This window comes from Chionomys nivalis, chromosome 18 (genome assembly GCF_950005125.1).
Source record: "Chionomys nivalis chromosome 18, mChiNiv1.1, whole genome shotgun sequence".
Classification (NCBI taxonomy): domain Eukaryota; kingdom Metazoa; phylum Chordata; class Mammalia; order Rodentia; family Cricetidae; genus Chionomys; species Chionomys nivalis.
The window spans coordinates 50,352,099-50,496,277 of record NC_080103.1 but is presented as its reverse complement, the minus strand read 5'-3'; the positions used below and the strand labels follow the sequence as shown (position 1 = coordinate 50,496,277).

At 41.1% G+C, this 144,179-nt stretch overlaps 5 protein-coding genes, 1 long non-coding RNA gene and 1 other non-coding gene across 10 annotated transcripts in view; 1 reads left to right on the top strand and 6 right to left on the bottom strand.

Moving 5' to 3' along the window:
• The window catches only part of Gtf2b (general transcription factor IIB), a 20,850-nt gene extending 9,706 nt beyond the window's left edge, over window positions 1-11,144 (bottom strand). Inside the window, exons 1-2 of the mRNA XM_057794005.1 lie at window positions 10,997-11,144; window positions 4,244-4,350 (exon numbers count right to left, since the gene is read on the bottom strand). Coding sequence (XP_057649988.1) covers window positions 4,244-4,350; window positions 10,997-11,013 — 124 coding nt within the window. The 5' untranslated portion in view covers window positions 11,014-11,144. The remainder of the gene's footprint in view (window positions 1-4,243; window positions 4,351-10,996) is intronic.
• A 16,330-nt stretch (window positions 11,145-27,474) lies between these two features.
• Window positions 27,475-63,189, bottom strand: Kyat3 (kynurenine aminotransferase 3). Of its 4 annotated transcripts, none has more exons than XM_057794000.1 (14): window positions 63,047-63,189; window positions 59,524-59,623; window positions 47,014-47,072; window positions 46,126-46,270; window positions 45,706-45,855; window positions 43,172-43,258; window positions 42,626-42,751; window positions 42,414-42,534; window positions 39,824-39,900; window positions 38,306-38,395; window positions 35,175-35,361; window positions 31,490-31,563; window positions 30,965-31,051; window positions 27,475-27,722 (listed from the first exon to the last, which is right to left on the bottom strand). In XM_057794000.1, the coding sequence occupies exons 2-14, from the start codon at window positions 59,620-59,622 to the stop codon at window positions 27,660-27,662; spliced, it is 1,365 nt and encodes a 454-aa protein (XP_057649983.1). In that variant the 5' UTR covers window position 59,623; window positions 63,047-63,189; the 3' UTR covers window positions 27,475-27,659. The 4 variants fall into 4 exon arrangements, with proteins under 4 accessions (XP_057649983.1, XP_057649986.1, XP_057649985.1 ...); XM_057794001.1 differs by lacking the exon at window positions 27,475-27,722 and adding an exon at window positions 28,204-28,277; XM_057794003.1 differs by lacking the exon at window positions 59,524-59,623.
• LOC130890289 (U6 spliceosomal RNA) lies at window positions 50,621-50,726 on the bottom strand. The gene has a single exon (XR_009058726.1). It is a non-coding gene; the product is annotated as a U6 spliceosomal RNA (small nuclear RNA).
• Window positions 63,190-89,136: 25,947 nt separating the features above from the next.
• LOC130890054 (guanylate-binding protein 1-like) lies at window positions 89,137-103,086 on the bottom strand. The gene is made up of 10 exons (XM_057793999.1): window positions 102,897-103,086; window positions 102,289-102,416; window positions 100,578-100,687; window positions 98,214-98,410; window positions 97,648-97,890; window positions 95,488-95,768; window positions 94,359-94,571; window positions 91,679-91,781; window positions 90,380-90,573; window positions 89,137-89,247 (listed from the first exon to the last, which is right to left on the bottom strand). Exons 1-10 carry the CDS (start codon window positions 103,084-103,086, stop codon window positions 89,137-89,139), a joined length of 1,770 nt encoding a protein of 589 aa, XP_057649982.1.
• A 6,875-nt stretch (window positions 103,087-109,961) lies between these two features.
• Window positions 109,962-110,854, bottom strand: LOC130890059 (60S ribosomal protein L34-like). The gene is made up of 2 exons (XM_057794006.1): window positions 110,663-110,854; window positions 109,962-110,179 (listed from the first exon to the last, which is right to left on the bottom strand). The coding sequence occupies exons 1-2, from the start codon at window positions 110,846-110,848 to the stop codon at window positions 109,994-109,996; spliced, it is 372 nt and encodes a 123-aa protein (XP_057649989.1). The 5' UTR covers window positions 110,849-110,854; the 3' UTR covers window positions 109,962-109,993.
• Window positions 110,855-126,781: 15,927 nt separating this feature from the next.
• LOC130890057 (guanylate-binding protein 1-like) lies at window positions 126,782-133,652 on the bottom strand. The gene is made up of 8 exons (XM_057794004.1): window positions 133,463-133,652; window positions 131,534-131,661; window positions 130,484-130,593; window positions 130,059-130,258; window positions 129,360-129,602; window positions 128,257-128,537; window positions 127,278-127,490; window positions 126,782-126,895 (listed from the first exon to the last, which is right to left on the bottom strand). The coding sequence occupies exons 1-8, from the start codon at window positions 133,650-133,652 to the stop codon at window positions 126,782-126,784; spliced, it is 1,479 nt and encodes a 492-aa protein (XP_057649987.1).
• LOC130890061 (uncharacterized) lies at window positions 129,497-135,399 on the top strand. Its single transcript, XR_009058682.1, has 5 exons — window positions 129,497-129,598; window positions 129,807-129,944; window positions 130,043-130,214; window positions 133,248-133,493; window positions 134,835-135,399. It is a non-coding gene; the product is annotated as an uncharacterized LOC130890061 (long non-coding RNA).
• Window positions 135,400-144,179: the final 8,780 nt, after the last annotated feature.

Below are 144,179 nucleotides of genomic sequence, written 5' to 3'. Positions count from 1 at the left end.
AAAATCCAAATGAGACATATTAGAAAAGTTTCCTGGAAGAAAACTGCAAGTCAGAATCTCTTCAAGGGGAGAGTGATACAAGATAGCCCAATGTGTAGATACTACAATCGCTGACAAAGAGGAAACCTGTGTGTAATCAACCTTTATAGTGAGAAGCCTATCAGTTAACATGCACACACACATACCATCAAGTATCCTAGAAACAGAAACAAATGCCGGTTTTTTCTCCTCTTAAACTACACATTGACTCTGTAAACTTAAGCCAGATGGGAGTTCTTCGTGAAAATAGTGTTAGAAGCACTGACACAGACAGAAACCATCACTGTGACCATGTCCATCTCTGCGACACAACCTTACAGGTTTTTACTCAAAGACCATATAAAGAGAAAGTCATGCCCAGCACATGTCACTGAACTTCAGTGTATAAGCCATAACAGAGTGGCATCTAAAGAGCATTTCATCACACTCTAGAGAGATAAACTGTATCTATTTGTTAAGAAACACATGAAAGTAACTGTCAAAAAAAAATCATTCTTGCTAGTTCAAAACAGTCATCACTCTAGCACCTACCTTTTGACTTGTCAATGACAAATTTTAGAAGAAAAGGTCAAAATGACTCATTTTTCAAATCTATTTTCCTTATGTTGTTTTTAAAAAGATGAATTTAAATTTAAGTGGTGAACATGACATGATATTAAAGTGGAAGTGGAACTGCTAATTTTAAGCATACTAATGTGAAATCCTAATCCATACGGCATGATATTGATTTTCTTTTCTCAGCAGTGTTGATGTTGAAATAACGTTTAGCCCAACAGGATAGTCATTCAGTTACATTCCCTAGCCCCAAAATTATTTTCTAATAGCTACGAATGCAGCTAAAAACCTAATATTTTGCTGACTATAAATCAACATACAAGAAATACAATGTACAAGGTCAAATTTAGGAACAAACTGATACCCTAAATATTACACTGCTATCTACTGTTGAACTTCGACAGTGACACTGCCACATTATTAGGGTCTACTTGGGGGCAGGGACTCAGCAGTTTTGTGGAAGGAAGGAAGCTCTGCCTCACTGGCCTGCTTAGTCACAACAACCTCAAGAAGCACCAAAGGGTCAGGTGTGGTGATGCACTCCTCTAATGGCAACAAGGAGATCGAGGCAGACAGATCTCTGAGTGACAGACCAGAGAGGGTTACAGAGAGATGGCTCAGTGGGTAAAAGAACGTAAGCATGGCCACACATTTATTAACCAGGTGCAAGGGGTGTGGGTGGAGACAAAGAAGTCTCTGGGCTCGTTTGTCAGCAAGCCTCACTAAAGGGCAGCAAGCTCTGGGTTCAGTAAGAGACCCTGTCTTAAACAAATAGGGTGGAAAATGATAGAAGACATCCTTTGACCTCTGCCAGCTAACAAGCTATGTACACACATGCACGTCACAACACACAAATCAGTGATAAAACAGTGAATGCCAAATCATAGCTCTTCAATGTACTCTACAGTTCAAGTGAAAGTCAAACAAACCACTGTTATACACTGGACAGTTAGTTACATGGCTGGTTCTTGTGCCAAAGTGGAATAGATTTCTACAGTCTCCCAATCTGAGTGATTCTTAAGACTTTACTGACCAATCCCAGTGTACTCTGGTCTAGACATAGTCTTCAGTTTCCTTCAAAAAACATACTTGCATTCCTGTAAGTCTCTTTTTATTTGCTTTTTTGTTTGTTTTGTTTTTCAAGACAGGGTTTCTCTGTAGCTTTGGAGCCTGTCCTAGAACTCGCTCTGTAGACCAGGCTGACCTCCAACTCACAGAGATCCGCCTGCCTCTGCCTCCTGGGTGCTGGGATTAAAGGCGTGAGGCATGTACCACTACCACCTGGCGATAGTTCCTTTCTAAATCAAGTATATGAAAAAAACATGACTACTCTCTGATAACTCCATACCTAGTTTATTCTGTTTTTATTAAGAAATTCTGGTGTTATTAAACAGCCCCCATTTTTTCTGACCACTGTCTTCCTGGGGGTATTCTGAAGAGTCATTCCACATGTGCAATCTCTGCCTAACAAACAATGGCACTGCTACCTAGTCAACAAGCTAATGACTTCACTCCACCTTTATGGGCCACAGGTTTGTTTGGACATGAGTACAAGATAGTAATAAACACTATAAAATGTTGCAATATGGCAACTTGCATGACACAGTATCCTTGAGTTCGATCTCCACAACTGAACTTTACAGTACAACTGAGTAACAGAGACAAGCAATAAGAGCACGCCTGTGGTTTCTGCTGCAATTACTAAGTGGTGAAACAACTGAATATGGGCATGTTCCAATAAAACTTTATGCATTACAAAACTTAAATATGGTACTGTTGTTCTCTTATACCCAAAATCATTATTATTTCAGTTTTTCCTCAACCACTTGAAAGTATAAAAGCCATGGAAGCCATATTAAGAACATGTGTTAGCATTATGCTGGCACCAGAAGCAATGGATCTTAATCTCTATTAGTAATTCTATATGCTTTAAAATTCCAGCTGTAAGCTAATCAAGGGGGTAAAAAGTCTTGAATACTCAGTGGTAACAACAAACAAAACCTTTCCAGTGTAGGTCTGAAGCAAGCATTTGTCACAGTTCCCAAGTCTAATAGCAATTTTATTCAAAAGTGACTCAAATTGCTCAAAGGTTGGGAGTAGAGATCAGAAAAAGAGTGCTTCCTTAACATGGAAAGCCCTGTGCTTCATTGGCCATACTCAAGACAAAACAAACCACTATCACTTCTGCTCTTGCTACTGCTAAACAGAATCCTCATTTTTTCTGTATGAGTTTAAGTCTCTTCTGTGTATCTAGATTAGTGAGCAAATAGGCATAAAACTGAAATTGTATTCATTTTTCTTTTTGTAGTAATGGAAATTGAACAAAGAGGTTCTCCCAGTGCTTGGTAAGCATGTTACCACTGGCTATATTCTCAGCCCTAAAAGTAAAATTTTAAGATGTGACATATTTGAACAGTAACAATTTAAACTAGATATTCTATATCCTGACACGATATGCAAGTCTTAACATATCCTATTTTACTACAAGCCACTAGATGAGGCTCAATATTACTTTAAAATCTACCACATTTATTTTAGTGGCATACAAGTGGCACAAAAGTTAGATATTTATTAGTTATTTGAGTGTCACTCCATCTCTCCATCTCCTCTTACACACACACCTTCCATTAACTATTTAAAGCTAAGGATGCAAATACTGTGGCCTTTTCATTTCTCTTTTTGTTCTGAGGCAGGTTTTCTCTGTGTAGTCATAGACCAGATTGGCCTTAAGATCTGCAAGCCTCTGTCTCCTGAATGCTGGAATTTATTTATTTATTTATCTATTTATCTATTTATTTATTTGTTTGTTTATTTGGTATTTGAGACAGGTTTGGTTTTGGTTTTTCTCTATAGCTTTGGAGCCTGTCCTGGAACTAGCTCTTGTAGACCAGGCTGGCCTTGAACTCACAGAATTACACCCGCCTCGCCTCCAGAGTGCTGGCATTAAAAGCATGAGCCACCATTGCCCAGTGAGCCTTTTTCTTTCTTTTTGGTAAATTACTGTTGTGGGAACTCCTTCAACCAATAGCCTTTTAGATACCAGCCCATTTTGGGCATGGTCTGAGGTACTATATAAGCTCAGTTGTAAAGCGTGCTCAGCCCTTTTTTGCTGGATTCGGTTCCCAGCTTCCAGAGCACACAGAAGACAGCAGATCTTTACCCTTATTGTGAGCTTTATCCCCAAATAAATAAACCTCTGTTGTAGTCCATTACGGGCTATTGAGCACTCTTTAACACGCCTATACATTTCTACCTCATGAAAAAACATGTAGTAGTTACATACATGCAATGGTACATGGCATGTCTGCAGACTCTTGCACATTTACATTTCTCTTTTTACTTTATTGTAACTGTGACTTGCTTGTGTGGGGTGAGAGCTGTTAAAATGTATTCATTAAAACTTTGGAAGCTGTACAAAAGCAAAGTACTGTGGATTATGATTTAAACTAAAACCTTTTTTTTTTTTTTTTTTTTGATTTTTCGAGACAGGGTTTCTCCGTAGCTTTGGAGCCTGTCCTGGAACTAGCTCTTGTAGACCAGCCTGGCCTCGAACTCCCAGAGATCCGTCTGCCTCTGCCTCCCGAGTGCTGGGATTAAAGGCGTGCGCCACCACCGCCCAGCTTAAACTAAAACCTTAATAGCTACTTACCTACAACTAAGCCACATTCAGGGCAGATCATATCGCCGGCTCTGTAGTCCTCTACTAAAATTGCATCTGGATGATTCGGACATGTGACTCTTGGGAGAGCATCCAAACTACATGGAAAAAACAACAACACATTTTTATATTTTCCAACTAATAAACAAGTCTGAGTTTTATTGTCTTCTAGTAATAGGTAAGCTGCTAAGATTTTTGAAATCCTTGATTAGTATAATAACTTATAATCACAATAGCCAGCATTTATATATAATTATCTGATGTGTGATCTTTGCTATTTATTTCTATTGTTAGGGAATAAGGGTGTTTTCTATTTGTCAGCCACCATAATGATGGATTTAGCATAGCACAGTAAAGCCAACACACACTGCATGCAAGACAGTCAGTTGCAGCTGTGCTGGTCTTAGGTCTGATGATTTTAGCTTTGCTGGGCATACTAACACATGCTATAGTCCCAACACTTGAGGCTAAAGTAGGATTCCTTGAGTCCAGGACTTCAAGAACAGCCCAGACAAAAGACATAAGTATCTTCACAAGTAAAAAAAAAAAAAAAAGAAAAAAAGAAAAAAAATTAAAACTGGATAACCATACACAGAAGAATCTAGATTTCTATCTCTTATGCTGCCCAAACATCAATTCAAAATGGACCAATGACCTTCATGTAAGATCTAACCTTGGGGGCTGGAGAGAAGGCTCAGAGGTTGAGTGCTTACTGCTCTTTCAGAAGACCTGGGTTCAGTTCCTAGCACCCACACAGTGACTCACAACCACCCATTAACTCCAGTTCCAAGGAGTCTGATACTTTCTTCTAGCCTCTAAGGTCACCAGGCACACACTCAGACACAAAAATAAAAGTAAAGAGACCTGACACTTTGAAAGCACTAGAGGAAACAGGTAAAAGGTACTTCAAGATGTAGGTATAGCAAGGACTGTGCAGGAGGAGAGAGCTGCTTGTTGGTTCCCACTATCCAGGGCTGAAATAATCACACAGAAACTCTATTATTTAAATCACGCTTGGCCCATTAGCTCTAGCTTCTTACTGGCTAACTCTTACATATTAATTTAACCCATCTCCATTAATCTGTGCACCACCATGAGGTGGTGGCCTACCAGCAAAGTTTCAGCACATCTGTCTCTGGCAGTGACTCCACGGTTTCTCTCTGACTCCACCTCCTTTCTCCCAGTATTGTATTGAGTTTTTCCTGCCATAGGTCTAACGCAGTTCCTTTATTACCCAATGATAGTCACAGCATACAGAGGGGAGTCCCACACAGGATTGTCTTCAAAGGATCCCAATAGCACAGGATATAATCCCAAGAATGGAAAAGAGTGACTGCATGAAAAAAAACTAAACAGCATCTACACTGCAAAGAAAATAATCAGCAGAGCTAACACGGTGGACAGAAAAGTAGGAAAACCTCTGCCAGTGACATAGGAAACACTGTATATTAATATCAAGAAACTATATTGCACTCCAAAAAATTAAGTACCAAAAATCAACAAGTAGACTAATGAAAGACAGTTCTCAAAAAAAAAAAAAAAGGAAACACCTATGGCCAATATTTGTAAATGTATTCAGTATCTTTAGCCACTGAGGAAATAAAACTGCTTTTTATCTCATCCCAGTCAGAATGGCAATTATCTAGAAACCAAATGACAACAATAGTATGGCAACTGTGGAAAAGAAGAATCATTACACACTGCTGATGGGAAGAGAAACTGTTACAGTTGCCATGGAAATCAGAATGGGTTTTCTCAAAAGACAAACTATAAGGCTGGTGAGATAGCTCAGTGGGTAAAAGTGCTTATGGCCAGGCATGATGACGAGTTCAGCCACTGGGACCCAAATGGCAGAGGGATAAACCACCTTCCATAGTTGTCCTCTGGTGTGCTTAGAGGAGAAAGCAGAATCCCACCAACTGTCCTGCCTCACGCCTTGGCACAGGTCCTCCCCCAATAAATAAGTACACTAATAAATTTTTTTAAAAAAATAGAACTATGTAATAGGCTATACAACTCCTAGGCAGGTACCTGAAGTTCTAAGTATACACATCACACACACACTCAAATACCCATGTTCATCTGTAACAATGTAATGAAGTGGAATCAGCTTTAGGGTAAAAAATTGTGTTACCAATACACAGCCTTAAAAATGAAATCTTAGAGTTCGAAGCCAGCCTGGTCTACAAGAGCTAGTTCTGGGACAGGCACCAAAGCTACAGAGAAACCCTGCCTCGAAAAACGAAGAAAAAAAAAAAAAAAAAGAAATCTTAGGAAACAAATGGAAATGGAAAGCATTAGACTAAGTGAATAAAACAGAATCAGAAAAACAAGGACAGCATGATTCCTTCATGTGTGGAATTTGTATTCAAGTTTACATGTATGTATATTATACTATTATACATACCCATACACGTTACATATGTATGTAGGATCTGAAAGAAAAATGGGGAACTGTAAGCAGGAAGGAAGTGACCTGAGGGAGGAGAGAAAAGGAAAAGGGAGGGGCAGAAGGGGCACTATTTGGAAGAAGTGAATCAGCAAGAAGGTGGAAATCAGGACTGACTAATACAAAAGTGTACACCAATGTGAGGCATGCCATAAGATCATTATACTGCACGCTAGTCTAAGAAACTCATTTCAAATGAAAAATAATGACTACAAAGCTAACATTATGTTATGACATTAGTAACAATATTTTCCTTTTCTTTTCTTTTCTTTTTTTTTTTTTTTTTTTTGGTTTTTCGAGACAGGGTTTCTCTGTGGTTTTGGAGCCTGTCCTGGAACTAGCTTTTGTAGACCAGGCTGGTCTCGAACTCGCAGAGATCCGCCTGCCTCTGCCTCCCGAGTGCTGGGATTAAAGGCGTGTGCCACCACCGCCCGTCGTCCTTTTATTTTCTTAAAAGACAGGTGTTGCTCTATAGTCTTATTGGCCTCAAACACACTATACAGCCCAGGCTGGCATCACCCAGGAGCCTCTTACCTCAGCCTCTTGAAGTGAGGTCACAGGGATGTGGCACAAAGCCCAGGTCACGATATTAGTAACTTTTTATTTATCTTGAACAATAAAACAGCTTGGGGGAAATTGATTAACCTTAAATGACTTGATAAAACATGCTTTTAAAAAAACAAAGATTCTTGGTCAAAACCTAAGTATTATTTTTGGAAGGTGTGAGTCCTCTTCTAAAGCTCACTTGAAGCCGGGCGGTGGTGGCGCACGCCTTTAATCCCAGCACTTGGGAGGCAGAGGCAGGCGGATCTCTGTGAGTTCGAGACCAACCTGGTCTACAAGAGCTAGTTCCAGGACAGGCTCCAAAACCACAGAGAAACCCTGTCTCGAAAAACAAAAAACAAAAAAACAAAAACAACAACAAAAAAAAAAAAAGAAAGAAACTAAAGCTCACTTGACATGTACAGAGCAAATGGTTCCGTCGCAGTCACCATACACTTAAAACACAAAACTGACTCTTTACAACATGTAAATAGACATTTGTGGTTTAGGGTCAAGTTTCTCATGCTAGCTGTTATAACTCAGAACGTTTTAACCACTAACATTGCTTTTCATTTATTTACTTTAAAGGTATATAATTTTTGTTTTATGCATGCACGTCTAGTGCCCAGATATCAGAAAAGGCATCAGATTCCCTGGAAGTGCAGGTACCATTTGGGTGCCAGGTCCTCTGCAAGAGCAACAAGTGCTCTTAATACTGAGCCATCTTTCTGGCTCACTAACTACCAACTTTGAAGTCACATAGAAAATTGATTTAAAAAAAAAAAGCACATAATAACCACCAAATTTACTCAACTAGAACATATCTTGGACTTTTCTAATCAGGAAAATCGAAGAGGGCAGAAATTGCTTTATTCTGGAAATTTAAAAAAAATAAATTATGAAAAATAAAAGTAGTACATAAAAACTGAAAAGCTGCTGATATAAAAGAAAATGTTAGCAAAATAAGGGGAGTTATCATTAAATGAAGCAGGAAGTTACCATAACAGTACGTTACGGATTATCACAGTTTAGCACTTATTTCGTTTGGTTTTTTTTTTGGTTTTTTTTTTCAAGACAGGGTTTCTCTGTAGCTTTGGAGTCTGTCCTGGAACTAGCTCTTATAGACCAGACTGGCCTTGAACTCACAGATATTCGCCTGTCTCTGCCACCCTGATGCTGAGATTCAAGGCATGCACCACCACCGCCCAGCCAGTTTAGCACTGTTAACAAGTAGATCAAGCCAGCTGTAATGAAGAATGCCTGTAATCCCAGAATTCCAAAGCAGAGCTAGATCTGCCACCATATTTAGGCCATACTAATAATGATACAAAGATACATGATAAGTTCTGGGACAGCTTAGACTAGAGTGAGCATCTCAAAAAGAAACTAAAAATGAAAGTACATTAAAGGGGCTGGAGGCCGGGCGGGGGTGGCGCACGCCTTTAATCCCAGCACTCGGGAGGCAGAGGCAGGCTGATCACTGTGAGTTCAAGACCAGCCTGGTCTACAAGAGCTAGTTCTGGGACAGGCTCCAAAACCACAGAGAAACCCTGTCTTGAAAATAAATAAAATAAAAAAATAAAAATAAAGGGGCTGGGAAGGGATTGGAGCTCAGTGGATAATAACTATACAGTGAGTTCCAGAGCAGCTTATAGTCTCAAAAAACAAAAGAGAGAGAGAGAGAGAGAGAGAGAGAGAGAGAGAGAGAGAGAGAGAGAGAGAGAAAATACAAAAAGCAAACAATAAAAGTAGGTAAAGGGGTTGGGAATGTAGCTAAGAGGGAGAGTACTTGCCTAAGGTCATGGGCTCAATCCCTACCACTTAAAAGAGGGAAACATAGGAAAGTTTGCAGTGTTTTAAATGACAATGGAATTATTTAAGTATAGGTATTTTGTCTGCATGTACGTCCGTGAATCTGTGCATGACCTGCTACCAGCAGAGTAAAAAGAGGGCACCGGATCCCATGGAACCAGGGTAACTGAAGATTTTGTGAGCTGCCATGTGGGTACTGGAAACTGAACCCAGGGCCTCTGGAAAAGCAATCAGAGCTCTTAAATTTGCACAATATCCTGCAAGATAGGATATTTCACAGGTCCTGGCCAGAAAATTATTTACCTGAAGTCAGAATAAATATAGGACTTCACTCTGAACACATTCTCTTCAAGAATATCAACGGGTTTCAAGGCTAAGTGACTGCACACCATCCCCAAGGAAATGGAACAACGATCTCTCATTATTCCCACTGACGGACCATGCAGAGCAGTAATAGGAATGATTTAAAAGCTGGACAATGGACTGAGCATGCCTAGGAGAATTCTAGGCCAGGAACTCAAAATGAACTGTCCATTAAAAAAAATAAAATAAGTTTCAAGGAATTTTTAAATGACAAGTTTAAAAAATGTAGCCAGTGAGTTTACTATACGTACTAAATTTTTTTTTTTTTTTTTTTTTTTCCGAGACAGGGTTTCTCCGTAGCTTTTGGTTCCTGTCCTGGAACTAGCTCTTGTAGACCAGGCTGGCCTCCAACTCACAGAGATCCGCCTGCCTCTGTACGTACTATTTAACTACAACTTGTGTTTCAAGAACACAGAAGTTCCCGTTCCTTAAGATGACAAGCTGTGCCTACATATGCACACATTCAGCTTTCACGGCAGCACCATGGGAAAATTTCAGTATTGGATAATTTGGGGAAGCTGTTTTCAGGTCCCCACAAGGAAGTCTTACCTGACAAAACCACACCCAGATGGAATGATTAAATCATAATTAAATCTAATTTAAAAATAAATTACAACCGGTAAGAAAGAGTGCCAATGGCTTTAGTTCCACACAAATAGTTGAAACTGCTCCTCTCCATGTCCACCTCTCGCTTTTTATAATACAGTGTTCGAGGTTCCCAGAAAGGACCTGTGTGCGCGTCTGTGAATAATGGCTTCCCCTGGTGACGTTTATCAATTTCAATGTGCCAGCAAGTGCAGAACTTAATTTGATACTTTGAATACACTCAGTATTAACTAGAAGCCAATGGAACGGGTGATCAGAAATAGGTATGCACGCTGGGGCACTCGAAAGGTCAACACACTGACATGACTCAGTTTACACATATGCCAGAATACTAATATCTACCTCGCAGTGGTTACAAGAGATATAATTAGGGTCTGCAAAGCACTTTGCAGGTCACAAGATTAAAGGCTGTCTCTGAGGACCCAACACGCATTTCCTGTAGATATTAAGTACACTACGTTTTAAAAATACATTAAAAATGACTTGCAGCATACGTAATTAATTTTTTGCAGACAACATCTCTTTCGGAGTGCTCAATGATACTTGGGGGGTGGCTTTAGGGGAGAATTATTCAAGTCTCCGTATGTGCTTTTTCTTTCCACTTCGGGGGGCCACTAGGCTGGCGACCCGTTTCCACCAGGCTACCGACGCTGACGTTTCCCAACTTCCTAGCTGACAGATCCGCAGGGACCTAGCGCGTCGCTTCCCCAGCTGTCTGGAAAGGAGGCGACGTCACAGCCCCTCAGACTGGATGGGCCGTCGTGGGGAAAACACACAGAAAACATGAACGTGACACAAAGACAGCGGAGGGGTCCGGAGAGAGACGGAGGCCGGGGCGGCGCAGAGCCGCGGGGACGAAGCCTGACCGCGGCGACTCGGGCGAGCAGGGGACGCCGGCGGCAGCTGTCCTTCCGGAAGAGCCTCGGCCCCGCGACCCCCGGTTCCACTCGTTCCGAGGCCGCCGCACTCACCGGCTGGTCGACGCCATCTTCGTGGCTCCGCCAACAGCTTCTTCCCAAGCAGGAAGCGACACCGGCGGCCGGACGCTCCGAGCCGGGCTTTTATGCGCGAGTCACTCGCGCGCAGTTTGGGCGTCTACGGCTCGGGAGGCGGGCCAAAAAGCAGGCGATCCTAATGACGCAAGCTAAAGGCTTCCTGGTTTTCTTTGCTGAGTGGCTGTCAGCTGCAGGTCGCTGGAAGAAACTTCCGAGCTACCGCAGATAGAAGCCGGGCGTGGTTACTCACACCTTTAATCCCAGCACGCGGGAGGCAGAAACTCTGTGAGTCCGGGGAGCAGCCTGATCTACGCAGCGAGGCTCGAGGACAGTGAGGACTACAGAGAGAGACCCTGTCTCGAACTAAACAAAACAAAAAAACCGACCCAGGAAGAGTCTCAGAGAATCCAGCGAATGAGTTCAGAGTTAGTTCTCCAGCAAACCGAATCAAAACCCAAAGAAGTTGCCCGTGGTGGTGAAAGGACGGACGTAAGCATTAGACCAAAACAAAACACCACAAATCAGATGGGTAGACAGACAGACAGACAGATAATAGGTAGGTAGATAGACAGACAGACAGATGATGGTTGTTAGGTAGGTAAATAGATGTGAGAGAGAGAGAGAGAGAGAGAGAGAGAGAGAGAGAGAGAGAGAGAGAGAGAGAGAGAGAGAACAAAACAACCCACAAAGGGGCAAAGCCCTTACCTCAAACCACTCCTTTACTTTCAAGTCAATTTTCCCTGTCTGATTGAATTTCTCATTTGCACCAAGTAAAGAATTTGGAATAAAAAGACATTGGTTTTGGTCTTTAGGAGTGGCTATCAATTCAAGTTCTGTCACAGACCAACAAGCTTCGAATTCCTCCAGGTCTTTTACCTCAACAGTGTAGGGATAGAGTGGATTTGCCTCAAAGGTACTTCTAGAATCGACTCAAAATCAGATAGAGCTCAGTGACAGTAGTGTATGTTGTGAAGGAAACAGGGAATCTGGTCCTGCCATGATCCATGTTATTTGTCTTTCCCCAAACATCATTGGACATTGAACTGAAAGCTAAGAATAGAAAATTTAATAAAACAACCTAATGACTGTAAAAGGGCCTATTGTACATTTATTTATTTGTTTGTTTGTTTATGTATCAGTTAAACTAGCATCAAAATGGAAATAACAAGGCAGGTCTTGTGGTTCATCCTTGTAATCCTAGGAGGCAGAGACTGGAGGTCCAGAGATCCAAATCCAGCTTGGACTTCAGAGTGGGAGCCTGTCTCATTCCTTGCCCGCTTACTTAACAAAGGTAATTGTAGCAGCATTTCATTTGTATTTTAATAAATAAAGCTTGCCCCACTGCCAGGCAGTGGTGACACACACTTTTAATCCCAGTAGCCACACTAGTTGCCATAGAAATCAGGCAGTGCATGCCTTTAATCCCAGTGGTATATGCCTTTAATCCCAGCCCTAGAGAGGATTATAAAATGGGAGGAGACAGCTCTCAGGCTCAGTCTCATTCTGAGATTCCTGGAGGCAGGATCACCAGTTTAGCCTGAGGTGGAGATAAGAGCCAATGGCTGGCTGTTTTGCTTTTCGGATCTTCATGCTGAACTCCAATTTCTCTTTCTGAGTTTCTATTAATCATGCTTCATGTAATAATGCTACTTCTTTGTGAATGAGCCTCCTGGTAAAGTTGGAATTAAAGTAACTGCAAGAGAGGCATCTTCCACTGAGATAAAAACTCAGATATTAGCATTAGTAAACACTTTCTTTGTTAATGGAAATCAAGGGCCACTAAGCAGTCATTGTTTTCTTGAACAGAGTAGAAGCTAGGAGCTTCCTTTAAAGAGCCAGAGTTGCTGGGAATGTAATCAGTTGGTGGACTGCTTGTCTGCAAGGCATGAAGGCCCGGGTTCAGTCCCAGCACTGCAGAAAAACAGGTGTGCCAGTGCAAGTCTGTAATCACCACTTGGAAGGTGGCAACCAGAGGAGGAGTTTAAGGTCATCTTTGGATACCTCACGAGTTTGAGGCTAGCCTGGAAAGCCAGTCTGTTGTAAGCACTCTGGGCCCTGAGTAAATTGCCCCAGGAGATTTTTAGACAAAGCCTTTGACTCCGTTTTGAGGGCGGAGAGTGACTACTGATTTCTTCCCACAGTAAGAGAAAGTATTGAATGGCAACATATTAGCAAGGCTCAGTAGGTTCAATGGTGGCAGTTTGTCATGTAAGCCACCTGGTTTGGTAATCTGGCTGAGGCAATGCACGTTCTTATTCCAACTGGCATGGCTAATGTTAGCTCTCCTATCCCATAGCACACTGTACTTGTATCTATATATCTGGGTGCATCTATGTGGCTTACAGAAGCACATTGGTTAAAGAGGCTGCAGCAGAGTTCAAAGGCATTAGACGTGGTCTGAGAGAGAGGTTGTATTGATAACAGAACAGATCGGTGATGTAAGGCAGCTGAAGCTGGAGCTTCTGGGGTCAGTTTGGGTGGGAAACTGTGAGGCGAAGGCTGGACTGGGATCTGTGAGTGGAAGACGGAGCATCCAGGTCCAGAGAGATGGAAGATGTTGAAGACCAGCTTTGATGAAACTCCTATGTTCCAGGGTAGGGCGTGAGGATTAGAACCATTAAGCAAAAGGAACAGAGACATAAGAGAAATAAGAGACAGAAACACAGAACAGCATCGGGAGGGACATTCAGGTAATACTGAATCGTGATTCCATCTGCGTTATTTTCCACATGCTTATATACATCACCCCAAAAGGGGAGGAGGGAATGCAACAGACTTCATTAACATGATACAAGAAATAGACTTGAGTTCTCCAACCTTTGGTCCAGGTGGTGTGGGTCCACCCCTCTTTACCCAAAATACCAATTAACCAGGCCCTGAGTCAGAATCTCTTATTTGTAGCCATATCTGATGTCAACAATTTGGAGAGAGCAAAAATAAGCTCAAACTCCCTGACCTCCAGTCGAGGTGGAACAGGCTCACGTGTGATGGATGTGAGCATTTGAGCAGGCTCACAGAAAGATGAATGAGCAGGCAGCACAGCAGAGGCTAGACGGGGAGTTGAGCTGAAAGGGGGTCATCAGGACCTGCTCCGCTTGTTGGTCCCTTATTTATACACCAGCTGTCAGGTGACAGGTTGGTGTGTGACGGTGATATCGTGCTGCTAGGTGTCCGTCTCTTTACGGAGTCCAGGTGAGGGAGTAGTGGGTCCGGTAATCTTGAATCTTGTTTCCCAGATATGATTTTTATTGCCCCCATGTGCCCTTGCAGTCTCAATTCATGTCCATACTTTGTAGAGTAGCTCTTTTTATACTCCCAGGAATAACTCATTTATCGTTCTGTGCTGCCTGCGTAATTTGCAGATCCACCTATGGGCTGTAGTCATTCTCCTCTGTCAAAATCAAGTCTAAAACTCTTTGTAAAATGGAGTCTCCTATGGTAAGGCACAGCCTAAGAAAACACTGGTTTACACGTGTGCGGTAATTCTGAATCGGCCATAGACACTGTCATAAAACCTAAATTCATTAGTTAATTTAAGAAATAAGTATGAAGGCCGGGCGGTGGTGGCGCACGCCTTTAATCCCAGCACTCGGGAGGCAGAGGCAGGCGAATCTCTGTGAGTTCGAGACCAGCCTGGTCTACAAGAGCTAGTTCCAGGACAGGCTCCAAAAACCACAGAGAAACCCTGTCTCGAAAAACCAAAAAAAAAAAAAAAAAAAAAAAAAAAAAAAGAAATAAGTATGAACCACACCTAAGGGCGGTCCCTCATCCCTGACCCCAGCAGCAGATTCCAACAAAAACAAAACAACTCAAAGGTAGCTTTGGATTTTTTTTTTTTTTTTTGTCTCATTATTTTGTTTGGACTTTTTTTTAACCTTACTGGTCTAATGCTTGTATATTATGGCTTCCAATTTTGAGTTTTCATAGATGTGGGTGTGGATATTTCTTATAATCTTTCTTAGTTTCTTTCTTTTTTCCTTTTTTGTTTAGTTTGTTTTGTCTTATCCTTGCTTGTCCTTTTTTATTTGTCTAATTCTTCTTTGTCTTTTTGAGACAAGTTCTCTCTATTATGTAACTCTGGCTGTCCTGGAACCTTACTATGTAGACGAAGCTGGTCTCAAACTCACAGAGATTCCCCTGTCTCTGTCTTCCAAATGCTAGGATTGAAGGTGTGCACAACCACACCAGGCTGTTTCTTTTCTTAAGAGAGAGCGAAAGGCTTGAGGTTGGAAGGGTGGCAAGGATCTAGGAAATGAATGAGGAGAGACTGAGATCAGAATATAATGTATGAAAATAACTTTATTTTAAAAAAGTGTGAGAGACATGCGCATAGAAACTAAAATCTGAGTGGGGGATGGGGGCGCATGATTACCCCACCTCAATCTGTCATTGTTTAATTCCAAATTGAAAACTTGCCTGTGCTCACATGGGCTGTTTCTTCCCCCTTAAGAATTGTGAGAGTTTGCCAGGCAGTAGTTCCCCTCACGCCTTTAATCCCAGCACTCAAGAGACTGAGGTTGGTGGGGCTCTGTGAGTTTGAGGTCACTCTGGTCTATAGAACGTGTTCTAGGACAGCCAGGGGTGTTGCACAAAGAAACCCTGTCTCGAAAGAAAACAAACAAACAAAAAGAATTGGGAGAATTCCAAAAATGTCATGACCCCATTTTAGTGTGACAAGAGCACTAAACAGGGAAGGGCCCCACCAGTAGGGAGCTCACACCCCACAACCAGTGATGTTTTCCCCAGAGCATCTTAGGTGGTGAATGAAAGGGAAGAGGGCAATTGGGAGTACTCGGAGGACCAGAAGGACCCAGGGGGTTCACAGTAGTAGATAGCTAACAATGTTTGTTGAGGAGAGACACCACTAAGGAAACTGAAACCCCAGAGCAGGGAAGGCAGAGCAACTGGCGACATTTCCCTGCCCTCCTCCCAGGTCTTTTATTTGTTGCAGACTTGCAAGGGTTTCTTTGTTGGTGTGACACTAACAAAGCAATTGTTAAGGTCTTCGCATCCTCGTGTCCAGATTTTATTTCTGATCTTGAGTTTAAAACCACATGCACATTTGAGTTTCATCACCTGAGAACCAGAGACTTACACCAGGTTTGACTACAATTTCTCGTGAGAAGTAACATTTTCTGTACATTTATATGCAAGAGATCATAATAATTTTTAGAATAAGACTTTTCTGGTTTGTTGTTGGTTTTTTTTTTTTTTTTTTTTTTTTTTTTTTTTTTTTTTTTTTTTTTTTTTTTTTTTTTCTTTTTGAGACAGGGTTTCTCTGTAGCTTTGGAGCCTGTCCCCTGGAACTAGCTCTTGTAGACCAGGCTGGCCTCAAACTCACAGAGATCCGCCTGCCTCTGCCTCCCGAGTGCTGGGATTAAAGGCATGCGCCACTACCGCCTGGTGAGATCATAATAATTTTTAAACTAAAGTCTTGATGTTTATTTTCATTATTTTATTTTTTTCAAGACAGGGCTTCTCTGTGTATCTCTGTCAGTCCTGGAACTTGCTATGAAGACCAGGCTGGCCTCAAACTCACAGAGATCCTCCTGTTCCTGTCTCCCAAGTGTTTGAGGTACACTCTATTGTACTATTTTGTTTTTGAGTCAAGGTCTTATTATGGAACCCAGTATGAACCTGGTGCTCACTCTATAGCCCAGACTGTCCTCAGATCTATGGAGATGCTCTTGCCTTTGGCTCTTAAGTGTTGGGATTATAGTCATAAACCACACCCAGCTCTGGCATACTGTTCTGAAAGTTCATGACACATCTCTCATGCCCTCACTTTCAAAACCACTGATACGGAAACACCTCTTTGGAAAGTGCCAGGATAATAGTACTGGCTAAGATGACAATCTCACTTCAACAGGAACTGGCTAACATTTGTTAGGAAAGTCTTAGGTTGAGGAAGAACAGATGGCCAGCCAGATTCCAGAATGAGGGCCTCTTTCTGTGTCTTATTACTTTCCCTTCTGTCTGGCTTCAAAATTACTGTACCTTGGGAAATACATGTGGTATATTTGTAGAAACGTCTATTGGCTTTTTGATTTCTTAATTATGAAGCGTTATTTTAATTTAGGGAGGTGGAAGAGGAACCAAAAAAGAGAAATTTGGGTTAATAATAGTAGCAATCAACTTAATAGAATTTACTGTGTACCAGGAACTATGTAAAGCTGTGGAGACATTACGTCCGTAAATCTTGTCAACAGCTCTATGAGTTGTCCCCTTTCATAGATGGAGCATTGGAAGTATAAAACTGTTGAGTAACTAAATCCTGCAGCTTGGAAATGGCAGAGCTGGGATTAGCTAGGATTAGAATCCCGACAGATTGGCTTCAGAATCCATGCAGCATGTCTCCTAATACAGACTTTGGATCAAAGTTTAGATCCATTGAGTTGAAGATCAGTGGATGGGTTTAATAAGAGGGTGCCCACAGCAATCCTGTGATCTCAATTTTACAAGGCAGCTGCAATCCAAAATACTCTTACCAATTGTCCGCACAAGGACGCTTGAGTTGGTCGATCAAGTGTTCCCTTATCTGAAATGTTCCTGGCCCATATCTCACTGTTAAGTGTTCTTGTACATGTGATACTGAATTTACCAGCTCTGTTTGTCCCACAATTGATTTGAAATCGTATTTGTGGCTCGTTCTCCATTTGAGAATGAACCCAGATTTTCATTGGGGAAAGTCTCCAACTCCACATACTCTGTGGTCACACCCAGACTTTAACTGTTAGGGGATTGTAACTAAGAACCAAAACTGCGTCCTTCTTCGGAATCAGAGGGCAAGACACTAGGAATGAAAGCACATTGTCCCTCAGTGTTGATGGCGCAGTAGGTTTTTTTGGATCCCTTAAATGGTGATTAAAACAACCACCGGATTGCTTTTCAAAAAGGTAACATTAAGGATGTTGTGGAGCGCGGATGAGGTCCTGAGTGAATGTGTATTGCTGACATGAGCATGGCCATGTGAGACTCCAGTGCCTCAGACTCCTGGCAATGACAAACGCTTTGTCTGGCCACTGCTAATGTGGACATTGTGTGCACTAAGTATCAACTGCTATTCCCTCTCCTCCAAGACTGCAACCAGAGACAAAGAAGACTTCTTACTGAGATTAGGTTTCCCAGATAGACCTCCTACAGAAATTTCCCCACAGAGATCCCCTACAGAGAGTACATAATGCCCCCCCCCCAGACTCCCTCCTGAGCTTTGACAGTTCCTCCCCAGAGTAGCTGTCTAGCCTCCTAGTTGGGCTTAGTTTCTGGAAAATGGTTGATGCGTCTCTACCAGAGTGCTTTGTAGCCACCAGATCCCAGCTTTTTTGTATATAAGTTTCTCCATGCCCTTAGTACCCTAACTAGGTCAATTCCTAAGCCTTGCAGTTCAAGGCAGTGTGTAACTTCAAAAATGTTGCGGCCTTTTTTTATTCCCCTGTATCTTTTGTTTGTTTCATTTTGTTTGGAGACAGGGTCTCTCTACATAGCCCTGGCTATCCTGGTATTCACTATGTAGACCAGGCTGGCCTGGAAATCACAGCAATCTAAGAGTTTCTGCCTGCTAAGTGCTGGGTTTTAAAGGCATGTGCCACCTTTCGTAACCTTGTTTTCTGCGTCTTGAAGTTTGTATTTTTCTCAAATAATAACTCCAATTTTATAATACTAGAGCCATGAAGAATTTGAATGATACTACAATTTTCCCCAAATCTTTTTAAAATTAATTTTATATATTTGTTTGTTTGTTTGTTTTTTGAGACGGGGTTTCTCTGTAGCTTTGGAACCTGTCCTGGAACTCACTCTGTAGACCAGGTTGGCCTCAAACTCACAAAGATCTGCCTGCCTCTGCCTCCCCAGTGCTAGGATTAAAGGCATGCGCCACCACTGCCTGGATCCCCAAATCTTTTTAAGTATATTTTCTTAGTCTAGATTACATTTGCTCTTATAATCTGTCTTACTAATCAAGTCTTCTGATGAACTGAGAGACTATGGAAATTTTATCCCTCTTCCCCTTAAGACAGACTTCCTTTTATTATTATTGTTATTATTATTCATTAGTTATAGAGTCTCACTCATGCAAGGTTTAAAATTCTTCTACCTCGGTCTTTTGTGTGCTGGGATTGCAGGCATAAACCATCACTGTTGGCCTGTTTGTTAAAGATTGTATTTTTTTTTTTAGGCAACAGCAACAACAAAACCAAATTTGTTTTATTATTTTAAATTATGTGTACCTATGTATGGTGAGGCCTGAAGAGCTTTTGGATCCCTGGACCTGCAATTAGAGGTGGATATGAACTGCCTAACATGGGTGCTAGGAACCAAATTCTGGTCCTCTGCAAGACCAGCAAGTGATCTTTACTACTGAGCCATCTCTCCACCTGGAGACTGAATTTTAATATTGGAATCTATTGTTGCCATGAAAACCACACATTAAGAGCTTTATTCCACATGACTACATAGTTTCAAATGCACTCACAAGCAACTTAAAACTCCAAAGGTGTTAAAGTATGACCACAGGGTGTGGCTGTGATGTGGTTCTTTTCATTCCTGCCGTGCACTGCTCATAGTATTCTAAATTTACCTGGAAAGACTCCAAAAAAGCTTTCTCTGCTAAAGCCCTTCTAGCCAGTAATCCTTCTTCTGAGGCCCTGAGTGAGGGAATGGGACTAGGAGATACTGTATTCATGAAGAGGCTTCATACAATGTTACCCAGATTTGCAGGAAACTGCGAACAAGATAAAAACTTGAAGTAGGAAACCTGCAACATTAGGCATCGTGTTCTAAACCATGAAGCTGCCTAAGACTGGATTAAGAAGTAGTATGCATCCCCATGCAGTTTAATGATTAAAGCCAATCCGTGTCCCAGGACATTTTCTAAGCAACACTTCCACAAAGCTGATTCTGTTCCTTCAGCTGTTTGAAAGTAAACGCAGTAATCCCTGGAATGCTGGGACCTCTTTGTACCTTTGTGACGGATCCATCTGCATTTAGCAGACACCCAGAATATATTGATTTATATGATATTTACAAAGTGAAAACGCCACTACCTGCAGGCCTTAGGAGATGACTCACTGGGTGAAGAGCCAGCTGTGTAAGCATGAGGACCTGAGTTTGGATCCCCAAGGCTCATGCAAAAAAGCCAGTTTAGGCACATGTGTCTCTAACCTAAGGGCAGGGCAACCGAGACAAGTAGATCCCTGGAGCTGACTGACTGGCCACTCTAGCCAATTGGTGAGTGCTGGGTTCAAGACAAACCCTGTCTCAAAAGGAAAGGTGGAGAATGATCAAAGAACTCACATGCATGAGCACATACATGTACATGCTTCTTCCCTCCACACGTGTGCACTATGCATGCATTTTTAAAAAACAAATTACCTATGCCGTTCTTTAATAATAATGAAGAAAAATTAATGCTGATTTATTGGTGGGACTCTCCATTATAGCTAGCTAGCTGTGCACACTTTTTTTCTTAGTGCTTTCCCCATGTGCACAATTTTCTATTATGTCTGCACACCTTTAGAGTCATGTGTTCTACTTCAGTCTTTTCACGACACAGTTTAATTTTAAAGTGCTCTGATAAGTGCTCAATCTGAACATGCCTAGTCCTCCTTCAGGTTCTATTAAACAGCTACAATCTTTCAAATTCTCAGGATACTTTGCCAGAGTCATGTGATACAAGCTACACTTCGGCTTAATAAAAAGTCAGCTTGGATTTGCTTTAAAACAACTAAACCAAACTGTGAGAGATCATCTTTCAAGCACTTTTTATTGAAAAGTGAGAAAAAATTGGATTTAGAGCTGGATGCAAACCTACAATCTCAATACTTCAGGAAGCCACCATAGGAGAGTCACAAATTCTAGTATGAGGCCAGCCTAGGCTCTACAGCAACACCCTTTCTTAATTTCTTTGAGTTGATTGATTGATGTGGAAATAAAGATTAAGCATATCCACTATGAATATCTGAGTCCTGACATGTTCCAAAATCCAAATGATTTTAAGTCCTATTAGTACAGTGGTTCTCAACCTGTAGGTTGCAACCCCTTTAGGGTCCCATATCAGATACCCTGCAAATAAGGTAGTTACATTATAATTCATAACAGTAGCAAAATTACTTATAAAGTAGTAATGAAAATAATGTGTGGTTGTGGGTCACTGCAAAGTCATGAGGAACTGTCCTAAAGGGTCACAAGACTAGGAAGGTTGAAAGCCACTGTATTAGCATATCTCCATTAGAAATTTCCATACATTGGATTTTGTTATATCATGAATATAATTTCTTAAAACATTATATAAAATCACCTTCAGGCCATGTGTATAAAATGTATATGAAACTAAAGAATGACTTTAAAATTTGAATCCCATCCTAAAGCTATGCTGTTGTAGGAGGCCACTTGTTTATCCCAGCTGTCCAGAACCAAAATAATCACACAGAAACTATATTAATTAAATAACGTCTTGGCCCATTAGCTCTAGCTTCTTATTGGTCCTTTTGCACGTAGGAACGAAAGAGATAGGTCACTGGTCACTTCTCTACCACTTCTCTGATCATTTGGGTCCTAACCCTGATATCTGACTCCTCAGTTTATTGATTAAAAAATAATCAGATAAATGCATCATCTGGTGTCCAACTCAGGGCATGAAATCATGAGTTAGCCACTTATCATGAGTTAGCCACTTGTCACTGGTTTTGCAACTGCTGGAGCCACTGCCACGGCTGGCTTTCCCTCCCTTGCCCCACGCCCTCTGAGGGAGTCTGGGATTTTCTTGTTGTAGCCTCTCTACAACAGCCACCAGTTGCCACCCATTGCTGGCCCCAAACCCACAGGTACCTGGGCTGCAAATGCCATTGGAGTTAGCTGGCCATAGCTGGCTGGCTCTGCCTTATGGCAGCCCTGTGCCCTCACTTCCTGCCACACACGCTTCTTCTACACGTCTGCTTTTCAGGCTGCAGGCTCCCCCTCCCTGTGGGTTGTGGGCTTCCCATGGGCCCCTTCCCTGGGGGACCGCCACACCAGATCAGCTGCATTGACACCGGCTTGGGCTTCTATTGAAGTTGTGATCACAAACACACACTTCAGTCCCCAATGGGAAACATTGTTACGATGCAGGGAATTAGGTCTCTGTATGATTCCACAATGGAAAATTTAAAAAAATGAAAAGAATAAATGGAGAGATAACCAACTAAGCTGGGATTGACATAGTGTCAATTATAATCATTATCAGTTTGGTAATTAGTGTTTTATCTATCCCTAAAAAAGCTGTTTGCTTTCTGTTCCAAATATGAAAAAAGGCCTACTAATGAAACTAAGAAAAATATTCACACAAGAACAGAAGAGCTTAGAGGAGAACCTACAGCGCCATTGCATTATGAAACTGAAGAGAAGCAGCCCAAGGTTATTAGAAAATTGGCCTTAATTTATTCAGTTACCATTCAAGAACCGTCACAAGATGATTGGCATCCCCAAGGCTATTCAGAAGTTAACTGGTATCCTTAGAAACGTTAGATTTGAAGAGATTTACGGAAGCAATAGTTTAATATGGTATGCATTCACTTTATAAAGCAGATGTTAAATTCATGGGCCACTTAGAATACAACTATTCCACAGATCTGGAAAAATTTAGTTACAGAAGTATTGGAAGCTGGTGCTCAGATATAATGAAAAATGTGATAGAGAGATGAAGTTAGGGTCATGGAACAGCAAGGTAGCCCTGGGGGTTATGAGATTTCCCAAGATCAAATTCTTGGTAAAGGTCACTATGCTGTGTTGCAAAGCAGGTTACATTTGATGATCACACCTTGGCTCTATGCCACATACCAGGTTTGAATGCTTGGGACAGGGTTGAAGAATCAGGAAATCTAGTAAATGACTAAGTCATTTACTAAAATTATACAAGGCCCAAAAGAAGCCTTCATTGATTTTTTTTTGCAAAGATTTACTTCAGCTTTGGAGCCAGCCTGTCCTGGAACTCACTCTGTAGACCACATTGACCTGGAATTCACAGTGATCCATCTGCCTCTGCCTCCAGAGTGCTGGGATTAAAGGCATGTACCACCACTGCCTGACTGAACTCTTAAATATATTCAGTACAGAGTATTCCAATTGTCAGGTCTTTTAAAAACGCTAATGAGAAAGGAATGACAGCTGCACAGAGATACTGGATAATAGAAAAAACCTGCTGAATTAAATAAGCCTGTATACTTTAAAAATATGTTGACCTCAAAATGGAAACCCATTACGTTGGGGAAGAGGTTTTGTTTTTGTTTCCATGGAAGGAGAAAAGCTATGGATACCATCAAAATAAATGGTATCTTCTTGATTAGCAGAGGCAATAGTTCATGAAACAGCGTGAACATTCATTCTAAACTAACTTCTAAGACAAACACTGTAAGGTCCTGAGCTCTTCAAAATATTGCATTAGAAGATGGAGCATGATGCCAGTGTTTCACCAAGAGGGAAGAAGTTTAGAAGATGGGAATTTTCATGCGACTTTACTTTTTCACACCCAGCTGTTTGACAGAGTGTGTCACGGACCCTAAAAGTAGAATTATAGTGAATTAACCCAGGAATCTATGCAGAAAGAAAGCTACATATTAGAAACTTCCTAACTTTGAAGTTTCCAGTCAAGTGACCTATTTATTGAGTTTATAGACAACTGAGAGTTTACAAAAAATAATGCTTCCAACATTGATTATGTAATATTTCTTTCACAAATTCTGGGTGTGAGTGTAAGGAAAGGAGCTTCTGTGTGGTATGGTGAAGTCAATATTGATTAGAAAATCCAGTTATCATTACAATTTAGTTTTGATAGATGCCAAGATGGCTGTTTGTCAGCAGGGGAACTTGTGGCTTGATTGTCAAGGTGGAGTAATTATCTGTATTCTCCGAACACCAATGCGAGGAAACTCAAGTCTCAGAAATGTGGTTGAGGTTTCTGTTTTGTTTTTTCTACCCTGGGGTTTTTATCCACTTGGGAAACCCTGAGTTTTACCTGGGAGTAAGTTTTCATTTAAAATGTTTGGTAATTGTGTGGTTGCAGAGTTGCTTTCATTGTTAAGATGGAGGAAATTCCTGAGTTTAGAAGATTTGCTGTAACTCTTTCCTCCCCTTTCCAACATCCTCCCATGCCCGAACCTCTTTTCCCTGGATTCTGATGGCGCCTACTAAGTGAGGGACTGCTTTCTCTTTGCCTCTGATCAATGGATCTTCTGGGAGGATGACCTGCGCACTCTGTCACTTATATTAGATATCAATACTTTCATCCACAGAAAATAGAAAACATTGCAATTGGTTAAACAAATAGAGGTTTATTTACCTTGTTCATGACAAAGTCTATTAGTAGGTGCGGTGGCAGCTTCCTTGGCCTCCAGGGCCCGGCCCCAACCTCTTTGCATCTTTCTGCACTTTGTACTCCTTAGTGTGAAGACACACACCCTCATGCTACTTCCTGCAGGAATGCGAGACGGTGACTGCATCTCCATTCCTTGCCACTGCATTCCAGGTGAAAGAAGCTCAAGGGACAGAGGACAAAAAGTCTTTTTCTTTTCTCCCAGCTGTTACCTTTTCAGACACTTAGAACTAAAAGCACAAAAAGCTGAGGAATTCTGTAACTTGACTTTTTAACTTAAACAGTAGCTACAGCCAAAGGAAAAGGTGAACTTTGTGTTTTAATAGTCAAACTGTAGTTTTGCTGTATTTCCTCTGGAGTACAAGAAGTCTTCGTAAGTTCCTTATTTTTGTGGAGTATCTGTGTGTTTAGTTAGTGACAAGATGATGTCAAAGGATGACTTATCTAATGGGAGAATCTGTAGATGACTTATGCGTCCTGTGGCTGACCTGTCCATAAGGGAACAATTGTGTGTGCAGACACATATAAAACTGCTCATTTCAAACCTTTGTTTTATGTGATTATGGGGCTGATAAGCGCAGAATCTTGTGTCTGTGTGTCACCTTTTGTTTTATCCAGCTGTCCATATTATAAAGGTAACCTGTTTGACTCCAAGCCCACTATTTCCAGGCTAGAGGTGTTGCTGAATGGCGGAGAGCACCCCGGGGCCAGTGATTTGATCCTCATCACAAAAGCAAACAACACAACCCTTACATCTCAACGAGAGGAACAACAGTTCACAAAATTCAAAAATGAAACAAAATCCATCCATTTTAATGGTAATCTCATCTAAAATCAATCTAAGAGAAACATCCTAAAGAGTGTTTGCTCACACATCCGACACCAAGGCTTACCTAGCTGTGGTGGTTTGAAAGAAAATGGTCCCCAAAGGGATTGGCACTAGTAGGAGGTGTGACCTTGTTGGAATAGGTGTGGTCTTGGAAGTGTGTCACTGTGGGGGTGTATTTTGAGTTCTCATACATAGTCAAGTGACACCCAGAGAGAGAGACGACTTCCCGAAGATCAAGATATAAGGACTCTCAGCTCTAGCATGCCAGCCTGCATGCTGCCTTATTCCCCACCATGGTCATGGACTAACTGTACTGTAAGCAAGGCAAATGTCTTCCTTTATAAGAGTTGTCATGGCTAGAGTGTCTATGTGTCTATTTGTTCACTGATGAACAACCATGAGGTCTTACTTGTGGAAGGGAAGACAGGTGGGAAAGAGAGGGAAAGGAGGGAAGAGAAACCAAGAAGGAAGGAGGAAGAATTTTACCTGTAGGAGAATGAAAACAGTAGCAGAAAGAATTCTAGAAAGAAAACTGTGAGATGGAGAGGGGTGGGCATGACTCACCTCTTAAGAGACACAAGAAAATAGAACTACGTCTTTGAGAAGAGAAGAAACATCCTTGGGGCAAAGGCGGCGAGATGACCACTGAATGAATACAGGGTTGGCTACAGAGGGCAGGCTCAAGGCCAGGTGAAAACCTTTCCATGTTCTCGGCAGGCCTGATAGGCTGAGGTTCCTGTGAAGCTTGTATGCCGTGTAACACCTGTCTCCAGGGTTACTATTTTTTTGGTCCGGGACTCAAGCACAGGCCTTGCATGTTCTAGGTGAGCACTGTACTACTGAGCTCCATTCCCAACTACGAGCTCTCCTTTTGAGAATTGGACCCAATTTTCAAGCAACAACCTTCCCTATTCCATCACTACCTGAGACTTGTGTGGCCTGGACAGGTTCAGGGATGACCTTTGTTACTATGTGGATGAAGGAAGGACAAATGCCAGGTCAGGTATATCGCAAGTGGTTTCTGATTTTGCTCTGTCTTAACTGTGTTGCTGGTGGTGGGGTGTGATGTGGGAGGAAGACAAGAGAGTGGATTTTTTGGTTTCCTATCGTAGAGAATATTAGCAATCACTGATGTGGTCACAGGTAGAGAAAACTCACTATCAAAGGCTAAGGAGGTGAACTCGCAGCTGCTAGGGTATACCCGCTTGTGCCCAGCAACCCTGGTGCAGGCATAGAACTTCTACCCCACGGGGTGGAGTTCTCATTTTTGGCTGGCTAGGCAAGTTCAAACAGCTTGGCGATAAGTTGGTGTCCTGACCAGCGCGACAGAACAATGAAGCCCAGGGAAGGCGAGGACACGAGCGTAGCTGTGAAGTCTAATAGGAATCACACTGAAGGCCCAGAGAAGTACATTAGAGGCAATCACACTGTAATCTGTGTAAAAATCACCAGAAGAGGGGTCAGGTCCTGAGATTATTTATTAGCTCTCAATGGAAGAGCCTGAATCTGTTTTAAAAAGGCTCTTAGTTGATGCTGACGTAAGAGGGCTATGGACCATTTTCTGAGAAACCCTGGGTTCCAAATTGCAGTACATTAAAAAAGGGACAGAGACGAAAGAAGGGAGACAGAGGAGGGGAGAGGGGAGAGAGGACTCAGCCATGAAAACAGGAGCTGGAGGATGGGAGGTGTTCAGGAAACGGTGAAGTAGAGGACAGGTGGTTACAGAGACAACTTTAAGTCTCAAAGGTGAACCGGCCTTGAGTGACGACACTTTCAAGGTGTGGCCAAGGGAGTGGGTGGATCAGTTGGTGCAGAGGTGAACAGCAGCGGAGGCAACAAAGTCAAGGGATGCGAAACCTAGGCTGCCCTTACAGACCTCAAAGCCACCCTAAGGCATGGCAGCGCTTGGAACAGAGAAGCAAAGCCAGGAGCAAAGTTCAGTGTCCTTAGGAGGAAGCTGGAGGCACCCACATAGCTGGCTGGTTCCAATGCTATGGGGAAGTGAAACTGGCCGACACCACGTGTCTGTAGTTTGTTTACTATGCATTCTACAGACTGGGCCAGTAATCCTCAAAGACACGCGTCATATGAAGTATGTGTTATTTTTGCTTGTTTTACTTATTGAGAGAGTCTCATGTAGTCCGACCTCCAGCCTCTATCTCCCAAGCACTGGTATTGTGGGCTAATGCTACCACATCAGGTACGGGAAATGTAAATGGGATTTCTGTTTCCATTTGTGAGAAAATACAACATGGAGAAACTGACTCTCACAAAATTACCGTGTCAGATGTTTTAATATATTCCAGATGAATAAAATCAGAATTTACTGACTATTGTTGGGAATGGGGTTCATTGTGGAAAGGCGATGGAAATGTTTGTCCTGAGATGTTTTCTTCTTAGTGCCCACGAGGTGGCAGCACTGAGTAGAAAGCCCTTGAAAGAGGCTGGAACACTGGCACCGGTTCACATCAAGACTTCTGGCTGTTCCACGCCTTGATGATTTCTTCAGCAGCATCCAGTGTGCTGTCTTTCTGGAAATTAATAAAAGAATCGTATTTTTACATACTAATATAAACGCACGATAGATAGAGCAACATTTAAATATAGAAGATAGCTTTCGTAATGATGCAAAGATGTTTTACAGTTGTTCGATTAAATAAAATTAACCTGGGGTCAGAAAAAAAAATATAGAAGATAAAGCCACGTCGTGGTGATGGTGGCCTTTAATACTAGCACTTGGGAGACAGAGGCAGGGAATCTCTTGAGGCCAGCCTGGTCTACAGAATGAGTTCCAGGACAGCCAGAGCTACATAGAGAATTGCTATCTCTGAAAAAACAAAACAAAACAAAAACCATAGAAGGCATAAGAAAATATTTAGTTTTAGGTGAAGAAACAATTTCAAAATAAAAACACAAATGCAAAAAAACAAAAACAAAAACAAAACCAAAAAATGTGAGGGCAGAATGGGAAGATGGCTCAGAGGTTAAAGGCGTGCACTAATCTTACAGAGGACTCATGTGGCGTGGGTGGCTCACAAAACTGCCTGAAACTCCAGCTCCAGGGGATAGGATGAATCTCTCTTGTCCTACATGAACACACACACACACACACACACAAATAAAAATGCTTAAAAAAACAAAAACAAAAAACGGGAAGCAGTTATTCCATTAATTATAATTAGAGAAAGAAGTCATGAGTTCAGAGGCGACAATATTGAAAACCAATAGACAACGCCTGCCCCCATTTTCCTGTCAATTTCTCCGTTCCCCAAGATAAACTGTCATGGCAGTTTTTATGTTTAGTTCTAATGGCTGCCATTAAAATCCAATCATATACTCAGGCTTTATTTCCTTACCTGTGAACATTGTGTTATTTACTATAGTTGGCTTTCAATAAGAAAAATAAGTCATTCTAATCAATACTCTGGGAAACCTGCCATGATTATTGAAAACAAATCCTCTTAGCTGTTGAATCAGCAATATGGTTTTTATTACATTTTATTTACTTATGTATATTTTTAGGAATGAGTGCTCTGTCTGCATATATGCCTGAATGCCAGGAAAGGGCAGTGCTAGAAGACAACAGAATTCTCTCTTCTTCATCAACAAGTTTAATACAACTCATGTAGAGCTGGCAGGTCAGCCAACTGGGAATTAACTCCATGTCCCAACTGAAGACCTTTCCTCCATATTGTCTCAACACAACTTTTGGCGACACTGACAGATGAATGAGGAAATCACAGCCCAACTAGACTTTCCTTTCCACCCAGGCTCACAGTGTTTACACAACATGACTGCAGACTTGTGTCCTGTTTCTTTCACCATCAGAACATCTGCAATCCCTACTGTTCTTGGTCCATTGGCTTCACCTATTATTTGAGACACAGATCCTTTCTAGGCATCTTTTCCTTCAACCACCACTTTTATGACATTGGCAAACATTCCCTGTATGCTGGGTAGTTTGTGAAATCATTTTACAACTCTCCTGAGTTATTTCCAAGAAGAGAAAAGGGGTAGGGCTGTGTTTTGTTTTGTTTTTCAAGACAGAACATCTCTGTGTAGCCCTGGCTGTCCTGGAACTCACTATGTAGCTCACGCTAGCCTTGAACTCAGAGATTTGTCTGCTTCTGTGTCCCCCAACTGAGTTCTGAGATTAAAGGTTGTGGGCTACTACTCCCACATAAAACTGAAGCCTTATGGTGACTTTTTCCTTCAGGCGATTATGTTTGTATTTTCAAACAATGTGTTTATAAAGATGGCCTCTGGCTTGTGGTAGCTTGTTGGCTATGTTTTGATTTTATGATGACAGATATTCAGTAGCAATCATGATTTGAATTTTGATATTTTGGGGGGCTGATAATATATGGTAGAATATTCTCATACTCTCTCCTAATGCTGGACTGTATGTAGCAAGGAGCCTCATGATCCAAAAGGTAAATGGCTATGACCCCAGCCGCCTGCATTGCTAAGATATGCTGTTCAATGATGTGGTTGTGGTAAATGTATTTTTAACATACAGTATTTTGAACAAGACTTACATTGATATATCTCCATTGTAAGTGGACACTAGGGCTTAGTTTTTTTTTTTTTAAGGCCAGCCATTATAATGGTATGCTTTATATTCTTTTTCTTTTATATTTTAGTCAATCAAATATTCACATTATTCTGTTGTAAAAAATAGTATTTACTACGGGGTGGTCGCAGCACAAGCCTTTAATCCCAGCACTCAGGAGATAGAGGCAGGTGGATCTCTATGCATTTAAGTCTAGTCTGGTCTACACAGTGAGTTCCAGGATAGCCAAGGCTACACGGAGAAACCCTGACTCAAATAACAAGCATAAAAACCAAACCAAACAAAGTATTTATGTTAGGTTAGGTAGACTTTGGATGAATGGAGTTAATATGGAGATTGCCTAGTTCTCAGTCACAGTGTTTTGAGTAGCCATAACATGCATGTAGTATGTATGTATGTATGTATGTATGGTATGTGCTTGTTTTGCATGTATATGGGTGCATTGTGTGTGCACAAACCTATCAAGGCCTGAAACTGACATTGCTAATTTCCTTATTACTCTTCATGCTTATATATTGAAGCGGGGTCTCTCCTTGAATCCACAGCTCACCAACTATGGACTGGCGTAGCTGTCAGCTTAGCCTGGGAACACAGCCTTTGCCTTAGAATGCTGGGATTACAGGCCACTGCCTTGTTTATCTTGCTTTTATGTGGGTTCTGGGGATCAGAACCCTGGTCCTCAAGAATAGCAGATCTTCTAGAGTGGTCTAACTTGGTTAGCCATAGAGACATCTTTCATTTTCATTTTTAAGAATTCCTTTTCCTTTTCTTTTTCTTTAAAAAAGCCATGTGTATGTGAATGTGTCTGTGTGAGCACATGCTGCACATGAAAGGATACCAGTGTGCAGATATCTGTCTACACAGGCTAGAAGAGGGTGGAGGATTATATGCGTTCCCCTCATAAACAATGACTCAAGGATGGTGGTGCCCAACACTTGTAGGACTGAGACCAGAGGATTGTCACGAGTCTGAGGGCAGCCTGGGCCACAGAGTGAGACTCTGTCTCAAGAAACCACGAATGAATAAGTAAACTGAAAACACCAGTAACAGCAAACAGGCAGAATACTGACTTACAGTTAACTTCATGGCACCAAGTCAAATTTTAAAAAAAGTCACTTTGTATATCATTTTTAGAAACAGGAAAGAAGGTGCTTTCTAAGTTGGAATGCAAAATACTTTTGTGAGAATACAGAAACTTACTTTAATGAAGCAAAACCGCACCAGCTTCTCAAACTGTGGCTTAGACAGCGAGTCACAGAAGGCTGAAACAGGGATGGCTGACAGTTTCTGGGAAAACAAGGGAGATGATGTAATAGAAAAGCTACACCCATTCCAAATGTCACTGAAGAGACCACAGACACCAGAAATAGACACTGTTTGGTCATAATTTTTTAAAAAGAAAAATATTTTTATAATCCCTCAAAAAGCCCTAAGTGGACTGTTGGGATGAAAGCTGGAATCAGGGCAGTACGTTTGCCTCTCACTGGGGAAGCAGAGGCAGGCGGATCTCCCAGAGTTAAGGCTAGCCTGGTCTACACAGCAAGGTCCAGGCATGCCGAGCCTACATAGTGAGACTCTCAAAAATTGAAACTCAGCTAAACTAAGATTTTAAAATAAAGAAAAGTAGGAGAAACAAAGCTAGAATTAAGTGTCACTCAAAGCATATGCACAAGCTCCTTGAAAAGCTAGCTACAACGTAGCCCCGCAAGGGTCAGTGAACGTTACCTTGTTTTTTGTCATCCACTTCACAAACTTGTAGTCATAAGGCTCATCACCCTTCATGTCAGAGAGGTCAGCGTCTGCAACCACAGGGGAAGGTGAGCGGAGGAAGGATTGTGTCTACGACAACAAGGGCTTCACTGAAGCCCATCACGATTCAGATTTTCTCCTGACTCACACAGGTTTCACCCAGAACTGTCTAGAGGTCATTGACTCACCACGCTGGTGTCTACACGACACGCTGAGAATGACTGACATACTGAGGCAGCACTCACACACAGTGGACCATGCATGTCCATGTAGCTGCCAGCCCAGGAAGAAGGGCATGGGAAGCCACGGAGAGCACTGCTTCTCCAGAAAGAAGATGGCATGATGTCAGGCTTTGTCATCTATCAGTGAGGATACGGCAGCACCAATGTCATACGGCTCTCTTGAGAAGGTGCCATTAACAGAGTTCTGAATACAAGACCTGCCATACCATATGTTTTCAAAAACTATAGTCTTCCATTGTCCTGCATTGCAAGGTATAATGGTAATTACATTTTGCCTTTATTCTTTCTCTTTATAACTTCTGAGGTAGCATCTCCTATGGTAGTCCAGGCTGTATGGGACTATGTGTCCCAGGTTGGCCTTGAACACACAACAACCATCCTGCCTTAGCATCTTGAGTGCTGGGATTATTGACGTGTACCACCATGCCTGGCTACTTTCATTTTCCTTTAAAATTATTTATTGTGATTTTAATTGTGTATATGCATATGGGAGTGTACATGGGTTTTGTGTGTGTGTGTGTGTGTGTTACCCAAGAAGTCAAGAGGGAGTGTGAGCCCTGGAGCTGGGGTCACAGGCTGTTGTGAGCTGCCTATCTTGGGTGTCAGGAGCTGAACTCTGATCTTCTGCAAGAACAGTATGTGCTCTTATCCACTGAGCCATCTCTCCTTTCCAAGCCCCCGGGCTACCTTTATTCTGATGCTACCACTAGATGAAATTTTAATTTTTATCTCTAGAAAACGGGGAGAACTAAATTCTAGTATAGGAAACAATCCACACACAGTAAATTAAAGTTTGTTCGTGAGGAGAGGTTGAGATGTTAATATTTTCCCCATAGGTAGTGTGTCATAAAGAGTGGATATCCTCTCATTTCCACCTCAGAAAAGGCTTTCCATCCAAATCCTCTGGCTCCTACCTAACCACACTGTACCCAGAACTCAGACTCAAGCAGGATGTGGGCACAGGATGCACCGGCTCAGGCAACGTGGAAAGGGTGCTTAGTGCAACCCTGAGATAAATCCTTTCTTAGAGTCTATTGTCTTGGGAAAGCTGGATCCAGTGGAGAACCTCGAGGGTCATTTCCAAGGTGTCCTCCACCTATTTTCTCAATAAATGAACTTGGGTGGAAAACCCTGAAGATTTGAAATTGAAAGAGTAGCTGGTGGGAAGAAATTGGATGTGGGTCAGATGAGAGAGCCACAGGGTGCCCCAGTCTAAACAAGTTTCCTGAGGTACAGAAGGCTCTTCACCAAGATAAGGGTGTGTTCTGGGACAAGCACTCCGTAAAAACCCATGAAAGCCTTCCCTGCAGCCCAAGGTGGGGCCAGTACTTGTGACCACTTCCTGGAAAGGGACTTTGAGCCTCAACTACAAGAAAGTCTAGCATCTCAGTTCTCTGAAACCTGTTATAATGAAAAAAATTACTAATGTCTAATGTTTGTGTATAGCAAAGTGATTCCTACATGAATCCAGAGCTAAGGGAGCCCCCTCCTACTTCAGGAGAGCCCCCACTTTCTCTTAATGAATCTATGTTCATGCTGCCACACCTCCCAAAAAACTAACATACAATCATTCATTTGTCGCATAAACTTGAATTTTTTTTTTAATATTTATTTATTAAGTATACAATATTCTGTCTGTGTGTATGCCTGCAGGCCAGAAGAGGGCACCAGACCCCTCTACAGATGGCTGTGAACCACCATGTGGTTGCTGGGAATTGAACTCAGGACCTTTGGAAGAGCAGGCAATGCTCTTAACCTCTGAGCCATCTCTCCAGCCCCATAAACTTGAATTTTTTTATTCCCTCTAGGTTTCTAAATTTAGCATAAATGAGAAACTTCAGTTTTTCAAATTCAGTGGCATATAATGTTATTACAATCTAAAATATTGAAAACCATATTAGAGTGATAATAATTAATCAATAATGAATATCAAAGACTTATTATTAATAATATTTTTAAGTATTAAAGAAATGTAAGTTTTGTGTAAAAACTGTCAGAACATGGCCAAAGGGATGACGCATGGTGAACAGTGCCTTGGGGAACGCTGAGAGCGACTCCAGGGAAAAAGGCAGAGGGCCTTTTATCTCAGGCACATTTTGTCCCTGGATTACTCTTGGATGCGGCGGCTTCATGCCTCCCGTGACAAACATTTACATACAATCTATAAGGTATGTTTATTCTTGTTGGATGTCAGAACATAGTTAAAAAGTCCAATCTGGGGAAAGGATATGCTGAGTGCCGTCCTCCGTGTGCCCTGAATCTGGATAGGGTCCTCTGCCTTGCTTTCTTGCTTTCCCAGATACAATCTACAGCATGTGTCAGGCAACTGTGTTAAGACTGGTCTGTCCTGAGATAGTTCTGGGAGAGGGCTGTTAATATTTAGGATGTTAATATTCAGGATGTTAATATTATTTAGTTTGTGCTTACTGGTTTTGGTTTACATATTTTTCTGATCATGTTTTTCTGAACCCAAACAACCTTCCTTGGATCATGGTTTACTTTGTTATGTTTATGTAGGAAAGTACACTAAATGAAGCAAAGCTGTCTGTAGTGTTTGACTGTAATCCGACCCATTCATTCTTTAAGGTCCTCAAATCCCAGATCTTGTAGACGGATCTGCATAGGTTGGCACCAAGGCCAACAAGATTCTTGTAAAACATTATTATGCTTCCAGCTTGAAGATTTGTGGGTGACAGGTCAGGATTATGCCATCAACGTCAGTTGAAGGCAAGTCTAGTGACCTGAAGTCAAGGTGCAGAGCCCACATGGTGGAAGGAGAGAAGTAATTTCTAAGGCTGTCCTCTGCCCTCCACACACGAGCCTTGGCTGGTGCCCATGCCCCATGTAAAAGGAGTCAATATTGCCATGTGTTGGAAGCAGAACTGTGGATATTCCATATGCACGACTCTGGGAAGTTACTTCAGGCTTTGTAAACCTTCCTGCCTGCAAGGGTGGCACTGGCAATGCTTTCTAGAAGACGGTATTTGAGAGCCTGGCATATAGTAGAGTCTCAATGGATGTTAATCACTCCCCTTGTTCCCAGCGTTCACCTCTGCAAACAGCAGGTATTCCCTGAGGCTTCACAGCGTCTACCAAATAGCATTTAGAAAAGTTAGAAAAATGTTCGTGAACTATTTCAAGAGTACCGTTTCACACTCAGAATTTCCAGGTACACCCTGAAACACAGTGAGAACAGTTCTGTAAGAGAACACTTTGGAACAACACCGACCTGATAGCAGTTTACCAGGAGTGAAAGTTCAGGTAAAAGTTCTGAAGGGAAAGTGAGCTGTTGAAAGTGTTGAAATCATCCCTTCTAGAGATAAAATGCATTCTGGCTCGGGCACCTTTCCCTCATACATCTCTGCTTTCCTTTCAAACATACATGTCTGTGGATGTGAAATAGCAAAGGCTTCACAAACCTAAGGAAGACACATCGGCAATGATGAAGTAACCCCCGTCAGGGATGATGGGTTTCAGGCCAACGCTGTTAAGTAAACGAACCATCCGATCTCTTTTTACTTCTAATTCCTTTGGCAGAGAATTAAAGTAACACTCTGGGTCATCCATGCGCTTGATATCAGTCCAAAGGGCCTGGGCCAAGGCTGCCTGCATGTTAAGATATAAAAGGGGAGGGGAGAGCATGGTAATGTCAGTTATGGCTCAATTTACTGGAAGAATAAATAAAGGTCATCCAATTAAGATTTGTGGCAAGGAAGTCACTCAGGAAGTTAAAGCCAGATTCCTGTGAAATATCCAGCTCCGTGGGTTGATGGAGGAAGTTTTATGTAAATGTTTAAATCTAATATGACAAACAAAGGAAGACATAGAAATCCAAACCAAAAAAGAGGTGTCACATAAATATGGTGTTCTTGGTAACAAAAGACATGAACTGTTTTCTACTGGGGTGAGCCATCATCCAGATTGTTAAATCTCAGGCTAAAGAATGTCCGGAGAGGTGACAGGGAGTCAGTGTTTTCTGTTACCTAGGACAGCACAGGAGGAAATTAAAGCTGGCTTGCTGTGTAGGCAAGCCAATACAAGTTCCTTGTTCCTCAGAGGAAATGCTAAAATCATTCTGACCACAGCAAGGCAGTGTACGTGAAATGGGAGCTAGAAACAAGTATCTAGACTGTGTGGGCAACTCCTCCAGTGGTGGCGACTCAAGAAGAGAACAGAGAAGTGGGACCAAGAAAAAACAATAATATAGAGCAAAGAACTTAATGTTTGTGTTCCTCCTACTGCATATGGTGAGTTCTTGGTCTCCAAGGAATGGGCATTAGCAAGTATGGTCTTTGGGGGTGATTAGGCCAGAAGACTAGAGGCCTCAGGGATGGTACTAGCACCACTTTCACATCGTGGGAAAACACACTGGAAAAGGGACACAAATGAGGTAGCAGGTCGTATCTGGCAGTGATCATCAGATCCATGAGAAACAAATTCCTCTTCTTTATAAGCTACAAAGTCTCTAGTATTTTGTTACAATGATTTTCCCAGACTAAGCCAGTAAGGATCAGGCAGGTGCCTGAGAAACATGTCAGGGTAGGACGATAAAAACAAGTCATAATCACAGGAGGAATTCAGCACAAAGATCTACCAAGCAGAAGGCTAGAGGGTTGGCAGGCAAAGTAAGCCATTTCGGTAGGAGCCGGGACGGAACAGTTCACAACATAGGCGTGGCTCTGCCTTTCATAAAACCTCCAATTAGTGCATACTGAAGGGTGGTAGAGAGGTGAGGTGGAAGGGGCAGGGGAAAATCTGTTCTGTGTGAGAGAACTGAAGCAAAAGACAGAGCATGATGAGGTGGAAGGGGGCAAGACTACAGGGAAGTCTGTGGCAGGAGAATTTAGCAGTAAGACAGAATCAGCAATTCTTCAACACAAGGAAATCAGCATCCAAACGTAGCTGTCTGTGGATTTTCCTGAAATATTGACTAAGATGCCCCAGGAAACGTTCTAGGATCTCAGCTGTACCTCTATGAGTAATCTGTCCTTTGACTATAGAAGTCATTGCCCTGGGAAATCCAGAGCACAGAGACACAAACGGCTGTGCTAAGTGTATCTGGATTCCTCTTGCTCAAGTCTGCTATGTCATCCAGTAGCAAACACCACTGACTTAATCTTCCAGCTATGTCCAGAGTCCCATCTCTCCTCATCACTTCTGCCGTTCTCACCTTGGTTTAATCCACTAATATTTCTCTCGTGGAAGTCTTCCCTTACCTTCTCCCTCAACGAAGCACCAGCCTCCATTTGATAACTTACGATCAAAACTGCCACAGGGTCCCATGCCCCTCAGTCCTAACAGTGACATACATGGGCCAACTTGATGTGACTCTCAGCTACCGCTCAAATCTGAGATTCTCTTACTCTTCCTCCTTGGTGACCTCATCCCAGCAGCTATGTTTATGACAGTTATATTGTCTACTTCACCCTTCCTGTTCTCTCAGGCCACAGCGCTCTTCTCTGGGTTAACCAGATGCTGTCTTCTCCACGAGGCTTACCCAATATGACATCATATACTCCCCAACCTGGATCATTACCTCTTCCTTCTTCCCCACCTTCTCTTTGTATCTATCAAAACCTGACATAATATATTTTAAAAGCATTTCTGTTATTTATGTCCCTCTACTGGGTGTTAAGCTCCTTGAGTGCAGTTCTTTTTTGTTTGTAAAATCTCTAATCTTCAGTAAATCTTCGATGAATAAATGGCTTTATTTTGAGGTGATAAAAATGAACTTATAATAAAACCGAGTTTTGGAACGAGCCTTTTTCATAAGGTTATTTTAGAGAGTCACTGAAAATAATGGCATTGTTTCCTACTGAGTAGACAACTTTGAACAAAAAACCACCAAACAAGTTCAACGGGGTCAGTAGTTTTACGCTCTCGTGCCTCCACTGCCTTCTAGAACAGGAACACTGTTTCAGTATCTGGGGTATTCAGAGGAGAATAATAAATAGATCTGTTTCTAGAAACGTATACAAAAATAGCAACCGTTTAACAAAGATATGCACTAAGGGCCAGGAATGGTGACACTCGCCTGTAATCCCACAGTTTGGGAGGTTAAGGCATGTGCTCAAGAAAAAGGTGCACCTGGGAGAAAGAGTCTACCATCTATTAGGCCTTTATATACTGATGTGGGATTTATGCTATGAATAGTTTATTACCGCTGGTTAATAAGAAGCTGCTTTGGCCTGTGGCAGGGCAGAATATAGGTAGGCGGGAAAATTAACTGAGTGCAGGGAGAAAGAAGGTAGAGACGGGCAGACGCCATGTAGCTTCCCCAATCTGCTTGTTCTCTGCCCGCTCCCACCTCCCATGGGGTCTTCCTTTACTGTCCAGCTGTGCTTTAGAGTCTCTGTGGCCTGGACCAGCCTGGAACTCAAGACTCTCCTGATTGAGCCTCAGTCATGCTAACATGACAGGCATGCACCACCACACCCAGTGAACTTTATCCATGGACTATCTGCCTGCCCCAGAATTCCCAAACTGCGCCAGAAGGGCTTGCTCATGAGGAAGCTATTTAATTCTCGCATGCACAAAGGCCATCACGTACCTGTAGAGGAGTTGCACAAGTGTACAAAGTGTTTTGTTGAACAGTCTGTAGATGCTTTATCAGGTGATGAGGGCCAATGCTCCAGCCAAGCTGGGAAAAGAGAAAAGCAGATTTCAAAAACCAATCTAAGGATCTATATCATATCTAAGAAAGCAGTTAGTGCAAATGACGAACACAAGTAGTTCAGAAATGTCCCCAGGAGGAAAGTGGGGCAACGCTTGTCTTTGTGAAGTTCCTAGGTCTGTCTTCATCACTCATCCTGCCTCCTGAAGGAAACAAAACCTGTGATCACTGTGAGCCCTTCCGTCTGCTGAGGTGCCACTTCTGGGGCTCATGAGGAATAAAAGCCAGAAGTTATACTTGCTCTAAGTACAGGCACAAGTAATTCTTCACGATGGCTCAGAGGACCCCTCCACAACTAAAGCACACTGGTTTCCACCTATTCTTCTGGTCTGCTAGCCCTCCCTCTCTAGCGTCGGTAAGGCTGAAAGAGAACTGAATTTTAACTGGGACATCATTCGTTGTTGTTTCGTGAGACGGTATCTCCTGTAGCCCAGGCTAGCCTTGAACTCACAAGTTAGCCAAAGAGAATGTTGGGTTAGGTGATTTTCTTGCTTCCACTCCCTGTGGCTCAGGATAATAGATCCTGATGAATGTGTTGCCATGATCAACAGGACAGTGGTTGGTGCAGGGACTCTGAAGGCAGGCTACCTGCCCTGGCTTGTCTTTATTAGCAGTGTAATCTCAGGCAGGCAGTAAAAATTACTGTGACTTAGTTTTATAGTCGGTAAAACAGGGATGAAAACCTTGCCCACTTTATACTGTGCTGTTAAGAATGAAAAGAATTAGCATTGCTGAAAACACTTGTGTTTGGGTCACAGTTAAAGCTGGAGGACTAGCTAGTGTTATCTTTCTCATTTCATATGTGAATATTTTTGTAAAGAAAAAAGTATCACAAGTTTATCATTCATAACATTTAAAATTGCTTGATTTTTTTTTATTTTAAGGAAATTACTTAGTCTCATAAAGGATGAAACATGGGGCAGTGATATGGTTCAGAGGGTAAGGACTTGCTTGCTTCCAAGCCCCAGGACCAAAGCTCAATCTCTAGGATTCACATGTTGGAAGAAGAAAACTGACTCCTACATATTACCTTCTGCCCTACACACACACACACACACACACACACACACACACCTCCCAGTCCCCAAATAAATACATGTAATTAAAAACAAAAAGGATGAAGCTTGCATGAGAGCCAAACGAATCAGTAAAAATGGAAAAGATCACTAAGTATAAAACTCCACATATATTATTCATGCATTCAAAATGCAAAATATTGTACAAAAATTAAATTATGAGCTTCATTATTATTATTAATTAATTAATTAATTACTTATTTCCAAGACAGGGGCTCTCAGCCTCCTATGGGGATTGAACCCAGGGCCTTTCACTTGCAAAGCATGGGCTCTACTCCTGAGCCACACCCCCAGCCCAGCACTACCCTCTTTCTCTTACCTTCCAACCTGTCACACTGAAAGTCTTGCCAGCACTTCCTATTGTTATTGTTCTCTCCCACATACCTGGAAAAGTGGCTTAAAGAGGAAAAGAAAAATAAGTCGATAACTGGCTACCAATTACTTTCTTTTCCAATTACTTTTCATTTAGTATAACCTAAAAACACAATGCAGACAACATGAACTCAGTGAGAATAGATATTAAATAGTATCAGTGTAGTTATTTCAGTCTTCTTTAGAAAATGCAAGTATAATCCACCACTGCACAAGCATCGCTACCTTCAATTTCAGAACATTTTTTCCAACCACAGGCAAGTCGCCAAGCCATTCTTGACTGATCTCTTTCAATCATTCATTCACAATTGTCCATCAAGTCTTTCTTAGAAACTAAGAGTGGCAAAGGAAACAAAGAAGAGAAGCCTGTGGCTTCTGCCTCTAAAGGGCTTGAGGTCTTGCTGAGGAAGTGAAACCGAGGTGGCAGCAGAGGCACCGTGCTGGCGGCTGGAGTAGGGGCAGGCAGGGGCGTTAGGCAATGGCAGAAGGGAGAGGAGGCCTCCTGGTCCAGGGAGGATTTGGTTAAAATTTGGAACACCACATCAGCTTAGGCAGGCAGGAAAGAGGAGGGCAGACATTCTGTGCTACAATATGAAATACGATCACTTTTTTTTTAATAAGCTAAGCAATTTGTCAATGTCTATTTTTTTAATCATGCAAAGGTGGATGCCCCTCTCTCTTTAAGGGGTCAGCTGATTAGCTGCATAGGTTATAAGGAAAAATTTTCAAATATCGGTGATTTAGTGTATGAATGAGGTGGGGATAGAGATGAACATCCTTTCTGATGGTTGAAATGGCAGTGGGAGCTATTTGACCAAGAATAAGAGGAAATTCTGTCATTTTCTTTCCTTCTCTTCCTCCTCTTCTTGTAATAGGATATGCCTTGAGGGCCATCAAAATGACTTTGTAGGTAGCAGCACTTGCTGGGAGAGCCTGAGTTGGATCTCTAGAATTCAGGGAAAGATGGGAGGAGTGGCTGTACTCCACAGAGTGGTCCTGTGGCTTCAACATACATTCTGTCATGTGTGAGTGCCCAACCAATAAAAAGGATTTGAAGTCTTGTGATCTTCAGCAAATCATGCCAGTTATACTATTCCCTGGTGCTTATCATGTATAAGGAAACAGTACATTTGGAAATCCTCTACGTCCTTTTAGAATGAATATTGCCAAACTGAGATTTCAAAGATTGGGGCTAGAGAGATGGCTCAGAGGTTAAGAGCACTGGCTGCTCTTTCAGAGGTTCTGAGTTCAAATCCCAAGAGCGAGGCAGGACTTTTGGGGCAGAGAGACCACCGGTAAGAAAGAGGAGGAAAAGCCAAGAGACAGAAAATAATAAAAAATGCAGGCGGAGAGGTAACAGCTACAAGTCACGTGGCAGCACAAAGATGGATATAAAGGGTTAATTTAAATTATAAGAGCGAGTTAGATACAAGCCTAAGCTATCGGCCGAACTTTCATAATTAATAATAAGTCTGTGAGTTGTGATTTGGGGGCAGGCAGGACGGACAGGGAAGACTTGTTACATTCTAATCCCCTCAACCCCTGGCCATTTATAATGCGCCACCATAACAATGACGGTACACGGAACTTCTGCTCACATGCCTATGAATATCTTTACCGCTTCCATGTTTCCTATTCATCTTACTCAGCAAAGACATCTGATCGCCTAATGCTCTAATTTGCTTTCTAATTTTCCATGATTCATGTCATGGGCGAAAGCAAATTCAGGGAGGGACGGGTTTGTTTGGCTTACACTTTGCCATCATTGTATATCACTGAAGAAGCCAGCGTTGGGACTCATTAACAGCTCAGGAAGCACAGCAAAAACCATGAAGGAATGCTGAACCACGGGCTCACGCTCACTTGCTTTCCTTACAATGCCTAGGACTGCTAGCCTAAGGATGGCACTGCCCACAGTGGAGCGCACCTTCTTATATCATCAAGACATTTTTCACGGAGGTAGCCAAATGACTATGTGATTCAGAAATTCTTCAGTTGGGATTTCCTCTGTTGACTTCGGTTTGTGTCATGCTGAGGCACCCCTACCATGTGTGGAAAATGAGAATTTAGAAGAGACCAACACAAATAATAATCTCATCCTTCTGGTAAATTAGAAGCAAAATGCATAGATTCTGTTTAACGATATAGGGAAAAACAAAATAAAAGTGATCCTTGCTGTTATTCGGGCAACTTATTTAGTACAATCACAAACCGCTTCATGAAAAGCTCTGTCCCCAGTGTCTTATATACCGAGGAACAGCAGAATTCTTGTTAAGGAGCCAAAAATAGGCAAAAGACCTACTCTGCTCACGTCCCAACTTTACAGTGTGATCTCAAGTCCCTTCCCCCACTGGGACATCCGTTCACCAAGATGAGCTTTAATCTCTCAAGCACACTCCATCTAAATGCCCCTCGTAAGTGCGCACGCAGATACCCATCGCAGAGACTATTTCAAAGCTGGCCTGGGGTCCTCTCGGATCCTTTGTTCCACATGTGCCCAAACCCACTCAGACTGGAGACTCCGTCCGACTCAGTACCTATTTTTATATGCTTATGTCCAGTATAGACAAGCCACTCATAAACCTCATCACTGATGCACAGGGCGCCATGCTTGATGCAGAGGTCAGCAATGACTTGCAGCTCCTCTCTGGTATACACCTACACACATTAAAGGAAAGGGCACAGCCAGTTATACTACATGTGAGGAAACAGGGACTTCCAGCCTGTGTAAGCAAAGAGGCTCGCTTACCTTGCCAATGGGGTTATGTGGAGTATTTAATATAATGGCTTTAGTCTTAGAACTAAATTTACTTTCCAGTTCTTGAGGATTGAATGTCCAGTCAGAACTAGACCACTTTGTCCCATCCGTAGGTTTCTAAGCATGAAGAATAAAGAGGTGATTTGAACGAATTAATTCATGTTTACTGTCTTACAAACAACCTAGTAAAGAAAGAAGAAGATTAAAGACAGACCAGGCAAAGGTAACTGAATAAATGACTAATGGAAAACACAGACACAAATAATTAGGCTCTAATGTAACCTTGAGAACCCAGAGGCCCTGAGTCTTATGTACACACCCATTTAAGGAAATAATGAATGCTGTCAACAAACAGCTGTTCTTCCTTCCCAGAAGCCGGCTGTGTCTATGGGCCAGGTGTGACACCGTAAGGCTGACAGCGGAGTCGGTGAGTCACCTTGGCTACTGGATTCATTATTTTCAAAAGATTTAGCTATATCTTCAATGACAAAGTAATTTAAAACATTCTTCGGGCCAGCGGATGGTCTGGGGACTTACAGATCTCAGGGGAATAAACACAGGCGTTGCTCCAGCCATTCTCACCATGGGCTCATAACAGTCATAAAAAGGCACCATTATGATCACCTGAGATAAAAGAAACAAGAACACAGGGTATCAGCCAGCAATTCACCTCCAGAGGCGCTGTGCCAAGTGACAAGATGCAGCAATGAAAAAGACAGGCTCAGTCTTCATGGAGCGAACGTCTGAGTGAAAAAGACCCTGGATATAAAGCCATCCTCCAAGTCAAAGATGGAGTTCTTGGTCTCTTGGAAGATCTACAGAAAGGCTTACAGTGGGACATTCAAAATTGTTAATTATTGTAGGTGCACACCCAGATTTATCTGGTGCCTGGACTGCTCATCATATTTTCAAAAGTATATTCTAAGCAAAACCAGTAAGGGTGGGTTTTTTTTTTCCTCTTGTATTTCAAGTTAGAAAACAAAATGCAGGCAGAACTTAATATACCAGACAGTGATAGGAGCAGGATTTCAGGAAATGACACTGTGTTCATTTCTAGAGTGGAGTGCTATTGGAGACAGTATGTTGAGAGTGAACAATTGAGTCAGGGGTCAGAGTGGATGCTATTGTTCTTGTGTGATGCCCACAGCCCCTCCGCCTCAGGTAAGCGGTGTCTGGCACCTTTTCCTCCCAGTCATTGGGTCAGATTTCTCACCTCTCAAACTCCCCTCCAACCTCCCTTGCTGCAGCTTCAGATTGAGGGGCTGATCTTGTCTGCTGACATCACACCCCAGCCTGCAGACTCAATCTAGAAGTTCTGCCTTTCTTTTTTTTTCTGCAGTGGTTTGAGTGAGAAGGGCTCTGCAGGCTCATGTTTACCCACTTGGGCCCTAGTTTATGGAACTGTTTGGAAAGGATTAGGAGGTGTGGACTTGTTGCAGGAGGTATATCAGTGGTGTTTCAAAAGCCCACTCCAGCTGGGTGGGGGTGGTGCACGCCTTTAATCTCAGGCAGAGGCAGCGGATGTAGGGAGGCAGAGACAGGGGGATCTCTGTGAGTTTGAGGCCAGCCTGGTCTACGGAGAGAGTTCCAGGACAGGCTCCAAAAAGATACAGAGAAAGCCTGTTTTAAAAAACAAACAGATAGATAGATAGATAGATAGATAGATAGATAGATAGATAGATAGATAGACAGACAGACAGATAGATAGGAAGGAAAGCCCACTCTATTCCACTCGGCCCTCCCTTTGGCTCATGGCTATTGTTTCAGCATGAAGTCTCTCACCACTGCTCTAGCATCATGACTGCCTGCCTGCCTGCCTGCCTGCTTTCACACTCTTTGTCATGAAGGCTATGGTCTCTTCTCACCCTTGAATCTAAGCAGACTCCCAATTAAGTTCTCTTCTGTAAACTGTCTTGGTTATGATATTTTGTCACAGAAATAGAAAAGTAACTAAGACCATCTCCTTCCTTCTACTGAAATAAGATTTTTTTCTAGCCCTGACTGATCTACGACCCCTGACTTAACCTCCCACTTTCTGGGATGGCAGGCATGTGCCACCACACTTGCCTAACTTTTATATTGTTTTAATTACATTTATTTGTTTACTTTTGTGTACATGTTCTTGTGTGCACCATGGGCCACATGCGGGGGTGTCAGAGGATAACTTTTGGTTATCTTATTCTATCATGTGGGTTCTGGAGATCAAATTCAGGCTTGGCAGAAAATGGCTTTATCATATGAGCCCCCTTGCCAGCCCAGGAAGCCACTTCTCCAGCCCATGCTTTTATCTATTTTTCAAAAACCTAACCCGATTTCATGAAAATGTCATATAATTTTAATTTTTGCTCTTACATTAATGTTGAGAGTTCCCTAAATTTAAGATTTATTTTCTTACCTTTTGCATGTATAAATAACAGTGCTATATTTGTGTATATAGTTCTCCTTTTTCAAATGGCCAGTTGAATAAATTCACACGATTGCTACCTCTAGATGGAAGAATATAAGCTTGTTTACAAACACACACTTAGTCTAATGTTTTTATTGAATTTGTTTTTATTGAATATGTGTCTCTGTGTGTGGAGAGGCAGGTGTGCATGCCAACCACGTATGAAGTTAGGTCAGCTTGTGCTAGTCTCATAAACAATAAAGCAAACTAGCCAGTTAACTAATTAACTAAGAACTTTACAAAGTGAACAAATATTGCAGACATAATAACAAATGAAAAGAAAAACAAAGCAAAACTCAAGAGCCTTTACCATCTTATTCCCACTTCTTTCCAATAAAAGAGCCGTGAGAATGACCTGAGATGTAGATTACAGAAAAAGGGTTAACTCTGAGCAACAGACACCAGGACAGGGCTTAAAGCTTCTGGACGCTGGGAAGATGCAGTATCATTATGTGTGCTATAGTTATATGGTAATTTATCCCACTCTACATTAAAGGCTTGCTAACTCTACTGTACCACCACTAGACCTCAAAACTTGAAAGAGAAAAAGAAAGGAACAAAATGAGGAGAAGGTTCCAACGTGAGACAGAAGCGCTGGGTGTCAGGACAGTGCTCATATACTTACCTCATCTCCCGGGTCAACCAATCCTTGGATGGCATTAAAGAGAGACCCATACCCTCCCACTGTCACAAGGATTTCTTTATTCGGATCAATTTGATTTTGATAAATTTTTTCATATAAGCACGACAGAGCTTTCACAAGTGGTGGATGACCCTGTTGTATTAAAGATAAAGACAAAACAATTTCAGAATAACAGTCAATGCAGGGCCAAAACAGGACTGTTAAAGGGTGGAAGTTGGGGGGGATTCATCCCCAGAGGTAAGGGCAAGGGGCTTCTGAATTTCCAGGTTGGGACAGTTGATCCTAGAAAGACAATGTCCTTTAAGGAGGAGTGGTTCACACACACACACACACACACACACACATACACACATCCCAGCTTGACGTATCAGTGTATGCCCCACATGGTCCCGATAGACTCACAAAGCCCCTTGTGTACTGATTCAGGTTATCAGTTAATGCAGCCTTTGATAATTCTTCCTTTACATATGAAGGAGGGGATATATCTGGAAGGCCTTGTCCAAGATTCACAACAGCAGGATCAGCAGCCAACTTAGTAAATTCAACCCTGATTTAAAAAGGAAACAACTAAAATTAGGAAATTATAGAGTTAGCTTAATTATCATATGTGATCAGGCAGTGGTAACCCATGCCTTTAATTCTAGCACTTGGGAGGTAGAGGCAGTTGGAGCTCTGAGTTCAAGGCCAGCCTTGCCTACAGTGTGAGTTCCAGGACAGCCAGGGATACACAGAGAAATACTGTTTTGAAAAACAAACAAAAAATATCATATGTTCTCATTATAAAACCAAAAAATAGGACTTTGTCTTAGAGATGAAACATAATGGGTTCCCAACAAAAACATTACCACCCACAGAATGAATTTATCTAGCAAATGATGGTTGAAGAAAGTGACCCTATATTCCTTAGAGACCTCAATTTAATAACATTCATATTTGAGTCATATTTTTATGTAGGTATATTAATGCCTGTAAATGTTATCCCAGGAGGGAAGGCTGAAGCAAGAGGCTCAAAAGTTTGAGGCCAGCCTGGGCTACATACATAGCAAGGCCCTACTTCAAGAAAGAAAGTAAAGGAAACTGTTGTCAATTTCATGAAAGCATCAGTCAAACTTAGTTTTAGATATCCTCTGCTATGTATCCAGTGCTAGCCCAGGGACCAGCATCCTCCCATTCAAGCTTAATTAATGAGGGAATTAAATGAAAGGCTTCATTATTGGATTGTGGCTGAAGCTAAAACCCAATTTAAGGGACACAGGGAACCTGACATCATCATTCGTCTAAGACACTCACCACACATTGCTGTCCAGGCCTTCGATTCGTTTGGCATTTTTGAATTTCAAAGCCATTTTCTGAAAGATAAATATTGAAAGCTTCTTTTAATTCTTTAGTCAAAATTCAAAGAGACCAGTAACAATGGACCTCTCTTCCTTTTGTCTTCTGTTATCTTGTAAATGGTACCACGAAAAGAAGTTTTCAGAACCCAGTGCAAAATTCTCAGGAATTGTCAACTCTTTCCTACTGTTCTACAGAAAGTTTTTCCTTGTGGCCCTCATATCTTTACACTGAAGAACAAATTCCCACCCCAGCATGAAGAGCTAATCAATTTAAAGGCTTGAAACAGACTCTAGAGTTCAATCATAACACCAACAGAAAAGATTTCAAGAGAATCTTGAGCCATGCCATGAAGTTTGCATCACATATTGTACATCCATAGTTCTATACGGAAGCTCCTCCTATGGCCTACAGGAAGAACTCAATAAATGGTTCTACCCTGCTCAATTACGGATGCTGCTGCTAACACTATGAAGCAATGCTTATGTATTGGGCACCAGTCTGCTTGCTTTACATGACTAAAATTTTAACATTCACATCAGCCCTATGTAGCATTATGAACCCCATTTATGCATGAGCAAAACTGAGGTACCAGGCAGATGGAGAAGAAAAGAACTTTTTACATTTAGCAATACTCGTAAAACAATCTCAAACAGGCTCAGCCCAAGATTTGAGCCCATGACCTTTCTCGACAGCCCATACTTACATTATCTTCTTCTGGTTTTCACATACTAAGACATCCTAAAAAACATGACTGTAAGTTGTAGCTTAAAATATAGCAGTCATTCCCATTAGGTCTGCTAACACCAAGCAAGCAAGCTAAGACTGTAGTAGGAAAATATTAGAAGTTATAATTATACCATACCATACACACTATTTCAGTTCTTTCAATTCAAAAGTTATATTTTGACTATTTCTCAAAAGTATTAAATTAGCTTTGAGTTCATTGCTAGCAGGCTGGTGGAAATAAGAAAAATGATTGACAGCATTTTTGTAAGGAAATTTATAATAGAATATTAAAGCAATTTTAATTCAATCTGGAAGAGAGATAATGATAATGGTTATTAAATAGAACATTGTTCTCATTCTATTTCCAATAATGATACCAAATAAATAGCTTTCTCAGCCTCCCATTTGTAATCTTTGAAACTCCAGTGAAAGGAATCACGAGTAAACTCTCTGGAGGCTAACACGCATCTAGAACAGCATTTTGATGAAGTCCCACCTGAACACAATGCTACTCTAGAGAATACAATTATAAAACTCAAAAGACCCCACAGAACAGAAAAGGATATTTTTAACAAAGGCATTTGCCTCTTTCTGAAAATGTGTTGAGAACTTAATGATTCACTCAGCACGTGATCAGAAATGCAAAGTATATTAATATATTTAAATAAAAGCAGGGCTGGGGAAATGGCTTAGTGGGCAAATCACTTTCTGGGTAATCATGAGGCTCTGAGTTCATATCCCAAGCACCCATGTAGAAGGCAGGTTCTCCCATGGCTTGTAACTCCAAGACTGGGAGACGGAGATAGGATGGTTCCAGGGGCTCCCAGTGCAGCCAATACATCTCAGACAGTTAACTCCAGACAAAATCAATAAGAGATCCTGCTTCAAAAATAAGGTAGAGCACAATCGAGAAAGATACCCAACATTGACACTGAGCCTCCAAATACCCATTCGTTGGCATGTGCATCCTCCTGCATGCACTGTTTCCCCACAAAGTGAAAAAGAAAAGTTTTTATGGGGTGCCATAGACAACATAGACACGGAGTACTGTGGGAGCACACGTATGGCCCAGTTTCCATTTGGAGCCATTTTTGACCAAAAGAAGTCCTTTGAGTTCAAGCTTGCCTGCTCTACTTTTTCCAATAACCTTGAGGGCTGTGAGAGACTTCTGATTTAGCCGGTGAGAAAACACTCTAACTAGTAGACAGTTTGCTGACGACAAACCTCAGGAACATCAAGATAGAAAGTGAGGCTGCTTCCGAGCAGCAAGCACGTGTTGGAGAGGAGGCTGCTCACTCAAGGACAGGAATGGTCTTGTGGTTAGATACCGACTGACCGTCTGTGCTGTGCTTTGTTCTGCTAAGCAAGTTCTTGAAGTAAACTCTGGGCTGTTTGGCTGCTTGAGCATGACCAGACGGACCTCCCGAGTCTATCCTGTCTCTTGTTTCTTTCACGTGACTTTTCTTTGGCCTTGAGAATCCCCTATCCAGAAACCCTAGCTGACTTTGTAGGAATGGGATCCTACAGAGTACAACAATTTCAGCTTAGTTAGTTGAGAAAAGAAGCACATTTTGACTTAATTTTATTCAAAGTGTCTAAGTCATTTCCTATATTGCCACTGCCTCCCCTCCATCACAGTTCAAGGCCTCAAACACTTTTCAAATAATGCACGTTTAGCTCTGCTCTGCATGTAGTCTTTCCTCTCTCAAAACTGTCTTTCTACAGGAGTGTCTCTCAGCCTCACTATAGAGCAGCAGTTCTTACCCTTACTGACGCTGTAACCTTGTAACACAGCTGTGAGGAGACTTTCCTTTAGCTTAGGCTTGTCCCACTAGCTCTTATAACTTAAATTAACCCATGTTCTACCACGTACCTCTTATCTTTCTGTATGTCCGACTCCATCCATGTTTCATTGGCATCTCCCTGCACCTTGATATCTCCTACTTCCTATTTCTGTGCCCTGAAGTACCACCAGTACCTCCTGCTTCGCTATTGGTTGTTCAGCTTTTTATTACACCAAGCACAGCAATAAATTTTTCACTCCGTACACAAATATCCCACAATATATAGTTCCGCTTGTTGTGGAGTCTCCCAACCATAAGAATATTTCATTGCTATCTCATAATTGTACTTTTGCCACTATTATAAATCATAATGCAAATATATCTGATCTATGATCCCCAAAGGGTCACGACCCACTGCTAAAGAGACTTTACTAAGCATTTCTGCTCCCTTAAATTCTATACTAGAAATAAGATTGTGCCAGGTAGCACTGAGTTTTGAATAGTTGTAAACAGAAGAGCAAGCATTTCCTTTGCCTGCCAAGCATTCATTTCCCTTTCTTGGAGATGAGACTGCTTCTGTGGAGGACGCAAGCTCTGTACTCAGTGTCTGGTCTGCACAGCCAAGTCCCTGCACTCGGTTCACTCCTCTATCCCCTCTGCTACCTTTCCTGCTCACGTCGGATTTCATTTCCTGCTCTCCCTATGTCAAGGTCTTCTATGCCTATGTGCATCTGTTAAATACAGTATTTTCTAGTATTCATTCATTCATTCATTTGTTCATTCAGTTGTATGGTCTTAGATTATGAAAATACCTTGTGCACTGCTACATCAGTCAAGTTTCTCCACAGAAACAGAACCAATAAGAAGTGCAAGAGATTTATCTTAAGACTTGGCCATGCAGCTGCGGAGGGTGGGGGTGGGGAACTGGTCAGTAAGAAATATGCAGAGCAGGCAGCAGGAGAACACCTGCATTACATTACATCTGGGATCTGAGGTAGGGATCTTCACTTCCTAGGTGGGCGCTCACTAGGTTTCTTTTCTTTTCTTTTTCTAAAAATATGGAACGCTTCACGACTTTGCGTACCATCCCTGCGCAGGGCCATGCTAATCTTCTCTGTATCCTTCCAATTTTAGTGTATGTGCTGCCGAAGCGAGCACTAGGTTTCTTTCTTAAGACATCAACTGAACAAATCTCATCCACATTAGGGCTGTTATTCGGCTTTCCTCAAAACACATTATTTTAAATCTTAATTTCATCTGAAAACTCCCTTCACGGCATCACTACACTGGTGTCTCAACACGTATTTAGGTATTTAGGTATCCGTCCGCCAAGTGGATACCAGCAGAGTCCCTGACAGAGTCCTATGTGCGGTACACGCTGAGTTTTCAACGCATATATAAGGAATGAAGAGATTCGTTCACATTATCGTGTCAGCGAGGTTAAGTATGTCAGCCAGCTTAAGTTAATCTACGCTGCAATAATAAAAGACCCCAGCATTTTGAGATCTGAGACAGGGCCTTTTCCTTGCCTCTATGTACACCTCACTAACTCCCGAGTTTCTGGGGGATTCTCCTGCCTCAGTCTTCCACCTCCCTACACATACTGTCATGTTCAGTTTTGCGTGGGTTTGGGAGACTGGAAAACAGGTTCTTACACTTTTGCACCAAGTGCCTTAATCTCGGAACAGTCTCTCCAGCCCTGACACATTAATAGCATAGAATTATAAAGGTTTCCTTTTGCTTACACTACACGCGCATTTAAACTCAGCTGTCGCTCTGTTCCATGTCACTCATTCTGAGACATAAGCCAGCCTCTGCAAAGAGCACAGCCTACTTTAAAACAAAGAGATCCATCTTAGAAGACCTTGTTTGGATATATACACATCTCTTCTGTTTATACATTTTTTCTTGTCATAGTGATTTCATGGTTGACGTTGGGAAGCTCTGCCCAGCCCCACTCCTGTTCCAGACCCCGCTCCTGAGAAAGCCCACCACTGGCAGCTCCTCCCCCGGAACTGCTCAAGACCACCTATATGGTATTTAAGACCTTGCCCACAGATCTTCCATAGATTTCATGCCTTCCTGAGAGTTACCTGGGAGTTGCCTCACTCTGCTCTGTTGATTGAATCTGGATTTATTAATTCTGTTTGATTTGACTTATTACTTCCCCAATAACCGGGGATCCAATACTTCCCGGCTGAACCATGGAGCCAGGTTATATGACTGATCAGGAGAGGGAGCGGTAAGTGCTTGTGGAAGTGACTAAGTAAAGCTGTGGGAGCCCAGCTCCCATAGGGATTAGGTCCCAAAGTGGAGGTGTGGAGTGGGTGAGGGGAAGGACACTGACTCAAGGTGAAGGTGAATTGAGATGACTGCCACTTTACTGCACAAAAGATTCAACGGGAGCAAGGGGGCCTGTGAGCTGGGGTGTGGCTTCTGATTAGGGGCCAAGGAAGCTAGCATTGACCTTCACAAGTTAATAGGCACCAGTCACAGGTTAATAGAAGGGCCACCAGTTTCTCTAGCCAGAGATAAAAATAACTCCCTTTTTAGGAACTTTCTCCACGCCCCCGAGAAAATGGGGACTCTTATCTAAATGCCTGACCTTGGGAAAAGGACTTTCTCTAATATGGAATATTGAAGTTTTTTTTATATGACTTAGTATATTCAAATAACTAAAGTTTAAAGTGAGCAAAGATGAGGGTAGAAAAATATTACTGTGAACCTGAGTATGTGGGCAGAGACATGTAGGCCACCCAGACCCGAATAATTTCACATACTATATTAATTACAACACTTTTTGGTCAATAGCTTATGCTTGTTTCTAGCTAATTCTTTCATCTTAAATTAACCCATTTCTATTAATCTGTGTGTCATCACAAGGTTGTAGCCTACCAGTAAGTTTGTGACTGGCAGCTCATACCCTTTTCCTTCAGCAGCTACATGGTATCTCTGACTCTGCCTGTTTTCTCTCTATATCTCTGTTCTGATTTCCCACCTGACTTTACTAAGCCATTGGCCAAAACAGCTTCTTTAATAACCAATGGTAATAAAACATATTCATAGCATACAGAGGGGAATCCCACAGCATGAGTAGACCTTAGGAATCTACAAATCTTGATTATCAAATATACCATATTTACCAAGCATATGTTACTCATCTAAACTTTCTAGTGGCTTGGTGTTAACTTGTGAAGGAATAGGCAGAGTTATCACCCTATATGGTCCCATGGTGGTGGGGATTTTTTCCAAAGAGTTATTTTGTTTAAAGAGGTTGCCATTTTATATATTTTTCATCTTTCAAAACCTGAAAAAATGTTTCCCAAAGGAAAGGGCATAAGGGTACCCCCATAACACATAATGAGAATCATTAAAAATGAAAGTAAACAGGCACTGGAGAATTGTGTTCTGCACAGTCGAAATGCTGGAACTTTGTCAAGTAGCAGTGGTCGCCTACAGCGAAGATCAGACAGGTCATTGTTACAGGGTGAATTTGGTCCCTCTCAATTACATAGGTTGAGGTCCTAACTCTCAGTACTCAGAATGTGTCCACAGATACAGAGTCACTGGGGTCTCACTGGCTTGGGAGATAAGAGCACTGTCTACTCTTCCAAAGGACCCAGGTTTGATTCTCAAAACCCACATGGGTGGATCAAAACTGTCTGTAATCCAGTCCCAGGAGATCTGGCACCCTCTTGTGGACAAAACACTCACATAATAAATTAAAATAAAGATCTGCCTGTTTAAAAAACAGGAAAGAAATTGGCCCATTGCATGGGCGATAGTTCATAAAGGTCATTAGGGGGGCTCACATCTGCTTTGGTCCATGGGTTCCTCATTTAAGAGGACACACAGAGAGAGCCTGTGTAAAGGGCATGGCCAAGGCTGAGGGATTCGTGTACAAGTCAAGGATGCCAGCATCCCCAAGAAATCACTAGAAGTCAAGGAAGATGTTTCCTTAGGATGAAATGTCCCTGTTTACAGTGTGCTCAGCCTTCTCAGCCTCCAAAGGCAGCGAAGGAAACAAAACAAAAAAATATCATTTCTTAAGCATCTGCTTTGTTAGAACAACCAGAGTAAATCAGTTGACTAGCTGTGTTAGACAGGGTTCTCTAGAGTCATAGAACTTATAGAATTAATCTCTCTCTGTTCATTACCATAAAAGATTCATCAGACTGGCACCACACTCGAACACGTACTTTAGGGTACCCTGAATCTGTGTTCCATGGTTATTCATACTTGGCTCCCGAATAAGTGCTATCTCTTATCACCTTTGAGGTGAGGGTTGTGTGTTAAAGGTCATGTGACACCGCACAGTGAGGACAGCCAGACTCACTTGCAGATGCAGATGGTGGTTGTGAGACAGAGGCGGGCAGATCTCTGAGTCCGAGGACAGCCTGGTCTACAGAGCGAGTTACAAAACAGCTAGGGCTACCTAGAGACACCCTGTGTTGAAACACACACACAAAAACCTGTTTTCCTGGGGCAGACTCAGCACCGGGAGGTTAGAATGAACTTCCAGATATATAAGAGAACATTTATATGTTTAGTATGATCTTTGAGTGGAGCTAACCATGTGATGTGCATTTTTCCATCAGTTTGATTTCATGCATGGCATGTACAGATTACACAAAGTTACCATCGAAATCACAAACTACCACCTAATCTTCCATTAGGTTGAAGGGAAAGGGTGCTGCTCTACCGCTTCACCACAAGGTGGCGGGTTTGGCAAAGAAAAGGAAAAGTTTCAACAAAGCAAGTTCTTAAAATGAGAGGAATTACAAGAGCCTGCAACACCAAGTTCCAGGTGCATACACTTTGAGGACTTATCCCACAAGACCTAACACATGTAGGTGAGATGAGACAGGTACATAAAAAGCCTCCCAAAGGAGGGGCTGAAGCTGAGGAAGTCAAGGTTGTTAAATCTGTGTAGTAGGAGTTATTAAGCAAGTCTTTACCCAGAGCAGGCAAGAGGACAGCCCAAAACTACCAGAGGACAAGAGAGGCCAAAAATAGAAACAGCAACATTATATACAATGTGTGAGAGCACATACACACGTGCACATATATTTTGCCATGCCTTTATTTTACTTAGCTTTTATATTTTGATGTTTCGAAGGCCACAGTGATGGCACTTAGGACTCCCTTCCCTCCTTAGAATTAATACTCCCTCCTAAATGTCTTTGTTTAAGACACACTGGAAACGCTATACTGAAACACTACGCCATCCCCCAACCTGTGCTGTGGTTTCTTTTGTGAAGTTCTTGGCTGTCACTCAGGCTTCTGTGAAATCTGGGACTCTCAGGACGGCACTGGGACGTTATTAAGGGCAGAGGACCCCCCAGCATAGAAGATGCCATTGGCAATCTAAAGCTACCAGACCTTAGCTGCATGAGACATCTCCTTTGACATGAAAAGGAATGAAACGAAGGGCTCATGCTACCGGAGAGGGGGAAAAGGAAAGTCGTCACCTTCAGCTCACAGGTGACAGAGGGGAACTTGAACCCCACAGGGTTTTGCCTCATTTCTGCTTCCTGTCACATGAGACCAAATGCAGTCACACTCCCCAAATTTACTATCATAGAAGGACGGAAAATTGGAGCACTCAAATCTGTCTCCAAAGCACATTAGGCCTCACAATTATAAGGGAAATGAGAATTAAAATCAGGTGACATCATGCCATCCATTAAGATGTTTAGATACTAAGTGTTGTTGACAGAGACAGGGGGGCAACTGGGATACTGTTGAACCCTGGTGGGAAAATAAAGGGGCCCAGGCAGTCTGAGAAGTGACTTGACAGTGACCTAAAAACTAAACATATTGTAAATATTATTAAAGGTGCTTAAAAATCAGCCATATAGCTCACCGTGAGGTGTTTACAAGAGAATGAAGACATACATCTACAATCAATGGCTTTTCACAAGTGTCCTTAGTAAGTTTATTCATAGATGCCCAAACCTAGAAACAATACAAAGGCCTATCAAAGGGGAAAGAAAAGCAAACAGGCACATCCATATACTGAACTAGCATGCATAGCAAGGAGGAAGGATTCCCTGATATGCTACACTTAAAGTCATTGTATGTATAAAAATCATAAGCAAACGGCTTATATCTCAGTGGAAGAGCATTGGCTTAGTGTCTGCAAGGCTCTGGGTTCAATTCCAAGCACCACAAGGTAAGGCCACAGAGAGACATGGAGAATGTTTTGAGGGTGGTGGAGACGCTGTGTGGTTGCTGTGGCAGGGACTCCATTGTATATCCCTCCAGCAAATAAATGGTCACTGAGTTTTCATGCTAAAGCTCTAGTTTGTTGTATCTAGACATAACTGATTTGAAAAGGTGTCAGGGTCTTCTAAAATGATGCCTCCTTTCTCTCTCTGTAAAAAAAAAAAAAAAGTCCTCAAGCAGACACTAGCAAGATTATTTCACAGATTTTAGCTCTTCCAAGGTATTAGCTGCAAATTCAGAAAACCAGATGGATTGTTTTATTTGGCCACTAGATGGCAGCAAAACTGCAGACTGCTCTCGCAATGATGGAAAAACTGAATGTAAAATTTAGGGGGACATCTGAATTAAGATTTAAGCATGAGGCAATTATACCTGACGCAGAGGTGTGTGATTTAACTGAAACTTTTAAGCAATACATACTTAGTTGCTCTATCTTGTATGGAATTATTTCTAAACTGGATTTGGGGGCTCATTCCTGTAATCTGACAGTGTTGGAGGTTGAAGAAAAAGGATCAATACAAATTTGATGTTAGCCTGGTCTACTTACCACGCTTCAGACCAGTTTGGGCTACACAGTGAGGCCTTCTCTCTAACAACAAATAACTAGACAGGCAGGCATGGTAATGCATACCTCTAACCTAAGAACTTGAGAAGTAGAGGCAGGAGGATCAGCTCAGGGCCAGTCCCAGCTACCAGCAAGTTCTAGGTCAGCCTAGGGTACACGAAACCCTGTCTAAAAACTAAAGAAAACAAAACCCACCCGCCAACAACTAAAATGTGTCCAATATCTGTTGACTGAGCAAGTGAGTGATTAGGAGGACTCTCGACTCTCCCCGAGAGAGCATCCTGGAGGAGAACCTTACACCCCAACAGGAAGCAAGGCACTGGCCACAATACACCTCTCAGGGCTCATCCTAGGAGGGCAGGGAGTGTGAGCTATTTTGGACATTCTAAATGGAAGACCAACACCAATCAAAGTCTGTTTCTGAAATTTTGGCTGACTTCAACTTGCAGAAAAAGCAGTTTGCCTTTATTTGCACTAATTCATTTATTTCATATAAAATTGTGCTAGTTGGTTTCTTTGAACTGTCATAGCTGAGGATACAGCTAAGCCGTGAAGGAATTCTCCTGCAAGTATGAGATGGTAGGTCCCATCCCCAGTTTCAAAAAAACAAAATAAGGTGGGGGAAGGGATCCATCCTGGCATGGTACGTGGTAACACACACTTGTCACCCCAGTGTTTACAGCTAACCTCAGTCTTGCCGAACACCCACACGGCTACTGGACTACACCCCTAACCTGAGCGACCCCCAGTTTCTATCAACCCTGAAGCTAACAATGAGACAGCATCTGAATTCTATAGATAATTAAAATTACTGTGTTGGTTTTCCCATCTTGATGGAGTCTCCTAAGTGGTGATTATTAATGTACTGAGTGGATGTACTGATTAACGACTATAGAAGTTTGCACAACCTGTCCCAATGGAAAAAATTCAGGGCAGCTTGAATATTTTCAGGGGCATCCACGACCACTCATATTTGACTCAGGATAAACCAGTTTCTTATTCCTCCCTCTATCATTTTCCTTCTCTCTCTCTCTCTCTCTCTCTCTCTCTCTCTCTCTCTCTCTCTCTCTTTCTCTCTCTCTCTCTCTCCAACTCTGGTCCTGAACTCAAGTGATTTTCCTGAATCAGAGTTGAAGTAGCTGGAACTTTTTTTTTTTTTTAAAGATTTTATTTATCTATTATGTGTACAGTGTCTGCTTGCATGTATGCCTGCAGGCCAGAAGAGGGCACCAGATCTCAATATATATATATATATATATATATATATATATATATATATATATATATATATATATATATTATATGGCTGGGAGTCACCATGTGGTTGCAGGGAATTGAACTCAGAACCTCTGGAAGAGCAGCCTGTGCTCTTAACTGCTGAGCCATTTCTCCAGCCCCCCAGTTGGAACTATTGATATCGTCTATCTTCCGATTTCTAGTGACTATAGTTTATAGTAAACAGCCTGGCTGGCATAGGCACTGATACCCTGAACTGCCCACTGCTGCTTTTCAAACACCACTCAGTCTGCTTTTCCATCCTCCAACAGGAAGGACAGTTATCTCTTTATCTGCCTGACAATTAAAGGTTTCTATTAATGTATGTGTGTGTGTGTGTGTATGTGTGTGTGTATGTGTGTAGTGGGTCTATGTTATGTGTGTAGTGGGTCTATGTCTGTATGTGTGTGTGTAACATGTGTGTAGTGTGTGTGTGTAGTGTATGTGTGTAGTGTGTGTGTATGTGTAGTATGTGTGTCTCGCTGCATGCAATTTCCTTCAGAGATTGGAAAAGGATGTATAAGATCCATAATCCTGGTGGGTTATGGGTAGTTGTGAATGGTCTGATTTGGGAACTGAATTCTTAGTCCTCTGCAAGGGCAGCAAGTGCTCCTAAGGCTGAACCTCCTCTCCAGACCCTCCCCCAACTTTGCTGTGATTTTTAATGCAAAACCTCTGATGAATTGTGAAAATGTTCCATGACAGGGTCAGTCCTTAAAATGGCAGTTGTTAAAAAATTAAGCCTAGAGTCGACATGTAACTCAGTCATCCCATTGCTTGGGGGTGCTGGTGGTGGATTGTATGTCAAGTAGTCAGCAGGTTTGAATAATGCCCTGTTAGTGATTCTTGCCTGAGATGTAGATGAGAATCATTTAGACACATTTTTTCTAAGAATATTCCAGATTTAAGGATCAGCATATCTTAGTGTGAGTCATACATGTAATCATACATGTAATCTAACAAACACACACTTTTGTTGTTCTTGTTTATTTTTTTAAGGCAGGGTCTCTCTATGTAGCCTCTGATTGTCCTGGAACTCTCTAAGTAGATCAGGTTGACCTTGAACTCACAGAGATCCACCTGTCTCTTTCTCCCAAGAGTCAGGATTAAAGACTACACGCAGCTCATACCTTTTAGTATCAAGGTTTTGTATAATCACATTGGGTGATCACCATCGCTTGGATTTAGTCTTCTTCTATGTATGGGGGAAGGGAAATTCAAGATGCTCATGAGGCAGAAGTCATAAGATTTGAAAGTCAATTATACTTTTAGAACTTTTATTATATTTATTTATTTATTTATTTATTTATTTATTTTGGTTTTTCAAGACAGGGTTTCTCTGTGGTTTTGGAGCCTGTCCTGGGACTAGCTCTTGTAGACCAGGCTGGTCTCGAACTCCCAGAGATCCGCCTGCCTCTGCCTCCTGAGTGCTGGGATTAAAGGCGTGCACCACCACCGCCCGGCCCTTTTAGAACTTTTAAAATTGACGTAGTAAGTGTTGGGAGGCTGGAATGAGGGTGAACATCACCAAGCACCCAACATTCTACCATTTTCGGCTCATGAAAAAGACAATTGGAGAAGATCAGCCTGATACCCAATGCTCACATGCACATAAGAGTATGAATTTGACAATGCCATGATCGCACAGCTTTTTTCTTATCTTGACCACTGAGTGACTTCAAAATAGATCCTGGACCTTACCTCATAATTCCCCTACTCATTTGGTATATATCCTTGACAAACAACTGTTATGCCATTACTGTTTAGCTGGAACCTCAGCTCGCCCCTGCATGATCCAGAAAGCTCCCTTCCCATCTCTCTCTCTCAAAACCCCAGCATGAGAAAATACACACAATAATTTGTCTGTCTATGATAAGCAATACCTACGGCAGAAGTGGAGAATCCAAGGATGTTTGAAGAATAAATTGTCTTTAGATGCTTTGCTCGGCTGCCAAGGGAAGAGAGTCTCCTCTGGGCCAAAAACATGCTAGAGAAGGGAAACATTGAAAACGGAGTCATGAGTGAGTCACATGTGTCAGTTACATCACCACCAGTCACCAGAGGCAGAGCACAGGCTTATATAAATATAAACACAGTAAAAGCTCTAAAATTGCACTTATTTTGTGAGGTAGATGTGTGTGGGTGTGTGTGCATGCATGCACATGTGCGTGCTTGCATGTGTGCACATGTGGGGCTCACAAGAGAGGTCCAACTTACGCTGTCAAGCTTGGCAGCAAGCATATTCACCTGCTGAGCCATCTCACCAGTGTGGAACACATTTCTGACAATTCAACTAACTTCCTTCCCTCCCTTCCTTTAGGATTCTTGTTCTATTTTATATTATTCATTTCTGGGATCATCCTAATACCAATCTTCTGTATAAAAATATACACTGCAAAGGAAATATGCAAGTGATTAGAATCAAGATAGGGTTGCTTGTGTCAACCAGAACAAAATTATGTCTAATAAGCGGGGAGGTAATAAGACTACAGTTGTTACAGGTTTGTGCCTGATAACAGCACAAAAGACTACCACAGGCTGGCAGAGAGGACACTGCGATCTTACACACCAGCAACAGAGTGTTCAACTTGGGACCATGGTAATGTCAAAGGATTTGCAGGCGGATTTTTTTTTTTTAATCAGGACCATCGGCTCCCCAGTAGTGACACGGAGACCTAGTATTAATTATGAAAGCTTGGTCGATATCTTAGGCTTATTTCTAAGTAGCTCTTTTAACTTAAAATAATTCACTTCTTTTAATCTACAATCCTTTACTTTGTAATGCTCATGCTGCCTGCTTTGTGTCTTGGCGTCCCTGCCCTTCTCCTTGCCAGCATCCTCTGTGGCTAGAAATCCTGCCTAGCTATTGGCTGTTCAGTTTTTTAATAAACCAATCACAGTGACATGTCTTCACACAGTGCAAAGGAATATTCCACAACAAGGATTAGTGCTTCACAGTATTTTATGCGATCCTCCTTGGGGTTGTGTTTTTTAAAACTTCCCCATGTGTGCTGGGTATGGTGTTGTATACCTGTAAGAGTAAGGCAGGAAGGTCATGTTTGTGGCTAGCCTGGGCTACATAGCAAACCTGTTTAAAAATACTGAGTGACTGGAATACAGCTCAATCGTAGGGTGCTTGCCTAGCACGGGCAAGGTCCTGTGTTTAATCCCAGCACCTTATAAAAAAAAAGCCCTAAAGATCCCTCCCCTTGAATTCCCTGTTTGAATATGAATGTGTCTGTAGCTTTCTATGGCACTGCATTCCCCTCGTGGGGCTCTGCTATTCCTAAATAAATACTAATATTCTTTTGAGAAATTTTCTCAGACCCACTGATGTTTTATTGAGATCGACAATGCTTAAATCATTTTAAACTGGAGAGCTATAAAGATAATCTAAATTAAATATAAAGCTTTTAGGCCAGATGTGGTGGTGCACACCTTTAATCCCAGCTTTCCCATTCATTTTTTAATTTTTGAGATATGGTCTCATGTAGCCCAGCTCTCCTCAAACTTGGTAGCTGAGGATGACCTTAAACTCCTGATCCTCTGGCCTTCACCTTCCATGTGGGATAACAGGCCTGTACCACGACCTCAAGATGGTTTCTGCTGTTTAAATAAATGTGGTTTTGCTCCAACACAATTAACACTGTATATTGATATTCACCAATAGACTAAATAAACCGATGCATTCAGATGTCATGAAGCTGGAGTTAAAATGGCAGCTGGCTTTCGGTTTTTCTCTAAGCATGAGGTTTGGGGACAAAAACTAGAAGTCTGCTAATCAGTGACCCCGCCCCCCCCCCGCCTGGCCAATCACTGCACACAGTTATAAAACCTGATCCATATGACCAGCAGAAAAATCAAATTGCCATTTTATCATCTCTAGAGCAGGCTGATTCCAAAGGAAGACTGTGAACAACCTAGAGATTCAAGGTGAATTATTGAAGGCAAAATGCAACTCTCAAAGGTAGGCAATGCATTCAAACTCAGTTTAGAAATATTTAACATTTAGCGCTCTGGATTCACCTTTCTAACGCCCATCTTACACACCTGTCCCATATGAGTTACACATATATGAAGAATGCTTAGAGTTTAGTGAATTTGACAAAGTTCAGAATCTTCCTGCAAGCTCAGGAAAGATTATCCCAGACACCCGTTAAAAAGTGTGTCAGTTGCTTTCACCACACACCATACCTGTGATGGAGGAAGGTCATTGGTTAAAAATAAAGAAACTGCTTGGCCCTCATAGGTTAAAACATAGGTGGGTGGAGTAAACAGAACAGAATGCTGGGAGGAAGAGGAAGTGAGCTCAGATGCAGGGCAGCTCCTCTGAGAGACAGACGCCATGCTCTCCTCTCCAGAGCAGATGCGATGAAGCTCCGACCCAGGTACTACATACCTGCTAGTTGGCTTCCAGAATGTTTATAAAGTTCACTAATTGCAACATAGGCAGGTGGACAAGGTCCTGGCCTGGAAAGTCCAAAGAGCCGGAAATGACAGGAAGCACGGAAAAATTTAAAGCTTATCAGCGTGAGTTAAGAGGCCCCATTCAAAAGTGTTCAGGCTTGAACGCTGCGGGGGAGGTGGGATTCATGCGATCACAAATCTCTCCCAGGAGAAGCTGTGTGGCCCTCGATGTTGGAATTGGGATACAGCACACTGGAAAAACTTTAACAGATTTAAACCCGACTGGCTGCGCTGTGTGCAAGCTTCCCTGGTGTCACCGACCCATCAGGTGGTGCCGAGGAGCCCTCGGGTGGAACATGGAACGGAGGGGGCACCAAACAGTGGCTAGAGGCTCAGATCTGCAGGAATGCTCGACCTTCAGATATGACTGATAAGGTTGTTTTTTATCTTTGAAACCCTTGGGAAAGACAGACTCACTCTGCGGGTTTAGCTGCTTTAGTTTCCCTTTTCAACCTTGAACTGTTACCCAGACTGGAGAGGTAGTTCAATTAGTAGGGTGCTTACCTGTCCCTGGCAAAGCCCTAGGTTCTAACCCAGGCATCGAATAAAACGAGCAGTCATGTAATTCTATCACTGGGGAGAAGACAGGAGGATAAAACGTGCAAGGTCGCCCTCTCCTACATAATTACTTCGAGAACAGAAGACTGTCTCAAAAAAAAAAAAAATCTATCAAGGAAGAGCTGGGGTCAGTGTTATCCTTTCACGAATGCGTTCTAAATACATCAATTTACACAATCAGGAGTAAAAGAGACAGGAGAGGACTGAGGTCGAGTTATCTCGGAGCCCTTCTTTCTCCAAAGACCACTGTGTCAACCTCAAGGTTGATCCCATAGTCTGTGGTCCGGCCAGGACCCAGCCCGCTGCTCTCCCTATGGTTCCCGGCTCCGCAAACTCCGTACTCCCCGGGCCGCCTCACCGCGCACCACGTCCCGTGCCCACTCACCTCGATCGTCGGGTTCGAATGCGACCCTGGCCTCAGTCCGGAGGTCGTGAAGTGGCGTGGAGGGGGCGGGTCCCGGAGAAATTCACTTTGGGTTCCAGCTGCAGCAGGGTGCAGCAGGGACCCTCATGGAGGGTGAAGGGGGCAGGGTGGAGGCGGCGCCTGGATCTGGCTGGGGATTGGCCCCTGGCATCGGGATAAGGGTACGGATTGGCTGCGGGGTTCTCCAATCCTGGAGCGCTCAGTGAGAGGGTGAATGAAGCAGCCAGTCTGAGAGGATGGGGCGTGGCCTCGGATGCGTACCCGGGCTGCAATGGGTGTGTACTACTGGCTGGGTCAGGACTGATTTGGTCTGTGGGTAAATCTCGCCTGCCAGTGGATTTGGAGCGGGTTCCGGGGAGAGACTGTGGAAGTCGCTCCGCCTGTGCCGTGTACAAAAGGGCTTGCAGGTGTCTATTTGTCCCATCTAATGGGCGAGAGGAGGGAGACGAAACCCTTCCTTCGGAACTATAAAGTGATACAAGACCTAATGGGCGGAGGAGGCGAGAGCGAAGACGGAAGACACCTGGTCTCTAAGGAGGAAACCAGGACTAAGGGGAAAAGAGGTCCAGGCACTGCTTCGGGGCCTGGGCGGGGCGGTGGCGGGCTGCGGGGAGGAAGGGAGAGAATCGAAAAGTGAGTTTCTGTTAAGAGCTCAGCTTGGGGTTTAGATTTTCTTCCTCTTGCTTTTAAAGAAGTCGAGGCAGTGGCGGGCATAAGAGTGACTGAGCGTTGCGATCAGGCTAGAAAGGAAAGAGCAAAATCAGACTTTGATTGGATGCGCTGTTCTTGGCACAGCGAGCCTCTTCCGTATTTTGGTGTGATCATTAAAGAACTCACTGTAAGGACGCTGGGAAGCCCTTCAACGGACGAATCCACGAGTGGGGAGATTTTTGTTATAGGTATGAGAAAGAGTATAGCCAGAGACCTTCGGGAAAGTCCGGAGCAGTCATGGTTACCTCTCCGGGCAGAGAGGAGAGGGGCAGACTGAGAGGGCTTTCTCTCGGGAACAGAGGGAAGGGCACCGGTAGATGCAGGTCTGTGTGTGTGTGTACCTTGTGAATTGGAACGACCTGGAAGATTAGGGTGGCCGGGGGAACTTGAGGGCCCTGTGGGTTTGGTATGCACTATATATCTTGCTGGTGAGTGGCTCTTGCTGGTAGACAGAGGAACGCTGAGAGTGAGCTTTTGTCTCTCTACCGGCAATCCTACAGTCTCGCTTGAGCTGAGCTAAGACACTTCATTTTGGACCAAATCAGTGAGTCTGCCCATTTTGGGGGTTCTTGTAGTATTTCCCTTTGGACCTAAAACTGACTACCAGTTCGGTGGTCAGTTTTATCTGCTTTATCTGCAGTTGGTGTTCCGTTGACATAGCTGTGATTAGATTAGGAAGCATCAGGGTTTGTTCTGAAGGTTTTTAAGGTTAACTGGCTGTTCAGTTGCTTTCTTTTTCTCTTTTTTTTCATATACAACCATTACAGTAAGCTGTTAGCTTGTAATTTCAAGACACAAGGTACGTGATATGCACGCTGTTCCGAGTTTCTGATATGATTATACCGGCCACATGATGAAATGCTGCTTTTTGTCTTTCTTTGATTTGTGGTTTCCTTGCTAGTTTGAATGTAATTTTGCAGCCCTCTTGGAGACAAGATGGAATCTATGAGTTGAAGGTTTTTGTTGTTTTATTTTTGAGACAGGATCTCACCACACAACCCAGACTGGTTTTATTGTTTAGCCCCAGTTGCTCCCAAACCCTCAGGAACCCTTCCTCTTCAGCCTCCTGAGGGCCAGGGTATACAGGCATGCAACACAACGCTCAGCTTGCACATTGTCAATCATCACTTCCCATCTAGGCAATAACAGTGATATTGGCATTAGTTTAAATATTTCAAAAACCTTAACAGAAATTGTGCATTTATCCACAGAAAGGTGGCTAAGGGTAACTGAAGCTTCCCATCTCCATCCACGTATATTTTGAGGATAACTCTGAATCCACATATATTTTCTCTGGATTGAATGCAGTTTGTTAGCATTTGCCATTTAAATTAATCAATCATCTTTGAACTGTTGTTTGAAAAGGGAAAATGAATTTTGACTTTACATAGCAGTATGGTAGGAAAATGATTAAAAATATGGGGTATATATGTAAGCTATAATAATTAAAACTGTCCTTGGGGAAAGCTCGACATAGCAGTATGGTAGGAAAATGATTAAAAATACAGGGTATATATGTAAGCTATAATAATTAAAACTGTCCTTGGGGAAAGCTCGACATAGCCTTCCAGACATGGATTCACTGCACAGCTTCTACACAAGCATCAGAAAGTGTGAACACAGGCAAGTATCCGCTGGGTGGGAACCTGGTGGGAACTGGTCTTTGATGAGTGTCTGGTTATCTTCTCTCTGGGACTGTACGCCTGGAATGCCTGGTTCACATCCATAAAAGTGCATGCAAGCTTTCAAAGGATGCTGCTCTCTAATGAGCTATAAGTTCTCAGCCCCGGAGACTGTCCGTGAAGGTTTCCATCTCGGCTCCTCTGTCTGTCATGCTGTGCGAAGTCCTGGCCTTCCTTCTGGTTCAAAGGCACTGTTTCATGCTCTCTGCACACTGGGGCCTCAAGTTAGGTTGACTTAAGACAACTTAGGTTCTCCACATTCTTAATGGTGATGAAATGCTTTGTGTAAAGTAAAGCAGGAACAAGCAGGAGGGGAAACAGGCACAATGACACAGGTAGTAATGAAAGTGACATCCAGTAAATGGCGGACTTTGCTCTTGAATTTCACACATCTGGTGCTTTGAATCAGGCAATGCTGTTGAGTGCAAGACACATCACTAAAGGTGTTTTTGGATAAATTTGGCAGGTTTTCACACTTCCGATCTCTTGCCTCCTAGTTTGGATTTTTTTTTTTTATTCTTTTTCTGTACTGCTCACCCAGCCAGAGAATATATTTAAGACATGCTACAGAGATATGATAACATCTTGTATGCTCAGGTTCATTCCTGAATCAGAAAGAGCCTCCTCTTTTTTTTCTAGAACATTTAGTTCTCTCTGAATATTTGTTTAATATCTTTATTCATGGTTAGACTGTTAGCTATTCCCCAATTCTTTTAAATTATTAATTAGCTAATTAATTTTATGTGTAGTAGTGTTTTGTTTGCATGTATGTATGTACATCATGTACATGCCTGGTGCCCATGTACATGAAGAAAGCACCAGATTCTCTGGAACAGGAATGAGGGATGATTGTAAGCCATCACTGTTGGCGGAGTTTTCCTGTCCCTACTGCTCGCTCCCAAATAAATGCACAGAGTCTTAAAATTAACTATAAATGTTTGGTCAATAGCCCAGGCTCGTGGCTAGCTAACATTTTAGGTTGCTAGCTAGCTACATTTTAAATGAACCCATTTCTATTTATCTACGTGCTGCCCTGAGGCTTGTTTACCTCATTATGTTTCTTCCTCATCTGGCTCTCCATTAACTCTGACTCCTCCCCTCTTTCTTCCCAGCTTTCTCTGTGTCTGACTCTCCCACCTATACTTGCTGTCTAGCTACTGGCAAGTCAGCTTTTTATTAAATCAGTCTGAGTAGCAAATCTTCACAGTGTACAACATTCACAACATTCACCACATGGGTGCTGGGAATCAAACCTAGGTCTCCTGGAAGAGCAGCCAGTGCCCTTAATTACCGAACCTACTTCCCAGTTCTCGGCAGAGTGCCTTGTTGGTGTTCAGCCAAGAGTTCTCAAAAAATAATCCCTCTAGTTTAGGCAAATGTGGTTGTCTGCATGAGCATATCTAACTTCCCAGAGAGACTGTTTCCAACCTAAACTGGGACGATCTCTGTAATAAAATGTGGGAGAAGGTGTCTGTCATTTCTTTTAGGCTTTTTTCTTTTCTGTGTTTTCTGTACTGTGGCAGGGGCCTGCGGTATGTATTTGAATGGCAGACAAGTGTTTGACGCTGAATTTTGGTACGTTCCTGAATCTTGTTGGGTAATATTTTGTCACGGAGTTTTGCATCTAAGTTTATGGAAGGATGTTTATCTGTGATTTCTCTGATTTGTACTTTTTTTTTTTTTACTAATTTTTGTTATCAAGACAATGCTGTTCTTGTAGAATTAATTAAGAAATGCTTCCTCTTGTATTTCCAAAAGAAATTCTGTAGAATTTTTCTTTCTTCTTGTTTACAAACACTGTAAGACAAAGTCTTCTGAATCTGGAGAAGTAGTTTTTAGATTTTTTTTTTTAAAAAAAAAAACTCTAAATCTAATTTCTTGAGAGCTTGTAATTCAAGTGACCTCTGTTATCCTAGAAGAGTGTGACAATTCAGAGTATTACCTTGCATTTTTGGAAGTTGGAATAGTTTATCTATACTCTATTACACTAAGATCTGGTGAAAATGTGGAAAAGGATCTTTATTATGCTTGGGGAATATCAATAGGATTTCAAGTATAGCTGTTAATAAGAAAAAGAATAACACAAGTTTATAAAGATAAATCATTAAAATTCCTTTGATATTTATAGATTACCTATCATCATTTAAAGTGCATTTTAAGTTACACATGAAGTATACTTATGTTTACTTTATACATAAGTACATATGCTATTCATCATGTGTAGTTGTCATCGTGTTACTATATGATCAGTGTCGAATCTTAGATTTGGAAATGTCCTGCTACAGTTTCCATCAACATAAACTGGAACATTTCCTTCTTCAGCCCATGGACCTATAATTCAGCTCCTTGTCATGCTAATGGTTTCTTCCCTCTTCCTGAGGATATTATACATGGGGACTCTGATCTCCATGAAGGTGTCTTGATTTATAATGGAGTGTGTTCATAGGGTTATCCATCACCAGTGTTTACAAATAATTCCATTGCTTAAAGGTTGATCGTTTTGATGGAATGGAGAACTTTGATTGTAGGAAATGAGGCTATCCCTGTCCTTTAGACCCATCACATCCCTGGACCACTGGGTTCCTAATTACGTGCTACCGTTTAAGAATGTTCTCCGTATGGGGCTGGAGAAATGGCTCAGAGGTTAAACAGCACTGACTGCTCTTCCAGAGAACCCTGGTTCAAAATCCAGCACCTACATGGCAGCTCACAAATATCTAACTCCAGGCCGGGTGATGGTGCCATGGGCCTTTAATCCCAGCACTGGGGAGGCAGAGACAGGTGGATCTCTGTGAGTTTGAGGACAGCCTGGTCTGCAAGAGCTTGTTCCAGGACAGCTAGGGCTATTACACAGAGAAACCCTGTCTTGAAAACAAACAAATAAACCAAATATCTAGCTCCAAAATCTGACACCCTCACATGGACATACATCCAGGCAAAACACTGATGCACATGAAACAATAAAAATAAAGTTTTTCTTTTAAAAAGTCCATTTACCTCTTGAAGATCATCTAGAAAAAGACTTTGTTCTGAGCAGTGCTGTTGCTACCTCTACTGTGGTAGAGAGGCTAATCGCATCCTAGGTGCCCAATCTTATAGGAAGATAAACACGATTTCAACGATCACATCACACATCTTTGCAGACTTTTAGGTTTCTTATGCAGGACCCAATTTTTATCAATTGAAGTGACACTTGTTGCATATTCTACACCTGATCAGCTCTGTTTTGAGAGGCAGGATGGTGCTATTCTTAGAACCATAGCTTACGATGCCATTTGCGCTTTGGTTTCTTTTGCTGGAGACGTATATTTTCTTCTTCAAGCCTTTTGGCCTCCTTCTGGAATCCTCTCTGTAGTAGTTGAGCCTGTTTCTAAAAAGCAACAAGAGAAAACAATGAGTTATTTCACTGAGTAAATTCTTATGTTCTATGCATTTTCTGTAATCATTTATTTAACTTATTAAAATTTTCTCTACCCTTAATTTTTATACATCTTTAACCTGTTTTTATTCATATGTAAAATTTAATATGCAAAGAAATGTTTTTTTCTGTTTTTAATTTTTTTATCCCCCTCCCCAAATTATGCTTTTCCTTGGGTAGCTGTGATCCTGTCTCTTGGGGAGTTGCTTTAGCTAAGAAACAAATACCAGCCATGGGCAAAGTGGCACCTTGGTGATGGTGTTGTTCTTATCAGTGTGGGGCAGAGTAAATGGCAGCTCTTCGTTCATCCTAGCTGGATGCCTGGCTGTTTCGTGCCTAGGGCACATTAAAACAGAACAGTTCTCTTGGTGAACCTAAGTCACCAGGATTGACCTTTATTATTGAAGAATTTCATTTATAACGTGACAGCAACAACATTCTACTGCTCACAACACATATATTCTGTTTAATTTTGCATTGAAAATTTCCTTATTCAAGATTTTGTACTAGACATCACATGGGAGGGTACAAAGGAAGTGACCATGAGGATGAAGAAAGCGCCAATATTCCTACTGAAGGAGGAAATTCACTTGACAGCCAAGATCAGTGTGTGATGGCCACCACCCCACTTCATTTTTCACTCTGGCTTTCATCTGTGACCTGAGATTCCCAGAAAACAGTCACAGCTGTGTCAATGAACCTATAAGACTGACTGATTAGAATTGGTGTGATTGTGGAGAGCTGATCGTTTTAAGGCTGGAGCCAGATTTTCCTGGGTGATCTTTAGCTGCCTCCATGGCCATTTCCTGGCAATCACTTAACCTCCTTGGGACTTTCACTTAAAATCCTTTTTGGAATGTACACAGAGACATCTAGGCTCACCACCGCAAAGGCTAAGAATATAATCAGATAACATCAGGAGGCCTGTAGCAAGCTCCCCTATTTTGCCGTAATCTGTCTTCCCACATTGCCACCACCAATGTACTTTAAAAGTACCTTGATCTGTGACTTTATTCTGTTGCTATAGCAGCTTCAAAAACCTTGCCAAGTTGGAACATGGTGTCAGCTCTGCTCCATCCACTGACCATAGGTATTTAACTGTGTCCCTGTCAACAGAGAAGGTGAACACCGAGGAAGACAATCCCAGTGCATACCCTTCCCTGTTTCAGCCACTTGTCTCCTGGCCCCTAATTCAAAATGAGTTTAGTGGTGGCCCGTAGAGACTGGCTGCCCTGATAATCCACCCAGGACCATCTGCTGCTGTACCCCAGACATAGCAATTTCAAAGAAAATGAATTATCCCTCAAAAATGATATCTCATTCCTGCCCAGGCTGGTGGCCCCATGTTCCAAAGCAGAACTCCCCAGACCTAGCAAGAGCAAGTGCCTCCTCTTACCTGCTCTTGCTGCTCGGTGTGGGTGGAAGGGCTCTGCCTCTTGTCCGTGCTCTCTTCCTGCAATCTTGTGAGGCTTTCTGGATTTTCCCAAGTGAGCAAATGCTGAAAAACTTTTGCAGTGGGTGAAGTACTGAGAAACTGAAACCATTTGGCCACGGAAATGAATCAACAATGGTGTAAAAAGTTCAGTGAACTGTGTTTAGGGGAGCGTTTGTAGGACTCCAAACCAGAACCTTCAATAATTGGTCCAAAGAGATCTTGAAACCCCTTTGTTATTTCAAACCACGCCACAAGGTGGAGCCCAAGTCTAACATTTCTGAATGGCCAGGAACCAGAGCAGAGGCTGCATAAAACCAAACACCTGAGGTGGACTCTGAATAGCCCAGAGATCCAGTGTAAAACCAAACACCTGATGTGGACGGCTTCCTCGTGAGTGGTGCTTCCCTCAAACCTGAATTTGTGGACATCATCAATGCCAAACAATAAGCACCGCCCATGTTCCCTGCCCTCTGCTAGGCCAGGACTAGGTTGCCCAGAAGCTTAGGAACAGCTCCCACCAGTCACATGCTTCTGATGTCATCTGCCCCATCTCCTGTCCTAACCCATGCTGTACCTTTCCGAAACTTTTACATCTCCCTGTAATGGTTGTACCACCTAATACAATGATTAGAATGAAACATGCCACCTGTTTCATCAAGGCTTGGGGAGGAGGGTGGAACGAGTGGAACTGATTCTGTCCCTTCAGGTGAGACAGGAAAGATTTCACTTTCCTTCCTTTCTCAGTGTACACTAAAGTTGAGATCCTCTCGCCCTAAAAAGCCAGGGCTGTTCCCCTCTCCCACAGTGCCGAAGTCCTAGTATCATGTTTGTGAACCATCTTACATGTAAGGGAAATAAACACCCCCCCCCCAAATAAACAACAACAACAACAAAAACCCAAACACTACTTGGAAGAAAATAAAAAAAGGCAACCAACCAAGCAAACAAACAGATAAACAAAACACCCAAAAGCATGCCAAAAGCATTTCTTTGTAAGGTGAAGTAATTTTCAGTTTGTAGACTTTTTGGAAAAGCATAGACGAGGAACAAGGATATATATAATCTTTATAGTCTAATTTCTGAAAAGTACAGACTAGCATTCTTTTAGAGGTGAGGGAGTGAGGGGACACCATGTCTTACAGCCTCCTAGCACTCAGTCTGCGGTTCTTAGGCTCAGTGCGGTCAGGTGGTGGAGCCATTTTTCACACAGGTGTCCCAGTTCAATGCTGATGTCTTTTCGTGGATCACACATCTTGGTGTCTTAACCGAGATTGCCCCATGGGTTCATAGAAATAAAGGTAGAGGGAGACTTTATCAGGCATCAGGTTATGACATCTAAGGAGTCTTGAGGAAGGCACTCTTGATTCCCGAGCCTTGTTATGAACCACCTCACTATGCCGTCTGTGTGTTTACTGAGTGAATAGCTAGGAAAGCGAGATTAATTTCTGATAGCTTCTGTTTCATGTTTGAGTCAGCCATGTCTACAGCCATGAAGAGATAGGGCTGTCTTGGATGTGGTGGAGATAAAACTTTCAAGCAGACCTCAGTGTGGTGAGAGTGAAAGGCAGGGAGCTTCCAGAGGTGGGGCCGTGGGGTGGCTGGTGATGAGGTTTGGAAGACAGATGAAAGCATTCCTTGCAGCTGTGGTCTGTGGCTTTTGTGGGGAGTCTCCCTCAAGAGCATGATTTCAAAAGAAAGGTTGACTCCTTTCTCCCTGTCTCACCATGTGACATCTCCCTCCGTCACCGTGGGCTTTCTTGCCATGATGGCATGTGCCTAGTTGTAATGCAACCAAAATACACTCAGCAGACACTGAACTAACGACTCACACTTGGATTGTTAGCGGCCACTGCTGGCGCTAAGTGCATCTTCTTTCTCTGTAAAACACTTAGCCTCAGCTATTTTTAATTTTCTCATAATAACACCGAACTGACAGAGGGCAAGCATAGTCCTGCCTCAGCCCTGAAGCTAGTACCAATGGTGGTATGAAAACGTTAAAGCATTTGTCTCTATGTTCCTTTCTTAATTGCTTCTCAAAGAAGAGGGAACACAAGCCCCTAAACAGTGCCAAGGTCCCTGATGAACCAACCATCAACTTAACTTGTCCGTGAACACTGTCCCTCTGGCCCAGTGAACTGGACACCGCACTGTGCCTCCTCCATATCTAAGGTCCTCAGTAATGTCTGTCCTTCCTCAATCATCTTCCAGTCCCTGCTATTCCTGGGGTCCTCAGGCAGTGTTACTCTAGTGTCCCCAATGGCTCATGTAAGCCAGTCTCTCAGGGAATGTTTTCCCTGGTATTGCCTCAGCCCACGCAGGGTTATTCTTAAGAATAACCTTCCCCTTCACTCCTTCCCCCACACCCAAACCGGTCCAACCTGCTACCTCGTTCCCTATCCCACAAGTCAGAGAGGATCGTGTTGTCTTTTTGGTTATGGGTTTTCTCCATTTCACGTAGCTCAGATGCAGACTATTAATTATCATGATTTCGTACTGAACCATTCTAAACATGCCCAGTATGCAGCCAAATTTCCCCTTTCTCTATATTGAAGGCCAGAACTGAGAGCTGTCTTCTATGATGGTTTGGCTTCTCTCCCTTCAACCTTGCCATTCAGTTCTTGCCATGGGTTGCATAGTTGGATCCCAAGGAGGGTCCTTTATCACAGCTCTAACTTACTTGGATTCCTTTCTTTTACATCCAGTCAGCTGTGAAAAATGCTAAGTCGAAGCCTCAACTCCTCCTTTCTGTTCTACTTTTCCAAACCAGGGGCAAATGAAGCAGATAACGTCCATCCCTGCCCCTACTCGAAGACCGCCATTACTTTGTCAAGCTCATTTTGTGAAGACAGCTAAAGCTTGATTGCAGATCTTAGAACTCATAGCAAAGAGACACTGCTACTACTGCCGAAACTTGCTTACACACCCTTGTCGTGTGCAGTGCCCTCAGTAACTGTAATGTATTTAGTCTGTCTACTTTCAGAGACATCCTACACTCACGGATGGACTCAGTCCACCCAAGAGGCTTGCCACCCCACAGCAGATAGAGGAAGAGGGCTGTACTGAGATTTCCCTCAAGGTTACTCTCACCTCAGATGACTTGTTCATGTCTCACCCTCTCAGGAAGCATGTAATCACCTCTACAGCAAGAGGCACAGCATCCTATGCTGCACTGGTAAAAGGAGCCTTTTAGGGATTGGGCCTGCAGTGTGACATGGACCAGCCTCACTTGCCTGCTTCAGCACCCACTGCAGGGACCATACCGCCAGCCCTTCCCAGCTCATCTTTGGTTCTTTTCATACTTGTAAAGTGACGATTGTGTTCTGTGACGTTTCCTAGGAAAGATGTGGACAAAAATCTACTCACCATAAAAAAGTGTGCGGTGGTTTGAGAGAAAGTGGCCCCCAAAGAATGTGGCGCTATGAGGAAGTATAGCTTTATTAGAGTAGGTGTGGTTTTATTTGAAGAAGTGTGTGTCGCTGTGGAGGTGGACTTTGAGGTCTCATATATGCTCAAGCCATGCTCAGTATCTCAGAGCACTTCCTGTTGCCTGCACGCCAAGATACAGAATACTCGGTTATTTCCCAAGCATCATATCTCATGCCACGTTGTTGCACTATGATGATAATGGACTAAACTTCTGATACTGTAAACCAGCTTAGAAAAAAAAATGAATGTTTTCCTTCATAAGAGTTACCATGGTCATGGTGTCTCTTCACAGCAACAGCAACTGTAACTAGGACAGAGTGCCCATGACATTTCGAGAAGTGGTCCCATCAGAGTCTGGATGAGTGAACCTGTGAGTGGATGGCTTAAAGGCAATTGCATCACCAATATATATCAAGACACTTCTCAAATACATTAGTTGAAACCTTAGGTGAGCAGGCTACAGCAAGGTGGAGAATCTCTGCTATAGACCTCATATGTATGCTATCAAGAGGACACTCTTATATCTGGTGGAAGTCAGAGGGTCTGTTCATATTCCAAAAGGGCTTACCTCACAAGGATATTTCATCACACACAGAGATGGACAGTGAATGACTACGTAAAGGGGCCAACTATGCTCTGGCTCTTAACATCCCAGCCTGTCCACAATCACTGCATTTGGGGTGAGTCATTAGTATTTGTAAGAGCATTCAGCTGGGCTTCCTTTTAGGATCTTCAGTGTATTAATGATGCATTCTTTCAGGCTGACCCATGTCCCTAATTGCGCTATGTCAGTCGTCAGAGCACAAATGGGCAAATGTTCTTAGGCTCTTTTCATTCTCGGCTTTGTCACTCTGTAACTGAAAGGAATAAGCATTAGCTCTCAAGGGTCTTGATAGGTCAGTATATATATGACACTATATATAATCAAAAAAGCTAATTTTAATATGTTGTTCAACCTCCTTTGATTTTCTCTGTAGCATGCTAATAAAGTTTTATAACTGTTTCCCATGGACATGCTGTTACAAAAAGAGGGGCCATACCAAAAGCTCAATCCATCACCCCCACCCAGCAGAAAGAAGGCAGAATTGAGACCCTGTTCAATTTAATAAACACTGAAGGAGATAGTGGACCAACACAAATATTAATTCTGCTTCAGCTTCCCCTTTATCAGCTGTGGTAGGTGGTGCAATCAGAGGTTTGCTGCCCAGCCTTCCTCCCTCTGGTCTTCTCTTTTTGCCTGTAATTTCTTTTACTAACTTTTGCACAGGAGACAAGAGTTGAAGCATGTTTCCAGAGAATAAAATAGATGCTTCTGCCCTGCTCTAGTCAAAGAAAAGGCTAGAACTGACAGGCAGACAGAAACTCTGCCAAGAAGGAAATGAATGGGGATCATCCACCCATCATTCAGTACAAAACTCTTGATACTCAATATTTTGTAAAAGATTAAGAGTAGACTCCAGCTAAACTCAGTCCACAAACCCCTCCTTCTACCCCCTTACTTTTGTACATTTGTGTTGGGAGCAGTGAGACCCCAGATCCTGAATTTCTTGTAAACAACTTGTTTTCCCCTGATCTGAGTGCCTACAGCTGCTCTGAGCACGAGACCCTCAGGAGTTCCTGATGGCGGGAGAGTGGTTTCTGGTGGGTTTGGCTGGGGCGTGGCTATCTCTATATAATCTGCCCCTGAACACAATAAAGGGGGCATTCTTGGGGCTTTGGTATCAGTGTTCAAAGGTCTGCGTGTGTCAGTCTGTCTCTGCGTGTGTATTCTAAACCTCCAGCCCCATGCCCGAAGCTCGGTAACTGGGTTCTAGCGCACAGAGCAGAGACACGGGGACGCGGTGCGTGGCACATTTGTCCAAAAATGTCTCTTTTTGTCATTGACTTCTAGAAGGTCTTTTCCTTCCCTCCCAGTGTGGGATCAGCTCACATAAACCACACACAAAACAGACCTTCATTCAGGCCATGTGTGGAACAATTAAACCCAAATCACAAAATCAACAGTATCTTCAAAATCCTTCGAGTTCCAGAGAGAAGCTCTCAGAACTGAAATGGGTTACAAAAGAGATGGGGACACCAAAAACCAGAGGAGTGTTAGTTTGAGGCCCTCTTGAAAAGCTGGACAGGAAGGCATAAAGATTATGGGTACATGGAAGGGCAAGCAGCCCCTCACCCCAGAGGAACATCTCTTACCAGCTAAAAAGCTGGAATTCCAGCGCAGGTGTCCTGTGTTGTAAAGGCTGACTGAATTGTGTATGCAGACATTTCATGTGACCCAGGCTTAAGACCTGAGTGTATATGACCTTGATCAGGACCTCACTCCTTTCCTCAGACATAGCCTAAGTTTACGGTGAAGGTTTAATTTTCTTGGCTGTAATCCTCTGAGGTGTCCTCAGGAACCACTACACCTATCTCCCTAATGTGTTCTTAATAGTTTATCAGGCTATGTCCAGACAGCTGGGTGATCTGGAATTTTGGCAAACAGTAAACTGGCCAGTGTTAACAAAAGTTCAAGCTGGGTTTCTGTTTGACATTGTTTTATCAACAGAATCAAGTATTTTCTGTGCATGTATGCCTGTCTGTTCACCTCCCTGCATTTGAAGTCTACAGAGTCCCCTTGCCCACTCCAATAAAGGATGAAGGAAAGCCTCAGGTTCCTCTGCTTCTCTTTGTGATGAAAAGTCTTCTGAAATCAATTGAGGACAACACGGACCTCTTTTCTTTTGGGCACAAGACTGGAAGTGAAAGCAGACTCAGCTTCTTGGAAACAGCCTGGGTGTCAAGAAATCACGTGTTCTTTCCTAAATGTCTTGGAGTCCTGCTTGTACCTTTTTTTTTTTTTTTTTACTTCAGGCTACTGGAAGGTTTCTCTAAGTCCCGAGATTATGGATATCAGGTGTGGAATGTTTTTATGCTCAACTGCAGATTACAAACTGAACTCTCTAGCAAGCTCCACTGCACAGCAACAGGGATCACAGAGTTCCCAGTAGAACAGAGGCAGGACCTTCAAGATAGGAAAACAATGGACACAGTGCATGTGGGTGTTTACTGAGCACAGATACTGTATACACAGCACTGTGAGCAATGTACAGGGCAGCAAGAAGATTCATTAGACTCAGTCTCTGCCCTAACAGGGTTTACTGCAGTGGGTAAAATGGATTCTTCAGAGGGTGGAGAGTAGAGGAAAGCAAGAACACTTGACCCTAGATAACTGAACAGCACAAGAAGGTCAAGAGAAACTTTGGAAACTAAATAACAAGGAATTTGTTTTAATAGTTTTTATGTAAAATGACTTCAGAATTTTAAAAATACTCTTTTTTTTTAATATATTATACAGTGACTGCAGTTTCCACTCCCTCCCCAGATTCTTTCCCCACCTCCCTTCTCTCCCTGACCAGCATCCTTGGTCCCCCGTAGAAAAAACCAGACCCCCAAGAGGCATCAATGAAACATGGCATAACATGCTGCAATAAGACCAGACACATACCATCATATAAAGGCTGGAAGAGGCAACCCAGTAGGGGGATAGGCGTTCCATAAAGAGGCAACAGCGTCAGAGACCACCCCTGCTCTTACTGTTAGGAATCCCATAGAAACATCAAGCTACTCAGCCATAACATGTGCATAGGGTCAAGGTTAGGCTCTAGGTCTACCATACAAGTTCCCTGATCTTATTGGACTCCCATGAGCCCCAGTCAATTGATTCTGTGGGCCATGTTCTTGTGGGGACCCTGACCCCTCTGGTTCCTCCTATCCATTCTCCTCCTCCTCTACAGGACTTCTCAAGCTCCACCCAATGTTTGGCTGTGGGAATCTGCCTCTGCTCCTATAAATTGTTGAATGAATTCTCTTTGGTCTCTTTTATGATGATTTTGCTAAGTTCCAGTCCCAGAACACTCTGCAGATAGGACAAATGTATTGTGGCTAGGTTGGTGTACCAGTCCCTGCACTTGAGGCCTTCCCTGGTTACAGAAGATGGCTGGTTCGGGCTTCATTGTCCCCATTACTACAAGCCTTTGATAGGATTACTCTCATGGATTCTATGGAGTTTCCATTGCATTAGGTTTCCATCTCATCTCCAAAATGCCCCCCAATTATAGTCATTTCTCCCAGTACCCCCTAACTTGATCTTTCCTGTTTCTATCTCCCCAGCCCTCAGTCTACTTTTGAAATCTATTTTGGTTCCACTTCCTACGAGATCTTGCTACACAGAGGGAAAAAATAATGACATCTTGAAATTTGTGGGCAAATAGATGGATCTCAAAAACATCTTTATTGAGTGAGGTAACCCAGGCCCAGAAGACAAATATAATATATACTTTCTCATAAGTGTCTTTTAGACATGAAGCAAAGAAAGATCAGCCTACAACTCACAATTCCAGAGAACCTAGACAACAAAGAGGACCCTAAGAGAGACGTACATGAATCTAATCTACATGGGAAGTAGAAAAAGACAAGATCTCCTGAGTAAATTGGGAACATGGGGATCATGGGAAAGGGTAGAAGTGGAGGGGAGAGGAAGAGAGGAGAGCAGAGAAAAATATATAGCTCAATAAAAACAATTAAAAATAAAATATAGACCTCTGGAACAGAGAACTCCAATTGTTAAATATTAGATGGAATTTCCCCGTTTTTCCTGTCGTTGCTGATCTTTTGTTTTCTATTGTTTATGTCTTGTCTTAGGCATTTGACTTGTCTTTGTGTTGTGTTATTATGACTCGGGATGGGCATTGTGGAGCTGTAGGTCCCACAACCAATTGCTGCTTATGCAGTCCTACTTCTTGCCCATGAAGATAGAATTCAGAGCTTATTAGGTACTCCTCCCCTGAATTTCCATCACTAGAGGAGTTAGGAACCGTTTTACCTGTTGTGTATGTATGAATGGATCTGTGAGCATGTTTTTTTCTGACTGGTTGTGAGCATGTTTTTTTCTGACTGGTCTGGAATGTATAAATGTACTAAAAGTCTTGATTATAAATTAATGGCTTTTAATTTATTGAATATGGTTAAGAATCTGTAATATCTATAGCAAAATATGATTAAGTTTGCAACTTGGAGTTAGAGCCATATTAGGAAATAGCCTGTGGCTTATCACCATCCTAACTAAGTTATGGATTGTTGCCATTTTGACTAGTGTTAGAGAAGGGGGTTGTCTTGGCTTCACTGCCATCTTAACTAAGGGCAACTGTGTGGTATGAGTCAGTCAAAGAGACAGCAGGTCTGAAAAGATACTTTTGAACTGGGGTAAGACTTTTGTATAAATCCTGTCTTGTCTTAAAAACCAAGTTTACAAAGGTTTTAAAAATGCTTGTTTAATGAGGTAATAAAGCCTCATTGGCATGTGTTCATATACAAAAACACATCCTGCTGACCCTCAAACTTTATAACATGGTATTGATTTTAGAGAGACTGAATTGTTTACACTGCTAAAATTTGGTTCTGGCTTTTACATGTTATGGCCATGCTCTATGTCTTCGCTTTTGAAATAAAAATGATACTTTACTTTGATATTACTAGAACATATAGTTGAGAGATTTTAAACTTTAAAAGTAAATTTTAGAGATTTACAGAAATTTTAAATAAATTAGATATTTTTAAGAAACAGTTTTTTAATGTTCTTTTGATGTCCTTGGCAGTGGAGGAGAGCGATTTGTAGGGTTAGTCAAATAGCCTCTGGGAGGGACATAATTATCTCCTTATTCTGGATGTTCTTTCTCCAGTGATCAGAAGCCCCTTTTCTCTATCCCTAAAACTGTGGGCATTCCTGGCAGTAAAAGCATAGTGACTGTGTGTGTACTATGGTGTACTTTCCTTTTCCCATCTGAGATCCTGGATCAGATAAATGAGTTCTGCCCTCTGGGCTGAAGAACCTGGCTTGGACCCAAATCATTTTGGTTGAAGTGACTACTGCCGTTCCCATGAGCCTGGTGATTGTCGTACATGAACACCTGCAAGTCCGCATCCAGCAAGAGGGTGGGAGGACTAACGGTGGTGAGTTTCTCAAGCCAGCCTCGAGGGTGGGTCCAGGAGTAGGACCTGTGTCTGGGTCTCACAGGCATTAGACAGCATTTTGTGTTCTTCAGAGGAGGGCATCAACTAAATCGTACTCTGAGGATATGATTCTGATTCACAGTTAACTCATTTTTTTCTTTGTAGTTTGGTTTTGTTTGGTCTTTTAGTTCTATTTTTCTTGTTTCCTTCCTTTTGTCCCTCCCTCCCTCGCTTCCTTTCTTCCTTCTATTGTTCTTCTCTTTATCATACTAACAGTAACCACCGCAGCACTTACGGGGACCATCCTGCTGCTACAGAGGCTAACCGTTTGGACAGGTATGTCACAAGACTTTTCCATGGTCCCAGTGTTTGGATTAAACACTTGTTTCATAGACAGACATCTGAAAAGGTTTTGGGGAATCTGGAAGGGCTAGCCAGGAGCCGAAGTCAGGACTGCTTTTAAAGCATGAAAGTCTTTTCTGTAGTCTCAGTCCAGACGAGGGATTCAGTGCCACTCCTCTCTTGTGATTGTGTTTAGAGAGGGTTTGCTTTCCTCCAAACTCTGGTATCCAGAGGCAACAATATCAGGTGCACCTAGAATCATGAACCCATCTCTTAGTCTTTGGAGCTGGGATCTGAAGGACAGTGGCCATCCTACTCTGAGACAGGCTCCCTTTGCCCCTCTCAGCTAGTGACTAAGACAGGCAGCCTCTGATGTATAAAGTTCTCAGCAGACGATCTGCAGACCAAGGTCTGTAACACTTGCAGCTTTTCCTCGGTGCCCTTTTGTAATCTGTTTTCCTGGGAAACTTCTGATGGAAGGGCAGGGGTCAGCATTTGGAGTCTCATCAAACAGGGTTGGAGAATTTTGTTAATTCCTGGGGAAATTGAGTTCATGAAAGTTGCCTGCTGTAACCTCCCTTTGGATCTGTCCATTTAAAAGCAAAAATGGGTTGACTCACCGCTGCTAATGGGAGAGTGGAGAATGTGTCTTTCTCTGTTTCTCTGGAGGAACCAGATTAATGAGAATCAAAGTTCCCAGATTTCTTCACAGGCAGGAAAGAGTATTCCAGAGTGACTGGCCAGGCACCAGGATGCCTGTCTCTAAGTCACAAGATATGGACTGCATTCCCCCCCACCTTTTTTTTCCCTAGGGCCATTGTGTATTTTTTTTTTTTTTTTTTTTGCGTCCCACCAGCAGAGAAGGGGACAGTAGCTTTCAGCTTATGCAAAAGGTTCTGTCTCCATCAGTTCTGTTGTTATACCCCCTCTGAGCTACCCTCAGCAACTGGACCTACTAATGTATTTACAACTTTCTAATATTTATAACTTATTTTCTACTATCTGGGGCTGACTAGATGAGAAGGGAAATCCTTTTAGCAGTTGTCTTTAATTCTTGTGAAAAGGAACAATAAAACTTATTGACAGTCTCCTTGCCCAGCGTTGGACAGAAGGGTAAAATCCATTCTGTTCATGCTGTATTGTCAGGCTGCTATCGTCTTGGTCACCCTGCCCTGGGCAGTTTCTCTCTCTCTCTCTCTCTCTCTCTCTCTCTCTCTCTCTCTCTCCCCTCTCTCTCTAACCTTATGTTGAGAGAACAGTGTGTTTTACATTTTCCAATTGTAGGGATCATTTGGTTGGAAAAGCCACAAAAATACCAAAAGAAGAAGGAGTAAAACTTGCTTCTGTTTTCTTCTGTTGGGCTACTTAGAGCAGCCATGAGCTCGGGGAACTATCTCTTTCTTCCTGTGTACATCTCTGAAAGGAGGTTGCCTTGAATAGAGAGCCCCACTCTGACTGCACATTGGAACCAGGATAACTTGAGACCCTGAGAAGAAATGAAGCAATGAAACAAGCAAAATCTCCTGAGTGTGACGGGCCCAGGTTTTGTTTGTTTTACTGGGGGACCTGTCAGAGTAAAAAGAATTTGGCTTCCCAACACAGGGGGCAAAGGTCTTAAGTCTGGGAGGGGTTATCACTCCAGACAAAGCCATTGGTCACTACTCGGAGACAGAAATGGCAGACAGTGGAATCTGATGAAGTCTCATACCTTTCTGGACACTGGATCAGCAGCCTTTGTCAACCTCTCCTGTGGGTACAAACACAAAGCACCTTAATCTGACTGTCACTCCAGAGGTGACAGGCCAGGAGACTTTCTAATTGCTTCCTTATGGGGTGGAGGTGTCAGAATTCTCAGAAACCTTAGGCAGCAGTTGACCAAAGGGAGTTCTGGGGACCTGGAACACCTCAGGTTGGGCACTTCTGAGGAATGCCTTGACCACTGCAATCTTCCCTATTCTGAGGGGCTCAGAGACACACAGTGTCTCAGGGTCTGGATCCTGGGGAATCTCAGTGTGACCTCGAGAAATGCTATGACATATATACCAGAGAAGACTGCTTGGACATCATTTTAAACCAATAGTAATTCCTTATTAGCAGGTCAGTGATTACACTGGGTGTTCAGGATCCCAGAGTAGTTCGAGTCTTTCTGAGCAATAGTTTTCAAGCACAGCATCCATGTTCTGGGTAGACATGTGTCAATGAGCATGAACAATTAGCCACGAGAAGAAGTACAGAAGTCAGAAGGCAGAGTTACTACATTTAGAGACTTTCCCAGAACTAAGAACTCTGAAGACCTAGGTCTTTGTTTTCATTTTGTCTGACAATGCAGTCTACATGCTGAGTTTCACGGTCTGGATAACACTTCCATCATGAAGTCAGTTGTGGTAAGATCCGGGGGCCTCTTACATCATTTTCAGAAAATAGATTTTAAACGGATTACACATTGCCTCAAAGATGAAAATTATTCCATAGGTTTTGTATCACCTGGAATTGCTTTTAAATAACAAATGGGTTCAAGTTCTTTTTGATCCAGATATTGCAGGTTCTGGTTGGGAAGTTCCTGACAAAACACACTGACCACACAGTTCAATGAAGTCTTTGCAGAGCTGTGTTAATTTACTTCCATGGTCAGAATGTTTTCAGTTTCTGAGTACTTCAACCCACTACAAAGGTTACAGTGCTTTTCACCGTTTTTTTTTTTTCACTAGGGGCAATCCAGAAAGCCTCACAGGATTGGAGGAGGAAACCAAATACAACAACATCCACCTGTGCTGAGCAGCAAGCACGGCTCATTAGGCGCACTTGCCCTTGCTAGTCTGGGGAGCTCTACTCCGGAACATGGGGCCGCCATCCTGAGCAGGAACGAGATGGCATTTTTGAGAGTTAATTCATTTTCTCTAGAACTACTATGACTAGAAAAGGCTATTCTTGGGCTTGGCTGGGGCACAGCAGCAGATGAACCCTGGATGGTATGATCAGAGCAACCAGTCTCAAAGGGCACTATTGGGGTTGATTTAAGAGAGGGACCAGAATATGTGCGGTTTCAGCAAGAGTGAGAAACACATTGGGATTGCCGTTCTCTGTGCTCACGATGTCTGCTGATGGACACGGTGAAATGACCATGGTCAGTGATGGAGCAGAGCTGATGGCTTCCCACTTCTACTGAAAAGGATGCCTGTGGCTGATTTTCATAAGGGGAAACATATCAGAGTGATCAGCTGCTGGCTTGGTGAAGGGCAAAGTGAGTTAACACAGTGTTAATATAAGAACACAAAAGGAGATATGATCTTTTCTAGTGACGAATATGAATGATCAGCTTACCACACAGCATGTTCCAACTTGGCAAGTTTCTGTGGGAACAAATAAAGAAAATCATAGATTTAGGTATTTTTAAAATATATTGATGGCAATGTGGGGCAGCCATCAAACCGCACACACTAATAGTAGGAGACTTCAACACTCCTCTCTCACCAATGGACAGGTCAATTAGACAGAAACCTAAAAGAGAAATAAGAGAATTAATGGAGGTAATGAATCAAATGGACTTAACAGACATCTACAGAATATTCCACCCAAATGGGAAAGAATACACCTTCTTCTCTGCAGCTCGTGGAACCTTCTCGAAAATTGACCACATACTCGGTAACAAAGCAAACATCCACAGTTACGAAAAAATATTAGTAACCACCTGTATCTTATCAGATCACCATGGATTAAAGCTAGAATTCAACAACAGTGCTACCCCTAGAAAGCCTACAAACTCATGGAAACTGAACAGTCAACTACTGAACCATACCTGGATTAAGGAAGAAATAAAGAAAGAAATTAAAGTCTTCCTTGAATTCAATGAAAATAAAGAAACAACATACTCAAACTTATGGGACACTATGAAAGCAGTCCTGAGAGGAAAGTTCATAGCACTAACTGCCCACTTAAAGAAAACAGAGAAAGCACACATTGGAGACTTAACAGCCCACCTGAAAGCTCTAGAAAAAAAAGAAGCAGTCTTACCTAGGAGGAGTAGAAGACTGGAAATAATCAAACTGAGGGCTGAAATCAACAAAATAGAAAGAAACACAGAAAACAATTAAAAGAATCAATGAAACAAAAAGCTGGTTCCTGGAGAAAATCAACAAGATTGATAAACCCCTATCCAAACTAATCAAACGGCAGAGAGAGAATTTGCAAATTAATAAGATCAGAAATATAAAGGGGGACATAACCACAGACACAGAGGAAATTCAGAGAATCATTAGATCTTACTACAAAAGCCTGTATGCCACATTCTAGTTCTGCTTGGCACTGAGGGCCTGGGAGATGTGGAGAAAGTAAGGATTGAGGGCTCAGTGTGCAATTCATCCCCTCATTTCTGAATATTATATACTGTTATCTATGGTGCTTTAAAATCTAGTGTGTTCTTTTGTATGTGTATTGTGTTCCCATGTGTGTGTGTGTGTGCATGCATGTGTGCATTGTAAGTATATGTGTGAGTGCATCATATGTGCATGGTACATGAACTACATTGCACATACAGAGGTTAGAGTACATATGGGTGCAGTTACTTTTTCCACCATGTGGGTTCTAAGGACTTAAGTAGGACTGTAAGCCTTGTAGTTTTTCACTCAGAGTTTAAACTTCATTATAGCATCGTTTTCATTTTTACTTAACGTGACATCCCATCATGTGTAGTTAACAAAGAGGAGGAAACTAGTCATAAGACCTGATCATAGAACAGCAGGGTGCTAGTCTTCAGTATTGAAACACTAACAACAAACTAAGCAGCACTAGTGAGATGTCCTTTATTTATGGCTAGAGACCAAATATGAGTGAGTACATCCCATGTCCTCTTTTTGGGTCTGGCTTACCTCACTCAGGATAGTGTTTTCTATTTCTGTCCATTTGCATGCAAAATTCAAGAAGTCATTGTTTTTTACTGCTGAGTAGTACTCTAATATGTATATATTCCATACTTTCTTCATCCATTCTTCCACTGAAGGGCATCTAGGTTGTTTCCAGGTTCTGGCTATTACAAACAATGCTGCTATGAACATAGTTGAACAAATGCTTTTGTAGTATGATAGGGTATCTCTTGGGTATATTCCCAAGAGTGGTATTGCTGGATCTTGGTGTAGGTTGATCTCGAATATCCTGAGAAACCGCCACACTGATTTCCAGAGTGGTTGTACAAGTCTGCATTCCCACCAGCAATGGATGAGTGTACCCCTTTACTCCACATCCTCTCCAGCAAAGGCTATCATTGGTGTTTTTGATTTTAGCCATTCTGATAGGTGTAAGATGGTATGTCAAAGTTGTTTTGATTTGCATTTCCCTGATTGCTAAGGAATCTGAACATGCCCTTAAGTATCTTTTGGTCATTTGAAATTCTTCTGTTGAGAATTCTATGTTTAGTTCAGTACTCCATTTTTTAAATTGAGTTATTTAGAATTTTAATGTCTAATTTCTTGAGTTCTTTATATATTTTAGAGATCAGTCCTTTGTCTAATGTGGGGTTGGTGAAGATCTTCTCCCACTTAGTAGGTTGCATTTTTGTCTTATTGACAGTGTTCTTTGCTTTACATAAGCTTCTCAGTTTCAGGAGGTCCTATTTATTTAGTGTTGCTTTTATTGTCTGTGCTACTGGGGTTATATATAGGAAGTGGTCTCCTGTGCCCATGCATTGTAGGCTACTTCCTATTTTCTCTTCTATCAGCTTTCTTTTTTCCATTGTATAATTTTAGCTTCTTTGTCAAAAATCAGGTGTTCATAGGTGTGTGGGTTAATATCTGGGTCTTCAATTCGATTCCATTGGTCAATGTCTCTGTTTTTATGCCAATACCAAGCTGTTTTGATTACTGTAGCTCTCTAATAAAGCTTGATGTCAGGGATGGTAATACCTCTGGAAGTTCCTTTATTGTATAGGATTGTTTTGGCTATCCTGGGGTTTTTGTTTTTCCATATGAAGTTGATTATTGTTTTCTCTTAAGGTCTGTGAAGAATTGTGTTGGCATTTTAATGGAGATTGCATTGAATCTATAGCTAGCCTTTGGTAGGATTGCCATTTTTACTATGTTGATTCTTCCTATCCAAGAGCATGGGAGATCTTTCCATTTTCTGGTGTCTTCTTCAATTTCTTTCTTCAAAGACTTAAAGTTCTTGTCAAATAAGTCTTTCACTTCCTTGGTTAGTGTTACCCCAAGATACTTTATGCTATATGTGGCTATCGTGAAAGGTGATGATTCTTTGATTTCCCTCTCAGCTTCTTTATCCTTTGTGTATAAAAGGATTTTTTTTTTTTTAGTTGATCTTGTATCCTGCCACATCACTGAAGTTATTTATCAGCTGTAGGAGTTCTCTGGTAGAGTTTTTGGGGTCACTTATGTACTCTACCATATCATCTGCAAATAATGAAAATTTGACTTCTTCCTTTCCAATTTGAATCCCCTTGATCTCCTTATGTTGTCTTATTGCTATTGCTAGAACTTCAATCACTATATTGAAGAAATATGTAGAGAGTGGACAGCCTTGTCTTGTTCCTGATTTTAGTGGAATCGCTTTGAGTTTCTTTCCATTTAATTTGATGTTAGCTGTCGGCTTGCTGTATAGTGCTTTTATTATATTTAGATATGATCCTTGTATCCCTAATCTCTCCAATACCTTTATCATGAAGGGATGTTGAGGTTGTAGTAAAATTCCCAGGAATCCATAAGGATGACCCCAGCTAAAACCCCAAGCAATAGAGGAGAGGGTGCCTGAACTGGCCTTGCCCTGTAGTCAGACTGATGATTATCTTAAATATCACCATACAACCTTTGTCTAACAATAGATGGAAACAGAGACAGAGAACCACATCAAAGCACTGGACTGAGCTCCCAAGGTACAGTTGCAAAGTAGCAGGAGGGAGAGTATGAGTAAGGAAAACAAGACCATAAGGGTTCACCCACTGAGACAATGTGCCTGAGCTAATGGGAGCTCACCAGCTCCAATTGGACTGGGAATGAATGAGCATGGGATCAAACTAGTCCCTCTGAATGTGGTTGACAGTTGGGACAGACTGAGGGGCAAATGACAATGGCACTGAGATTTGTCTCTACTGTATGTTTTGGTTTTGGGGATCCTATTCTTTTTGGATGTATACCTTGCTCAATCTGGATGTAGTCAGGAGGGACTCGTACTTCCCACAGGGCAGGGTACCTTGCCCTCTCTTAAGATTGGAAGGGGGTGTGGGGAGTGTGTGTGGAGAATATGGGAGGGAAGTGGGAGGAGGGGTAGATGTGGGAATTTGGATTGGTATTTTTTAAGTAATATATATAAAATAATAATAATAATTTTAAAATTAAACATAAAGAAAGAAAATCTTTCATGTGACCTAAAACAAATCAAACTGTGGGCCTGATTCTTAATGTTCCAGGTAAAAGTGATGTTCAACAAGACCACATGATACTAGTGTGCGCTCAAAGTATATTAAGCAAACACTATACCACCGCCATTGTTCTATAAGTTAAGTACCATCAGAATTGCATTTTTCAAAGACTTAGGTTTATTTCCAGTACCAATGAAAGAATAAAACAGAAAGTATTTTTGTGTTTTTATATTCCATGAGAGTGATGAGACCCACGGCTTTGACAGTTACTTTTTATGGTGCTTTTATTCTGAATGTGTTGATGCAGAGCCAATGCCTTCGTCACTGGGAGACTGTGTCAGCTAATAGTCTTTAAATTAGCTCCCTTCTTATAGAAATTTAGAAGAGGATTCTCTAACTTTATAGACTATGTATAGCACACATTTGAAACAGTTACAGCGGGCTGATCACTTATTAACAGATTTCACTAACTTGTGCTTCTGCTTTGTTGTAGATGGCATTTATCCTCAGAGATTTCTTTCTTTCTTTCTTTCTTTCTTTCTTTCTTTCTTTCTTTCTTTCTTTCTTTCTTTCTTTCTTTTTTTGGATTTTTTGAGACAGGGTTTCTCCGTAGCTTTTTGGTTCCTGTCCTGGAACTAGCTCTTCTAGACCAGGCTGGCCTCGAACTCACAGGGATCCACCTGCCTCTGCCTCCCGAGTGCTGGGATTAAAGGCATGCGCCACCACCGCCAGGCTAGCCTCAGAGATTTCTAAATAATCTTTTGCAAAATTTGCAAATTTTTTCAAATGTTTTCAGATTTATGTTACAGTAGTGAGACACAGATAAAGATGGAGATAAGTTTCAGAACAGGTGGGACTGTGGTCATGATCCATGGAAGAATAGAAAGGAATTTATGTTGAGTTTCCAATTCTGTGAAAGTAGAAGTCATTCTAAAACTGCAATGGGAAAAATTTTAAAATATTAAAAAGAGGGAGATTTGAAAGGAAATACAGTTGGCTGTATCCTGATGCAAGCCAAGAAAGCCTTGACCATGGGAGGTGAAGCTTCTGCATGAAGAGAAATTTTCTCGGCCACCGCCCAGTGGTCCTTCTCTGTTCATCCAGAAGCCATGCAGCCTTCCCACACTAAAAGCTGCCCAGTGTCTACACATGGAACAAATGTCAGGGTCCACACTTCCTTTGGCTGTAAACACCACGGAATCAAAAAGAACACAGGACAGTTGATAATCTTCACTGTGTCCTGAGTATGTTCATATTTTTCTCACTTTAACAACATGACATTTTCAGCTTAGAACAAAGCTAAATCCTGAAATTTTTTATGAACATGAGTAAAGATATCCAGAAAGGAGTGTGTGTGATACAAAAAGCTCTGTCCAAAGAGACCTGTCACACCACTGCTCTATTAAAAAATTCAATGACACAATTTAATATGTCTGTGGAGTCCATGTTTATAACTTCAAATATAAGATCCAATTAAAGAACACATTGATTCACTTCATAAGAAAAGCACTATTTTTATACTTAAACTTTACTTTGTTAATTTTATTTCCACCCTCCTCTCAATAGAGCACCATGCTTTCAAGTATATAGTTCAGTCCAAGTATATAGCTTCACGGTCCAAAGTTGACCCCGTAGAAAATTTCTTGATGAGAAGAGCTGGGTACAGAGGTTTATTTAGTTTGAATTTTAGAGTATGGTGCATGGTATAGGTGGATTATACCTGTTGATTTTGTCGATCTCTTCAAGAAGTTTCTTGCTCTCATTATGAAATCCTTCCCGGAAAAGTCGGTCCTTTTCCTAAAAAGGAGATGAAGAGTGAACTCAGACAGCTCCCATGTTCCTCGTATGTCTCAGAAGCTCTCTTTTCAAAGTTATTCTAAACCCTGAGGGGAATTAGAAAAATTTCCCACAGTTGTTTCCTTCCTCAACTTCCATATTTTCTACCCCTTATCTCCTACATATTGTCATAAATTTCCTGTGCTTCCTATAGCTTTAGAAATGTTGTCTACCAGTTCATAAAGCACCTGTGGCCCACAACTCTGAGGTCCAATTCTCATGTTCTTTGGCTCACATAAAACAGAATTCTCTATAAAATCAACTCCAGCTTCCCTCTCCTTTCTTGCCTCGTCTCTGATCAGTGTGCTGTGAACTCTCAAACATATGTAAGAAGGTGATAAAGATTGACAAAGAACCAAGTGAAGGTCACTACCTGATTCAGAATAGGGGCAGGCATTCAATTAAGGAATTTAGTGCATCTCCAAAATGTTTAGTGTTCAAGGCAGGAGACAGAAATATACTGAAGCAACTGGGGTCTTCAGTGCTCACACACCTTTTTACTAACAGCCATGAAGTCTAGTAACAGATGTGGAGGCATGTCCAGAAAACAGGATATTCCTGTCAATATGGGCATTTAAACATTTTCTTGATGATTTGAGACAGTCTCTAGGATGTTCAAGAGATAAGGTCATGTGAAGTGTGGGTCCCATTCAGTAGAAAAGATAGGAGTTGAGTAGTATATCACATAGTTTTATGTATAAAAAGTACAACTTCTCTGCCTAGCACATGAGAAAAAAGTAATTTTTGACAGGTTAGTTGAAGATTTGGTCACAGAAATCCTACAAAACACATGAAAAGAATCTGCAATTCAAACCTACTGTTTAACAGAGATACCCGGATAAAGGGTTTCATCCAGCAATAGGCAGCCTTACAGAGCAAGAGACAGCCTGAGAAAAGGCAGCAAGGGGCTGAGACTGTACTAGAGAATGTAAACAATTGACTCCACTTTGGAGTTATTACCACTCATTGTATTTTGAGGTGGGGGTGGCACAGAGTCTTCATTCATAATCCAGTCAAACCTTAGCCTTGTGAAACTAATGCCTCAGGCTCCTGATACACATTGTTGATTGCACTGAAGAGACTGAAAAATTACCTTATGTTTAAGGGAAACAATTTTATGTTGCTCAAGCTTTAACTCTTCCCACTCCTTCTGCATCTTCTGCGACAGCTGCTTCACATGCTCCAGGACACTCGTTACCTTCTCTTCCGTCATCAGCTCATAATTCTCTTGCATTTCTTTCAGTTCTGTGTTTACAGCCTCAGCAACTTCAGCCTTTATCCGTTCCACTGAGAAAAGATAAGGCCAAGAACATGAGAAGTGGAATCTATTAGTTGCTTTTGATTATACTCACTTTAGAAAAAAAATCCTATCATTAACAAAAATTTCTTGTGGAATCTTTGTCTTATAAAACTAGTTAGCAAGGAGGGAGATGGCCACATCTACCAGTTTAAAAACAGCCACCATGAAATTAAGACAGACATTTGTCATTCTTTCTCCGTATTGACAACCTCATATATGAACAGTCCAAAATAAAAATATAGAAATACAGGTTCCAGAAATAGGAATGTAGAAATAAAGAAATATAAAGTTGTAAGCCTAGGAGATGAGAGCAGACTGTCACAGCTTTCTCAGCACTTAAGGATTAACTATGGACAGTGCATTACCTTGCTTTACAACTGGCAGCTCTGTCTGCAAGACTGAAGTGGCTCTCTGCAAACTGAGGGGACCTCTGCAAACTGAGGGGACCTCTGCAAACTGAGGGTCAGCTTTTACATAAGCCCCTGGCCACTCATGACCAACAACTGAGGAGAGCTGAGTTAACTTTTAAATGATGGGAAGGATGCATGAGACCTTTGGTTTTGCATTATCCCATATCATTCCCTGCTATGTAAAGCTGGCAGGTTCAGAGATCTGTAGAGCTTCATCAAACACCATGGAAAAGTGCCAGAAGAAACAAATGGGCTAAATACAAATACCACTTTAACTGAAATACCCTGTTAATGGAAAGTGTAAAAAAAAGAAAAAGAAAAAGAAAAGAAAAAAAGAAAAGAAATTAAAAAAAGAAAAAAGAAAGCAGTTTGTATCTGAGTTTGACCTCGAGATTATAAAAATTCTTTTGTTCAAACATAATGCTTGCTTCTTGCTATAAAAAGGGGAGTTCAGAAACTGCCCATTGTCACAGCTGCAGAGGCCCATCTCTGGTTGTGGACACAGCTATTGCTGAGAAGCTCTGTGTGCCCCCATGGTGGATTTTTTTTTTCTGGAATAAAGTTTGCTTCTGGGTTAATAGACTTTGGAGGTCTGTCCCCCATCATTGTGGGACAATACTGGCCAATATTACAGCATTTGCCAATAATTTCCAGCATCTGGAGTCTTCTCAGCAGTTCTCACCTTCAGTCTCCTTTTCTTTTTCTGTGAGTGACTGATCCATCTTTAGAAGTGAATTAGCAACATCCTCCTTGAACTTAAAGTACTTTCTCAGCATCTCTTTAGCCTAAATGTCAAAAAAAAAAAATTACAAGGAGGATAAAAGAATGCGAATTGAGACAAATCATGTCATACATCTCTTAATTCAATTTAATACTATCCACTATAAACACATATTTTGTGATTCAGACAGTATTTCAAGTTCAAGGTTTAAAAATCATGCTGAGGTCCCATAAGACACAGACATTTCCAAATGTTCAAACTTTCCTAACAGATGCCTCCATTCATCTAGATGCATCTTTGATGTCTTTTTCCCTCAAAGTATTTATTCCATGTTACCATCAGCTATCATGTTGATTTTAGCTTCAAAAATGTATTCTTTTTTAATTAAAAACTTTTATTTTTATTTTTTGATTTTCGAGACAGGGTTTCTCCGTAGCTTTTTGGTTCCTGTCCTGGAACTAGCTCTTGTAGACCAGGCTGGCCTTGAACTCACAGAGATCTGCCTGCCTCTGCCTCCCGAGTGCTGGGATTAAAGGCGTGTGCCTACTTTTGATATACAATATATTCTGATCACATGTGCTCTTCCCCCAAGTCCTCCCAGAATCTACCCATCTCATACCCACCCAACTCTGGGGCTTTTCATCCATCCCTCTTTATAAAACAAACAGGTAAACAAAAACCAACTCAAAGAAAAGAAAAAAAGAAACCCAAGAAACTGACACACTCAAAACAAAACCCACTAAAACACAAAAGTGGAAAGCATAATACAAACAAAAACCAATCAAACAAAATAACTGTCCTAACAAAAACAATATTATACAGAAAGTTTACAATAATACCATACTGTTTGTTTTGTTTTGGGTGTTTACTTCCTGACACAGGGCCCACATTGAAGTGTTAACTAGGAACTTTTACTGGTCATCTTCTCCTTTCAAATCTCCTGGTCTGAGACCTTCCCTCCTGCCAGAATGACTGCTGCAGGCCATTCTCAGAGCATCCAGAATATTGTCGTAATAGTTCAAGGAGGGCCATTGAGGTGGTTTGAAAGAGAATGGCCCCCATTGGCTCATATGTTTGAACACTTAGTCACAGAGAGTGAAAATGTCTAGGAAGGATTAGGAGGAATGGCCTAGGTGGAGTAGATGTGGACTCTTAGAGGGAGTCTGTCATAAGAGGTGACCTTGAGGTATGAAAAGTCCATGCCAGGCCCAGTATGTCTCTCGAACTGCTGCCTGCCACTCAGGATATAAAGCTCTCAGGTACTTTTCCAGCACCATGCCTGCCTGTGTGCCATCATACTCCTCATCATGATGATGGTGGACCAATTCTTTGAAGCTGTAAGCAAGCCCCAAATTAAATGTTCCCTTTTAATAAGACTTCCCTTGACCATGATGTCTCTTCACATCAACAGAACAGTAACAAACACAGTGATGCTTAAACCCCTGCTGACTTTTAGTTTATCCAAACAAATATCAGGTCATTTTGAGTATCCTCTAAGACACCCCCTGCCTTGTTCAGCCTCTGGCCTGTCACTTTATGCCCCGATAATATTTTCTTTCCCAACAACTAAACAGAACTTTTAAAAAGCATCAGTTTGTCCTTATGGAATGTTTCTGGTTTCTGATATTTCCATTTCCTTCATAGCTACTTGTCTCTCTATCTAACTTCTTTTTCTGTGGAACGTTCTTGTTGCCCCATTTCAAGGGTGAAATATACTGTTTTGTATATACTATTCTTTGTACAGCACGAGTAGGATTAATTTCCAGTTAGAAATCACATAACAATATAATCACTAGCAATGGCTTCAGAGCATGAATATGACCTGGAAAAGGTCATCATTTATTAAGGTTCTTGAGTACAAAACGGGAAAAGCCTTGAACCCAGAACTCGATCAAGTCATTCAAGGCATTAGAGTGGCTGGGTTCTTTCTATCTCATTTCTTGTGTACAAAAGTCAAGAAATATTTAGCATGTTTAAAGCCATTAATGTTCAAAAATAATACACACTAAATCTAGCATTGTCTGTTATTGCCTAACTAGGGCAGTTTAGAGCCATTAAAGGCAAAAGTATGTAACCTGGATTTTCACTCAGACTGTAGTATTCTTTGACTATGTGACCTTGTGTCAAGTCTTAACTTCACTCAGTCATGGATTCCTTTTCAGTGTATGAGGTAATAATAATAAATACTTAGTAGAATTGGTGTCAAAACTCAGTGAATTAACTTCTAGAAAATAGTAGGACAACCTATGTTTCAATTGGTATTACTACCATTATTACTGGTGTGTGAGCTAGCATCACCTGGTGGTTGTGAGGGAGAACTTACTAGCTACTTTGGTTTGTCTATTCCTTAAATTACAGTAACCCTAACACCTTGAGAAGTACTTTGAACATGAGGATAAATAAATCACTGTTCAGTGCTTAGACTAATAAATGAGGGAATGAATGAATTTCACAAACAAAATTAAGAAGTCCAACTGTACTGCAAAGAGAGAAGCTGCTGTCTGTATTATGTTTGGCCCTCTGTGGATGGATGTAAGTCAAGAGCACTCTCCACCAACACCATTGTATCCCCTTTGTTCTCACTAGCATTTGAGGGAGATTCCACACCAGCCTCAAAAATGTTAAAGCTAACTCAGTTTACCTGGAGCCCCTTTTCAGGAGCCTCATTATACTTTTTCTCCAACTGTTGTTTGTCTTTAAGATAGAGGTGATAACCTCCTGGTTTAGAAAATGTCCCTTGTTTCCTTTCTCTTTCCAGAGGACCAAAGATATCCTGCAGCAAAACTGAACAAAGAGCTGATGAAGAGTCTTTGTTCTTCTTAATGACATCATCTCGCTTGGCATCCAGCAGGGCCTGAGCAAAGGACAAAATCACACAGATGGTTGAGAGGAGGGAGATAACACAACAGACTACTGGATATTGTCTAAATGGGGCCATGCTCTTCACATCAATAAAAGATCTCATGGTGTCCCTGCAAAAATTGGTCCTTTAGTTTTTGATTTCCTGAAGGCACCTCCTTGTTCCCCTCCTGTTGCCCACCTTCCTGATTTAGGATGTAACTATCAAATCACAGATACTACTTCATAGGAAATCTCTGTCAGACTCCTGAGGGAATTCCTGAACCCACCACTATGTTGTTTGGGGATCTTAATGTTCATGGACCAATGATCCCTTGTCTCTGAAACAGGATGAGCAACCCAGTTTCAGAGGTCTCTAGTCAAATTATGTGGTAAAGCAGAGCTCTAAGGCCAGAGCCTTTGCTAGAAGTACTCAGCAAAAGAAAAAAAATACTTTTTGATATTGTAACATTTTCTTTGGTTTTAGTCACTGCAACACTAAAGAAATGTGAAGATGATAATTATGGGCCTCTCAGCATTTAGGAAGCATAATGGAATAGAATATTTACATATATTACTTCCTGAAGGTAATTTAGAAATGAAGATGCTTATTTCTTACTGACACTGACTATCTAGCTTCATTACAATTCTTGACCTCAACTATCATTACTGTCAGTAAAATTGGGGCTTCCTAGTGAGGAATAGATCATCAATGACTAAACATCTATGTATTTTTATAATAAACAAAATGAAAATTTGTGGGAAATGTGGTTAACAATACTGCTGTTTTTTATAACAAAGTCCATCAGAGTCTAGTCTTTCAATAACCATTGCAAATCTGTTCACATTTCTTATGTCACTGTATTAGAGACTAAGGACCATGCTCATCCCAGAAAGGACCCATTTTTTATGATTTTGGGTATTACACATACCCCTAATTCCTTCTGGAACTTTTGGTCTATATCCTTGAAAGAATTCTTTATGAAGACTGCAATGGCCTCACTCTCAATAGGCCTGAGCAGGTCCAGCAGCTCCTGGAGGGTTTCTGTGGGTAATTGAACCTTATGGTTCACCTGTTCTTCATAGTACTCAATGGCCTTTTGCACTGCAGCTGAGTTCTCTCTCTGGGCCAAAGTCAGAACAGCATCCTCCATGCAGGGTAGTTCTCCACTGCAGATGGCATTGACATAGGTCACTACCAGACTCTGCAGACCTATATAAAGGAGTTTAAATTGAGTTTTAATTGCTTGACAGAGTGCATAGTTTTTAGGATTTTCTGAAAGAGACCATTAATGAAATGACATATTAACCTCTAGATCCAGAGGATACTGAAGCCTGTTTTTACTGCTTTTACATTTATCCCAGGGTAGACTTTGTATTGAATTGATCAAGACAGTTTTAGGATGGCCTTAGACACGCTGTCTACTCATTATTATCACTCTTCTTTTCTATTCCTTTCTCTACTATTAAATGTCCAAAGAGAAAACTTAGTTAGTTCTCAATCTTTTCTTTTGTTGCTGTGGGATGCTTTTGTTGCTATTTTTTCCTTCCTTCCCTCCTTCCTTCCTTCCTTCCTTCCTTCCTTCCTTCCTTCCTTCCTTCTTCCTTCCTTCCTTCCATCTTTCATTCCTTTCTCTTTTTAGTGGCACATGCTACTACTCCTGTTTCTACACAATGTAAATGGGTCTGTCTAGATTTTTTCACAATAGTTATATAATAACCAAGACAATGAGTTCCCTCACATCTTTGTTTTGTAGGTCTGAAAGCTCCACAACCCAAGAACGTGTTCTCAGACAAATTAGAATAGTTTTAGTTCCTTCCTTTCAATAGTTCTCCATGAGTCCATACTGTATTTTTTTTCTTTTTTCTATAGTTGGGATGAGTCATGGATTTTCTTCTTATTATTAAATCACCATTTACATGTTGGATGTGTGTTTGTGTTGTGTGTGTTTATTTATTTTTGTTATTTATTGAAATAGAATGAAGTTTCTCAGACTTTCCTTAACCTTGATACATGGCCAATAATGGACTTGCATTTCTGTTTCTGATCCTCCTGCCTCTAACCCTGCAAAAATAAGAATTCAGATTATCACAGCCATACTAGTTCATGTGGTACTGGAATAAATCCAAGAATGTTGTGAACGTAAGTAGTAAACCATTCTACTATCTGACCTACATTCTTCATCAGGAAGCTGCATGACTGCATGTTGTTCCTTATAAATATCAGGAAAAAGTCCTCACTAAGTTACTCAAAAAACAAACAACTTCATCCACTCCAAAAAACGGTTCTTCCTCCTTATATTACTATTTCAAGAAAGAATACAACATGAAAGAAGTGGTGACCTTCAATCTCATGTGACATATTTATAGGTCCTTATCAGTCCTACCACACTGTTGTATTTCATTGTAATGAAATCTTTTGTATTTGATATCAAAATACATTAGCTGACATCTCGCTTTGACCATTTCTGCTTCCATAATTTTAGCCTAGCCCTATGACCATCTAATTCTACTCCACTAAGCAGAGAGTTCATCTTCTCAATCTTTCCTTTTAGAAATGCAAAGAATCACACACAAAATACTGCAGAGTTCAATGTATAATTAAAGACCTTCCCACAACATTTGGAGCCAGCTGTAGATACCTTAAGTCACGTTTCTGTTTTATCAGGACATCAGCACTCCATCATGGCTATGGTCCCATACTTCTCCAATGAGAGACACTCTCAAGCATCCACTTCTTTCAGTCATGTAACTCTTACTTTCCTGAAGCTTAAAGTCCTGTCCAGCCTAGGCCTTTCTCTAGTGTATGAATTCCTCATATTGCCTTTTTGTGACCTCAGGTAACCTGTTCATTAGTAGGAATCATGAGCAAAGAAAAATTGTTTCTAGGACTTCCTTAGATTCCAGTGACCCCTCCATGACAATCAAAGGTATGAGACTATGAGAAATAGACTTAGTTCCCAAATAAATTCCATCATATGATACACACACTACATTTTCAACAACATCAGCAAATGGTATTTGCTCTGGTCAGAAGCGACTCCCTCAGTATTCTGCAATGAGCGGAAGAGGAAGTAGAGCAAATGACTTACGTGGTCCATTGACTTTGATGCCACCAGACAGGGTCTTGACATCAGAAGAGCTGAAGATGTATGAGGTGAATTTTCCAACTTGTTCTACAAATTCTTCACTCAACTCTGTCTCTGGAATTGTCTCTAGTTTAGAAAGTTGCTTTCTCCCAGCAGGCCTGTCGAAGACGAAGCACTTCCTCTTTGGAAAGAACTTCCTGATGCATAGTCGAAGCTTATTAAAGATTTCAGTTTTCTCATTTGTCACTTAAGGATGGATAAATTAGATAAACTAAATTTAAATAAATTATTGAAAATACATGACCCTTTCAATATTATAACTTTCCCAATGCAAGGGGAATATGGCAATGTGGAATGAGCAATACAAAATTTTAAGGAATGGGAAAGAAAACACCCTATCTCTAAGAAGCTGTGCATGATACAGTTCAAATTCAGGCAAGGTGTTTTTCATTTCCCATAGTAGCAGTAAGAATAGCACAATTATACTATCAAGAACTTTACCAAGATGCAGAAGTGACCCTTATATTATTGTTATCATTATATTTCAAACTTTTATTGAATTCATTTACCTTTTCTCAGTGTCAGTGACTTCTCCAGGTATTCATCAGGAGTGATAGAATCTCCATTATCTTCCAGTTCCAGGGAGAAATCCCTCAGAGACCACGCAAAGACTGGAAAGAAGCCCACAAAGTTAGCTGAGTCATCTATGTCATTCTGCTCAGGTGATGACTTTGATTTGATTAGATCAGTCAGCTCTGTCACAAAGCTGGGATGCTAAGTTAAGAAAACTACAGGGATAATGCCATTTTTATGATGTAGATTCCACCACTACCTCCAAAAACTAACTTATATTTACATATTAACTTATCGTTTTAAAATTTACTCAGTCACAAGCATCTTTTTAATGTCTTCTATGGAACAAGCCCTATTCTTTAAAACAAAATTTTAAAATAAATGAGAGAATGCCAATACATAGTGTTTACATCTACATGGAAGAGACAAACAATAGATAAGTGAATAAAAGAAAAGAAATCATCAGATATTGCTAAGAATTATGATGCAGAAAACTGACTAGTCCAAGAACTAGTGAATCAAAGCACGCATCTGCAAGGTGTGCTTCCACCTGGCAGGCTTCAAAGGGCTACTGTGCTCTCTAGGGTCCTACATTTTCTGGTATTCTACCTACCACACCAGTAAATTGTTCTTTTTACATTCCAAATCCATATGAATCCAAATGATTCAACAGTTATAACCATGGAGAATATATTAGAAGAATATTACAAACAGAGGTCACATCACTTCTAAACCCTTACCCTGGAATAATGATTATATAGTGAGTATAAATCATGATTGCCGGTGTGGTGGGGCAGAGGCCCAAAGGACATACATGTGGGACATTCAAGTTAGACAGACCCAAGTCTTCAGCGTGATTTGCACTAAATGGAAGCCATTGGTAGACTTTCTGTAGAGAAGATATGATACAGTATCATTTCTGAAGATCACAGTGGCTGGAAATGTACCTGGGAATCAAAAGTATAAGCAAGGAATAATTTGGCAGTTGACATATCCAAGACAAGAGATTAGAAAAGCTTAGACTGGAGTGTTTTTGTGGAAGATGTGAGGAGACTGTGTCAGTCTAGGGAAATAGGTTTGCTAATGGAACTGAGAACGTTTGTGGAATAATGATTTCTAGTGTATAGAAAATGATTGTGTCAAGTGGTTCCTATGTTTTAAATCTCAGCAATTTTGCAAATGATGGAAAAATTAATGTAATAAGAAACATGAAGGGAGGATAGATTTCATAAATTTTGACTTTGAATTGTCTCTTCGATATCTTCACGAAGGCAGCTAAATGCAAAAGATGGAATGTTGTCATAACTATAAACCTGACGGCAGCTGACGCATAGGTGAACAAGAAGTCCTTGGGACAAAATGACAGAACTTAGAGACAAAAAAGTAAAACAAGGATTGCGGAGGCACAGTAACCGAGTTATATACTTAGAGGCCACAAAAAGAGAGAAGAGAGAGCAAGCAGAACAATTTTAGTGATGTGGTAGACAAAATACCGGAAAATGAAGAAACTCTAGATCTAAGAGTCAAGTCCTGCAGAAAGAGGAAAAGTTCAGTTGTTGGCATCTGCTGAGAGAACAAATGATATAATCACCCACCTAATAAAGGAGTTTATTGAGCACAATATTTGATGTTAAGGTCATGGAGATGGAGCCAGTGACGACAATGACATAGATGAGGTAAGAATGGAAACAGTGGAAGAAAGCGAGGGAACAGGGTGCCACGTGTAAAGACTGTCTTCTGGTTTCTAGGCTTTACAAAGTTAGTAGGGTTTTATAATATTTGTCAAAAAATTGTAGTGCTGAGTGGATGGTTGAAAAAAAAAGGTGGACATAAAGGCTCAGTGCTCTAAATGCCCACACTTCAGAGACTCTGAGTTTCTTTTTATTGACATAAGAATGAGAAACTGCTGCACAGTCTAAATAGGATAAAGAAGCATGCCTGTCTCTTCTATAGTTCCATAACATGAAAAGTTTTAGCTAAAAAAACAAAAGAATCAGCAAACAAACACTACCTCGGAGCACCTGTGAGATTTGCAGGATATTTCACCATCAGCACATAACTGGGCAGTTAAATGGTATTGCATAGAGGTGCTCAATGGAATGCTGATTTGCAGGGACATAAGTTTAAACTGATGTGAGGATTTGAACATACGTGGGATCTTAATCCAGATACGGATTTTCTGAGCAGTGTGTGGCTGAGTTTAAGGCCTTTTGGGCCAGGAAATCTTGAACATGTGGTGGAGACCAAGATAAACTCTGATGATAAGGAAAAACCTTAGTCCTTGCCTGCCTATCTATTTCATGAAATAAGAAGCTGTTGTTCTTGGTTTAGCTCTGTTCTAGACCACAGCCAAAGGATACTGCAGTTGGTCCATGGCATTCTGGGTGATGCTCCCTTTGCTGTTGTAGATGAAGGTGCTGCTGAGGAGGACCGCCAAGGCAAAGATCCAGCAATCATTCTGGTTGTCTCCCTACAGGCCAATGAGTGAAGAAGAGTAACTAAGACACTGTCCATCAACTCAAGTAAACAAAGATGAGTACTTAACTGTCTCTCATTAGCTATGTTATCAAAATTAAGTCATTAATTCTACATAAAAATTTTATTCCTGTACAATGATTTTATGAATGTTCAATTCATGCTCTATCATTTAAATAAGATGATGTATACCAATGTATATGAGACAATGAAGGACATTCACACTTAAAGGTCATATGTGATCAGTTATGAAAATAAACTGCATGCTGGGTTTCAATCACAGAACACATTATGGTCAGGGACTGTTTTAGTCAGGGTTTCTATTGCTGTAAAGAGACACCAAGACCACAGCAACTCTTATAGGCAAAGAATTTATTGGGTTGCTTAGAGTTCAGAAGTTCAGTCTATTATCATTATGGGACATGGCAGTGTGCATGCAGACATGTGCTGGAGAGATAGCTGAGAGTTCTACATCTTACACTGGCATCAGGAGTGGTCTCTGACACTGGGGATGGCTTGAGCATATATGAGACCTCAAAGTCTGCATCCACAGTGACATATTTCCCCCAATATGGTCCCACCTAATCAAAAAGCCACACCTCCTAATAGTTCCAGTCCCTTGTGGGTTGAGGGGGCATTTTCTTTCAAACCATCACAGGGACATTTTAGCTCTAGTGAAAGTAAGGTCCTTCTAAGAGAGATTGAGTCTCTTAGACTGTGAAGAGGAGCAATGCGATCCTGCATGAAAAATAATCTTATTGTACATTGTACTGTTTGCAAGGTAATGATCTCCATAGGCTCCTATATTTAAGTGATTGGTCATTATGGAGTGAGTGGAAAAGTTTAAAAGAATTAGAAGGATTAAGAGATGAGATTTTGTTGTCTCCTTCGGGGTGGGACTTGAGGTTTCAAAATCCCATAGCAAGATGAGTCTCTCTGTCTCTCTCCCTATCTCTGTTTGCCTCTTTCTGTCTCTGTCTCTTTCTCTTTCCCTGCTGCCTAGGAATCAAGATATAGCTCTCAGCTACCTCAGGTGCTGTTCTCATACCATGATTGGCATTACTGCTGTCTTGTTCCCTGACATGGTGATAATGGACTAAGTCTCAGAAAATGTAAGCAAGCCCATAGTTAAATGCCTTTAAAAAATAATAGTAGTAACCCTGTACATGGTGTCTGTTAACAGAAATAGAGCATTGCCTAAATTTTGTTTTTCTTACACTGATAATGCTGTGTAGGAATTACAATTCTTAGTATTTCCACAGGCTCACAGTTAAGAATCAGGATGTTCAGAAATTGTATAATGAATTTATAGACACCATTAAAAATCTCACCAAAGCATTGTGTGATGATGTAAAAGAAAAATTGCAAGAATGTCCATTATTATTATAAAAATTGCCTTTCTACTAACCAGTAGACTTTAGTGTCTACTCTTAGATCCTATGTCAGGTGAGTTGAAGAATGATATTCAACTCATATTCAATATGAGTTCAATATTCAAATTAGATTTAGCAGAAACATGAATGAAAAGTTGTAAGTGAAGGATACAAGGTGAGCTACTGATGCAACATGTGTAGAATTTGAAAGAGTATGTTGTACCTTCTCTAAATCTTCCAGACCCTCAGTATCCAGCAGAACTAGGGTGTGGTCTGCCTTCTGGGGATGAGGCATACACCACATCCAGATCCCCTTGGTGTGAGACTGGCCTGTGGAACGCAGAAAGAAGCCTGTAGAGTGGAGATGAGATGAGGGGATAAATACCACATGGTTCATAAAATCTCATTGGAATTAACATATTTACAATTTGCAGGAGGCCAACCAGGTACAAGTATTGCTTTTAAATACAGGCCTAGAAAAAAGAAGGGAAGAACATCCATTGCTGGATCAGTCATTCATTCCTACTTTAAACATCACTGGATACTTACTTTAGGAATGAACATCCTAATAAATAGTTTATAATTCATGATAAAGCAAGTTGACTTTCTCTATGAATGCATTATTTCTTCTATTAAAACACTCTTGTACCTTTAAATGAGGAATAAATGGGATTGTGGGAGGAACCAGTGAGAAGAGTAATTCAGAAAAGAGCAAGCCCACTGATGGACACAAACCATCCCACATCACCCATGTTCCTGATTGTTTCTCCTCCCCTCTGCTTGCTGGATGCTGACAGTGGGAATGGGAGGGGGTGGGAGCATGTCACTCACCTTTCTGCTTTCCAGCCAGTTTGTTCATCAGATAGGATTTTCCTGTGTGGTAAGAGCCAACTATTGCTACCACCACCACAGGCTGCTGAATAGCAGACAGGATGTCCAGTGCTTCCTGGTTGGCCACCAACTGCTGCTCAAAGTTCTCAATGAGGCACACTGGGCCTGGCATGTTGATTTCTGAGGCCATTTCCACAGCACTCTTATTTTGCAAGAAATGATAAAACAAGAAAATATTCCATGTCAGTTAGAAGAACTCACTCAGTGATAGGGACCTAAAGGAGCAATAGTGGCATGCATATCTATACTGGGAACCTCCCCAACTACCTGAGGCTAATGAGGCCGTGGATGTTGGAGGAGACCCAAATATTGACAGTTTACTAAACCAGCAACATTCTTAGCTGCATTTTAAATATCTATCTTTATACCACAGAGAAGTGCAGCTCTCATCCCTCATCCAAGAAACTTTACTTTGCAACAGATTGAGATCACTACAAAAAAAAAACAAAAAACAAAAAACAAAAAAAAAACCCAAAACAACAACAACAAAAAAAAAAAACCCAATGAATCAAATCCCAAAGAACAAGTGATTTTCTGGTAACCAACCCTAGCTGATACATATACAACATAACTCCTGTACCTTAAGCTCAGGGAGCATCATAGAAATGTAAAAAGGGGGTGAAAAAGTTTATGAGTCAGAGAAATCAGGGAGTCTGGAGTGACACTGAGGCTCCTAGAAATTACAGGGAAGCTACAAATTTGCAACAGCTTCCTTGCCTAAACAAGGTGGGAAGAAATACATCAATAAGTAACATTGAAGGGAAAATCTCCTGGGGCCTGAACCCTAAAAAAAGCAATATGGACAACTGCAGAGTGAGATTGGGGTAAATGCTGTTCCCCATGCAAGAACTGCTCAGTTGCTTATCCAATACCAAGTGATCAGTTCTGAAATCATATACATCCAAGTGACATTATAAAAGCAAAGTTGATTGTGTTTGTAGATTTAGGAGTGTGTGTGTATGTGTTGTAGCAAAATTAAAGAAAAACAGGCCATGGATTTGAGAGAGAGCAAGAATGATTCATTAGAGAGGTTATTAGAGAAAGGAGGGGAAGGGAAAACAAATATTAAACATAACATGAACCAAAATGTTCTATACTTGTAACTTGTGCTTTGAATGTTTTCAATTGTCCTAGAGACCTTTATGTCTGTCTTAAAGGTTAGTTGCTTCCTTTTAAAACTACCTCAGTTTTGAGTCCATAGATATGCAGGAATGCTGAACTATTTTAGAGTTCCCACGAAAGACTTTTCAAATTGTAATGTTTTCTCTATTCACAGTAAAATGGTAGAAACCAGAATTGAAACATTTTTCAAATACCTCAATGAACCTGCATATCGTAGACTCCCACTGATTTTTAAAGTCATCTTTCTATTAATTTTCATCTCTTGTTGCATGATTGAATCCAGGATCACTTGTTAATCACCAGATGTCTCACTAGCTTCCTCTCATCTTCAGGAGGCTTTTATTCTTGGTTGATACTTGTTTTGTTATGTTAAATTCAAAAACCTTCCTTTTTATTTAAACATAAAAGGGGAAATTGTGTGGGAAGTCCTCTGCCTATGTGCTGTTTTTATTGGTTAATAAATAAAGCTGCTTCAGTCAGTGGCTGAGCAGAATAGGGCAAGGCAGGAGTTCCAAACAGATAGAGGAGGAAAGAGTAAGCAGAGTCAAGAGATACCATGTAGCTGCCAGAAGAGACACATGTCCCAGAATTTTGCCCAGTAAGCCACTGTCACATAGTGATACACAGATTAATAGAAATGGATTAATTCAAGATGTAAGAGCTGACTAGGAATATGCTAGAACTATTGGCCAAACAGTATTGCAAATAATATAGTTTCTGTGTGATTATTTCAGGACTTGGCAGCCAGGAACAAAGAAGCTGTGCTTTGCTAACAGTGAAACACCATGACCAGAAAGCAAGTTGGGGAGTAAAGGTTTTATTTGGCTTACAATTCCAGATTACTAAAGGCTAAGCATAAGTCAGAACAGGAACTCAAAGAGGGCTGGATTCAGTTAGATTCAGCAGTCCTGGACGATGGGCCTCAATTAATGTTTAGAATTTATTTCAGAGAAGAAGCAAAACTTTTGGAACAACAGGGAAAAACAAAAGGCCTTGAGACATCCCAAGATCAAGTTCTTAGTGAAGGTACTTATGCTGAACCACAAGTTCAAGCTATTTACTCTTGTCCCTATGCCACAAAGTTGCCTTAAATGCTCTGGGCAGGATTCAAGAACCATAAAAACAAGTTGAAGTATATACTAGGGTTAAACAGGGCCAGAGAGAATCCTTTACTGACTTTTTACAAAGATTAAATATGGCTGTACAAATAGGAGTAACAGACCCAGATGCTAGGCAAGTACTTATTGAATCCCTGGATTTTGAAAATGCCAAATTAGAATGCAAAAAGATACTTGGGCCTTTAAAAGTTAGATCAGTACCTATGGATGCATGGATCCTGCTTCAATGGACATTGAGACATTTGACTATAATACTGAATCTTGGGTAGGAGAAAAAATTTCCAAAGGAATGAGGAGACATCAAAATGCCAAATGTTTTAATTATGGTAGATTAGGACATCTGAGAAGGGATTGTAGACAAGGAATTTCTAGGAATAACATCTCCTCTGGTAATGACAAGAATAGAAGGACTCAGCCTTCAGGTATATGTAGAAGGTGTGGCAAATGCCAACAATGAATGCAGATCAAAAAGGCAAACAAGGCAACCTAATACCATTGGTACACTTTTGGGGGGCCTCTCTCAGGTCCCCAAGCCAAAAGTGGCCCAGTCACTGCCAGTCACTGTGGAGGACATGCCTCATCAGGAAAATTAAAAAATCCAGAGCCTACTGTTCTGGATAATGGAATAAGCATGGATGATATAATCAAAACTTACAATAGAAAATAGGAAATGTATATTCTGGAAGACTTCTATAAATGATCAAAAACCAAAGCTAACTGCATATAAATGGCATTATAATTATGGCTTTCATAGACTTGGATGCGGATGTGAGTATCATTACTCCAGAATCTTGACATCCAAATTGGCCTCTTCAGGAAGCAGATGTTCAATTACTAGGAATTGGAAACCTATCTCAAATGAAACAAAGCATGGGATGTGTTGAATGTATAGGGCCAGAAGAACAGAGAGGAAAGCTGAGGCCATATGTGGTTAATATTACACTTAATTGATGGAGTTGTAACCTGTTGCAGAAATGGAATACCCATATTAACATTCCTGCAGTCCCAGAAACTCCCAATTTTGGGAAAGATATTATAAGGTACTATACACAAGGTCACCAGTCATTCAGGGTGTATAAGAACCTAAAGCAATTAGCAAACATTCAGAGGTTAACTACCATTAAAATGGTTAACTAAGAAACCAATATGGGTTAAACAGTGGCCATAAACAGAAGACAAACTGCAGGCTTTAGAACAGCTGGTACAGGAGCAACTAGATGCTCACCATATTCAAGAATCAAACAGCCCTTGGAATTCTCCTGTATTTGTTGTTAAAAAGAAATCTGATAAAAGGAGAATGGTGACAGATCCTAGAGCTGTCAACAAGGTAACTCCACCTAATGATCTACAATCTGGAATTTTTCTCCTTCCCTATTACCATAAGGATGGACTCTCATAGTCATTGATTTGAAAGACTGTTTCTTCATTATACCTTTACAAAGAAAGGGTAGAGAAAAATTTGCCTTCACAGTGCCTACTTATAATAATTACCAACCTACTAGGAGATACCAGTGGACTGTCCTTCCACAGGGAATGCTTTCTCTCTGCTTTTTACATGTGAAACCGATTGCATTTTACTTATCCTTACTCTATTTACTCTAATCCATTATCCCTGTCCTTGTTCTCCTCACTACTGTAATACATTACATTTTCCCCAATCAGGGTCCCGCACTGCTCTCTTAAATCCCCGTTGTCAAGAGCATAGTGAACACAGTCTCTCTTCCTGCAAGGAACACCAGGATGTCCATCAAGTAGTCACAGCTGGTGCTGCAGCCGATGTTTGCCCTCAATATAAACCAAAGGGAAGGCAAGCTAGTAGAAATCCACATAAACCTTTAAAGTGAAAACAGAAAAACCACAAACCAGGGAAAACCTTCAATTGGTACAAGAGAAAGAGTCATCAGAAGGACAGCAAATCTGTAAGTAATTCCCAACTCCAAGGAAGTATGAAATGAATATATTTCGTGCCTTGATAAAAAATAATGGACAGACAAAACTGCTACCGCCATATATACTTCCAGAACAGCAAACAAGATCACGAATAATAGCAAAACCCTTCTTAAATATAACTTTAAATGCAAAGGACTTTGATCTGAAAGTTAAAAGACACAGAATGACTAGACAAAAAACAAAACAACCAAAACCAAACTCTGGCTGCTGGATAAGTGGCCCAAAGTTTAAGCATACTTGTTCCTCTTCCAGAGTTTGGGAGTCCAGTCAACAGCATTGATATAGGGCAACTCACAATCATGTGTATTTCCAGCTCCAGGAGATCCAAAGCCCCTCCTCTTTTAGCTTCTTAGGGTACATGCACACACACACACACACATGCACACACACACACTCATATACATAAACATAAAAATAACAAAAACTAATCTTTAAGATGAGAAATGCTGAGTTTGTTTTGTAAAGCACTGGGGAACCATTTCAGAATAGGCAGGACATTTCTGAATAGAATCCCACTAGCATGGGTATCGACCCCAAGCATTGCAAATAAGATTATACTTCTGCACTTTGACAGAGATTAGTAATAGAGTGAACACACAGCCTACAGAATGGGAGAAACAACTTTGCCATCTCTATTTCAGTAATATCAAAGAAATAAAGAACTGTGAAAAGAATAAGCATAAAAAAGAACAGCAAAAAAACTATGAATCCTTAACTGGTCCAATGAACCAAACAGTCAATTCTAAAAAGAAGTACAAATGACCGATAAATAATTTTGAAAGTGTTCAACATCCTTAGTCATCAGAGAAATGCAAATAAAACATACTTTGAATTCTATTTCATCTACTCAGAAGGGCTATCATCATGAAAGCCAAGGAAAGAGTGGTTTGCATTCACAAGAGCATTTATTACTTCTGTTTTGCTTCACATAAATCCTAGCCTGCCTCTGTCCTGCTTCCTGCTTCATACAGGTGAGAGGACAAAGAGGCCACAGCCTGGTTTCTGGATCAGAACCTTTTCTGCAGAACCATGGACCCAGGAAGCTGACAAGCTGATAGTTTGAATATAAAAACAAGATAATAATTCCTTTTAGTTGTGTGTGTGTGTGTGTTTCCCACACATTTGTGGGTAACTATGGAGGCCAGAAGAAGGTGTCAAAACATCTGGAGATGTAGTGGCAACACTTACAAACTGCCCATTCGGGTCCTAGGAACCAAACTCAGCTGCTCTCAAGGAACAGCCAGGCCTCTTACCTGCTGAGTCATCTCTTGAGTTCTGAAAGCTTTGATTTTTACTTAAGTTGCATTGGTCCAGGAAAAGTGTCTGCAGAAAACTTCATAATCTTCTGTGTTGTAGTGGGATGAGAGTCTGTTTTTGAATGCTCCAAGTTGCCCAGCTTTGTTTTTTAAGAGATGTGCTAACTGGCAACAATGAGGATGCGATGTATGAGAATCTTTAGGCATCAAAGATTATTTAAGAAGCATCCAGGTGAAGGACGATGAACCCTGAAGCCCTGCGATCCTCAGTGGACTCCACTGGTTGGAGCCTATTGAGCAGGTGGAAATGGGGGCATTGCAGGAACACCTTCCCTCCTCCCCACAAACCCTGGATTATAAGTGCACTGCTGACCCACATCCAGAGTCCAGCATCCTCCTGTGAAGAGGTTTCACAGGTAAACAGCAGTGTCCTGGAAGCCTTTCCACCCTGGTCCCCTGACTCACCTGGAGCAGGAATCCTCTACTTTGGGAAGAAAGCAGTTGGGGAAGTTAAGAGTCCTAGGCTTCCTCAGTCCTGAATCTGGATCCGCTGATTTGTTCCTTCTTGCACATAGACTTTACCCCTCCAGTTTCCTGGGCGGTACAGAGCTTTAGCAAATACTTTCTGCTAAGGCAGCTGAACTAGAGGTACTTTAGCAAAGACATTTATAAAGGAGAAAAGTGAAACTAAAAACACTCATGGGTGACTGGCAGAATTCGGGGAGAGTGTTTGCTGACAGATAAATGTCATCAGGTTTCTCAAAATTTTCCAGTTGAAAGAGTGCTAAGAACCTGCTTATAGTGGGGGGTGGGTGTGGTTAGATTTGAAGCAATACCTTATATCCTATGTTTGGGAGCCAGTTTGTGAAGAGTAAGAGTAAGAATACCTAACTTGATATTATTCTGAGTTCAGTTGTTTTGATCACTAAACTCACAGTGAATTTTATTACTCATGGTTACGCATCTAAGACTGTAATAACTCTGAGACAGTGCCCACGTTTATACAATTCTGAATGCTGTAAACCAAACTCCTTTTCTAGGACTTGATATTGGAGAACAAAAAAATAATAATCAACATAGTTCCCTCATGTACACTTGTGAGATGCAAAAGCTAAGCATATATAAAACTATCTCATTCTCACAAATAATATTCTTGCCACAAATAAATTTAGTGATTCATTAAAATAACAGGATCACTAAGCAAAATTAGACTGGAAAGTCTCTTGTTCCTAATTATACACATACATACAAATATAACTACTTCCATATACAAACCCACTCATTCACACCCCCCACGTTATTAAGATAAAGACAGCACACTGAGCTGTCTTAAGGTGTCCATCTTTAAGGTGTCAACACCACTCCAAATCAAAGAAAAGTCAAGAGTCTTCAAAAACGTTTTGAAGTCACTGAAGTGTTCGGTTCCTTTATTTTGTTTCTTGTCCTGACTAACAGTGTGTCTCTTCTTCTTACTATGCTACTTGTAGATTTCTGACTTTAATTTTTATTTTTTTATATTTATTTATTTATTTATTTATTTATTTATTTATTTATTTTTAAGCCTTGACCTTTTATTTAAAAAGCCGCACATTTATTTCGCTTTCTGACTCTGCGCTTGTGCCTTCAACACTTTCACAACAATTTTCTGCTCCTCAATAAGGAAAGCCCGCTTGATCCTGTCACGGACACACGTGGCACACATGGAGCCACCATAGGCCCGGCTGACGTGCTTCTTTGTCTTAGACAATCTCATGAGTGAAAGACCCTCGGAGAGGACCTTTCCTCAGGAGGAGACCCTGGGACCCAAGGATCAAGCCGAGACCACGGATGCAAGTAGCAAGAGGTTTATTAGGTTGACACAGGTACCTGCGGGTGACAAAGTCTTTCGGAGGATTTGCACCCCGTTAGGCAGAGGAGAGGGTCTTTTATAGGGAATAGGGCGGCAGAAGCGGGGCGTACAGAAGCAGATGCATAGTTACAGGGATTTCATTGGTCAATTCGAATGAGGCCATGGTTCATTTGAGGACAAGTTCCCTCGGGCCTGGAGAGATCTGATAATAGCTGACTTGGCTCTATCCGGGGTACATGTGGTTTTTCCCTGAACTTTCCGTTCCTCCCTGAGCCAGATGTCTGACCATAGATATCCTGTTTTGCAGCCTAGGGGCCCTGACCCTACCCTGAACTCATACTTGTTTGAGTGAAAGCCTTGCAAAATGGTGTTACAGCAGCTAAGCTAGAGCTGGGGTCTTTCAATGAGGACTTTTGGTCTCACAGCACGAACCCCTCGGAGTCGGCCCGGGCACATACCGCATGCTGATTTAGGTGCTTTTCCAACCTTCTTGGTGTAAAGGTAAACAATCCTGTTGCCAGGAGTTCGAGACAGCCTAGTTTTGTTGGAGGCTGTGTTGTAGGAGAGCCTACGACGGTATGTCAAACGCTGGACCATTCTGAGTGCCTCATTTATCCAACACTGTGACCCATATACAGGGCTTTTAAAAAATCTGAATCTGTCTTTATTGTGTATCTATAATCATTTTCTGACCAAGAACACGTTAAAATGATAAGCATTGTGGTTGCAGCTGCCCTGATGCTGGCTCCACCTCTTTCTGCCTTTCAATATGGTGGATATACCATTACCACCAGCTCTGGGATCGCTGGGAGGGAACTGAGCTCACCACCTCAACTCTGGTAAACAAAGTTGCTGCCTCCAAGTAACTTGCAGCACACTTCCCACAAACCCCATTTAAATGCTCTGTAGCTGTACCTTCTGAAAGAGTCAGAGTTGTGTGTGCAATTAACACAAACCAGGAAGCTTTTTTTAAAGGAGCCACACAGTTTTTGCTGCTACTGCTGAGTCAGGAACCTTCTCTTAGAAAAATCGCACCATCATTGTATATTTCTGGGAATTTCCCTAGAGCCAAGTTTCTTGCTAATCCCTTAAAGATTCCTCTGTCAAAATATTAAAGAGACAAGACTAAAGCCATTTTAAACCCAGGACCCATCCTTGTGTCTAACCTAGCAGGTACCCCACACCAGCACCACATCCCATGTACCTGTGAATTCAGAGAACAGCCACAACAGACCCAAAAACTACCTTGCTGCCAGAGACTTGAGGACAGCCAATCAGAAAATAGACAAACAAGGGTTTGTTTGTTTTTTTTTTATGTGCGTGTGGTTTTGTAGAAACTTACAAAAATCCCCCTCTTTACTTAGATCTGCTTGCAAACAAAGGCCACCTAAGAAAATGCTGCTACCAAAAAGCTGTGCTTAACTCTGTTCTTTTGCATCTAGAATTTCTTTTTAAGTTTTCTCAGGTTTTACGTGGATGTAGTCAGCCCTACCTTAGCATACCAACCTGTTTGGCAGAGATGATTCATTTGTTTTCTGGCTACACAGACTCTGGCTACACTGTTTGGCCTATTAGCTTATGCATATTTCTAACTAACTCTTACCTCTAAAATTAACCACACCAACCTGTTTGGCAGAGATGGCTCATTTGTTTTCTGGCTGCACAGACTCAAATAATTACTCAGAAGCTGTATTAATTATAACACTGTTTGGCCTATTAACTTATGCATATTTCTATCTAACTCTTACCTCTAAAATTAACCCATTTCTATTAATCTGTGAATCACCATGAGTTCATGGCCTACCAGCAAGATTCCAATATCTGTCTCTGGTGGTTGCTACATGGTATTTTACTGACTCCACCTTTTTTCTCCCAGCATTCAGTTTAGTTTTCCATGCCTAGCTCTATTTGTTCAGGCCCAAAGCAGCTTTTTTTTTTTTTTTATTAACCAATGGTATTCACAGCATACAGAGGGGAATACCACATCAGGGTAAGGAAAGCTCAGGTACCCTATCTGCTATTGCTTGCAATAGTAGCTGGGGCCATCATTATGTATTCCTGGGAATTTCCTTAGAGCTAGGTTTCTTGCTAATCCCTTAAAGATTCCCTCTGTCAAAATATTAAAGAGACAAGACTAAAGCCATTTTAAACCCAGGACCCATCCTTGTGAGAGTCTAATGTAGCAGGTACCTCACACCAGCACCACAACTCATGTACGTGTGAATTTACAGAAAAGCCACAACAGACCCAAAAACTGCCTTGCTGCCAGAGACTTGAGGACAGCCAATCAGAAAATAGACAAATAAGGTTTTTTTTCCATGTGTGTGTGGTTTTGTGAAAAGTTACAAAAATCTCCTCTTAGAGCAAACTATCCCCCTCCCCAATCCGGTAACACCAAAGCATGTAACTCCTTGATTGTGATTTTTTCCCTTTAAAGACCTCCTGCACTGTGAGCTTGGTGCCTTTCTCCCCCACCTGCTACATCTGCATCAGACAAAGCCCCTGCTTGTAAGACTCCACAATAAAGAAATGTGCAATTGCATCTGAATTTGGGTCTGAGGTGGTCTTGCTGGGGTGTCTCACAACTCAGACATAACAGTATCTCTTTCCTTGCTCTCTTTCCTGAACTTGGCCATTCAGTTCCCTGATGTTTTCCTCCCTACTCTCCTTCTCTTCTCTGCTTCCCCTTCCATGCTCCCTCCCCTCCCAAATGCTTGTAGTTTACTCAGGAGATATTATCTATTTCTCCTTCTTAAACAAAGGATAACCATCCTACAGTCCACAACCCCAGAGGAGCTAGGTTACAGAGAACATTTGAATATTAACAACAAGGAATTTATTTAAAGGCAGTTATGTGAAATGGATTCAGACTTCTAAAGCATGGTATTGCAGTTTTCTTATTTATAGTTATTTCATAATAATTGTTTGCTTTTCTTTCAGTAAATTCAGTGCCATATTATATATACTGTTGGTAGGTATGCATAACTACTAGTCACCTACATGTTTAGGTTTTTTTTTTTTTTTTTTACATAGAGAATTACTATGTAGCCTGGACTAGCCTCAAACTGACAACAACACCCCTACCTCAGCATCTCAAGTCCTGTGACTTGATGTGTGTGTCACCACAACTAGCTCCTACACAAGTCTTAGAGATCTCAGGGTACCATATTTAGAGATTTCTGCTTTGAACTCCTGCGGCTACTATAATTTGCGAGCCAAGATTAGGATCATTTTGTGACAGTTCAGAATTGGATTTACATTTAGCATAGCGGGTAAATAAACATTGATTTAAAAATATAAATTTTAGGGCTGGAGAGGTGGCTCAGAGGTTAAGAGCACTAACTGCTCTTCCAGAGGTCCTGAGTTCAATTCCCAGCAACCACATGGTGGCTCACAACCATTTGTAATGAGATCTGATGCCCTCTACTGGCCTATAGGATATATGCAAGGCAGAATACTGTATACATAATAAATAAAAAAAATTATTCTAAAAAAAATATGTAAATTTTAGCTAGTTACTTTCACTTTGAAGCCTGAATATTTTCCCACTTAGTTTAACTCATTTTAAATCTCACATTATTATATGGCACAGTTCTTCACTTTCATTCTTAAAGGTTTCAGTTTGGAATTCTGGGTGGGTACTGAGACAAACTTCATTTTGGGGTAAGATTTATGAGAAGTTGCTAATGCAACTTGGACAGACAGAGAGCAGCATGGTGGTCTATCAGAGGAAAGTGCAGTCCTCAAACTCAGTGATAGACACATAGTATGATGAGGATTCTGATGTGAGTTCAATCTCAGGAGTCAGAGTAGGATTCTCTTCTGGGAGGTCTGAGAGGAAGGGGACTTTTATTTTGTAGCTCACAGCACTGACCTGCAGACAGCCTGTTCCTGCTCCTGGGTAGCAGGAGGGAGTCCTGCACTGGGGAGGGTAGAGATTGTATGACTGTTAGGGTATGAGGAAGAGAGGGGGAGGGCACATCTACTGCACTGAATCAGTGCAACAGAAGACTTTGCTGTCCAGGAGACTGGCAACCTGAGGTCTGTGAGAATCAGGAATATTATTATTGAATGAGGATGGTGGCTGCTGTTCTCCAAGAATCAGAAAAACATGCACAGGTCCACAGCCATGGATGGTTCTAGGACTTCATATTGAACTCCTGGTGAGGCAATGGTGTCAAACAAAGAGAAGCTAAGAATCAGGAAGATCAAAGGCTGATGACTGTAGTATTAAGGGAAGGGAAAGTCAGGTGTTAAATTCCTCACTGAATAAAGACATTGGGAGACCAGGGGAAGCCTGGAGGACAGAGTCCTGTCTAGAATAGACTGAAGACTTGTGCTCCATAGACATCTTTCTGCCTTGTTTGCTTTGTGTGCATTTCTGGGGGTGAGACCAAGCACATGAAGAAATAAGATAAAAGAGCAGAATGCCAAATGAGGAGCAAGAGAGGCATCTAGTTCACCCAAGCCACCTGGGACTCCAAGTGCTGATGTGGGGCAAGAATAGTCACCATGAGAGGAAGGTGCTTGTACAGAAAGCATATGAAGCAGTGTGCCCTCTACAGCTTTGGTGTCCCTGTGTCTCATTTCTATTTTGATGAGTAGGCACGTCAATACTTTATTCATAATGTTTATGAAACCAAATGTGACCCGCCCAGCAGGTCCTAAGTTACTCCAGGGTCTTGAAGAGGCACTGTCTGAAAGACATGGGGGAGGGGAGGAGAGAAACGGATGCCAAGCAGTATTCCTTGTCAAGGCATCCGTTTATTGAAGCAAGTTTCATGTCTTAAATACTCCTCAGAAAGGAGCTTGAGCAGGGGGAACTGAGGAAAGGGGGAAGGGAAGGAGGGCTCTGTAGCTAGGCAACTAAGTGGGGCAGTTTGGCAGCTAAGCAGGGCAGTTGCAAGGTCAGTGGCTAGAACACCTGCTGTTAGTGATAAGCAGCAAGCCATGAAGACACTCTGTGGTGCTTTCCAGAGCTTGAGTCTCCACGGTCAGCACGTAATGTTTTGGTTAACTTTAAGTTTTCTGTCTCAAGATTTTTACTTCAAGGCCCTGTGAGATGTGAGAAAGGAGAAGCCTGAAATGGCTCCTGACACAAATGGAGGTAATGCACATAGAGGTAGTCACGTATTATTGGGCTTTTATTGAGCCTGACTTTATAGGCTGTATCCTTAAATGTCCTTCAAAAGGACAGAATCCATGGCATATAAGCATGCTAGCTTTAGCTAATGGTAAGAAAGATTTTGTTAGGAATTTAGTTCAGGTCATAATGGAGGCTGCAATATCTGTGATAGTCCCACTCCAAGCACACAATTGTGGGATTGCTCGTGTCATACCAGGACATATCAGGGCCCCCAGTCTCTTCATGGTCTATAATCTCTACTCTGACCATCAAAGGTGACTGTCATCTTGGTTTGGCATTTTATAGACTGGGACCACAGATAATATCTCAACATCATACTTTGGAGAACAAATCATATATTGTCAGTAGCTGTCAGCATTCATCCCTTCTATGAATAATACCTTATAGGAATTCACTATGATCATTTGGCCACTCAACACTCAATGTTTGCCATATATACTGGTATTATTTTCCTCTCTTTTCTTTCTTCTTTCTCCCTTTCTAGTTTTTCTTTTCATTTTTTTTTCTCTCTGGGGCCTGAGTATGGCCAGAGATGGTCTTGACTCCCTTTATTCCTGTCTCAGCCTCATGATCTCCTAGAGTAACAGGTGTGGTTCACTGTACCTGCTTACGATTAGTTTTCAACAATTAAGAAAAGGTTTGTTGATCAGGTATAGTGGCACACAGAGGCACCTGTAAATCTGTTCTCTGTAAATTTGAGGTCACTAGTTTACATGGGGATTTCCTAGCCAGTCAGGGCTACACAGTGAAACCCTGTCTAATTTTTTTAAAGTTGTTATAAATTCTTATGTGAATCATATTTCACTGTATGCAAGTTTCTCTTGAGTGTGTCTAGGAGCACTGGCCACTGGAATGATTGTGTACAACACCAGTAGACACTGTCATGCTGTTCTAAAATTGGGACACACTAGTATTTCCCCCAGATAATCACACGAAATGTCATTGTCTGCCTTTTTTCCCTTGGTGGGTGTGCAGGGATAGTACATTGTGGCCTTAATGGATCACAAAATTATGCAGTCTTCATCTACTTATTTCCTAGCTACTTTCCTTGACTACAGAAGTGAAACTAGAACACAAGGTGAGAATGACTGCAGCCGGATGCTGATGAAGACCTCGTGAGAAACAGTGCTTCTGTCCTGGAAATGAACTCCTCTTACTCTCTTGATGGAACGGATGGAGGCTGAAGGCAATAGGGGCACACAATGTGCTGTGAGGCACACTCTTGGCTGAGCCTATGGGAAAACTATGGAAACTTGCTCTCCTACCTTGACCAAATGGTCACCTAACCAGGACAGTGGGACTCTTCTGCTTCATACACCAGTCCAACTGCTATAGCCCCTACCTCTGCCTGATTCAGCATAGTTTCCTGCAACCCAAGCAGTCTCAACACCTACATCTCTATTGCATTCTGTTCTTCCCCACTCACTTCATAGTAGCTCAAGTCTTACTCTGCTTTTGGTGTCCAAGGTCTTCATTAGCCTGCAGCTAGAAACTCTTAACTTTGGTCCAACAAACCAGGCTAGGCTTCAGGAAAGCACAGCTAAGGCACAGTTCTAGGTACCAATTTTCTATTTTAGTTACATTTCTTATTGCAATGATAGCATATCTCACTAGAAGTAACTTACATAGAGGTTGATATGGGGTCATCGTCTCAGGACATACAATTTGTCATATGAAGGAAGGCAGGCAGCAGGAGGTGCTGTGAGAGCTGGTAGCAGATGTTGGCTCACATCTCAGTTGACAAGGAAGCAGAGGGTCTATGAAAGGGGCTACAAGTCTGCAGCCTCCTCCCTTCCCAGATCTACACCCTAGTCTAAGCTCCATCTCCCAATGTTCTACAACCTCTCAAAACAGTATCAGCAACTATGGGCCCAGTGTTTAAACACATGAACATTTTAAGTGCACCTCTGCCACAAACTGAAAATCCACTCACAGTGGAGTTACATGATTTCTACAAAGACTCTCTCAAGCATTATATTGATAATTAATTCTATCAAAAAACGTGGCATGTGTAACCTTACTCTTGTAACCTCAACACCCTTCCCATTGTTCTATGGAAATTTTACAGTGATACCATATAATTATACTCAATTGTAAAAAGATCATATGTTCTTAGGCTTTGACATCTTTATTATTTTGAGGAATATTTAATTATGAAAGTGAGACAGTTTCAAGCATATCAATAAGATTCTGCCCTGAAAGGATAGAGTAGGGAAGGAAGTCAGCATGCAAACACTCTTCACATCATGGAACAATCAGAATTCTTCTTTTTCATCTTAATATTCCTTATTTCTTCCTCATGCTTTTTGTTCTGTTTCCTGAGTTTTTCATTAAAAATTTCTTCTTGTTCCTAAAAAGAGAAACTGGAAACTGAAACCTGCACAGAGTGACATCATCCCAGTAAGAATATCTGCCATCCAGGGAAAAGGGGCAGCAATGAGGATGCAAGGGATACGAGACCGTATAATCTGTTGGTTGGAATGTAATTTAAATTATTATAGCTCCACCAAAGTCAAACTGAAGGAGGAGAGAATGTCCATCATATTCAACCCTGTAACTTCTGCATATATATCCAAAAGAATCACAGTCAACATACTACAAAGAAAGTGTATCCTCATGATTATTATGCACTGCCCCCAAAAGCTAAATTATACAATCAGATTGGATGTTTTTTAATAGATAAAAAATTGTCATATATATATATATAGACTCTATCTTTTTCAGCTTTAAATGAGAGTTAAATTATAGTATTTTCATGTAAGTGAATAGAAATGACATAAGTCAAACTAAAAATAAGAAATTTGTTTTGTTTCATGTGGAATCCAGAGAGGCGAGATAAGAACACATAATTAAAGGGTAAAATCTAGGGGAAAAGGAGGGTCATTAAAGATTAGCAGAATGCCATCTAATGTGGTCATATGCAATTATGAAAATTAATTATGAAAATGCTGTAATGAAACCTGTAAGTCGTACTGTTAATATAAGTAATTAACCAAGACTAAGATAACTGTATTTTTTCAATAATGGCCAAGAAAGTACCCTTTAAAAAATTTTAAATGTATCTTTTAGTGCTGTGTCTGTTGTATGTGTAGGATGTGTGTGCACACTCATGAGTGTGAATGTGTGTGTTTGTGAGTGTGTGTGTTTGAGAGGGGGAGAAGGAAAAAAAGATGAAGAGGAGTGGAAGAGATAGAAAGGAAGGGAGAGAGAGAAAGTGAGAGAGAGAAAAAAAGCAGAGGAAGAGAGAAAGAGAGAGATATGGGGGAAGAGAGAGAGAGAGAGAGAGAGAGAGAGAGAGAGAGAGAGAGAATGTGTGGCACTCTCAGGGTTAGAGGATAACCATTGTGTAGTTTCTCACTTTCCACCTTTTTGAGACGTGATCCCTCTGTTGTTTTTCTTCTGTATTTCCAGGCTTGGCCTGTGAATTTTCAAGATTCTCTTGTTTGTGCTTTTTATCTCCCTGTAAAAGTGTTGGGAACATAGGAATTTGTGGTATTGCACCCTGCTGATACATAGGTTCTGGGGGTTCAAATTCAGCTCCTTATATTAGAACAGCAACCACTTTAATGCTCTGATCCATCTCTCCAGCCCACACTTTCATTTCTTCAGTGTGATACCTTATAGCTTTTGCAGTCTTTCTACTTTAGCATCTGAAATGTTTTATCTACTCTCCTTATCATCGCATTGCATTGTTACTCTATATTCATTTCCTTATCATCACATTGCTCTGCTATTGTGTATTCATTTCCTTATCATCGTATTGCTCTGCTACTGTCCATTAATTTCCTTATCATTGTGTTGCTTTACTATATATTCATTTCCTTATCATCCATATTACTCTGCTACTGTGTATTGCTGTTACTGTCTATTCAACCTCTTACTCCCTATTTAGAATCTAATCTTTAAAACTATGTTTTCAAAGTTTCTAACAATGTACATCTCCTATATGTAAATAAGATAATAAACATACCTTTAGAACAGTGATGTGTGGTTTCCAGATTAAGGAAAGATACATGATTGTGAAATCTTATATAGACCTGTAAGATTTTGTTGGAAGCACAAAGAAAGTAATGAGGTGTTCTGGGACTGCATTTGTGCATACTGTGACTCAGAGCCAAGGCCAGGAGAACAGGGAAGTGCCTATAATCAGCGCTACTAAGGCCATAGGTAGTTGAAATTGCTTTTTAGGATGCTTTCCTATAGAGATGACAAAAACAAAATCACCATGAACCCTACTAGGTAAGAGAATCATGCAAGATGTTCACCCAGGAATAGTATGTCAGAACACTTTCTAACTTTGAGGATTGACAGTTTTTCAGTAGAAAAATGATGTCAGTGCCAGTAGAGTGGTACAAGGCTGTAATGTCAGATTTGGGATGTTAAGGGGTAAAGATCTCAAGTGTCAGTCTAGCCTGAGCTACACAGAGAGACACGATCTAGAACAAGCACTGAGATAAAAAATAACAGATGAGCACTGTGCTCTTAAGGAAGCAATACTTAATGTGGCTAAAGTATTTTTTGTAGAAATTTTAATTATTTGCTTATATATTTTGAGATGTACAATAATTCCTGAGTCATGGAGCATAATCTTTTTATAATTAGCCTTTGGAGCTGTTACCCACTGAATATAGGCTAATTCAGACACAAAGGTGAAGGTGTCTACACAGAAAAATCCTTCACCTAATCATGTGTACTAACCATCAATCAGTGACTTTTATCACTGGTCATTGAGTGAGAAAATTATGATGTCACAAGGAATTACCTGCAGCTTATTAGTCAAGATCTCCTCTTGCTCTTTCATTAGCCTCGCTGTATCTGCTTCCATCTTCTCAGTCAATTGCTTCAAATAATCTTCAAAAGCTTTTTCTTTCTGCCCCATAATCTTCAGATTCACCTCATTCATTTCCTTCAACATTTTTATTGTGTTCTCTGAGGACTGAGCTTGTGCAGAGTCCACTGAGAATAAAAACAAAACAGAAAAATATATATAGGATCAGTGTGTAGCTCCCCCTCCCTCCAATGTGTTTTCATGTTGATTCTTTATGTGGGAAATTTTTAGGGCTGGTATTTCTTCTGGAGTGACTATAGCTCCTCTGATACATTTTCTTAAGCCAAGTGTGATTTTCAAGGGTGAAGACACATCTTTGCTCAGTTTGCTATAGTCTGAAAACATGATGTAACTGAGCCAGCACCAAGGAGAAAACACTGGTTACCCTTGGGCTTCATTGGCAGGGAACCTGGATGCTGTACACACTCACTCCTGACCAGCCACCATGGAGCTGCTACCCACTGAATCTAGGTTAATTCAGATGACTAAACATTCAAAAGGCAATTTAATAAAATCCATTGTTTTACACAACTAATATAAAATAAAGTTTAAAATTCAAAAAGAAACATTTCCTTCAAAATGAGGTGGAGTGTTATTTACTGAACCCTGAATACTTAGTAGGACCAATAAAGTTCCTTTATTTACTTTGCATCTAATTTTGTCTATGTTCATGTCATTCCTACTGGATTCAACAGTGTGAGTAAAATCTTAAATCTGAACAGGGGTCTAGAAGTATTCTGTGGATGAGGAAAACGAATCTAACTTAATTAGACCACACAACAGCTCCCTACTTAAAATATGTCTTATTATAAAATTTATATTTTGTCTGAAGGAAACATAATGACTTGATATATAGTATGCACTTAAGCATCCTTAAAACCTTTAGCAATAAAATGAAGAGGAAAATCAACAGCTTTAGTAATGAGCATCAAAGAAATCGCCTTAGTAACAACCCTTGTCTTCATATACCATCTTCATTTTTTCAATGTTTATGGACCAGCATGTATACAAGCATGATACGTTCATTTTCAAAGCTATTGATTCCTGTGAGGGAGTTGATCATTGCACGTGAGCCCTGGTGACCATATAGGACAAAGAAATATTAATTGCACAAGAGCAGATTCTAATACTTTTTAGGAGTATTTCTCTGTTTTTTGCCTCTATATCCTGAATCTCCTTCTGATGTTTTCTTCTCTCTTCAGAGATTTCTTCCTTGAGATGCAGTTCTCGATCCTAAGGAGGAAAAGAATGGTTAGAGGAGCACAAAATAAAATGACCTCACAGAAACTGTTTCACAAAGTTATCTATAACTTTCTCTTTTGCTTCTCAAATTAACATCCTAATCAGATTAGAAACTCTCTTTTAAGCTAGCCTCCTATTTTATCTTGTCTCGGGGCATGTTACTTTCTCTTGAGGTTTCTGTGTTTGGAATTATTTCCCAAGTACTTCTTCATAGTTAATTAACAGAAGAGACTCATTCGTGGAGGCCCTGAAGTATTACCGCTGTTGAGTTCTCCTTAGGGATCCTTGATCCAACAGGGAACACAATTGTGTATAATTATCATGCTCCCTTCCTCTTCCAACTCCCCCTTCTGTAGTGTGGGTTTCATTTCAAAATGATGGTCACTTGGGAGGATTTCTCCATGGTGCTCAGAAGCACAGGTATAACTAGGTCATGAAATCCTGATGGAATTATTGATAATAAGGAAATAAAATTGAAGAGATTGGGACTACAGATGCCCAGAGTGTCCTTCTGGGCCAATATAAAGAACTTTAGATTTAGAGAAATCCCAGAGAGCAGATAGAGTAAAATAATGAGGAGAGTATTTCCTCATGTGTTTTAACAAAAACAAAATCACTATGGATTCCACTAGGCAGAAAATATTCGGTAGGTGTTTTCCCATGATATTTGACACAGCACTTCCTTATTTCACCTACAACCATATTTTTTCTGTAAGAAAAGGTAAGCTATTCTGTATCATTTGATGTGGGTTCAATATACAAAGCATTGTCAGCTTTTTGTACAGGGCTTGGTGATCACCCGCTGCTATTTCGTGAGTGAGAGAATAATGCAAGCTCCAGGGAGCACAGTCTACCAGCAAGAGGCCTTTGGCAATTGCAGATTTTCTATGATACAGATACAAAGGATTTAAAACTGTAGTGGAGTGTTTGCCTACAATCTTTCTTCACCTAAACCAACCGCACTAACCTCTAATCAGTATATTTTATTCCTGCCAGTGGGTGAGAATGTTGGGATGACACAACAGAATACCTGGAGCATACGAGTCATCATTTTCTCTTGTTCTGCCACTTGCTGAGCTCTGTCTTTGTCCATCTTTTCTATCAACTGTCGCACATGTTCCTGGTGATTCCTGTCTTTATTTTCCATCAGCTGATCATATTTCCTTTGCATTTCTTCTAATATTTTTACTTTAGTCTTTGAAGATTCAGCTTCCATGTGATCCACTGTGAAGGATAAGGAAGGAAAAAACTGTAGGATTGCCAGGAAGTCTCCTTCTTCTGCCAACACCTGTTTGTTAGTTTACTATTGGATACATGGAGTTCTGTGGTACCAGTATTTCCCTTAGAGAGACCAGGATGCCTCTAACAAAGCCCACCATTTGAGCTATTGGTTTGGGCAGTGAAAGTCTATCCTTGTTTTATTTGTTCCAAGCCGACCTATATCTGAAGATATCTACTAACTCCTAACAGGCTTATAGAGAGTTGATTTAATATTGTCCTCTCTCTCTCTCTCTCTCTCTCTCTCTCTCTCTCTCTCTCTCTCTCTCTCTCTCTCTCTCTCTCTCTCTCTCTCTCTCTGTGTGTGTGTGTGTGTGTTTCTATGGCTCTCTGAATTCAATATCTAAGTGTCAGCAGTTTTCACCACTTGTATATAAGCCACACACTGAAAGCATTGTGATATGGCACTGATGGCTAAAAAGTACTTCCCTTTAATTTAAAAAGAACTATTATTTTACTTTGTGCCTATGGATATCTTCACCTAAATGTTTTTTCTGCACATGTGCATGCTTTGTGCCTATAGAGTCCAGAAGAAGACACTGGATCCCCTGGAACTAGGATTACAGATCATTATGAGTTGCCATGTGGTACTGGAAATTGAACCAGTCCTCTAGAACAACCATGCTTTTAACTAGTGAGCCATTTTTCCAGTCCCACAGCTCTCTCCATATATAACTATGTATCATCTGTAGTTTGTCAGGAGGAATACTCAATAATACCTAAAGTGTTCTCTATTCAGTGCATAAAAGGGAGCGAGAGCACAGAGGTGAAGAGTCTAAATTATTACTCAGATGGAGAAGAAAAAACTTTCACAAGTTTCCTGGCAGCTATCTCTCTCCTGTCATGTCCCTTAGTTACATAATTCATGACATCTCTAACAAAAAAGGTGGATAATTCAAATATAGGGGTCAGTACAGGTTATGCTAATTAATGCATATAATACAGTTAGAAATGAAATGAAAAACTTAAGGTGGAAAATGGTTTCACAAGTAATTTCATTTTACTGACATAGTTCAGAGATGGTATAAATGCCACAACTTGTGACTTGGCGATGATATAAATGCCATGAATCATGGCTCAGTGATGTTGTATAAGTGTCAAAATTTCTAATGTAAAGCCATGGGAGTGGTTAGATACCCAAATTTATGATTAGCTTGTTCCCTGATTGGATAGTGTTCTAATAGAAACTCCTGCCCTATGTATTAAATTTTTATTTATTCTTCTTGCATGTGTGAATGGCTTGTGGGGAGCAGGGGCACACACGTGCCACTGTTCATGGGTGAAGGTAAGAGGGGGTAAGAGGACAGCTGTGTGGGGCTATGTTCTCTGTCCACTTTTACATAGCGTCTGGTGGTTGAACTCAGGTCTCTGGGCTTCACAGGAAGCACCTATCATATAAAAGATAATATTTAGCTAGGTGGTGGTGGCACATGCCTTTAATCCCAACACTCAGGGAGGCAGAGGCAGGCAGATCTCTGTGAGTTCAAGGCCAGCCTACTCTACAAAGATACAGGACAGCCAGAGATATACAGAGAAACCCTGTCTCAAAAAAACAAACAAAAAATAATACTTTTTTCTTTGTATCTCTTCTCCACATTCTTCATCTCTTCTTGAAGCTTTCTGCTTTCTTCTCGGAACCCCTCTTGGAGTAACTGTTTCTGCTCCTAGGAGACAAAGAGAATAGTTAGCTTTGCGTGAATGGAACAAGATAACAAAACCTACCAAACAATTTTCAAATTAGTGCTTTTGAAGTAATTCAGTAATTCCTCAAGACTTTGGTATTCAATCTTAAATTTGTTTGTTAGTTTCCATACCCATCCATCTCTTGAGTTCTCAACCTTTATGACAATCCCTGGTACTTTTTCATTTGGCCAAATGTAATATATATATAGTCCCTGAAAAAGTTTTTTATCTGAAATCTTACCTTCAGATTTGTGGATCAATGAGAATTTAGTCATTGCACCTAAATCCAGACAACATTTCTATCGGCTAGCAATTATATAGTATAGTTTCTGTTTTCACACATACTTACCCTTCTCTATTGACAGTTTCCAGTAATCTGGACTCTACCAACTGTGGACAAACTTATTTTAATTGCTCCTTCCCTAAATATATACAGACATTTCTTTAATTATTATTCACTAAAATTAATGGACTTGAGCATGACCACCATCCATTAGGATATTGGAATTATTGCTTCATAATCACTGACAGACAACTCTACACACAGAAAAATAATGGATATTTAAGTCTGTGACTCTCAGAATAAAGGGAAATAAGCTTCCAGAAAAATGGCATTTATAGGACTGTTGTTTTTTTCTCATGTGAGCAAGTGGCTTTGGATGGCTATCAATGTAGAGTTGTGGGCACATTGAAACTGAAGGCTGGAGAATTCCTTATAACACATGGTTGTTTAGACCACTACAGAGTGGTTTTTGTTAGAGATTCTGGAGGATAAATATAAGTAAATACCTGAAGTTTAATAGCTAATGTCCGTTCTTGTTCTGCCTTCAGCTGGATTCTGTCATTCTCTATCTTCTGAGTCAACTGTCTCATATGTTCCTGATAACTCCTTTCTTTCTGTTCCATCAGCTTCTCATTCTTCTTCTGTGTTTCCTCCAACAGTTTTGCAGCAGCCAGAGCAGATTCAGCTCTCTTACGCTCCACTGAGAAAGAGGGGAAATAACTTTAACGTGGGTCTACAATGAGAAGGCACTAAGGGCTGGTGCTCTCCGTGGACTCATAGGTTGAAGTGTGATGATATAGTGAGGCATGACTCTGGCGAGGCAGTTGGACTTAGACAATTGTGAGGATGGAACCCCCATAGGAGCACAGTGCTGCTGTAGGAAGATAAGAAAACCAGAGTTCAGTCTCCCACCCTGCTAGGATGCAGTGGGAAGACATTCAGGACACTGGAGAGAGCACTCTTAATAATCCTAGAATCCAGACTCTGAATTATTGGTTTTCAGAACTGTGAGAAATACGTTTATTTTACTTGTGGTACCTGTCTATGGCATTCTGTCACAGTGGTCCTCCCTGGAGGAGAGAACAATACTTCTTTCTTTCTGCCATAGTTTCTGGTTATTACTATTAATTTTTGATTTGTTTTTCTTTTTCCCCCTTTTTATTTATTCTGTGTGTCTTTTACATCATGTATCTTGATCCCATTCATTTCCCTGTTCCTTCCCATCCACCTTCCATCCTTGTATCCTGCCCCCCAAGATAAAAAAACATTTAAGACAAAAAGGAGGGGAAGAAAGAGAAATCAAAACATTTTTTAAAGTGAAAAAATTAAAAATACCACCATGGAAGCTACAGTAGGACACACTGAGTCACACAGTAAACCCCATTGTTCTTTATCTTTACTTGCAATTGTTCAAGAGTCGTTGGTGTGGTTCAAGGCATCTGGTTTCTAGTACACTATTGATGCTGGGCTCTCCTTTGTGTTCTTGGATATCCTGTTGTCTTGTTTTATGGAGATCCTGTTGGGTCTGCGGGTCAGGTCCCTTCACATGCTCCAGCAGATAGGGTGGATGTTGGAGTGAGCCAAGTCATAACTCTGGTTCTGGGCCTGTTTCATTCTATTTTATGTGTGTGGAAGTTTTGTCTACATGCTTATCTTTGCACCATGTGCATGCCTGTTGCCTGTGGAGGTCAGAAGGGGGCACTCTTTGTACTGAAGCTACAGTCAGTTGGGAACCACTACATGGGTATTGGAAATCAAACTGGGGTCCTCTAGAAGAGCATCCAGGGCTCTTAACCATGGATATATCTCTGTAGCCCCTTATTTTCATCACTATTTGATAAGAAGGCTATCTCAAGGCTATCTTGCGTTTGAGGTAGCTGCTACCATAAAATCAGCGACCATGTGCAACATCAGCAAGTGTGTGTACCATGGTCAGAAAGGGCTTTGGGGATAAGATTGTCTTCTCACTCTTGTTTCAGTTTAAGAGTTACTATTTTAAGACAGGTAAATAGCTAAACTCTTACAAGATTTTGTAAGTAATTTGGTTTTTGGTTTATGGGGTTTTTTGGTTCATTTCTTACCTTCAATCTCCTTTTCCTTTTCAGTCAGACTCTGATCTGTCTGTAAAATGGCATTAGAAACGGCTTCCTTGGATTGTAAGTATGTCTGTAGAACTTCTTCAGCCTTAGAGTCCAGAGAACAGAAGTTAGTGGGAGGAAATCTATCCATCTGTCTCCCTACTATTCTCAAGAATTGTTCTTCTCAACTAAGATTTCTTATGACAGGAATGAGCAAACCATCCAAGGCAATCACTGGTTGGTCTGGGAGAAAGTGTTTCTGTGTAGACTAAGGGGTATGAGCTGGAGTGGATAGTCTTGTGCCCTTACATGGGAATAAGGCCCTCAAGGAGAAAACAGGTCAGAGGATATAGATATGAAGGTGAAATGACCAGAATGTAGAGCTGAAAACAAATCATTAGTCAGCTGAGTAGGTAACATTTTCTGAATGTTTGGATCAAGGAGGCATGCCTGCAGTGGTAGAGCACACTGATAAATATCTTGGTTACCTGTATGCCCTTCTTTGGTTGTCCATAGTACTCTTTCTTCAGTCTCTGTGTTTCCTGAACAAAGAGGCCATAACCTCCTGGCTTAGAGTAAGTGCCTTGCCTCACACCTTCTTCAAGAGGTTTGAAGATATTCTGAAGCAATGCCCGGCAACGGTTTGATGATGCTTCCAGATTGCGTTTACAGAAGTCATCCCACCGTTCTTCTAGCTGAGACTGCAGTGTGAAAATGGGTGTAAAAGATACCAAAGAATATTCACGGGGTTCAGAATTTCTACAAGGGTTTCCCCAAAAGCTTGTTTTCTCCAGAAACTTGATGATAGCTAAAGAAATCTGTGGCTTTTCCTTGAGTTTGGACCTTCTTATGAATCCCCTCCTTCTTAGAAATGATGCTCAGAGGTTTGCGCCAAACCTAATGTGCAAACTTTGCTTCTAAACTGGACTGACCGTTGCTATGGGTGGAATGGAGGAAACAAAACATAAACCCAAGGACAGGACTAAAACCAGCGTTCATCTCTTTGGGCCAAATGAAAGAAAACTGGTCTAATCAAGTATATACTTTGGTTAAAGCATTGATGGTAAATTATATGCACTTAAACTAAAGGTGATTATCATAAAATTATTTTAAACTATGAGTCCATAATTTTAAAATTTATTTCTTTTGAGTATTATAATCCTAAAAAGGAAGTTGTCACCATTTTAAAAGACACAAAGTTTATAGTTTCCTTCAAAAATAACACTCATAGCCAGGCAGTGGTGGGGCACACCTTTAATCCCAGCACTCGGGAGGCAGAAGCAGGCAGATCTCTGTGAGTTTGAGGCCAGCCTGGTCTACAAGAACTAGTTCCAGGACAGGCTCTAACAAAACTCTGTCTCGAAAAACAAAACAAACAAACAAACAAAAAACCCCCACTCATTTCATTGCCTAATAACTAATTTGCATTACACAACATTAATTCATATAAACATAGGAGGAAATTACCCCCAGTTCCTTTTGAAATGCATGGTCTTCATCTTTAAAGGAAGTCCTGAGGAAGATTTCTATGGCCTCTCTCTCACTGGCCCTGTGCAGGTCCAGCAGCTCCTGGAGAGTCTCTGTGGGCAGCTGCACCCTTTGGTGCATCTGCTGGTCATAGTGGGCAATGGCCTTTTGCACTGCGGCTGAGTTCTCTATCTTTGCCAAAGCCAGGACTGCGTTCTCTATGCAGGGCAGATCTCCACTGCAGATGGAGTCAACATAGGTCAGCACTAGGCTTTCTAGTCCTGTAAATAGAGAGTAAGTGATGACATCCGCTGAAGTAGAATATTCTGCTCTAAGGAAAAGATAAAGCAGGCCTGTGATCATTGAACACGGGTATCTCAGTTCTCCAACATGTTTAGAATAAGACTTCTCACAGTGGTTCACAACCTGTGGGTCAAGACCCTTCTGGGGTCCCCTAAGACCATTGGAAATATCAGATATTTGCTTAAAATTAATAATGGTAGCAAAACTACAGTTACAAAGCAGCAACAATAATAATTGTATGGGTCACCATAATATGAGGAGCTGTGTTAAAGGGTCACAGCATTGGGAAGGTTGAGAACCACTTGCTAGAACATAGGAAGTCTTCTATATTACTTCTTTGGGAATCGTTAGTTAAGAATGTGTGGAAAAGTAATATTCTTATCATCCAAAAATGTTCTTCCATGTCAAATTCTACCTCAGTGTTGCTTTATAGAACTTTCTAAGGGGAACCAATTGTTTATTGACTCTGTTTTTCATAAGAGTAATCATGAATATAAGGCAATATAGTCTAATTTTTTTCCCTTAATAGTCAATTAATTTCACTTACTTTTTATTTAATTTAAATGACTATGCATGTTTTGGCTGCATACTGAGAAACAAACATTGCAGAAACTTAACTTGCTTAACTTAGTTAATCTAGGTTTTCACTACCTAGATTAATTAAAATCTAGTAGATCAGCTTAAAGCGTCTAGAATTTAACATAAAGAGTCATAGTCCCTACACTTCTGGAAGTTGACTCTGTGAATGTTTCTCTCTCCCTTCGTCTTGAAGGGAGTGGAAGACTAGGGCGGGGACTCACGTGGGCCATTGACAGGTACGCCTCCCGGAAGAGTTTTGGCTTTGCAATGCTTAAAGATGTGCAGACAAAATTCCGCTACTTGCTGCAAAAAATCAGAATCTATTTCATTTTCTTGCAGAGACTCCAGCAGGGGAAGCTTTTTCCACTCAGTGGGTGGATAGAAGATAAAACATTTCTTCTTTGGAAAGAACTTTCGAATACAGAGTCGGGGCAAGTTGTATTTTTCAACCTCTTTGCAGGTACCTGGGGAAATAATGTTTACAAAGAAAAGTGAATAGCTAGGGGAAGAATTAGTTTGTCCTTTAAGAATGTCTTCAACCCCCCTCCTTTCTTCTCTCTCTCTCTCTCTCTCTCTCTCTCTCTCTCTCTCTCTCTCCTTTAATAAATGTTTAGCTTTACGCAAAAAAAAAAGAATGTCTTCAAATAAATGTTCTTTCTATGCTATAGTTCCGGATTGTGTGCAGCTTTGTAACATGAGCAGTGGAGTAAGCAAAGAGATGAATGCAATCTGATAACAGCACTTGGAAAATGGCAGCCAAAGACACTGCAAATTAACATAGCTAATATTGGTTCTATTGATAGGTGGTAAGTAAGAATTGCTTCTTAGAAACAGCCAGAAGCATAAAAATGAAAAACTGAATATAAGCATTCCAAAAGGACATAAGTTTCTGGCGTTTCTACAGGTATCAATCTCTGTACCTTCCTTGAGCTTCAGCGAATTCTCCAGGTACTCATCTGCTGTGACGCGGACTCCATTTATTTCCAGTTTCAAGGTCATATCCCTCAGGCTCCACACAAAGTCAGGGAAGAAGCTCACAAACTCAGCTGAGTCCTCCACCTCGTCCTCCTGGTCAGGTGAGGCCCTTGATCTGATCCGATCTGTCAGCTCGGTCACATAGCTGGGTGGCTAAGGAGAAGTGATGAATGAACAGGGTCCCCAGTCTTCTCACCTCGCATTGGTCACCCATCCCCATGCATGATTTTGCCATGTTCTGACTCAAGTGTGATCTCATTAGTTGGTGTATGAGGTCTCCCCTTGTGCTGGGATTATTCTGTCTCCTATCTGTCAACACTGATTCTGCAGCATTGCCAGGCTAGGATGCTCTCCATCACAGAAAGGATACTGCAGCTGGTCCATGGCCTGCTGGTTGATGGGTCCCATGCTGTTGTACACAAAGGTGCTGCTTAGAAGTATAGCCAGGGCAAAGATCCAGCAGTCATTCTGGTTGTCTCCCTGGGAGTCGGAACACACGGGTCAGGAGTTTGTCTTCTGTCAGTTTTCAGGCAAGCAGTGACCAAAAAGTGTGCTCATTTAATCAGGTGTTTAGCACAGTGGTTAGCAAAACTGATGCTGTCTTACAAACCTACACAAGACAACTCTAAACAAAAATAATCATGAAGCCTATTGAACATTGAATATTTTTGCTAAGTTTTTGGTTTATATTTATTCTTTGAAGACATTCTTTTGACCATTGATAGGCAATTGTTAGACAGGGGATGCTAGCAGATATTCTAAACCTTCAAATACACTGTAGTTTAAGTATTTCACCCATTGGTAATGATAGGATTTATTTTCATGTAATTCATAAAACCTGTGACTATTATTTTAAAATCTCATTTAATTCTTTCTTCTACTTCTGGGAACAGAAAATAGGGTTTTGCCAAAGCTTGTCAACAATAAGGAACTGAGCTAGGCCATGATAGGTCATTCTTGGACAATCATTACATACAGGAAAAATTATTTATTTTATTAAATATTCAAAGAAATTTCATAAGATAGGTAGAGTACTTATTTATTTTATTCAGTTGATGGATCAGAAAGTTGAGGTTAATGGAAGTTTAAAAATAAAGACTCAGATTTAGGAACAAGGTTTCCGTTTAAACACAATCATTTGTCCTCAAACCCAAATCTGTAACTGAAGTTCTGATTAGGGCAGGATACAAGACACTGAGTTTATCCTTGGTACCTTCATGAGGTGGGGTACCAGGATTAGGTCACAGCCAGTAAGTTGCTGGGATACTGCTTATTGACCACTCTGCTTTTCTGTGAGTCTATTTATTAGTGTTGGCTAAAGTTAATTACATGATGTTATAGTAAATCCAAGCCCTTATTTAAAAATTACAGGATATTTAGATATCAGGGTCTATACTCAAATTGAACTCTCAGTCCTTACTTTCTCAACATCGCCCAGGCCCTCGGTGTCAAGCAGTACCAGTGTGTGGTCCTTCTTGTGGGGATGAGGCACACACCACATCCAGATTCCTTTTGTATGAGCCTGCACTGTGGAGCCCAAAGCAAAGCCTGTGACATGTAGAAGAGAGGACTCAGTGGATGGAGAGTTAGCTGCAGTTATTTCAGAAAACTGATGTAAAGACGAGGACAACTCAAGTCAGTAGAGCTAACTGAAACCAAAGCTAGTACTGATCTTGCAACCAGAGAAATAGCAAAAATCATAACACCAAATACTTTGAAAATATTCAGCTGTTATCATTAAGAGAATAGTAGTCAACAAACTAGAAGAATTTCTTAATGCAAACATATGAAATGCCATGTATGAAAACACCTGCCAACATTATACTCAACAGTAAAAGCTGAAAAGTTTTTCATGTAAGATCATAAAAGAGAGAAAAATGTGCCTAGTTTGGACACTGATGTCCAGTACAGTACTTAAAGTGTTATCCAGAGTAATTAGGAAAAAAAAACCCAGAAATATCTGGTAACCAAACTGGAAAGGAAGAATGATATTATCTTTGTCACAGATGGTATGATTTTATTATATGTTAAAACCTTTCAATTTCCCAGGGAATAATTTTAAATATAATTAATTAATTCAGTGGCTACAGCACACAAAATTATGTCTGTAATTTCTATAATTAGTTCCTTTTCTACACACTGAAATTAATAACTATAATAATATATAATAATTATAACTACAATAATAACGTGTGAAAAATTAAGAAATCCCACTTAGAATTCCATCTAAAGAATAAACTACTTGGGAATACACTTCATCTAGAAGGTGATAAATCTACACAGATTTGAAACACACAAGTTGTTTTTAGAAAAACTTCAGAAAACACAATTACATGTTCCATGTTTAAAGTTTGGAGGACAGAATACTTTTGAAATATCAATATTACATGAAATGATGAATGTCCATTCTTTTTGTGACAAAGAACTTGCTTGGTTAACAAAGTTGGGGTGGAACTAGAGGATTCAAGTGATCTTCCCACCTCAGTCTTCTGAGGGCTGGGATTCCTGCTCTGCACCACAGCCCTTATTCCCTTCATATTTTGCTTTAAGGGTCAAATCCATAAAAATAGATTATAGAACAGTGATGGAAACTAGAGGACTAGATCATTTCTGTATATTGGGCACTTAGTTTGTGTTGTTGGAAAATATAATGTATATACATATATAAATATATAAATAGATTTATGTGATGATTATACAATGATGTGAATTTGTTTAATGATATAGAACTGCAATTAAAAATTATTAGAAGAGTTAATTTTATATTATGTTTATTCATGAAAATAATAATTTCTAATTCAATTTGAAATGTTTTTAAAACTTTAAAGATCAGAGGAAACTCACTATTACTTTATGGGCTTATTAATTTAAAAATAATCATCATCACTGTGTGTGTGTGTCTGTGTATGCATGACGTGTGTTTGGGTACTGTGTCACAGCATGTCTGATGGTCAAAGGACAGCTTGGTAGATTTGGCTCTGTCTTTCACCTTTCTAGTTATTGGATCCAGGTTGTCTTGTGCAGCAAGAGCTTTTACCTGCTGAGTCCTCTTCTTTGCCCAGCCTTTAGTTTATTATGTCCTACAGATTATTATGTAATTTAATTATTGTTACCAACGTTTTCTCACTTTCTAGGATAGGAATGGTTTCTGCCTTCAAAATGGAACTGAAGATAGTAAAGCGTGTTATGGAACTGACTGACTTCCTGAAACAGAATGAAGATAAAAAGTCTAACATTGAGAAGGAGATTAGGTTTCAGAATCCATCTCCTCTAACTTTCCTCCTCACAACAGAAGCTCCAAGTGTGGCTGAATATGGGGACTCTGTAAGACATTGCTGGTGGAACTCACCCGATTTCTTCCCAGCCAGCTTGTTCATCAGGTAGGATTTTCCTGTGCGGTAGAGGCCCACGATGGCCACCACCACCACAGGCTGTGTGATGGCCGACAGGATCTCCAGCGCATTCTGATTTGGTCTCAGCTGTCCTTTTGCATTCTCAATGAGACACACAGGACCATGCATGTGGACCTTTAGAGCCATGTCCATTGGGGCTCCTTGTCTTCAAGGGAAGAGGAGGAATAAATTAGAAATTCCTTCTTAGAAGGTGGAGTCACCCTACCACACAGAAGGTGTACAGTATTGTCAAAGCAGTAAGGGAAAATCTGTGCACATATCCAAAAAGTTGAATAAAAATGATAGTACTAATGCTCTTTCAAAATTCAGCTATTAACTACTCAAATCTTCCCTTTAAGTTAACGTAGGGGATATTCCTTTTAGATTCTAACTTACACTTTATGGTAGATATTGAATAGGATACATAATTTATTAAAAACATTCTTATTAATTTATTTTTAATCATTGAAATTATAATTGAATTATATTTTCCTTTCCCTTTCCTCTCTTAAAATCCTTCCATATAACTACCCCACCCACACACTGTCCTTCAAACTCATGGTCTCTTTTTTCGCTAGTTATTGTATGCATATATGTATATGTGTATGGTTGTTTGTATGCATTCTTAAATGTAACCAGTTCAGTCTATATAATGCTACCTATGTGGCTTTTTTCAGGGATGAAAAATATTTTTAAAATTCTATTTAGAAAATTATCTTTTTAAAAAATAGACTTTCACCTGGGCAACAGAGCGAGAGCCATGACAGGCTCCAAAGCTACACAGAGAAACCCTGTCTCAAAAAAACCAACAAAAATGCCTTTCTTGGGGACTGGTTTGATGGCTCAGCAGATAAAGTTTCTCAGTGTCAATCAGGACAACCTGAGCTCAATCCCCAGGATCCATGTGCTGGCAGGAGAACAATGGCTCTCACGAGTTGTCCTCTGGTTTCCAAACGTGCTCCATGACATGTTCACACCCCATACACAAAGGCACATAAAGTAAATAGATAAATGAAACAATTAAAAATTCCTTAAAAACAGGATTTCTCTAAATCTAGCATCAGGTGAACTTATTTTGACTTAGACTACATGTGAAAAATTCAATATGTATTTATTAGTCCATTACTTCTTTCATTGAGTAAAAACACTCATGAAGAAAGACTCCATTTTCCTCATTTTTTTCACTGGATAATAATCTGCACAGGTATTTAGTATTTTTCCCTCTTTCTAGCTCTTATGAATATTTTGGTAACTTGAACATGTGCAGGGACCCTTCTGTTGTTGCTCTAGGAATGAAATCAACACAATTTACTTGTGAATATTTTTCAGAAACAGGTCACCCTGGACTAGAAACTCTTCCAAGGACTTGGTGGGTGTGAAGGAGGGTCCCAGAAAAAAAAATATATACTTCAGTTAACATTCTACAAAAGCTTGACTCACTGGTGGGAACTTCAGTGACTTTGGAGAGCTGGAACGTTGAAGACCCAGAGCCAAATTATCTTTGCTACCTCAGACTCAAGATCACATTTATTGTCCTCTTCTGTGTTTGACCTAAGATCCTGCTATCAGGTATGATCATTTTGGAAATGTACAAACGGAGCCCTGGCTTCTACCACCCAAAGGGTGACAATGTAGTCAGAGAGCATCGAGGACTGTTTCCTTACTGTGCTCTAAGTGACCGACCTGATGCTTCCAGAAATATGCTTGGACATATCTTCATCTATGACTTTTATTTTGTTCTGTAATTAAACTTTATGTAACTATTACCCTGTTGGAACCTGGTATTTGGGATGACCCACACCTGCAAATTATTAAAATTTAATGCTAACAACTCAACTCTTCCTTTAAATTCATCATGAGAGAATTTCCTTTTGGATTCCAATTTTAAAATTTATACTAGATATTGAATTGAAGTAGTTAACATCACAATATTTAGTTTCAAAACAATAAATTATTCCTTTATCTGTTAAAAGTAAGAGTTGTGGGTCTTTTGTTTTTGTTTTGTTTTTTGGCCATTATGACGTTATGTGTCAGAGCAGTGCTCTGGACCTTCACTAGTTACACAGTAAGGGAACCTAAATGGGGAGGGATCCGAGTGCCACATTTTAAAACACCACAGGAAACTTAGAACAACAGTGACCAGAAAACTAAAAATCGTGGAGCAGACCAAGAACAGTAAGAAGTTTTTCAAAGAAAATGGCTGTTTCCTGTGGCCCATTTTTAGGTTTCCTGGTTTGTATGTGTTTTTTTTTGCTTTTTTTTTTCCCTGTTTGGTAAAGGAAAGAAAAGAAAATGGGGAGGGGAGAGAAGTAGAGGATGCAGAGGTAAGAGTTAACAATGGAGAGAGAGAGAATTGATGAATGACGCTGGTGCCTGGCCAGAAACTCAAGGGAGGGACTTCTAGGAACAACTTTCTATAGATCTGAGTGGGTGGGGGCAAAATAAGCCAGCCGAGACACTACCCCTAGTCCTGCACCACATGGGATTCTTTGGAGGAAGCCTTTTACTGAAACGCAAGTCTGAATCCTGTAAGTGAGAGGTAAGGTATGGGACCTAGGAATGAGAGGGTCTGCCCAATGAAAGAGGAAATCCACTTAAAAGCCAAGTTCATTTAAGTGGCAGGGAGCATGCTATCTTGCTCTCCTTCTTTCCCTCTGGGTCCCGGAGTTTTCTTTCTGCTTCCACAGTGTCAGTGGCTGTTTGCCTTGCATCATTTATTGTTTTATATTATTTAGTTTTTTCATTTCTCTTCTTCATAGAAACAATGCATGAAGAGACTTTTCTGTTGCAGCAGGGACAAGACAGAGCAAGGACTGTCAGTGCCCCTGGTCATTCAATTGTGTTCCCACTCAATAGAGACAATGTGAGCACAGAGAAGGGCAAACATTGTAGCATCATTTCAGCATTACCAGTTGAATTTGAGCCCAATACTGATATACAGGGACTGTTCACCCTGATAACACCCCTCCTAATATAACCTGATCCTGTGCTTAGTTGATGCCCATTCTGACTCTGATGGTGTCTAAGTGACCCAAACAAAACCTTCTCGTCCCCTTCCTGACAAAATAGACCCCATGTCTCCAAGTAGAACTCCCCAGAGCTGGGAAGAGAAGCGAGCCTCCTTACCTCCTCTTGTTGTTCATGCTGTATAGACTGGCTTCCCTACTGGTCTCTTCTTTCCTTGTCCAAGGCTGTGAGACTTTCTCTGAATGAGGTTGATCAAATGCACAGCAACATTCTTAATGGATGAGAGAATATGAAAATGAAAGTGCTTCCTTCACAGCAGTGAATCAACTATCATAAAAGTAGTTTCTGTAGCTGAGCCAGTGGGAGGGTTTGTCAGGACTTCTCAGCCAGGCCTGTCAAACATTTGCTTGGAAGAGACCTTTGTAACCACTTGTGTTTTGACAACTGTCCATTAGATATGGATTCTTTTTATATAGGCAGGGACTCTGAAGGTTGGGGGCCTGTGTAATCATCTGAGATGAGGAGGCAGGATATTATTTTGTAAATCTAGTTGCCTAAAATAAACCTCCCGGTGTGACTGAATCTTCTTTCAGAACTAGTTAGTGAGTGAAAGGGCACGTCTGCCACCCTGCTAAGTACCCAGAACCTTCTACTTCATTCACTCCTGCCAGCCAGCTCAGTCAGCATGGGCTCTGTGTACTGGAAGTTTTTCTAGGCCCGTAATGGTGGATTATTACATGAATATTTTTCTCAATGATGTTTTACAATTTTATTCAAATTTTTATCCTTTCTTAACATTTTATCTTCACTGTTCTTGAATCTACTTCAAACTCATTTAGCTTGCTTAATATTTATTTACTTATTTTGCAGAAAGTATTATCCAATATCTTAGCAAAAAATGACAAGCCATGTTAAAACTGTATTTTCCCAGAAAGGATATAGTCAATTTCCAATAAGATTTGCTATATCTGTGGTAAGAGTGGAAGAAATCTGGTACTTTAATTCTGCCTGCATCTTCTCCATCTCTGCTTCTCTGTCACAGAAACTCTATTTCTGGTGAGTGTGGCCCCAGCATTTGGGAATGGCTAGTGTGTCACAAGGTCCATTCTTTCCTTGTGGTGATGGAAAGTGACGTCATGTATGACTGGTAAAACATAGAGCCTAGTGGGAAGTCATCATAGACCTCTCCAGAATCTCTATGACCTCCTCTCACCTTGGGACTTTCCCTTTCCTTAGGCAATCCTACCATGATGTGATCTGCTGAAACCATGAGACTGCCTGATGTCACACTTCTCTACTTTATGAAGCACCCAATGTCCGATGCTCTGATTTCATAATAGAAAAAGACTAGTACACACAATCAATGACCTGAGGCAACTCTTTCTTCATCTCCCAAGCAATTTTTTGAGACAGAGTTTCTTTGTGTAGAACTGGATATCCTGATACTAGCTCTGTAGACCAGGCTGACCTCAAAGTCACAGAGATAAGCTGCCTCAGTTTCCCAGGTGCTGGAATTAAAAGTGTGTGCCACCACCACATAGCAACTTGTACTTTTTGATACTACTCACTTATAAATACTTTTTGTGTCATTCTCAGATACAACACCACTTTCATCTTAAATTTTTTATTTTTCCTAAACCTGATGTGGGGTTGTCACTTTTGTTGATCTTTTCCAAAACTCAACTCTTAGTTTGTTGACTTTTTTGTTGCTTTATAATGTCTGATCATATATCTCTGCTTCAATCTTTATCATTAACCTTTCACCAGCAAGATCTAGTTTGTAATTTTGTAGTTCCTTGAAGTGTTAATTTTGAAGTTGAACTATTTTGATGCTTTTTTTCTTTTAAAAAGTGTTTTGAGGATCATACAGCAGAGGGTAGGCAGAGTCTAAATAGCAGCTACAGAGGGAAGGGTTCTGAGAGCAAGATGGGATATGAGTTTAGCAACTGGAAGTGTAGCTTTGTGGGGGGATCATGTGTGTAGGGGACCACGGGAGCTGGAGATGCTGGGTTACATCTCCAAAGGACTCAAGTTGTGTTCTCTGTGAACTGCATTCTTAAGAATCCAGGAACTAAATCAATCAATCAATCAGTCAAGAATCCCAGAGCAAGTGATTCTGCAAAGCAGAAAGAACTAGTCAAGGACATATATTTCCCTCTTAACTAACCTTTGTCAAATTATTATGGTTGTTACTACAGCTGACTTCTCCCTGAGCAGAAATGCAACAAAAGACATTCTACTAGGAAGACTAAATTTTAAAAAATAAAAAGGCAAAGAGGAACAGTGGGAAAAGAGGAGTGTTAGAAATCAGAGGACACATACACACCAGCAGATGCACAAAACACAGAAAAGAAGCATACACACACATATGTTCACACATATATACACACACATGCTCACATACACACACACATGAAAACATACATACTACATATCCATGGAAAACAAAAAGACTATACAGAAAAGAATAACTCTAGAATAATAGCACTATGGAAGAAATTTCAAGGCAGAAACATCAGAATAACATCAGACTTACTATTTTCAACAATCTTAGGAGCCAGGAAAGCATGGATTGACATATTACAAGTCTTAAAAGAAACCCAAACTGGAATATTCCAAAAAAAATTGTAATAAATTAGATGGGTATACAAGAATATTTCAAGACAAACAAAAGTTAAAATCTTTCATTAATCTAAGTCAGAACTGCAGGAAATTCTTACAGGAATTCCCCACAGAGAGGAAGGAGAAAGTTTCATGTACCAGTGCACAAAGGCAGTCCATGAAGGCCACGGATGGATAGATGAGAGTGCAAAGGAAGAACCAATCTTGTCCAACACAGAAAACCACCAAGTATTCAATGCTTCCAGGAGAATGAAAAAGAACTAACAATTAACCAGACAACCAGAGCAACAAACCCCAAATCATAAACAGTAGCAAGTTCTTCTTAGTCATTCTGTAAATGCAAATACCCTTAACTCACCAACTAAAAGACACAGACTACTGGACTGGATCAGGGAACACACATAGCTAAAAAGACACCCATAACCTGAGAGACAAAGGTTAGAAATCAAACTGCTAAACAAACAGAACATGTAAACAAGTGTATGTAGCAATTCGCATACCTTCAAATTAGACTTTAAACCAATCTAATCAGAAGAGGTAATGAGAGCTGACTGCTACTTCTCAGTACAGGGAACACTTAGTCAAGTAGACATAAGTATTCTAATATGCAACCAATTTTATTCCTTTGATTTCAAATCACAAACACTGGAAGACTGCAGGAGTCCAGGCACATTAATATGAAAGAACTCAGTATATCTAGAAAGGTCCTTCAAATAAAAACTCAGTAAGCAAACCTCAGCACTAAATTACTGAACAGAACAATTATACTTGAAAGGCATTACAGAAAATTCCACCAGACAGTAAATAAACATTCTTCTCAACAGCACATGAACATTGTCTACAATTGCCCACCCTGCAAAAGAATAAACCCTAATAAATAAATAAATAAATAAATAAATAAATAAATAAATAAAATTGGGGGCTAGAGCAGTGCCACAGCTGGTAAAAGTATTTACTGCTTTTGTAAAGAAAACAGGTTCTCCCAGCAAGCAAAAGTGACACAGACTGCTTGCCATGACAGTTGCATAGGTCCTGACACACTCTTCTGACTTCTGCAGCCACTACATACATGTGCACATTCATATATGTGAATGGGTAAAACACCCATTCACACAAAACAAAAAAGATAGGTTATTTTTAAAAAGCCCACTTTCTGTCTCCTATCAAATCACAGTAGAATCAAACTAGAAATCAGCAGGAAAAACCTTTGAAACTACACAAATACTTGGAGATTAAGCAATACACTTTAAAAGTTGTGTGTGTGTGTGCATGTAATTCTTTTGAAAATTTTACACATGATTATAACATATTTTTATAATAACCATCCCTCTTTCTCCTCCTCCAATATTCTTCTGGATATATCCAAACCCTTCCAAATTTCCTTTTCCCTTTAAAAAATTTTTCTTTTAATTTCTTTATTTAAAAAACCTTACTAAGTCCCATTAGTGCTGTCTGCATGCATATGGGTGTGGTGCCATCCACTGGTTCATAGTCAGCCTACTCAGGACCATATCTCTGGGAAACACTGACTCTCAGAAGCCATCACCTGCCAATAGATAGCTCTGCTACGGTAGGTCCTTCTGAACACTTCCTTACCCATATCGAAATAAACAACAGGTCATTAATAAATCAGGAAGGAAAATTGAAAATTCCAAGATTAACAGACTACCGGATCCTATGAGATGTAAACAGGTCAGTCCTAGGAGGAGAGTTTAGAGCTCTAAAAAATTTCTAAATATCAGAGATGTCTAAAAAGAGAAGAATCTAATTATATACCTAAACTTCTAGAAAAGCAAGAGGATACCAAATCCAAATGCAGCATGCAACAAGAAACCATAGAAACCAGGCCAAGGGTTAATGACATAGAGACAAAGAGAACAATACATAGGATTGGCTATCAAAAAAGTTAGTTCTTTGGTAAGATTAACTAGATTGTACATCACCTAATCAAATTAAACAACAGGAAGAGAAAGGAGCCACATTACTAATATTAGAGACAAAGGGGAGTTCTTACAATATACTGCTATGAAATCCATACTATTAGAGAGTGCTGTAAAAACATTTTCGCAAATTAGAAAATCCAGGAGAAATTTCTAGATGTGTGTGACCTACCAAAATTCAAGGCAAGAGACAAATAATGAGCAAACCCATAACAGCCAGACTGAAGCAGTACTTAAATGTTTCCCCCAAGTAAGGTGACAGGTTAATCAGATTTAACGCTGAATTTTATCAAATTTTTAAGGAAGATTTTATATAATCACACATATAATCATTATAATTTATTTAAAACCTGCTGAAAATGAGTCATATCATACAAAGAACTCTCACATGGAAGGTTTACTAGGAGAGAAAGGGAGGGGCAGGAAAGGGGGCAGGACCAGTCCCTGGGGACAAGAGTAGTGAAAGAGAGAGGAAAGAAGGAAGGAAGGAAGGAAGGAAGGAAGGAAGGAAGGAAGGAAGGAAGGAAGGAACGAAGGAAGGAACGAAGGAAAGAAGGAAGAGGGAAGAAGGGAGCAAAAGAGAGCAAGTGAGAGAAAGAGAGAGAGGGAAAGAAAGAAAAGAGACAGGAGGTGGCCAAGGACCATTTTTAAAAAGGAATGTAGCAAATGTGCACAGGAGATGCTCTTAATGCCTGCAGCTGAGGACAGATCCTGTCAGGACCCCAAGGGCAGGCCAGTGCAGATGCCTGAATACTAACATTCCTCCCTTCTGTTTATCATTAAAGGATAGAGTTAGAAAGGCATAGCAGGTGAGGCAGGGATGAAGGGAGGAAGGAGCCATGTTCTCAAGACTGCTTTCTGCTGACCTGGGGGGTGTTGACCATCTTTGGGGGACCTGAGAAAGCTGATGCTTTCTCCGTACCCAGGGGTATCTGACTGTTTCACTTCGTTTTCCATGTTCTGTGGGGCCATTCAGTGCCTCTTGGATGTGGGAAGATGCTGTTTGAGATGGACCTAAGTCGACTCCAAGCTCGCAAGAACTTAAAGCACCTGTGCCTTTCCCATTACCACAGCATCACCTTGATACCCTCTTTCTACCCAATTTACCAGGACACACAGGTGGTTGATCACTGAGGGCAGTCAATAGTAAAAAATAAAATAGAACAAATTTGTACCACACTAGTAACGCTGTCTCCTGAGAAGACAAGGGAAAGTGGCAGGGGAAAGATCACCAGGGCATGATTTGAGAAAATAAAAAGAAAGGGAGAACCAGTGTGTGCTTAGCAAGAGGAAGCTGACTTCTCCATCTGACCCACACATTGCAGCAAGCAAACACATTTAGAGAGGGAGAGCAGACAGACAAAGAAAGTAGAGAATTCTTTCTTGGTTTCCTGTCTGCCTGATCTAAGGAACAGTGAGGCCAGATTTCATTTGAAAGGAGTGGTCAGCGGGTCTCCAAAGTACATCCCAATAGGAGCAAGGAGGTATAGATGATGATAAAGTTTCCATGAGCGAGACAGAGTAGTAGGACCCAAGGGTCTGCAGTTTCTAGCATCCCAAGAATTCAGACAGGATCAGATTAAGTTGGCAAAGGCTGTCCTGTGTCTTGTCATGCAAGAACAAGGGCCAAAATCTCTGAGCCTGAGAGAGACACAGTTGCCTGGTACTAAGACTTCGGGGGGGGGCGCTCGAGAAATACAGCCTCACATCCAGGTGAATGGTCAGAGGCAGGTTGCCCCTCCAGAGACTCAACTGCTTGTATTGACTGGAAGGCAAAGCCATGGGTGAACCTGAAAGTAGATTTGTTGCAGTTGGAAGAGAACAGATCTGTTGAGGGTAGAACAGGTGGGGAGGGTCCCAGTATAAAGTGACTACTTTTCAGCGGGCCCGGCCACTAAACAAACAGACCACATGCCACAAAGTAGTGTTAGAGGTTTATTGCGGGAGGGGGAAGTGGAAGAGAGAAAGGGTGATACCTCCTTCCATCTTTCTGATCATTGCCAGAATGTCCTGTGAAATATTGGGACAGAGTGCCAGGAAGCAGGCATTTGGATTGATATCTAAGGGTTATTGAAGCTAGGATTGACAGTAAAGGTGGATGCAGCTCCCATGAGTGAGGCACAGAAGTAAGAACCAAGAGTCTGCAATGTCTAGCATCCCAGGAATTCAGAAAAGATCAAATTAAGTAGGCACAGGCTGTCCTGGGCATTGTTATGCAAAGAACAGGGACCAAAGGCTCTGAGCCCATGAGAGCCATGGTTACCTCACATCAGGACTTCATGAGGCTAAGAATCAAGAAACCATACTCAAGAGTCCTCATCCAAGAGTCATCACCCAAGACTCTTTTGAGAAAGAGATTTATTTGGGAAGGAGGAATCCAAGAGGTTGGCTGCTTGTGTCAGGGAGGGATTCACAGCAGTTCTTAAATGAAGGGGTGGAGAGGCTTATATAGGGCTTCTTGGCGGCAGAGTATTCCCAGAGAGAAGGGGGATTGATTAGTTTTTTCCTGCTCAGAGACTGGTCAGTTTAGCTGGTCAGGGGCAGAGGTGGCTCTGCCTTTATGGACAAATTGTGTTTCTTTCATTGGTCCTTTTTAGCTTTTTTATACTAATCTTAGGACCAGGGCATATTCCTTTCACTGACTCTGATTCTAGGGACAAGGTGTGTTTCTTTGACACTAGTTTCAGAGCCAGGCCACATGTCTTTAGTCCTGGGTTCAAGGATAAAGATGTTTCTCTTTCTGGCCCAGGTCTCAAATACAGGGTGTGTTTTTCTGACTCGGAGTTTAGAGTCAGGGAGCTCAGGGATTGGTTGATTTCCTGCTCCAGTTGTCCCTTTACCCTACAAGAACACACTTTCAAGGGGTAGAAATGGACATGGGCCAAAGGGACCATTGTGTTGATTTTCGTGCTCAGGTAAGCCTTATATAATTTCTTAAAGTCTGGAGAATAAGCGGCTTTCCTGAAAGGGGGAGTGCTTTTCTATAAGTGTGATTGACAGGATCATTTGACTTAATCCAAAGAAGGGAACCATAGTATGTTTCTGTTGTCTATCAGACAGACTCTCACCAGACGGTGATGGAAGCTCAGTAAGTACTGTATAGGGGAACTTCCCCCTTTCTCTCTCTCTCTCTCTCTCTCTCTCT

What these genes read in the sequence shown, in the direction of transcription:
- LOC130890059 (XM_057794006.1), bottom strand. Translation starts at nt 110,848, where the DNA reads ATGGTCCAGCGTTTGACATACCGTCGTAGGCTCTCCTACAACACAGCC. An exon ending in TTCGTGCTGTGAGACCAAAA is followed by an intron (nt 110,180 to 110,662) that starts GTCCTCATTGAA and finishes TCCTGAGGAAAG; the next exon opens with GTCCTCTCCGAGGGTCTTTC.
- LOC130890054 (XM_057793999.1), bottom strand. Translation starts at nt 103,086, where the DNA reads ATGGCCTCAGAAATCAACATGCCAGGCCCAGTGTGCCTCATTGAGAAC. An exon ending in ACTGGCTGGAAAGCAGAAAG is followed by an intron (nt 102,417 to 102,896) that starts GTGAGTGACATG and finishes TCCACTCTACAG; the next exon opens with GCTTCTTTCTGCGTTCCACA. An exon ending in TTGTTTCCCTTAAACATAAG is followed by an intron (nt 89,248 to 90,379) that starts GTAATTTTTCAG and finishes TCTCCTTTTTAG; the next exon opens with GAAAAGGACCGACTTTTCCG.
- Kyat3 (XM_057794000.1), bottom strand. Translation starts at nt 59,622, where the DNA reads ATGTTTTTGGCCCAGAGGAGACTCTCTTCCCTTGGCAGCCGAGCAAAG. An exon ending in TGGTTGACCCGGGAGATGAG is followed by an intron (nt 43,259 to 45,705) that starts GTAAGTATATGA and finishes CTTTTATCTCAG; the next exon opens with GTGATCATAATGGTGCCTTT. An exon ending in CTTGTGCAACTCCTCTACAG is followed by an intron (nt 35,362 to 38,305) that starts GTACGTGATGGC and finishes CTTAACATGCAG; the next exon opens with GCAGCCTTGGCCCAGGCCCT.
- LOC130890057 (XM_057794004.1), bottom strand. Translation starts at nt 133,652, where the DNA reads ATGGCTCTAAAGGTCCACATGCATGGTCCTGTGTGTCTCATTGAGAAT. An exon ending in TTCGCTGAAGCTCAAGGAAG is followed by an intron (nt 129,603 to 130,058) that starts GTACAGAGATTG and finishes TTATTTCCCCAG; the next exon opens with GTACCTGCAAAGAGGTTGAA. An exon ending in CATTTCAAAAGGAACTGGGG is followed by an intron (nt 127,491 to 128,256) that starts GTAATTTCCTCC and finishes TTCACACTGCAG; the next exon opens with TCTCAGCTAGAAGAACGGTG.